The sequence below is a fragment of the Pempheris klunzingeri genome, chromosome 12 (assembly GCF_042242105.1).
Source record: "Pempheris klunzingeri isolate RE-2024b chromosome 12, fPemKlu1.hap1, whole genome shotgun sequence".
In the NCBI taxonomy this organism is placed as follows: domain Eukaryota; kingdom Metazoa; phylum Chordata; class Actinopteri; order Acropomatiformes; family Pempheridae; genus Pempheris; species Pempheris klunzingeri.
The window spans coordinates 22959421-23101636 of NC_092023.1; the positions used below are offsets into that span (position 1 = coordinate 22959421).

The following is a 142216-nucleotide window of genomic DNA, read 5'->3' on the forward strand; positions in this document are numbered from 1 at the left end:
TTCATTAGTGGTAAATATGGAGACGGTTACTGTTTTTAGTAATGGACAGCATTGAATATGTAAAATATTGCAAAACATCAACTGAGCTGAAATGTTCTTTTTAGAGATGTTTGAATGTTTGATTTGAAGATACATTGAAAAGCACCAGCAGCACACTATTGACTGATCCCAGGCAGGTTAATACGCTGCTCCAGTTCTAGGATCAGTTCTGGTCTGCTCCCTGCTGATCATCAGCAGTCCTTGTGAGAGTCTCCAGTCACCTGTCACACTGGTGTTGTATGAGGCATTCTTCTCTCATGCCATAGTGCCATAATGTTTAGCCTTTGAGAAGAGAAGCTCCGGGATCTGACTGACTTTGAGCTGAGAAGTGAGTAGCCCTACAGTGTATTAAGTCAATAGTTCATTATCGTTAGTCTGTGGGATTTGTGTGTCTCCTGACCCTGGAGAAAATGGATGGATGTATCGATGTGTTTATGGTGACAGCACGTGTGTGTGTGTGTGTGTGTGTGTATATAAAGGGAATGACTGGTGCAACTCCAGACGCACTCAGTGTAGAAATGTGAAAGCCAAACCTGTCTGTACTGAGGGAACTTCTTCACATATGCAGCATTGAACAGTGGTCTTCAGCGCCTGGTGCTACACTCTGTATACGTATATGCTTAATTATCTGATAAATCAAATTCTATTTTTCTCTCACATTTTGTAAAAAAAAACATGGTCATTAAAAGTTCTGGAAAACACATTGCTACATTTGTTGTGACAACATAATTAAGATGATGTAATAAAAGTAACTTTTAGGAAAGGTAAAAACTTGTATTTATACATTTATAAAACCAGCAGTTTGAAATCTATACTTAAATGTACAAACTGCAACTCTTTGCTGCAGTTGCACAACAAAATGAATCCCATTCCTCATTTGCCTGACGAAGACCTTGCAGGTCGAAACATTGCACTAATAAAAACTTGGGAGCTTTGAAACTTCAGTGTGTGGACTGCCTCTCCCTTTGCTTTTTCAACAATTGGGGAACAAAGATCAGAGCCGAAGTTGGTCTGACATCTTCTGAGATATGAGTGATCAGAATTAGTGTGCGTCTGGAACGAGCACTCAAAATGATTCAACGGCTGTCACCAGAGGAGGCAGGAGGACAAAACCCTCGAGTGACTGCAGAAGACCTGCAGCAGGACTTGGTGGCAGCAGGCACTGAGGTTTCACTTTCTACAGTAAGGTGCACACTAAACACTGAAGGCCTCCGTGACCGAACTCCAAAACGTTCACCACTACTGACCCAGAAGCTCAAGACAAGTCGGCTCCAATATCCTTGAAACCATACGAATAATCCACAGAACGTTTGGGATTCTGTTCTGGTGACACAAAACTGGAACTTTTCAGGCCTATGTACCAACATGGATTCAATCAATTATCAGGAAATCCTTGGAGAATGAGGCAGACGCTGAAGAGAACACTGCCTACACTGAAGCATGGCGGTGGCTTGGTGGTGATCTGGGGCTGCTTTGCTTCTTCTGGCACTGGAAACCTGCAGTGTTTGGACGGCAACATGGATTCAATCAAGTATCAGGAAATCTTAGGATAAAACCTCAGGCCGTCTGTGAGGAAGCTGAAGCTTGGACGTCATTGGACCTTCCAACAGGACAGTGATCCCAAACATAGCTCAAAGTCCTCCGAGGCTTGGCTGCAGAAGAAAGTCCTGGAAGATACTAGAGTGGCCGTCACAGTCACCTTGACTTGAATCCCATAGAAGATCTGTAGCAGGATTTGAAGAAGGAGATTGCAGCACGCAAACCCAAGAATATTAGAGAGCTGGAGGATATTACCCATGAGGAATGGGCTGAGATACCCCACATTTCACCCAATGTCAACTGGGATTGGCCCAAAAATGGGAGCAATGAGACATGTTTCACCATGTTGAGACTTTTATGGAAGGAGGGATGAAAGACTTGTTGATATTTTTTAACAAAGTGGATATGATATATCTGCAAATACTGCAATGGATGTGGAAAGATCACTGTTCATGGAAAATAGGGAGAAATGTAAAACGTATATAAAGGAAATACAAGATGCAATCAATCGAGCTGAAATGTGGGAGAGGAAAAGGAGATCAAAATGTTGAATGGAAAAAAACAAAAGTTGTGTTCTTCACAAGGAAGAAACTCAGGGAAATGAACTGAAATTCTATGAATATAACTTACCGAAAGTCTTTTGGTGGGAGGGTTTTTGTTTTTGTTTGTCTGTTTGAGTGTATTAGAGCAGAAAAGAGAAAGTGCACCCAGCCTTCATCAGACCAAGGCTGATCTTGCCAAACCTTTCTGGGTATGAGAAGGATTGTGTGCAGAGGTGCATCTGATGAAGCACAGCAAGGAACCCACTGACTGACTTGGTGAACAGGGGGCCTGATGGATCAAATGACTGACAGAGATACAACACTTGTGATTCCCAGTTTGAAGGTGGAAATGAGCAGAAGAAGCTCATATTAATGAACAGGGGAGATCAACCAAAAATAGTAATGACTCAGGATTATGGTGGTAAGACGCAGCCAGTAACCACCAGGACCTGCTTCATAAACCCCAGTTCAACCCTAGAAGAGTTATTCAATGAACAAACATCACTTCAGGTTGTCAGGTTTGTCTAAATGAAAGAGTGAAGACACCTACACTCCATCCACAGCAAGTAGGGAGTCAGTGGATGAGTCCAGAGGGAGGCGGTAATGTCACGGTGAGGATGCTGACTGCCCTAAAACCCCGAGCAAGAAGGCGAAGAAGGAGGAAGAAGAAGAAGAAGAAGAAGAGGAGGAGGAGGAAGACGACACATTAAACGCAGTGAGTGCAGCTGTCGTCGTGCCTGTCTTGTTTGAGAGCAAAGTCCTGAAGGTGTTTTAGCTGAAGCTGAGAGCAGTGACTCCCTGATGTGCTCCTCTCTAACGGCTCATCAAGTGCAGCTAGCTAACTTCAGCTAGCTGTGCGGTCCCGGTGAAGGGCACCAGCCTGGGAGCTCAGGGTAGCCCATGTCCGTTTATGGTAGCCCATGTCCGTTTATGGTAGCCCATGTCAGGTCATGGTAGCCCATGTCCGGTCATGGTAGCCTATGTCCGGTCATGGTAGCCCATGTCCGTTCATGTTAGCCCATGCTAGCTGCCGCGGTATGATGTCCCACTCCTGTTACGGGACACCGACCTAACTTTAGCCGCACCTCGACCCTCCTGTTCCCGTTTGGAAGAAGCACCAACATGGTGACAAACTGTGTCCAGATGTGTCATTTGTGTGCTGTGTCCCTTTGACTGATAAGAGATGATGGTTGTGAATGCTGTTAGAGCCCCTCAGTGACACCGAGTATATTCTGCTAACCAGTCAGATCAAACCGTAGTTTTCTGGCTGTTTTTGGTGGAAGAGGACTGCGTCCATCAGGGGACCACAAGTTAACTTTTAGGGTTAGTTAGGTGTAACTTTGAGGTCAGAGGTGACAGCTGACCGCCTGAGTGACCCTGTAAATCAGTGTGTCAGCAGACCTCAGTGTGATTATCTAGCCGGCCTCCTGGCTGTGACATGGTGATAAGGTCCTGGCCAAAACACAGACCAGTGGCAGCTGTGTATTTCCACCTCAGAACAGCCTCACCACATAACCACATAACCACAGTGCCAGTATCTTCTAACAAGGGGAATACGGTGATTTAACATGAGGCTCAACACCCACGAGAGTTCCAGTGCCTGACACCATCATGGTCGAAGCACTACACACAAATGGATGGAGCAAATGGACATGCACTGTCCAAATCTATGTCCCCACCAAAGAAAGAGAACAAACTCTCTAACTAAACTAACATCATCCACATCAGCAGCACCAAAGTAAAGAGGGCAATAAGAAGAAGAAGAAGAATAGCCAGCTAGTGTCAGGCCAGAGGGGTGTGTTACAGTTCAACACAGCCAGGCCTTCTTAGTGTGAGCTAAGTCGATAAACCCTAAACTCAGAATCAGAGATAACGGGTATCGCCAAAGTGATCAGCTGTCTGTTAAATCAGGCTCTCTGCTTCAAACCCTCTGATCGCTCTCATAAAACGGAGGTTTGACACGTCATGTGACTTTTCTTCCGCACGAAATGACTGAATGTCTTCACAATAAAGACTGGAAAGAAAAACAGGAGTGGTTGGTGGCCTGCTGCCTCCTTGAGTGGAGGAACAGGTCGTTATAATGGAGAGCAGTGAAGAAGAAGAAAAAAAGATGAGAGAGGAATGCAGCAGAATAAGTGGAAAGTAAAGAGACTGCGTTCAGGTCTGCCTCTGTCCTGTAGGCCTGTAGGTTCCCATGACAACACCATGCTACTGCTTGCACTGGTGTTACTGCACACCTTTGGTGGCTAACGTACAGCTCAACATGTTTGCATATCTTCTTCTCAGGGAGAACAGCATCAGAGAAAAGAGGGCGGTTCTCTTTAACAGCAGATTTAAGGCCAAATAGAACCTCCTCCAGACCTGCTTAAGTTTGCAGCATCTGTTACCATGGTGATCCAGCCAGCTTAAAGGAGAGCCACCTTAGTGACACTGAAAACTCAGCATACCTCGCTAAACCCAGCTAGTAAAGACATAGAAAAATTGATCAAACTTACCAAAGCTGCTCATCATTTGATGCCCATCCTCCTTGTGCTGTACTGCACAACCATGACATGTACAACCTCTATTTAAAGAAAGATCTTTAAATAGAGGTCAATGGCATGGTTGTGCAGTGCAGCAGCACGTTTCAGTTTCAGTGAAAGCTCTTTCAAGATTTCCTTGGAGGCCAGCGCTGACAGTTTGTTTTTTCTGGTCTGAAACCGCTGAGGGTTGAGGAGGAAGAGAAACGTGACTTTCTCTCTGTCTCTAAACCAGCCCCAGGGTCTGTGTCACTAGTCTGTGTCACTATTTAACACAGTAACAGCCACACAAGCTGACTGACTGTGTCTGTGTGTCTGGCTTTGATAGGCAGAAACAGTTTTAACAGTTCAAGATGACAACATCGTGGAGTGACCATCTGCAGAACTATGCCGACCTACCGGCCAACATGGACGGCGTGGCCATGAAGAAGTATCGACGTGAAGCTCACCACAGGTACGTGTTAGTCAGACTGCAAAAAACAAACGGCTAAAGTCTTGAACATGAACATGAACATGTTCATGACATAAAAGCTGCGGCTATGTGGCTGTGTGTAGGTATTGTTTAGTATTGGATATTACTGCATCAGAAGGGCTACAGATTAATGACCTTTGATAAAAACAAGTTCACACATGTTTCAGCAGCTTGAAGATATACTTATTGTAGATGCTTCCTGCACTTAGTGCTCCTTTTAAGAAGTGCTTGATGTTTAGAAGAAAGGCTCTGAGGCTCAGGCTTTAGTCATGGATCAATGAGGAATCTTGATTGGTTGGTGGCACTTGAACCAGGGATTTTATGAATAAACTTTGTTAACCTACTAAATTGCAAGCTGATTGACAGTTAGCAGGATCATAGCTGAGCTGAAGTTTGTCTGCCATAAACCCATTACAGCTACGGCTGCCTCTGTCCTTAGAGACAAAAACAGAACAATGTTCTTTTATTCTGGCTGTCATAAAACAACATGTTGGCCTGTCAGCGGTGTGCTTGATGCAGTTCAGTGAGATATCAGTTAATATTCCCTATAAAAAGTTACAAATCATACAAGGTAAAATCAGTGCACCAAAACACCATATCTGATGCATAGTTTTCGTCCCTGGCCTCAGCTCCGCTCTCTATTGTCACTGGTACTTTTCTGGATTTGCTTTTCCACCGCAGATGGCACCCTGACAGTGTAGGCAGCCCTCTTAGCTGGTCGTCATAGCAATGCTGCGTGAAGCTTCATCTTCAACATAACCTAAACACACGGGAACAATGGAGGCGCTAACTGACGAGCTTTAACCTACACCGTCCATTTAGTACCAAACTGACAATGTCTGCGTTTGGTCAGTTGACCACGCCATAGTTATTGGACACATGGAACCAGGAATAATTTCACTGATGCTACCGACTAGTCACACAATCCAAAAATTATTTCTAAAACATGACGGGTTGTCCTCACTAAAGCTGCCATGGCAGTGAAAAGAAAAACCAGAGGTCTGTTCTGTGAGCACACCGTGTATCTGTAGCTGCTTACTGTGATGCTATGGTGCATTTTTGATTTTGAAGGACTTACGTGGCTAGGGATGCATCAATATCCATACTGCTATCACACTTTGGGCCAATACTGACTCAGATAGCTAGATCAAGGATCAGTGACGATGAGGCTGATCTATTTGATTCAGTTCTATGTTTACATCTATGAGCGTGTACGGCGTCATGCATCGACAGGTAGACTCCCTGTGATCAGACCTCTAAACAGAACCACCACCTCACTCCTCAGGATTAGCTTGTTGTGCGTTTAGCATCACTGACTGTGAACCTGCCTGCCTGAAGAAGACCATAACGCTGCCATTTAACGTACAAGGTTTCCACTTGAACTGTGATTCCCTCATTATTTGGAAGAGTTTTAACCAATATGCTAAATTGTTATTTGTTATTTTGATAGTAAGTCAGTAACAATGTCTAACCATGCACTTATTTGTGAGCCTGATGTTGCCTCACAGTGAGGCATACAGCTTATTAATTAAACACCAGAATCAGATCAACACTCTGTATCACCTGACTCCTAAAGCCTAGGTATTTATAGGTGTCGGGACTGAGGAAGTTGATGTGTGACAATGTGCAGCTTTCAGGGGTTCTATTGTCGGGCTGTCTGTGCAGTCAGCTGTGTGCTCATACCGGAAGGTTTACTCCACTGCAACAGGAAGCAGGACCAGGAAGTCGGTGTCTGACTGAAACCTATAGAACAGGACAGCTACAACAGTTGTTTTCACAGGCTTGGACTGATAATTCTGTCCAATAATGGGAAACAACGAGTTTAAAGTAATTCCATGTCAAAGCATGCTATCAGCATCGTACTACCACTACGACTGATGACTTTGGCTTTTAATCTTTGGTTTGATCGAGAATCTGCTGAGAAAAGGATCTGTACTTTGAGCATGATAGTGGGGTTATGCATGGAACTGTTATGTGTCTATATCGCCAAGTATCAAAAGCTCACATCAAATGTCTGGTCCAAATCTTGTTAGGCTAAGTTCTTGTACAGCTGCTTGTGTTAAGACAACATGTCACAGCTTTGTGTTTTTGGAACTAAAACATAATAAGTCACAATAACTGTAATAAGCACTTTCAGTCAATACTCAGCCCTGCATAGTGTCCACTCAAGGTCCACTTGCTGGCTTGCTCCGGAGCTTTCAACCACATCCTGGACTGTGCCCGGTTATCGTGGAACTATAGATGTTCGGACCAAGTGTCCACATTGGCTTAAAAGCTGATGTTAGCACTTCGTTGCAGACTGCTGATGCTTTAAAAGCAAGTTGAGTTTAAATTCTAATGTATGAATGCTTACTTTACTTAAAAATAAAGGCACACATTTTACCCCAAGACCGACAGTCTCTTGATAAAAATGCACTGAAATATCTGATGTGTCAATGTTCCCTTCTGCATGTGTGAGACTTCTATAGACAGCGGGTATTTGGGGCAGGTCTTATTGCTGATGTTGGGACACAACAGGGTTCTGAGCTGTAATAGAATCTAGATTACTTCCTGATGAAGACAGTAGAGTGATCAGTAGTGAGCCCAGTGGCCATGGGTTCAGTGGTAATACGACATGTATTCTCTATTACAAAGCTTTCCAAGGGATCTGGCTCAAAACCATCCTGCAATGAGGTATGCCATCCTTTTGTTGTTGAACCAAACTGCGACTACTGACTAAATGACTCCTCCGTTTTAATGTCCATGATGTGAATTGATTCTCCATCCAACTCTCATGGAACTCCATCCATACTGACACTGACTGTGAGTCTGGTCTCTCCCTGTGAGAGACAGCAGCTGCTGGTCATTTGTGATTTCTTGGTGTTAGCTCCTCCTGTTGCATTTCTCTCTTTCCTGCATCTTTCCTTTAGCCCTCATCTTCTCTGGTCAATCTGATGATCTCTCTCACACCATCTGAATTGAAAATCAAGGCCAGTGTGCAGTCTGAGCCACAGATTATATGCTCACGTTGTATAATCTGTATTTCCTCACATAAGCAGTCAGCGACGTAGGAGAAGCTAGAAGGAGGAAAACATTTGTGCGCCAGTCTGTCTTTTGTAAGGTGCTCACAGTGAGAGTTGTGCTCTTGATGTGAGTCACTGCTGGGCGGCAAACTGTAGAACAAAGTCTCACAACGTCAAGCATAGAGCTGAAACAATTCAATGATTTCTAGGTGAGTCAACCAGCAGAAACAATTTAAAGCTGAATAAAACAACAGCGCCAGACATTCTCTGATTCCAGCTCTGTTCTATATCACTGTGAACTCTATGTCTTTGTGTTTTGGACTGTGTGTGGGACAAAAAAAAAAAAGACCAAATGACTAATGGAGAAACTGATTTGCAGACGAATTGATAATGTGTCTCCCCCCCATTTCAAGCACTAGGATCTGGAATCAAATGCTTGGTCAGATTTTCAGTCATGTTTGTTGTTTGATTGTGTGCTCAGTTTGTAGATAATTCCACCTGACTAAAACTAATGCAAATTAATTCAATAGTCCTGCGATGAAGGTTATGATGTTCAATTGTTGTAGAAAGTGTTTTCAAGAGGGGCTAATTAAACTTAATAATGCTATCCTATAATGTAGTATTTAGTCTACCCTATTGATACCTAATCAGTGAAGGGAGGATTTACAGCAGGACTGTGATGTTAAACTGCATTAGCTTTAGCTAGCTGTACCTAATAAACTGGCAGCTGGGTGTGCACTTCCTAAATTAGAAGATACTGATGTTATCACGTTATTTTGGTGTCTTAAGAGACAGACGCATCGCACTGACTGTGGGAGGACACATTGTACTCTTCAGACACGATGTGTTCTCTTATGGCTTTAGCACAAAAGACAACTTCAGGTTTAATTCACAGATGGGACACACTTTGCAGAACGGATGCCTTGATGTCACTTTCAGTTTAATTTCTTACATTTCGTGGACTCTAATAATGTTAACAACTAACACAAATGTTTAATGCATCTGTAAAGTCAAGTCAGTTTTATTCATATAGCCAGATTTCACAATCTGCCTCAGGCCCCTTTGTAATCTATATAGCGTACAATACCCTCTATCCTTAGACGCTCGATTCAGTAAAAAGGCCCTGACACACCAGGCCGACGGTCAGCACCGCCAGAGGAGAAACAGAAGTGAAAAGCGCCTGTGATGAGAGAGAGTGGTGTTTGTTTTCCTTTTGTATATCCCCGTCCCTGGTCCACTGTGTTTCCTTTTTGAATGATGAGCACAGACTGCCTCCACCTGCTGGTATGGAGAGTCACTTCCTCTCACGGACACCGAGCGCACATGCTAGTTGGCTGGCTCAAGTGCAGCTTTTTGGACCAGACGCAGGTGACGTGAGGTGATGCAACAATTGGCCTTCATCACCGCTGGTTCTGTGATGTCGGTGTGGTGTGTCAGAGCCATAAGAAAAAAAAAATCTTAAAAGTACATCTGTCAAACATGCAATCACCAGAAATCACATGAGCTTACCATTTGGAGGGCACCGGAGGGCTAACAGTAGGGCTAAGAGGATTCATTTCAGGTGCACTGATCACTGTATAAATAACCAGTGCATGTATGTTGATGTTGTGCTTGTCAAATCTGATTAAAGTAACACATGGTAGTTCCCTCATAGGATGTCTCCATACATTAAAACCACAAGTATTGTTCAGTGTAGCCCTGATCCTTTTAAACACAAGACTAATTTGTCTACTGTTCACTGTGACATACAAGTGTGTTGTAGGACATCTAAGCAGTGCAGCATCGATTTAGAGCTGAAAGCTTCATGCATTGATTGGCCATACTTTGTTCTCCAGAGTGTTTGTCAACCGAAGCTTGGCCATGGAGAAGATCAAGTGTTTTGGTTTTGATATGGATTACACTCTGGCAGGTAAGTGCAGTTTGACCCTTGGTTGTTAAATACATAAAACTGTGGTGGCTAAAGCCTACACCACGTACATGTGGACAATCAATCTCACTCAGTCACACTGATACAGTTCAGTGTAAATGGTAAAACTGGACAGCCAATTTAAACAACCAATAATTATTTTGTGCATAGAAATACTGCAGATCTTAACCACTTATAACAACCGAGCCTCAATCTCATACCGATTTCTCGGTGAGTTGGACTGTTAGAATTAGGGCTATATTACTGGTACCGATATGTTCCAGTACTCATCATCAGTAAATCAAATCTTTTTAATGTTTCAGAACTATTTTCACTGGTCATGTGGTTGTGGGCAGCTTTGACACATCTGATACATATATTCATATGGCCAACAATACTGCATGGGGAGGTCAGATAAACTCTCCGTACAGCTTTCTTGTTGGATCAGTGTTTTTTGGCTCTGCCTTTGTATTTATGTGTGTGTTGTGCAAATGTCTGTCTGTCTAGTGTATAAGTCTCCAGAGTACGAGTCGCTGGGCTTCGACTTGACAGTGGAGCGCCTGGTGTCCATTGGATATCCCCAAGAGCTGCTTAACTTTGTCTACGACCCCTCCTTCCCCACCAGGCTGGTTCACAAAGCTCTTCCTTTTTTGGACCTATTTGAATATTGACTTGATATTTGAAGACCACCAACATTTTCTCACTCTTCTGTGCTGCTCTCTGTCTCTGACATTCTGTGTTAACTCACCTTCTCCGTTCTTTTCAGAGGTCTGGTGTTTGACACAATATATGGCAATCTGCTTAAAGTGGACACCTATGGGAACATCCTGGTGTGTGTGCACGGATTCAACTTCTTGAGGGGGTGAGGTCAATGTAGTCCACCACATCTCTAAAAAAACAAGGCAGTCAGCCAGATTGTTAGATCCCTCCTCCATTGCACCCATAACAGTATTCTTCAGTCAGCCATGCTGGTGGCACTGTGAGGCTGTACTTCAAACTATATGCGAACGTCAGCTTGCCAACACACTCTGTGTGACAGTGTTACCATGCTGATGTTAAGCATGTTCACTGCCTTAGTTTAGTACATTAGCATGCCAACATCGACTAAACAGCACCAAGCATAAAGTATAGCAGAGGCAGATGGGAATGTCGTTAGTTGGTCATGAATAAAGGATGATAGATCAGATGTCAGAGAATCACCAAAGTGATTACAAGCAACAGGCAGTTAAATCAGGTTTAAATGAAAGTTTTCAAGTTTTAAATTTAAACTTGCTGAATAAATGTTTGAGCACTGTTAGTTCTGTAGAGCAGCATCTTAATGGGCACATCCCTGGCTTGTAAGATGGACACTTCTGCTGCAGAGGGAGCTAATAGGAATGCATTGTAATGCAAATAATGTATTCGATGTGTAGTATAACTCATGTCCTGATTTGACCTTCTGTGCTCCCTCTGCACAGACCTGACATTAGAGAAATGTACCCCAACAAATTCATTCAACGTGGAGACACAGACCGCTTTTACATCCTCAACACACTCTTCAACCTACCTGGTAAGATAAAAGAAACAACTGGACCACAACTGGTATTCATCTTAGCAGTAATAACTGAGACTGAGTATTAAACTAATAACATATATAAATCAACTACATATGATATTTAAGGTATTCATGGTGAATTAGCTGAGCAAGATTAGCAATTTTTACCATCAGGCTTCAGGCATAATTTTTTACTTTTTGAATTCATGATTATAATAATTAATTTGAATAATCAGTGCATCGTTAAATCAATTGAATAATAGATTTCAAAAAGAAAATGGAAAGTAATTAATTTAGTCATTTGAAAGACAGAAGTAGCAAATTATGTTGAAGGTGAAGATAAATATATTAAACAGATAGAAAGATATTAAAAGGTAAAGAAATTTAGCCAGACATAAGATGCAGTCCCAATTTTATGTGGATGCTATTGCAGAAAATTCACATCAGGCCAAACATTTCTGGAAAGTACTTAATGAAATGGGCTCCACAGGAAAGTCCAAAACAAAATCTGGAAATATTTGACTAGTCATTGACGATGAAACTGTGTGTAAATAAATGAAAGGTTGCTGTTCCATTTTAATAAGATTTTTACCACCATCGCTGCTGCTTTTGGTTGCTAAACTACCTCGTGGCTCAGGGAGATACAGCCCATCATTTGTGAATTATAGATAGGATGCGTCTATCTACATTACCCACAATTAAAGCAACTAGCTTAGATTCTAGAGGGATAGAGCCAATATAATTTCTTTTTCTACTGTTATTACTCACATGGGCTAAATTCCCATGCAAGCTGAAAAGGGCTAGGGTTGTTCCCCTTTTTATGCAGAATACTAAATCAGAGGTTGGAAATGATAGACCAGTATCAGCAGGTTGAGGAGTATACAAAATGTGTTGTATGCACTTCAGTAGGCTAACTCTACTGAAACCTGTCTTATTCATCTGTTTGACTTTGTTAGACAAAAGTATGTTGGCATGATCTTGCTTGATTTGCAAAAAAGCCTTTGACGCAATGACTGTTGACAGAGTTTCAGTACATGGGTTTTAGACATCTTGTTATAAAATGGTGCACCTCTTACCTCACAAGAAGAACTCAAGTCTGTGATGTTGAAGGGGTTAATACGAACCTCATGATATGTGGAGTGCCTCAAGGCTCTATTTTAGATCCTTTTATTTTATATGTATATAAATGCAACGCTGTGAAATGCAAACTCCTGCTGTACATGCTGATGACTCTGTGTTACTGGTTTCTCGAAATGCTGCCAGTGAGATTGATGAGGCTCGTAGATAACAAGCTTTCAGTCCATTTGGGTAAAACGGAGTCGATCCTTTTTGGAACAAAGAAGAAACTGTCAAGAACAAATACATTGAGAGTTTCTTGTCATGGAGTGGAAGTTGTATTCCAGACATGCTTCTCATATTTAGGAATAATATTGAAGCAGTCACTCTGTTGTGAACCTATTGCGGCTAAAATGTTACCTAAGTGTGCCAGGAAGTTCAAGATCCTGTTTTGCAGAGCAAGGCTCTATAAGTTTTCAGTTGAGAAACTTCTTGTGTCATTTTGAATATGCGTGTTCTGCCTCGTACTCTTGTAAGGAATGTAGTGAGAAGTTCGTTTTTTTTAGCCTGATGCCATGTTGTGAAACAACTTTCCTACAGATCAAGTCTTTAAATATGTGAAGGGCTTACACAAGTGAGGTTAGGACTTCACTACAGAAGAGGGAGTCAGATTTATAATGAAATTTGCAATAACATTGTTATTTGTCTTTGTTTTGATGTTTCTGTGATATAATTGTCTTTTTTGGATTTTCGGATGTTTTTTGTTTAATTTTGTTTAAATGTGTCATTTAACATCTTTGGACCATGTTCGAAGTAAATGTTTTCACTTCAACATGTTCTTTGCATTTTTTGTTTCTGTATCTGATCATTTATTTCTGCTAACTCATATTTTAGTTTGACTCTAATACCACTTAGGAAATCAGTTGCCCTGTGAAAAATGTTAGGAAGAAAATTATGGATTTCCTGTAAACTAAAAGGGATTACAGAAAAGCAGAAATGCCTCAACTAGAGAAAAAACCAAACCACAAAGTCTTGTGCAGCCCTGTGTTGCAGGATGAGAAAAAAATGACCCTTGTGTCTTGTTCACTGAAAAGGCTGTGAATTCTTTACATTGTTGATTCATCATGTTGAATGCATGACAATATTCAGGACCTTAGTCACTCTCACTGGCTCTCTTATTTCTTCTTCCTCAGAAACGTACCTCTTTGCTTGCCTAGTTGATTTCTTCAGTAACTGCTCCAGATACTCAAGGTACTGCACACTCACTGTCGCATACAAAATACCGGGTGTCTCTAGGAACTGAAGCTTAATAAGAGCTTGTTTAAAGACAATCATGTTCAGACTTTCAGTGGAATTTCAATATCCCATGATGATTAAAACGCTCTTTGTGCAGACTTCAGTGTTGACATATTTTATCCATCTCTGTAGTTGTGAGACTGGCTTCAAAGACGGAGACCTTTTCATGTCCTACAAGAGCATGTTCCAGGACGTACGAGACGGCGTGGACTGGGTTCATTTCAAGGTAGAATAATTTCCTTTTCTAGGCAGGCATAGGCCATCTCCTGCAGTCCGTTCATTTGCAGCCGTCAATCCACTGCTATGTTTCTCTTCACAGGGGTCCTTAAAAGAAAAAACGGTTGAAAACCTGGAAAAGTATGTGGTAAAGGATGTAAGTAAAGCAGCATAACGAGGTCTGCTTATAAATATACACCAGCTACATACCAATCTGGACTAAATCTGGGCTGACAAAATACTGTATTACTCCGTAAAATAATACAATTGCTGTATTACTTTCTGAGTTATCAATGTAATTTCTGTTTTTCCTCCAACAAGCCGAAGCTTCCTCTCCTCCTCAGTCGCATGAATGAAGTAGCCAAAGTGTTTCTGGCCACCAACAGTGATTACAAATACACAGAGGTGAGAAGAACGTTTCCAGTCAGACAGGACAGACTTAAGGCAAACCAGAAGCCATTGTCTTGTTTTATCTCTATATTGTCTGTAGAGTTTCACAGTTGCTTGAATGGTGGTGCTGTAAGCTGCCTAACGAAGTGACAATACCAGCTCTCTCCCCACTCTCCATCTTTTTACAGAAAATTATGACGTACCTGTTTGACTTTCCTCACGGCCCAAAGGTAACACTCGTGATTTCATGATATTTGTATTGTCAGGCATCTCAACACATTTGCATTGCACCATGATGTCTTGCTGTTCGTCGTGGTATGATGAAAGAGTGTTCAAGAGAGAAGACTAAAAAACATCAGATGTCATTTTTCTTTAATGGTGAATGAGATGAGGTGTCAGAAGACATTGAAATCATAAAGTGTGTGTGTGTGTGTGTGTGTGTGTGTGTGTGTGCGCGCAGCCTGGTACACCCCACCGGCCCTGGCAGTCCTACTTTGACCTTAGCCTGGTGGACGCCCGCAAGCCTCTGTTTTTTGGAGAGGGAACTGTGCTGCGACAGGTTGACACTGTGAGTGTGTTCAGTGGAAGCCTGCATGGACAAAATAATGTTGTAGAGCTAATCTGTCTTGAGAGAGTTCGGTCAATCACATTTTTGCTTCAAAGAGATGAATTAAAAAGTGTCTCGGTGTGACTGAGTCTTAGTTTCTTTCAGATCACCGGTCGGCTGAAGATCGGCACATACACTGGACCTCTCCAGCACGGTATTGTTTATTCTGGAGGTAAATAAGGAGCCTTCTTAACACAGCTTGTTAAATTATTCACTAATTAATTAATTGACTGAAGAATTGAAATATTCACACAAACAACCACCTAGATATGTTGGAAAGTGATATTTGTAATGTAACAGGTTGGGATTTCTAGCCTCTTTAATGGATTCACCACTCATGTGGTTGAACAGAGACAAGTGCAATGTTTGTTTGCATCCGAGATGGAAAACAGGACTATATTACAATTGCAGTTAACATCAGTAGAGAAATATAAAAGTAGTTGCTTCATATAAAACCATCATGGATCACTGCTTGAAGAGGTCCTGACAGTGTATTTTGAAAGTGCCTCCCTGTTCTCCCAGGTTCTTCAGACATCGTGTGTGATTTGCTGGGTGCTAAAGGAAAGGACATCATCTACATTGGAGACCATATTTTCGGTGACATTCTCAAATCCAAAAAGCGTCAGGGCTGGAGGACTTTCCTGGTGATACCTGAGCTGGCCCAGGAGCTGCACGTGTGGACTGATAAGAGCTGTGAGACTGGACACATTAACACTCATACATACATATATACACACACACAGGTAACTTTAGAGCTCTACATATAGAAATCTATTAGACTTGTAGAAGTAGCACTAGGCACAGCACAGCTCATTGGTATTTATTACGTAATCTAAGAAGATATTCACACATTACCACGGATGACACAAACTGTGACTGAGCTTCAGGTTTCTGCTGATTTCCAGTGCTCTATCTTTCACAAGGTGTAATCAAATAATTCCCTTAATCTCAGATCAGCGCTAGGCCAACTGGTCTGAGCTGCATGTCAACGTGTTGACATTTTTGAGAACCAGACAGTCCCAAAAAGTCAAAGACAAACCATTGTGATTGTGGTGTGATGTGCTAAAGCCAGTTGTTGTTTTTCAGCCATATTTGAGGAGCTGCAGTCTCTGGACTGCTTCCTGGCAGAGCTTTACAAGTAAGTGCCGCTTCGTTAAGGCAACTATTTCATGTGTGTTGTAGTGTGTCCATAATGCACCTTATAGAGATTCTGGTGCTTTTGTGTCAAGGCCACAAAGATCCCTGTATTTTAATTGGCTAGTAGGTGCCTGTTCTCCTCACCTAAAGTTTAGTGAATTGCCTTGACTTCTGTAAAACCAGTGTTCCTACTTAAATCACCTTAAACTTTCATTTTCTTAAGCTGATTGAAATGCATATACTGTATACTGTACCGTGTATACTGAGTATGTCATTGGTTTATTTATATGTTTCTGTACATACTTGTGTACTGTACTCGGTCTTTGCCCTTACTGACAGAATGACCAACATACCACTGGCAGCAGTGACTATGCTCTGCAGACAGGTGTGGTCCTGTCATCTACTCTCAGCATCAGTTTGGTGTAATAGCAGAGATATACTTTTCTTTAATGTGTGAAACTGGCCAGGATGGGCTGTGCGATGTCCCAGAAAGAGGCCCTTAAAAATTTGCCGTGTGTTATTTAATCTTGCCTAGCAGAGCTGGTGTAGCTCACAGCAGATGTTGAAACTCTATTTCAGATGAAGCTGGTTTCACAGATCACCGTACACTTGTTATTTTTGTCCTTAGGCATCTGGACAGCAGCAGCAATGAGAGGCCAGACATCAGCTCACTGCAGAGACGGATTAAGGTACAAGCTCCCACTCACACATTTCCTCTCCTGTCTCCAGTAAACATTATTATATACAGTTTGAAGAATAATTGTGTCAAACTTACATTTGCTGATATTGCCAATATTTCCATTACTACTACTTGACTGCTACATGGCTAATACCTCTAAACACAGAAGAGCTCTCACTGTCCCTGATGGTATTCGTTTTTTCTTACCATTGAGGAGCTTTTAACATTCACAGCCTGTAAAGATAAGTGAGTCTAGTTTTAAACTGGTAGTTGTGGTGTAGTAAGTGCAGGAGTGGAGGACACTATCAAATGTGCATGTTGCTGTCACATAGTCAGTGTGTTAGGGCCATTGTAGGTTAAAAAAAATTAAAATACAAAGCAGGGGCGGGAGTAACATTCAAAGAAGAGAAATCATAAGATTTCTTTCTTTTGTCTACTTCATGTTGGAAGGTCCCCACTCTGAACTTGATTTAAAAAGTGGCGTTGTTCATTGAACACAGCTGAAAGTTTGTAAATTCTGAACATGAACCTAATTTGCAGTGGGGTTTGAATCATTTTGAGTGGAACTGTATGTGCAAGTGGTGAAGATGTGGCTGCTGAGGTGACTGGAGAGCCACCACGGTGTCAGGGCAGTGACTCTAACATCTGGAGCAGCGAATGCACTTCACCATAACAAAACTTGAATAAACAAATAAATTGTGTTCATCTATCAGTTTTCCATTTTCAAATAATATCCCAGGGGAGGGAACATGGCAAAATTGGCATTCAGAACGGTAAAGAACCAAAACAGTGAGGAGTATCGATATGAGTAGTTGTATCAATAATTGCCGAACAATACAATACCAACTCTATTCTCTGTCAAATTGAAAAAGCAATAGACTGAAGGTGATTTTTTTGCTTCAGTCAAAAGCCTTTTCTCAAGAGGACCCGTGTTTCATCCAGTCGACTTATCGGGTTTATCGCTGATGACCCGTGGGATTGCAGTGTGAAGTATGAAGTTGATCAAATGACCAGGGTTCTTGTCAGTACTGGGAGCTAAGCAATTGGCACATAGTGAACCGCCATGTCCCAAACAGGCACTGCACTTGTCAGAGCTAGAAAAGTTGCATTTGCTAAAGTACGCATGTGAATACTGACAGCAGAAACAAAATGCAAACCTAGAAACTGAAATGTAAAACTGGCATTTTAAGTTGGAAAAGTTGACAAGAAGAACATAACATTGTATCATTTCAATTGTTTCTCTACATGAAAATACTTTTTAAAAATGCTAAGCATTTCTGAAAATACATAAATCTGAAATGAATTACTTATTTGGAAATCCCACCCTTGCCTTTGGGCACCCCAGTAAATACATTTTGAAAATCCAGCTTTGCCCAGGGCCCTCTAGTAAGCTCCTGTTGCCATCTGTGGGACTTTAATTTTGTGTCTGTGGCTGCCTGGTAAGCTAATGTGACAATCTGAGGGGCTTTTATTTTGGGAGAGTGTGTGTGTGTGTGCGTGTGTGTGCGTGTGTGCGCGTGCGTGTGTGTGTGTGTGTGCGTGTGTGTGACAGAGAGAGAGAAACTTCTGTTGAAAATAAAAGAGACAAACCATGGCTGCCAGAATTCTGAGAGTTGAGGAAAATGTCTCTGTGTCTTGTCCAGAAAGTCACCCATGACATGGACATGTGCTACGGCATGATGGGGAGTCTGTTTCGCAGCGGATCGCGTCAGACACTGTTTGCCTCCCAAGTGATGCGCTACGCTGACCTGTACGCCGCCTCCTTCATCAACTTGCTCTACTACCCCTTCAGCTATCTGTTCCGAGCTGCACACGTACTGGTGAGGTTCACTCAGGCCCACGTTTAATGTTTCTGTAATTTCATGTTTTTGTTCTATGGCATCACTTTGAAAACTGTCCCCCCCCCCACCCCCCCAGATGCCTCATGAGTCGACAGTGGAGCACACCCACGTTAACATCATCGACACTGAGTCGCCACTGGCCACACGGAACCGCCACGACGTCGACCTGAAGGAGATGGAGTGCAAACGGCATCAGCTGACCCGCTCCATCAGCGAGATCCAGCCCCCCCACTTCTTTCCTCAGGCTCCACAGGAGATCACCCACTGCCATGATGAGGATGATGACGAGGAGGAGGAGGAGGAGGAGGAGGAGTAGGTGAGGGAGGAGCCTTCCTCTCACACCCTGGACATCCTGTTTTCTCTCTCCTTGAGTGAACGACCACATGCCAGGAAGCGGCCGAGTCTGGGGGGGTCGGGCCCACTGGCTGACTTATTTTACTGACTTCCATTTTCACTGTGAGAAGAGCGGGGTCAGTGTGGGCCCCACTGGGGGACCTGGCCTTGTCTGTCCTGTCTGTCCCATTCACAGGGAAAGAGAGTTTGTGTTTTAGCAGTATTCATTCATTCATTCTGGGATGGTGACGCTGCACACGACTCCAGAGGAGACGAGAACCGTCTGTTGGCTCGTAGCTCTGGGGGCTCCGCATGTATTCATTTGTACTTGTACAGCTTACTGCCATGCTGCTTCCTGCTGCACCCCACCCATCACTGGAAAACATGCACAAAAGGAGGGGGAACACATTCATCTTAACCAAGCTTCACCTGTAAAGGAATAAACCGCCTTAAAACTGGACAGACAGCCATATTGGTTCCATCATTTAGAATTGGGACGAGGTGTCATTTAGTTCCTCTTCCAAAGAATAACGGCTAACTAATGCTGATATGACGCCCTGCACAATGTTTAGGAGGGGCGGTGAAACATTAGTTGCTTTGAGTTGATGCTGTTTTGAACATGAATGTTGAGTTATTTTCTGCTGAGCGACAGGTGACGGGGAAGGAGGGGACAGTGACAACACTGAGGTAGGCTCAAATGATAATACGCCAGTGTTTTCACTGTCCAAGTGTACTATTGAGATAGTGAGCACATCAAAATGTAGCCTTACTTATTTTATATATATATATATATATATATACTTACTTATTTCTTACCATGAATGTAAAAGTTAGACTTAAGTGTCTCCTCAAGTTTCTATTTTCAGTGTTTCTTTTGACTTCTTTAGTCAAACTTTTGAATGTTTTGTCTAAATGTATTCAAAAAATGTCACCCAGCCAAATTTCTAGACAAATTTGAGATTGGTCTATATTTTGAGTCGCCATGTCAAAGTTAAGAGAAGTATCCTGCTGTAGTTCTGCTGTGTGAGTTTGTCTTTAGATTATTTATAGAGGACCTGCTGCTGCAGTGAGAACCTGATCAGGACTGTCTGCTGTAATGGGAGCCTGCTGGGGGCCCGTCTCCTCATGCACCTCGTCAGCACACAGTCCGCATAACGACGGTGCATTTGTGTGTTTTGGTAGAGTTTAGTGCCGAGCAGGCTGGTTTTCTTTGATTTTAAAGGACCTGGGACTTAAGAGGACCTGTTTGCCATAAAGGTCACACCAGCTGCAGAGATCACACAGGACTGATGTGGTTCACACGAGGCTAATCAGCCTTTTCTCGCTCATTCTGCTGCTGCTAAACGTGCCGATATACTGATTTGCTGAAGCTGTGTCATCCTGTTGGTCTGAAGAGACAGATCTCCTCCTTGTGCTCAGGTGGATGGATTGTTTGACCTTTTGAAGCCATGTTGCACCGTGAGATGTTCCTCTTGTTGTTTGGGAGTACGGGAGCAATGGTAGACGGTGTTACTGCTGCACTTTCACAGCGGGCCATGTTTCAGCACGCCATACCAGCGGTTCAGACGTGTCACTTTGACACTCAGGGTCGTGACTGTTGAGCATGTCCGTATTAGTGGCGCTGACTGCTGTCAGCTTTGATATTCAGACACCCAAGTGTAAAGCGAACCAAAAGACTTTCATTTTTACCAGCTGTGGTTCATGCATGTTTTGAAATTGCATTTCTTGTTTTATTTGGAAGGTTGCCTTTTGTATTAAAGAACGGTGAAAAGCTGAGATGCTTCCAGTCATGGCTGATGTTTCCAATACATTTTGTGATCTCACGCTGTCGGGGAACTGAACACCGGTACAAACTCAGCTGCTGCAGAGGTTTAAGGGTACAGTGACCTCATGAAACATGTACAATGACAGTGAGCGATCGATGAAAGGTAAAACCTGAACGAGTGGGAACAGAACTGATACAGGAGCTTTTCTACAGGACACCATCTGCTCTGATTGGTCGGAGACTACTAGCCTGACTAACCAGCACAAATAATGTTTAGTCTTGGCGTCCTGAGGTGAGAGGGTTCCTGAGAGGCAGAAGGTGGAAGGTGTTCCTGATGCTGTCCCTGGACCTGTATCCTCGCAGACCTCAGCGCTCTGATAAGACGACGTGCTGTCGCAGGGGAAGAACATTATTTAGACTCAAGGTTTAAGAAGGGAGCTGAAAATGACTTTGCACCCCCTGAGAGGTGGTGGGGGAGATATGGGCTGAAGGCAAATACTGAGCAAAGTCCTTCATTTGACAAGGAGACGTGTGGGTGGTAGAGGTCAGCTCACAATTGACTGGAGGTGGAATAGATGTGAAACAAGGTCCTCTTTGGTGGTAAGCCTTTATTCAAACAGTCTCACCGACAGGCCTGAGCTCAGGGTCAGACAGACAGTGGAATAATGGACTAACGTGCATTTCCACATTAAAATAAGAAGCAATGTAGATCATCACTTGATGCCCCGACACCAAGTCTGTCCACAGAGTTCAGTAAAACCTGCATCACTTCCACTAAAATACAGCCGATGCACAGACATACAGCTGTCTGACCAGCACAACAGAACAGAGTACGTTTCTATACAGAGATCGCATTACATGCTCCAGGTGTGTCCAGATGTTACCCATCCATGTTCCCAACAAGTCACAGTGAACTAATGATCGAGTCGCTGTGACTTTGTGATTATGTCACTTAACAGTTCATACATTCAATGATGTGCAACCAAATCAGACTCCTGCTGTGTTGGAGTTGACTTCAGGGCCATGAGCTCTGATTTTAGATTTCTATGAAACATGAAGCTGCTGTTTTAATCAGCTTTCAGACTGACAATATTTCTGTAAGCAGATCACTCGTAGCCTTATAAGAAAGTGTTACTGACGGGTCATACTCATACCTATATATACATACTACTATTGTCCTTGTGCTGAACCTGTTTATTCCCAAATGTTTGTAACATTTGACAGTTCATTCAAAGCTCTGAGGGGTTTGATGTGAACAGAAGTCACATGGTAGACTGAAGAACCTGCTGATTGTGTTTGTTCATGAACGGGTCACATGACAAAAACGCTCCTCTCAGAAACATGATGCTGAGCTGTGACTCTACAACTATCTACAGACGTGGACTCTGCTGACTAGCCAGTCGTCACTGAAGGCCAGCATGTCCTGTCTGTGCGCGCCCCCCCCCCCGAACAGCACATCAGTCCACTGGTGGTGCACACGTGCAGCATTAGGTAACAGGACGGCAGCACGGCTTCAGGGACGCCGTCAGGGCCAAGCAGCTGTTAGGCCTTCAGGCCGCTGATAAGTCTGCCCCTTTGCTCCTTATCACGAGTCTGTGCTGATGACGAAGGCTCTTGGTTACAATTTCTCAACTCTATGGAGAAATATTCTCATAACACAGACTTTCCTCAGCTGCCTGGCACTCTGCAGGGAGCCCCCAGACCCATGAGGGGACGGGCTAATGTTATTATGAGGAAATCTACCTTCACATGCATGAAAATGAAGCAACCTTTGCACTTGGCTCAGGTCCAAAACCAAACTAATAGTCCTGATGGGGGCGCTGCAGCATTTCAAACTTTGAAAATTGTGTGTCTTCGTTTCATTGACATGAGATGAACTGTAGCTGAGCTGCATGTCGATAGAATGAGTTGTGGTCAGGTGAGTTAGGAATTATAGAAAAACTTAAATACATAACAACATACAGTCACACATTTAACATAACGCATGAAGAAAAACTGTCCTTGGTTTGCAGAGTAACTCTGAGACCTGGGGGGGGGGGCTGTGTTTGTGTTTGGCACAGAGCAGAACATCACCTCTAAATCATGACAGGAAAACTGCAGCTGCCAGCCGTGCGTTACACAGTAGAAATGTGGCAGCTATATGTGTACAGACACCTAAACTCCTGCTGACACAGCATGGGTCCACACAGGACCCTCAGGAGGTGTGTGTATGGGGGGTGGGGGGGTGGCGAGGTCCCCCGTCGCTCCATCACTTCAGCAGGTGCCTCAGCTGGTCCTGCAGGTTTTTCGAGTGCTCCACGCTGCAGGACGAACATGAGCAGACAGGACAGTCGGTCACCACTGTGTTCTGGCCTGCTGCTGACACTGATCAAGTGTTCACACTTACTTCTTCTGGATGGCCTCCTGCCTGAAAGACAGACAGACACACAGTCAGTCAGACAGACAGACACACAGACAGACAGACACTCTCCCACAGTCATCTACACTTTGAACACAGGCTTTCAGAGACATGAGCAGAGCTGACTGATACTCACTGATACTGCAGATGTGTGGTGATGATGGACATCTTCCTCAGACTCTGGAAGACAGGAGACAGTGTGATGCAGCCTGTGTGGTGTGGAATTAACTCTTAGAGGCGCCTATGAAATCCTGTACTCACATCCTCAGAGTGCAGGATGGCGTCCTCCTGGATCACCATGTTTCTGGCTGCTTGACCAAGAAGCTGGAAGAGACATTAGTGTTTACAGACCATCCCCCTTCATTCATCTAGCAGACTGTGACAAGCTGCTCCTTTTACCACCACAAACCTCCAGTGAGACAAACAACAGCAGCAACGTCACATTCTGCCAACTCAGAGGACTCAAGCTAACGAGTCTGAGAGGCAGTGACGTCAGTGTGAGGAAGATGTGGCTTCATCTTCATCCTCAGCAGACACTCTGCCGGCGTTCGTGTTCAGTGGGTCTGAAACGACAAACTTCAGCTCCATCCAAACTAAAAGGACCGAGCAGCATCCTGCTGGCCTGCATTAACTAACGAACAGACCCCCCAGGGCCCGTTCACACAAGCAGCAGGCGGCCCTGCTACCGTTTCCGGTGTCGGTAGCTAGCAGCCTGTTAGCATCAGCTAACATTTTTGGATTAAATCTTTAGTATCGCTTTACCTCCTGACTCCGGGATCCCTTCAGTACTTGGCGGGTCAGCGCGATCACATCCCCGCTACAGGAGCCCACTTTATCGGACAGTAACCCTTTGACAGACTGGCCGAACCGCGGCTGAGGCTCCGCTTGTGCCATCTTCTGTTGTAGCTAACGACGGTGCGGGGGCAGGGTCAAAAGAGACCGCAACGCTTTCACGTCATAATTCAGGATCCTGCTGAACTAAAACCAAATAAATGGACTTTTCCTTTGTATGTCAGCATCACGTGAATGCATAACTCTACGCTAAATTAAGTTTTATGAATAATGTGCAACTTTAGATCCAATAAGAACAAAAGAGTAAAGAGTAAAAAAGTGTAAGAACAGTAACCAGCTGCTTTGAGGAAAAGTAGAAATACCACAGTGCAACAAATACTCAACTTCAAGCTAAGTCCAGAATTCAGTAAATATTCAGGGGTTTTACCAGCAGCTCTCAGAACCATAGCACTCCTAAGCCTTTCATGGCATCACGTTATGGTGGATCATATTGTGTGCTGCACTGTTTTGTGTGTCATGTTCATCTGCACAGTCAGCACGGGCCCCCCAGTCCCAGAGTGGAGAAAGAGGAATGCTGGAAAAGTACAAACAGCTCCAAATCGTGCAGTGAGGCACCTGCTGACTGCACCTTCAGTGTCCACGTCATGCGGACGTGTTTCGTCATGGTTTTCTGCAGGGATCCAACGAATCATGCGTCATCTTATCTTGTTTAAATTGGCCCGGCCTCAAATCTTCAGAGTCAAGGATTTGGCATTGAAGGAGGGGGGATAAAAGCGTGTGTGTGCAGCAGCTCGGGGCTTCCCTGCGCGCACCGCCCCGCTGTGATGCTCGGCCTCCGCTGAAGCAGACCCCTCCGCCCGGGCCCTGTGCTGCACACATGGCGTGGTTTCTGTGTCTGTGCGCGCTGGTGACCGGCGGCCTGGCCTTGTTGGTGCTGCGACTGAAGCTCGGGGTGTTCGCGCATGACCCCCAGGAGCCCCCCCGCCTCCCAGCGCTGCCCTTGATTGGCAGTCTGCTGAGTCTGCGGAGCCCCCATCCTCCTCATGTGCTTTTCCAACTGCTGCAGGAGAAATATGGACAGACGTTCTCTCTGATGATGGGCCCCCACTGTGTCATCATCGTCAACCAGCACGCACACGCAAAAGAAGTCCTGCTGAAGAAGGGGAAGATATTTGCAGGGAGACCCAGAACTGTGAGTCTTCATCTTCTTCATCTTCTCCTCCTCCTTTTCTTGGCAGCAGGAGTCACGTGTGTTTGCTCATGTCCTGTGTGTGATGAAGGTGACCACAGATGTTCTGACCAGAAACGGGAAGGACATCGCATTTGGAGACTACAGCGCCACCTGGAGGTTCCACAGGAAGATAGTCCACGGAGCTCTGTGCATGTTTGGGGAGGGCTCTGCCTCCCTTGAGAAGATCAGTGAGTACACTTCACCTCCCACCTCTCCACACACACACACACACACACACACACACGTCCCAGACACAGATACTCTGGATGATCCACTTTGTTCCCTTGAATCACGAGAACTACTTTCTCTCAGTGAAATGTGTTCAGACGGCATTATTTCACTGGTATCTGTAGTCTTCTGCTTACTGTTTCTCCTACAATGACAGCAACCACTAGGATACATGAAGGTTTAAAGTGGACACAGATACGGTGGCTTAGACTACCTTCAAATAAAGTAACAAAACCTTTAAATAATCTGAGGTCAGTGTGTCAGATGTCTTCTATCTGTAGTAGTAGAGTATTTGGGGCAGCAGGACAGTGTGTGAGGGACCAAATAAAGATGTTAGCTGTACGGCACAGAGGAAGAGGATATCTCAGCATGTGATAACTACACAGTAAAAACAAGCAAACCTTTCAGGAACATTGTCAGTAAGCGACGACACTCTGACACCTGTGTCCCCTCAGTCTGTGCAGAGGCTCAGTCTCTGTGCTCCGTCCTGTTCGAGGCAGCAGCTGCCGGACTGGCCCTGGATCTGTCCCCTGAGCTGACCCGGGCCGTCACCAACGTCATCTGCTCCCTCTGCTTCAACTCCTCCTACCGCCGAGGAGACCCAGAGTTTGAGGCCATGCTGCACTACAGCCAGGGCATCGTGGACACCGTGGCAAAGGACAGCTTGGTGGACATCTTCCCCTGGCTACAGGTAGACTAGGCAATAAACAAAGACATAGGAATATACAGGAGGAACACAATTAAAGGTGCATGATGAGTATTTTTAGATAGCAATGTGTCTTATCAGTATGATCAATATTTAATTACTACATGATGCAGAGTTTAGCCGTATTGATATTAGCATGTCTGCAGAATATACATATATACACACATATGTATTCACTAATGACAGAATATGTCCCAGTATAACACCGATCAGTGACGTCTGTCTCCTCGTCACAGATTTTTCCCAATGCAGACCTGCGTCTTCTCAGGCAGTGTGTTTCAGTCAGAGACAAACTTCTCCAGAAGGAATATGATGAACACAAGGTACAGTCGGCCTCTTTGATAAAGTACTGTCACTAATGAGGTCAAGACGGTGAAGGTTTGATTAGAGATTTAAACCATTAGCAACGTTTTAGTCACAGGTTAGCTGAACAATGACTGTGTGTGTGTGTGTGTGTGTGTGTGTGTGTGTGTGTGTGTGTGTGTGTGTTACGAGGCGGAGGATAAGGTCTCCACTTAGGAAGCTATTTACTTTACATTTCAGTTTTATCAGTTTCCCCACAGGAATTGCTCTGGGTTAAGTCTACATCCAGCTATATACCTGTTCCATCTGATTACCTGGTTGCTTTCTCAAAGACTCAAACACAGAGTGGATGCTGTGTGAGAACAGTGTTCTCTGTACAGTTAGTCTGAAACTAAAGGCGGGGTTCAGCTGGTGCCACAGTGATCGGTCCCAGTCTGACTACCTGAGCTCCAGATGATCTTTATAACAACATACTTCACTGTGTCATTTAAGCACCTCTGTCTGCTCCAAGCAAACCCCCATGGAATCTCTTTACACTCTGAGTGTGTGCCCCTCCCAGGCAGACTACAGTGACCACGTCCAGAGAGACCTACTGGACGCTCTGCTGAGAGCCAAGCGCAGTGCTGAGAACAACAACACAGCGGAGATCAGTGCCGAGTCCGTGGGCCTCAGTGACGACCACCTCCTCATGACCGTGGGAGACATCTTTGGAGCCGGCGTGGAAACCACCACCACCGTGCTCAAATGGGCCGTTGCCTACCTGCTCCATCACCCGCAGGTAAGGCTGGAGCGGTGCGAAGGGTTCAGTTCAAGTGGCCAAACATACATGTTTCCTCCCTCATGGGTGATGGAATGTGTTCATGTTGCCATACAGCCATATTGCAGCTCTACCTGAGACTGTTTTCTCCTGTCTGGTCCTCCTTTAAGAACATGCTGAGCAGCCAGTCTTCAGTGCCTCAAGCTGCTGTTCCTCTGGGCTCCACTAGATGCTACTCTGACCCCACTGAAAGGATGGAGAAAAAGGGATTTTATTTCCCAGCTGGAGCACAATAGTCATTTCTTCCATTTAAGAGACAACAGAACTCAAAGTGAAGTGTGTTTTCAACCTTGTCAGCCTGACTGACAGCAGCTGTGTCTGCCTTCTCTTATCACCACAGTCATGATGATGTACAATAATCCAGACTTCAGACCATCTCCTCAGAGGTCTGACACTGATGGCACAGATGCTAAGCCCTTAACACTGTTACCATAAAACCTCTGTGGTCATACATCTCTTCAGCAGCTACACAGCTGTCATCTGTGTGGACTAAATTCATACAGCTGAGCTGTTAAGGTGCATTCCACACAACCACACTGCCCACATGAGCCTTTGTGGCATATTAAAATCAGTACCAGCAGGTTTTAGGTGTCTTTTCTTCTGCTGGTCGACATTTGGATTCTACCAGAAATAGAAAAATGCTGCAGGAGGTGTTTTCCTACGTGTTCCCTCTGTCAATCAATCAATCAATCAATCTTTATTTGTATAGCACCAATTCATAACAAATGTTATCTCAAGACGCTTTCCATAAAGAGCAATTTCTAAAGAAGTATTAAATTCATACAAATCCAAGAACAAACTATGAATCGTTGCTATGTGAAACCTTTTTAATCCCCTGATGGATGAGACATCACAGTAAAGTATATATACACACTTATTTTAGACTCTGTGTGTGTGTGTGTGTGTGTGTGTGTGTGTGTCCAGGTGCAGGGGAGAATCCAGGAGGAGCTGGACCGTAAAGTGGGGGGGGATCGGTCCCCCCAGCTCAGTGACAGAGGCAGTCTGCCCTACCTGGAGGCCACCATCAGGGAGATACTACGGATCCGCCCTGTGTCCCCCCTGCTCATTCCCCATGTGGCGCTCAGTGACACCAGGTGCACCCCCCGACACGATGGCTGGAATATGTGGTTCAAACATGAGATGTGAGAGAGCACTGCTCCTATAACCCCCCCCCCTTTTGCGTCTCTCTGCCTCTCTGTAGCATCGGAGACTTCACAGTGAGGAAAGGAGCTCGAGTCATTGTCAACCTTTGGGCTCTGCACCATGATGAGAAGGAGTGGAAACACCCTGAGCTCTTTGACCCTGGTGAGAGGAAACGTCCGGCCGCTGTGCCGTGTTTTATCCTGCATTATTGTTCAGTGTATTTATTTTCCTCATGTCTGCCGGGGAAACACGTGGCTGTGGCCTCTGAGGGAAACCTGAAGTCAGTGACTCGATCCCACTCAGAGGAAACATGCATATTTTTTTATACAGATGAAATGACCCTTAAGATCCTTGTGCAGTGAAACAGAGTCCTTGTGGTGTTTCTGGCATAGAAAATGTAAAAGTGAACTACTTTCATACATGAACCAACTACGAGCCGCAGCAGCTGATGAGCATCTGGGCTCTGATTGTCCGGTTTGTAGGTTTGCTGGTGTGTTGACTCCGACTTCCTCGTGCTTCCTCTGCAGGTCGCTTCTTGAACAGTGACGGCACAGGCGTGATCATTCCGTCATCAAGCTACCTGCCATTCGGCGCCGGCATCAGGGTGTGTCTGGGAGAGGCCTTGGCCAAGATGGAGCTCTTCCTCTTCCTGTCCTGGATCCTGCAGCGGTTCATCCTCTCTGTCCCCCCAGGCCACCCTCTGCCCAGTCTGGAAGGCAAGTTTGGTGTGGTCCTCCAGCCGGCCAAGTACAAGGTGAACGCCGTGCCCAGACCAGGCTGGGAGGGAAACAAAAGCCAGGCCCCCTGAGATCAGCCCCCTGTTCTCCACATTGTCCTCTTCAGTACATGGTGCAGCAGTTGGACCCACCACAACACCTCTTTGTATTTTAATATCTCTATTTTTCACTATATTGTAACATCATCTCAACTGACAGTATTTAAGAATAAAACCTTGGCTCTGACACTCAGTATTTGCCATCAAATACTTCCCTCGATGCTCTCAGAATGGAGGAGGGCAGACACACAGTCACTCCCATGTTTGATAGAAGGCACAGTTCTCTGTCCACATAAATTCACTGATTCTGTATGTGAGATTGGTTCTGACATGAAGAACTCCATCTGCCACAACAGGAAGGCAGCATGTCTGTGCTAATGTTAGAAGGGATTGAGTTTAGATGATAAACTGGGAGGTTCTGAACCACATTGTTTCATCACTACAATATGTCGGGGGGCGGGGGGGACATGGAGTGGGTCACACTGGAGCTGCTGTGTGGGCGTTCACAGGTCAGACTGTCTCTAATGATGCAGATGTTCTGACTGGACCTGTGTTCAGTCACTGGTGCCTCAGTCAGTCAGTCTGGCTGCATTAGACTGTTAATACTGAAGCATCAGTGTCAGAGCACCAGCTCACTCTTAGTCAGGGTGGGGCTAGTTGGAACTTCTTTATATACACTTAGCTGCTTTAGACCAGTGGTTCCCAACCTGAGGATCTGGCCCCAGAAAGGGTCCCCAGGTGTATTGGAGGAGTTGCTGCTGCTGTCTACTCTGCTGCAAACCTCCAACAAGAGGAGTCATAGGGGAGAGGAAGGAGGGGTCCGAAGCTGCTTTTATTTCATCAAGACACATGACAGGGTCCTGCCCCCCCATACACGACACCGTCACCACGGAGCAACGCCCTTCTGAGCCTGAATGATCTTTGGATTGTGCATGAAGGAGCAGACCGTGGACACACAGCTGGTGGACAAAGTCAGCATTAAGATCTGTGCAGGTTAAACAGGAGCAGCTTCCTGTGAGTGTCAGGGCTGGAATCTTTTTGTTTTCTTTTGAACAGAATGAGCTGTGTAATGTATTTGAATGTGTTCATTAGTTACCAGACATGGTACGGGGGGGGGGTCGATAAAGAATCAGACCGTCATCCCAAACCACAGAGACACAGGTCGAAGGGATCACATGCCAGAGGTGCACCTGAGGGTGGGGTGGGGGTGCAGAGCAGTGGGGGGGGGCAGATCCGTGGCTCCATAGTAAGCAGCTACCACCAATCAGACACCTGCTCTGTTGGCGGTGCTGATTGACAGACAGAGCCCGCCCCCTGCTCTGGTCCTGTCATTGTGATTGGTTCCACACTGACACGCCTCCACACGGCCCCTGTCTCACACCTGACACACACACACACACACACACACACACACACAACCCAACCCCCTGTGGGTCCAGCTCGCCCCCCCCCTTGTCAGTCACAGCAGCAGACAGCCGCTTCGTCCCCCCCGTCCCTCGGTCCTTCAGTCCTCAGCGGGTCCCGGGGGGGGCGACACCATGCCGCGCTCTTTCCTCGTAAAGAAACTTCAGGGCAGTAAGAGAGCAGCCCACGGAGGAGTGAGGTCCGAGGCCGAGGGTAAGACTCCCCACAGAGCATCACTAACGCCCCAGGTCACGGCCCCCCCCAGCCCCGGGAAGCTTTCCTAGTCAGACTAACCACCAGTAGATCTGCTCAGATGGCCGGAGGACGCGTTTCCAGGGCTGGGGGCTGCTGCATGTCCACCCCCTCCTGCTCACTGGCCCCACGTGGATGCATCACTAGCTGAACATGCCCAGCTTCACATTGCCTCAGCTGATGTTCATATTTCACTCCATCATTTCACTGCTTCAGCCTGTGACTGCAGCTGCCCTGCATGTTCATTAGAGATTAATGCTGCTTACAGATGAAAGACATGCACTGTTTCACCAAGCTGTTAGAAGACTGTGGATGTATTTATTCTGCTAAATGCTTTAATCCATTCTTGTCTTTAGCTCTTTAATGGAAGCAAAAACCAGTGCTGCATAAAGAGGAATGAGAGATTTGTCTGGCCCCAAACGAAGATGTAGGTTTGTGTTTAACGTGCAAAATCCATCTGCAGAGAGCTGCTTCAGGTCCTTAGACAGACCTGGAGACAATTGTCCTCAAACGGGCGGCTGTGGGTCAGCAGTTTGATCAAGTCAGTGTGTCCAGGTGTCCTTTGACAAGACACTGAACCCCAACTTGGTCCTGAAGCAGCTTCAGTGTGTGAATGAGTGTGAAAGAACAGTCTCCTCCAGCTCAGATTCCTCCTGAATGAATGATGTGTGAATGGGTGAATGAGCATGTGATGAAAAAGACTAGAGAGGCGTCATTTACCATTTTAACTACTATCTGTAAGAAACCTGCGTGTGTAGCTCCTTTCTAGTCTTTTTGACCACTCAAAGAGCTCTAACACATCACACACAGTGTTCCCACAGTGTTCAGGCCCATGGACACTCGGACATGGGATCTGACCTGCTGTACCTCTGAGTCACAGCTGCCATAAGGTTGGAAAAGAAGCCGGAGGGGGCAGATTGATACCGTACATTTCAAAACTACCAAATATCAACATTATGTCTTGTTTTGAATGGAGATATTAGTGTCAATAGGATCAATACCCAAACATGGATCCATCACACGAACACTCCTCTGCTGCTGTTGTGTTATGCACACAGTGATTACCTCATGGGTTCAGACGATCAGTTAGCTTTGGTTAGCACTCCCATGATACACTTGTGTTTCACATGCATGAGGTAAGATAGACGTTTGGTGGTAATTATAATAAACATATTCCGACATGCCTTACTAATGATGGATGATATTACTTGGTAGCAGACTGAAAGTCTGTGGTGCAGCTCACCTCTAAGTAAACTTCCTCAGAACATCCATCGCTCACAGTGAGCTAGTCTGCTTCAGGACTGTCAGGGTGTGGTTTTATCAGATTTGAGGCAGTGGTCTTACATCATGAGCTACTTTCATGTGAAGTAACCCAAGCTGCTGCAACTTAAAGTGAGGGTGTTCATGTAGGACCCTATCATTCATAGTAAGGAGCTGTTTGAACAGAGGCTGTCAAGGACCTGCAAAAGAGCAACAGTGTCTTTTCAACATAGATATGAGTCCCAGTGTGTCCACAGACCCTCAGACTGTCTTCCCTCTGGTTCTGCTCCATCTTTCACTAAAGAAACCTAGAGTGGGTCGTCCCTCAATCGGAAGGTTGGTGGTTCGATCCCCCTCACTAGTCGAAGTGGGCGAGACACTGAACCCCAACTCCCCCTGAAACAGCTTCGGTGTGTGAATATGTCTTAGATTAGATTACTAATGAATGATGTGTGAATGAGGATGTGACGTAAAAGCTTTGAGTAGTCGAAATGACTAGAAAGGAGCTGTACAAACAGACCATTTACCTTTTAAACGTGAGCGATATCACACACAGGAAACTGATGATCATGTGATCTCCCCCAGCCTCTTCAGCAGACTGACAGTCCTGCCCACTGAAAACCTGAATCCACCCCACTGTCCACCATTACTAAGTGACTAATGCTAGCTCTGGTAATAACCACTGTCTTCATGACCCCCACCCCCGTGGATGGGAAGACCAGAGCATTTACTTTATTTTGGATGGACAGAAATGTCCTTATAATGACTGCAATAACACCAGTGTGTGTGTGTGTGTGTGCAGCTTTGTTAACGGTAATGGTCTGGGCTCCAGGACAGATCGATAGCAGCTGTCTGTGACATCAGAGGCCGGAGGTCTTGTTGTGCTTTATGTTGCTTTGCTGTGTGTTTGGCAGGTTAACCTGTTGGACTGGGTGCTAACATGCCCCCCCTTTGGAGCAGTCTGGCCCTAAACCCACCACCAGCATGTGTTGCTCTTTAAATTGACTATAAAGAGTCTAATGGAGGCAAATTGTGTGTGTGTGTGTGTGTGTGTGTGTGTGTGTATTCCACAGAGCCCCCCTGCAGCAAACATGAAGACTGTCTGCTGCACAGTGATCTCCCCCCACACTGCCACCGTCCAGCCCCCAGCCCACGGCTACAGTCTCCCTCCTCCTCCTCCTCCCAGCCTCCTTCTGTCAGAGCTGATCGACTGCATCTTCCACCTTCTCCAAACACCTCCCCTCTCTCCTTCTCCAGCTGCTCTGAGGCTCACAGTAGAAGCCCTACAGAAGCACACAGACCAGTGCAATCTTCTAGCAAAGTGAACCTGGAGATCCAGTGTGTTCCAGGAGGCCAGGGGAGGACAGAGGGCCTCCTGCCTCCACCCCTCCCTCTCCTGGCCTTCTTTCCAGTCATCCCTCCCGGCGGCAGCAGCCAGGAGAACTTCGAGTGTTTGGACTGGACTAAAGAACACTTGAGCTTCTCGGGCCTGGCCAAGCACAAGCAGCTCCAGTGTGAGCGGAGAAGTAAGAAGTATTTCAGCTGTAAGCACTGTGAGAAGGAGTACATCAGCCTGGGAGCGCTCAAGATGCACATCAGGACGCACACGCTGCCCTGTGTGTGTAAACTGTGTGGCAAGGCATTCTCCAGACCCTGGCTGCTTCAGGGACACATACGAACACACACAGGTCAGTGAAACACACACATTCAACCGTTTACACGTGAGGATCAATTTACGAGTCAGAGTGAGGACTTGTCAGTGTGTGAAAACAGTTGTGTAATTCTTTGTGTCTGAGAAGCCTAATCAGTGCTCAGGTAATAAGCCTGAGGGTGTCATAGTGAGGTCATCAGGGGCTTGGAGACTAAACATTTATATCATAAAGCTGTGTTACAAACTGCAGGCATGATGCTTGAAAGGTGTGTACTTCGCTATTATTATGCTATTTGCTAACTGTACCAAAGTATGATACTAAATCTGTTGATTATTGGAAACATTGGGGGTTAGTCACTTTATGAAATGGGCTGGTCTATTGGAGTGTCTGTTAGGAGTAACAATAGTGTGAGTTGGATGCAGCCATGATTCAGGATACTGTTTATTCACCAGACAGGTCCGATGATCAGCTTTTATCCAAGTCCAAAAGGATCCAGCAGAAACAGGAAATTAATGACTGTGTTCCTTCTGCAGGAGAGAAACCGTTCTCGTGCCTCCACTGCAGCCGAGCTTTTGCCGATCGCTCCAACCTGAGAGCTCACCTCCAGACCCACTCTGAAGTGAAGAAGTACCAGTGTGGAAGCTGCTTCAAGACCTTCTCTAGGATCTCCCTGTTAGCCAAACACCAGGAGGCAGGTTGCCCACTGTCGTGACAGCCCGTAAGCTTCTGTAGAGTGTCACTGTTGGCTCAGTAATGGTGTCTGGGACAGTCCCCGAGGACTTGCTAGGATCTTTGTGTAGCTTGGTGTGTGGATCACAAAAGTGAGCGGTCATGTGATGGCACTTTGGTGATGTTTTCGTCAAAACAAAGATTTTACAGGAGAAGCTTGACAAAATGATGTTTAGCGCTTAGTTACCTAAGATTGTATGAGTGCAAACTGACTGTTCAACATTCAAACACTTCAGAAAAATACCATACTGCAGATCAGCCACGTGTGTTCATGTTCTCTTTGATTGTCCTGCTGCCTGTTGCCTCATATTGGAACTGACGGGAGGCTTCTCACCTCATCTGAGACACTCTCTAAGGACATGTAGAATACTAGCTGATCATTAGTTTCGTCATTGCCCTGTTAGATTACGTGCTCTTGTTGTACTTGCTTAGTTTTTGCTTTATTTCAGTCTAATTTTTTCTTCTCTGTTATTTACCTCCTGCTCTTGAGTGTTTTCCTGCCCTTTTGATGGTCAGTGGTCACCTGCTTCTGTTTTGTCGCACCAGGTTTCCCTCCCCTCATCAGTCTGGCCAGATCCTTTGTTCCTGCTCTGTCTGTCTCGGTTCATTGTTGGTTTCAGTCCTCGTGCTTAGCTCCTGTGTTTTTGTACTTGTGTCCTGAATTTATAAGGTGTCTCCTTATTAAAGTCAGTGAAGACTTCCTCTGCCTGTGTTGGCGTTTGGGTCCTTCTCCTGCTCCTGGCTGAACTAAAACAATGAGCTAAAAGAGGCAGAAATCTGGAGGGGTTGCTGACTCCAAGTGAGTCCAGGAGAGTAGGCTGCTACTGAGGCCTGTGACCTTTATGTACCGTCTGGTGATTTCATACCAGTGTCATCAGGGTTTTCTCAGCTTGGCCTTGGACACCACAACTGTAACACAGAAAACCTGTCTGTGATTTTTAGTGACATATAGGTGTTGTAGGGAAAGTTTGGGAGAGTAGTAAGTATAGCGTTCAAACAGGCTTATGATAACCTGCCTCAGCTATTGGTCCACGGTTACAGTCTCAGGAATCAGCCAACATTTTCTCTTAGTGATCAGCCAAGAGTGATAATGCCAGGGACAACATCAACTCAGGTCAGACCCAACAAATGCATAAAGTGACTGAAAGTATGTTACAGAAAATCAAGGCAAACAACTTTCTTTGTACTTTAGAACTACAACAAACTAACAGATAATGGCAACAAGTGGGATACTAAACAAAACTACACGCTGAATGCTGAGGAGGAGGAATAGAGTGAGTACGGGGACAGCAGACAAATGAGTGAACCACAACAGCCACAGGTTAGTCATGTCACGGGAAGCTGTCCCCACTGAAAAGAAAGGCCCACCGATGTTCAAGGAAATCATAAGTGGCATCGCAGCGAAGGTCTTTCATAGGTAAAGAGAAGCAACACGTGACCAATCAGAGGATCAGAGGTTCGTCATGGGGCCGCTTCCTTCTGTTGGTTAGACACTTCATGTTTTGGGATTTCGAAGAAAACTTCCAAAATAACCACACCTACAACATAGATGTTTGCACTCCGAATGTCCAAAGGAATAAAGAGACATCCCACGTTTAAGGGTGTCGGATGTATTGTTCAGTGAATTTTAACATACAGGCAGCTTCTAATCACACAAATACGAACAGATAAACTCATAATCAGGTCTGCAGCATTTGGCTTTCTTTGGGATACAGGGTTGTGTTGCAGAGTAACACCAGAGGGACAGAAGGGCAGCAGGAGGAGCCTCTGAATGTCCAGGGTGAGCTGGAACACTGGATGTTGGCGGCCTGGGCAGGAACTGGTTTCCGTCTGCTTCCCCCACCACCCAAAAGACTTTGATGGTTCCCAGACTGACTTTGTGTGGTATCTTGTCTCTGTCTCTGCTCTCTGCGAGGGGGAGGGGCACAACATTTGTCTGACCTGTGAACTTTTGTGTGTCCTGCTCAGCCAGAATCCTACAAAATGAAAATGTTGATTACATAAGTGTAGATCTCACAAAGTAATCATTTAACTTTGTTAAATTACATATGCTTCAGTTTCTAATATCAACTGCTTTAGTGGATGCTGAGATGTCTGAAAAAACAGAATGTATACTCCAGGAACACTCTTTCTTTTTTTTTAGAAAGGTTTCAGAAGAAATGTTGTGACTTCATGACTTCAGCTCTCTGTGAGAATACATCAAGGTAACATGTACAAGCAGAATAAGAGTTGCCTCAGGAATTTGCCTTGAGGATATGTACATTAAAATGATCAGTCAATTATCAGTCAGCACAGTCTAGGCATATATATATTGTCTTGGGTGACAGAGTCCTGTTTAATAAAAACGATGATCCAAGTTTTTCCACCTTGCAGCAGTGATACTTGCTGTCACAATGGTGCAAGCAGTTGCTCTGCCCTACACCTGTAGTATGAATGTGAGCACCTGTTGTTTGCCCACCAGAATGGCAATGTTGTGATGTAATGGAATGCTATCAATAGTAACTGTCTGTGGAACAAGGTCTAAATATTCCCAGCCAGTCAGCCAGGTTCATTTTCAATACACACAGATGCTATTCTGACCCCCGCAGGCCTATAAATACATGGAAAGCTGTTATATTGGGCCTGAGGGCAGCTCTCCATCTCACAGTGTGTCAGTAATACAAGACAGCGCTGCTGCATTTAGCTGCTGTCAAGACATGAGACCTATTATTAGGCTACAATATTACTCCAATGGATACAGTAAAAATAAAAAAGTGTGTGTGTGTTTGATAGGTGGGGAAGTAATGGCAATCAGATTATGTTGGTATTTTCCACAGCGAGTGTGTGAGTTTTTCCATAAAGTCTTTCACCACAAGCCTTCTGAAAATGACACTGGGTTACACTTGTTACCAAGACATCTGCCAATGTGTGGAATAGGGTGTGTGTGTGTGTGTGTGTGTGTGTGTGCTTGTGCTAATTAGGGTTGAAGGATGGAGAAGGTCAGACGCTGTGGTGAAGTCAGATGAGGGGAAGCAGAAGGAACATTTAAGGTTGTGTTTACGGCTTTGTTAATCAAAGGGACATGAATGCTGACCATTATAATTTTTTTTCTGATTTTTGAAAATTGCCTGTCAGTGTATAGGCACAAAATTAAAATAATAAAAATATGCAAAGTCTGCCTGGCACTTATTTCTTTATGCCTTAAAGTTCTGTGGTTTGACTTAGTCAGAACTTTGCTGGACATGATGATATTAAGCAAAGTACACACTATAATTTTTTCTATTTTCACCTAATTGTATGTGAAGACCCAAACAAACAATGTGACTTCCCTACTCTGTCTGTTGCTTGGGGGTCGAAGTACATTGGTTCCCTCTCATAATGGTTTTGTGTTCAAAAGAGGCTCAGTGATTTCCTTGAAAAAGCTCGACATTACTCAAACAGGCGGATATAGTATATCCGCATATGATTTGTTGACTTATCTTTCAAACATGTACATCAGGGGATTGTTATTGCACCTTGCAGCCTCAATACTGGGGTCTCTCAAGGTTCTGTTCTGGGCCCCAGCCTCTTCTCTCTGTGAACGAAGTAACTGGGCTCTTTTTTTCACTCACATTGCTTTTCCTTCAAGCTTTGCAGATGACACTCAACCAATTCTGTCTTTTCCCCTGTCTGAAAACAAGGTGGCAGCACAAGTCTGTCTGTCTGACATCTCTCTGTGGATGTCTATACACCATCTGAAGTTCACTCTGAGAGTGAGCTGCTCCTCCTTCCAGGGAAAGCCTGTCCCATCCCTACCTCTCCATCAAACTCTGCAACCCCCACTTTGGGCTGCAAGGAACCTGGGTGTGACACTGGATGGCTAGCTCTTCCTTTGCTGCCAACATTATTGTAATAATCTGATTTTATGCTCTATACAGCATCTGGACAAAACAGTTCTACTCCAGGTTCTTGAGGTCCCCATGACAGCAGAAACTCTCCAACATCTTCCATCACAGACTGCAAACTCATCTGTTCAGACTGCATCTTGGACCATGCAGGGACATGGCTCTTGTACTGTGTCTATATGTAACATTTGAAGCAGTTCAAGTTATTTGATGAACTTTATGTACTATCCACAGGGTTGAATGCACTCGTTGTATGCTGCTTTGGATAAAAAGTGTCAGCTAAATTAATGTAATGCAATGAAATACAATGTCAGTGCAAACATGCTCGATGTGCATTTTTAACTTTTTAGATGCGTTAATTGAAATCCCATGTCGCATTGTTTTAAAACACACTTATACATAAAAATATTCCACGACCAAAAGATTATTTAGTGAATATGAATGTGTACAGCCCGCAGTGTGTACTCCCGATACTGCAGTCTCATTTATAAGGAGGGAAATCATAAAAAAAAAACATCCTGCCTGAACCGTGACCTGAAATAAATGGAAACAGTTTGCAGATTTTTCTCTGCATGTTTCTGCAATATACCATCTGTTTAAAGGTAGAAAATATGTGTATCCTCCAGATACACACAAAATATACAACAATGATGCTCATGAAGCAACCCTTTGTCTGGGGGGGGGGCGGGGGGGCAGAGTTGAGAGTCTTGACAGACAGAAGAAGTGGAGCTGAATATAACTGGTCACTCACTGTGGAAAAGCAGCTCAGTGAAATGCAGACATCTCCAACTATGCTAAACCACGCCATTACGTCCCGCCTCTTTTTCCACCATGACTGACTGAGAGTGTGTCTGTGTGTGTGTGTCTGCAGCCATCTACTGTTCTGTCTGTACTCCAGCAAAGTGGACGTGGGTGGGTGGACTTTCATGAGCGGTGTTCACACAGACAGTCCTGGTTACTGTGAATGATCCATACATTCTCTTCGCCTCCATTGTGTTGGGATAAAGACAGAAAGTTCACAGCTCCAAACCTGGACGAGGAAAAACAAAAACAAGAAGTGAAATATTGGTTTATGGTTCACTTAATATTCACAGTACTATTCATTGTTCACAATAGTTTCATCTTTTTTCTTAGTTTGAAAATGTAGTTTTTAATGTTGACTGTCAGAATCTCGTCTTATTTCTACAATTTCCTTCATCTCGAGATTAGAGACACATTTACTCCACTTGAAGGATGGTGATGCAGGTGGTGCAGTAAAGTGCATTGCTGCTCATTTTTTGACCACACAAGAAATGAACAATAGTTTGCACAGTATATTCAGTGTTTTCATTTTATTTAAGAGGAAAAGAAAGAAATGCTACAAAACATCCAAATAGTGTTTTGATAAACCCCCAAACAGTAAAGCAGCTGGAAAACCCAGATATCCTCCTCCTCCTCCTCCTCCTCCTCATCATCACCTCTCCAGCAGCAGTGTCCAGACAAGCACTTCTTAGTGGTGTTGCCAATGAAATCACTCTGAGGGCACACTCTGAACTTTACATGTTTTTCTTCCCACTTTTGTCTCTGTCCACACAAACACCACCTCATTAAATTCACTTCAGAGCAAGATGTCCAATTAATCTAGTCTAAAGTCACCATGCTGCTTTTCAATGTACTTCATTTGTGAAGATTTTTCTGTAACAATAATGTGTTTCTTTGGTGTAATTAGCACAAGCCTATTTTTTCACCTTTAGTCCAGTGTCTGGGGGTCAAGGTTTTGGGCATTGCTTCACTTTCACCTTGTTTCTGCAACTTCTCAAAAGTAAAAAAGTATCAACTTCCCATGGAATCTGACTGGTTTCCAGTGGTGTTACGGCGTGTTTACAGGGATTTACTGGAGTGGTGCACTTCTATAAAGCTGGAGGAGCACAGAGGGCGAGTTTAAAAAAAAGATATGAAGCATCACCTGAGTTTTACTCACCATGATGAGTAAAAGGACCTTTATTGGTAAAATCTATGGAGTGTCCCTTTACAGCAGCTGGAAGGGCCAGATGTGGCTGTCAAAGACACCAGTTTTTCAGTTCAGGATCTAGAAATCTAAGGTCAAAAGATCCGACTCAGACCTTGTTTAGCTCTTAAAAGTAGGCTGTACAGCATCACACCAGCATACAATAAATTCTCTTCAGTCTAGTCCAGGTCGACCTGGTCCAGGGTCAGCCAGCCAGTCAGTCTGTATAAACAAGTGTTGGTGTCCTCTGATTGGTCGGTATCAGTCTATAAAGAAGTGTCGTGTCCTCTGATTGGTCGGTATCAGTCTATAAAGAAGTGTCGTGTCCTCCGATTGGTCGGTATCAGTCTGTATAAAGAAGTGTCCTCTGATTGGTCGGTATCAGTCTGTATAAAGAAGTGTCCTCTGATTGGTCGGTATCAGTCTGTATAAAGAAGTGTCCTCTGATTGGTCGGTATCGGTCTGTATAAAGAAGTGTTGGTGTCTTCTGGGTCTGAACAGTGGAGCCGATGCTGAAGAGCCTCAAAGCTGCATCCTCTCTAGTGTCCAGCAGGGGGCGACTCCACTGGCTCCAAACAGAAGTCTGATTGGATGGAAGTCAATGAGGAAATGAGTCGACTTCTCTCCTGTTTATCAGCTCAGTGAACATTTTCCTAAAGAGTTTCTGGTCTCAGTCACTAGTTTACAGTCTTCTTCAGCACAGCAGGATGCTCACATCATTTCTGGCTCCAGAAAAACCAAGAAGGTGAAGAAAAGCGCAAGGCTTCAAAACAGCAGTCCACTGATGTCTGTACATCTGTCTGTGTCTGTATGTCACTATATTTAAAGGACACGTTTGGAACTTCTTTCTGTCTTTCAGAGTACAATACTCACATCATATATACATTAAAAGGGTTAGTTCTCACTGAAAATGTTCCCTCTCCACATGAGCACAACATGTCAGTGTTTCCTCGCTGAGCTCTGGCGAAGGGATACATTCTGGTCAGGTTTGCTGGGACAGAACCATGTATGATGAAACATAAAAACAATATATGACGAGCCTCTGTTCCACTATCTTCTGACTTCTACCTTCAAATCCCTCCTCCAATCTGTTGTTCTGAAAAAACGAGGTGTTCCTGCGCTCCCTGTTCTCAGACGGCTCTGTGAGCAGTACTCCAGTACTGAATAATCAAAAGCGTTGGAGTGTTTTCTCCTGATGGACAAACACATAGTGAGCCCCCAAACAACGATTAAACACAGACATTTCTTGGGTGTTTAACTGAGTTCAGAAAGAAGCAGATAAACACAAACTGCAACAAATGTAGAATTGAAGAATTGTGCTACAGAGGTGAGGAGCTACCAGACATTTATCAAAGATTACAACTGCAACATGAACTTATTCAAACATTAAAATAGCTTTCATTTATTCATTTTGTATATTTTGGGAAACATTAGCTGTTTGGTGCAGAGAGGAATCTTTTCACTGTTCGTGTGCTAGAAGTTTTGGTTCTTATTGAAGAAGACAGGTCAGATTTTTAGTTTGAAAAAAAAATCTGAATCCTGAAATGAAAGAGTCTTCAGCCTGTGCAGTACACACAAAGGTGAAAAACACATGAGCGGCATGAGGGGAAGATCTGACTCATCCCAGGGTTTCAGGACTGGAATTCACAAATGTTCAGAGACAAAACAAACGGAGAGGAAGTGGTGGACAGAACAGAGAGTGACACCACAAACACAGCACAGACCCACTGGGACACTTTACGAGCTACAGTCTGCGATGAACACGTTTCACTTTTCATTGTTGAACTGAAGTATGCTGTGTTTGCATCAAAGTCCAAGTTGTGATTATGAATCTGATTTTTTTTTCTGAAAGTTTTATGTAGTGCGTCACTTAAAAGTATGTCAAACAAACCAACCGAACATGAATCCCTTCCATCCGTCCCTCATGGTCACTCAAGCCAGCTTTAAAAAATGGAAATCCACAGTGTCGATGCAAAGTATTTGTAATCAGACAGCTCACGTGAATGCTCACAACTCATACACAACCTTTTGGAACCCCCCCCCCCCTTCGCCACGTAACAACTCTTTTTTCTTCACACTGCCTTAATGCTCCTCTGCAGAATTCATCCTTCACAGCATTTGACTGTTTTAAGCACTCCCAGTCAGGTCAAATTATTCTGACCACACTGTTAACACTGTTGGAAGAAAAAAGATGGCACATGCTGCCCATTTCAATTACGTACAGACATCTGAATGTTAACACCAACAACGTTTATGGTACATTTTCTATCAAATAACTTCTAACACCTGACATCTTTTACAATTTACACCATCTCTGTCAAGTCAGGAGCTCAGATTATACAAATAGAATTCCAGTTAGCATTAAAAACTGAGTGAATTAAAGTGCAAATAATGAATGCATCGTGTAGTGGAAACATCACCCCGGTCACCGCTCTCCACAGAAAGCGTGACTGTGTGTGGTTTGAGTGTGGCTCTGTGTGTGTGAAGGACTGCCATCTAATGGTTAAATAAGACAAAACATCGGATGTATGTCAGCACTAGTCCAGTGGTTTGTAACGGACACATTTTCCAAAAATAGACCTTTTTAGACTTTTCTGGGTTGGCAGATGGATCAGAAAGTATTCCTCGTAGCTGAAGAAGCAGAGAACAATAAGAGAGTTTAAACCTCGTCCCAGCACTCCCACCCTGTCGGATCTTTTCCCTGCTAATACCTACAGATCAGTCTGCTAGAAAAACAGCACTAAGTGCAAATAGTCACGTGAATACAAAAGAGACCGTGTGTGACTTCTCTTTAGGGCTGATGGTGTACGGGGTGCTAATGTAATGATCCTTCACTGGTGCAGTTTGATGAGGTCAAGCTGCACGTGAAGTTCTGACATCTGTCTCATCGCTGGGTCTCTCCTGTTCTACTCAGTCAAGCTGATGGACAAGGGCTGAGCTTTCAGGATTTCTATCGTGTGTGATGCATCATCTAAATGTTTGAAACTAGTTCAACATGACAGTGAACAGGAAAGGCCGCTGAGCGGTCACACGCTCAGCTCGGTGAACTTCCGTATGTGGGTCACGGAGTCACGAGTCCTGCTGCTCTGGAATCCAGATAAAGGGCCGTAACGTATTTTCAGCTCTGATACCGAGTGCTGCCGTCCACTGAAGAACACACTGAGCTTCCACTCGTGGTGAATGTGACTGGTTCATCTAGAAAAGCTGATGATTCTGACAATGCTGGTCCAATTCTAGTACATTTTATATTCTGACAAGCTGCCATCAGCATCTGACATCATCTGTCACATTACCATCACCATGCCAACGTGACGCTTCCACAAGTGTGCAGGCAGAGCGCAGAGGTGACCACAGGCTACAGGAAGAGCTGATGAGAGAGCAGACGGGCACGTGGATGTGGACAGCATTAACTGGGCTCACATCTGCTCTACATGGTTATGGAAATATTCTGCAGATACTTTCTGTAATTTACTTACTTAAAAGTTTTTTTTTTATGCTGAAGCAAACAAAATAATGTAGGTGATTTTGGAGAGGGGTGGAGCAGGTGAGTGAGAGGCAGAGGCCCTCAGCTCCACAGTGGAGGCCACAGCCACAGCAGGAGTGCTGGGCCGTCCCTCCACTGGCCATCAGGTACTCCACTTCATCGCAGTTCAGCTCAACTTGATCTGCTTCATTTCTGTTTTCACTCAGCCTGAATCCATCAGCTTTGTTTACCTTCAGGAGAATCACTTCATCCCATCATCATCTTAAAAAGGTGTTTGCCTCTTAAGTGGTTTATTTAACAAAATCCATTCTTATGTGCATTAAAAAGAAAACTAACATACAATACAGTTGTAGTGGTGCGGCTGTTAGCACTGTTGCCTCACAGCAAGAAGGTTCCAGGTTGGAACCTTTCTGTGTGGAGTTCTCATGTTCTCCCCGTGTGGGTTCTCTCTGGTTCTGCTGCCTCCTCCCACAGTCCAGAGACATGCAGGTTAACTGGTGACTCTAAACTGCCCCAGCCCCCCCACGACCCTGACGGATAAGATAATGGATGGATGTATACAATACAGTATATTCCGATTCCTACATATGTGGTCAGGTTCAGCACCTGAACAGTGAGCGGACTTTAGATTACTGCTGTCTTTATTCCAATATTCCTCCTGTGACCTGTCACTGTTGTATCTAGAACCTCAGGACATTCATCTTAAAATGGATAATACAGTTACATGTTTTGCTGTTGTAGCTACTCCTCGCTGTGTTTAGAATGTTTTTTCTAATATAATATTACAGGGACAACTGTCAGTCTGTGTGTCCTCTCTGCAGCGGAGAATCTTTGCACCCGGACTCTCATCCGGACTGACGCACCCAGCAGTGCGGACCAGCTTACCGCAGTGAAACTAAAAGGCCAGATAATGGAAGGAGCAAACACATTTCTAGCCTCTCCATGCACGGTGTCCTTACAGGATCCCTACCTCTGACCTACTGACCACGGGCGTTAGAAGATGTCATGGACAGTAGTTGTCCTGCAACCACACAACAAGCAGCAAACAAATCTTCTGAGCGCCTTTCCTTTTCCTATCGAACAGGATCAACTCATATCAAACCAACTGATGAACAGAGGAGTTATTGATTCACTGTATTTGTATCTGCGCTTCCTACTCAGCTCCTGTAGACAAGTTACAGCATGTGAACTCTGTTCAGGTGTGATCAGTGCAGACTACTCTGTGTCCCTGCTCTCTGTTTCTCTCACTGAGCGTCAGCAGAGTTCCTCACAGTGAGTACCAGCAGGCACCACTAGAGCAGCCTGTCAGAGGCCTGAGCCGCCGCTGAGGGTTTCAGAGTCAGCAGGCTTCAGGATGACGAGACGCTTGTCTGAGGAGGTAGCCCTTCATGCTGTGGTGGTCCAGACGGCAGCTGTCAGCTGAACAGAAGCTGGGAGTGAATGGACTGTTTCCATGCTGTAAGTTCATGTGTAATGGATTTTGTCTGAGTCGGTGCCAAAGGATCACTGGATCTGTTCCACAACATCAGATCCAAACGGAGCAGAGAAGACTGCTGTTGTTCTGTAGAGTAGCAAATGGGCTGTAGTGCTGCACATCCTGAAAACCATCCTTGGCATGAAAAGGAAGTGAGGTTACCGCCCAGTCCGTAGCCGACTGGACTTCCCTGTGATGTGGTCTGTGGGGAGACGGCGTGGACCTGGCGGGGGCCCGGTGTGTCTGCCGGCTCGGCCATCACTCTGAGCTGCTGAGGAAGAGCAGCAGTGCAGGGGCGGTAGAGTTGGTGCTGATGGTGACGGGATGGTGGCGGTGCGCCCGTTGTCAGTTTTCAGCCAGCGACAGAGCCAGAGCTGCCTGCAGTGCTGCCTCTTCATCAATGCTGTAGTCCTGACAGAAGGCAGCAAACAGCAGCTGTTAGTCACTGCAGACCACACAATGAAAGTGATCTAATAAAAACACACTAGAATAGACCGGCCATTATTTAAACACCTTTATTTGGATCTGTGCAAAACAAATGGAATGGATGTGTAATGTGACTATATGTAGGACATAATGGAGATGAATGCTCGTTTGATCCGGTGGTACCACTCATTTCTTACAACAGATTACAGTTCAGACATTCATAACTTCCACTGATCCTTCACACTTTACACAGACGGCTGGAAAACTCTCCTCATACAACAACGATGCAACACTGTTGTCTGTGTGAGGTGCTGAAGATCATCAGTATTGTACGGACAGAGTAGAGGAGAGGTGTGGGGAGAATTCAGTTAATAGATTATTAGATCACTTGGAGCAAACAGACAGGTCCTGTTGTTGGTTTTACGGTCTGGACTACAGCGTGTTGGAGTCAGTGCACTGTTCAGCTGTCTGGCAGCCAATACTAAATCTGAGCTCTAATATTTTCTCAGAAAAATATTAGATTTTAGTCCCCCCAGGCTGGCCTGAACAGACTGTGGAACTCTTTAGCTGCTCAGTCTGTTAAAGCAGAGTGTGGGCTCTCAGTGGTCCAGAGTGGACTGACTGCACCTTTTTATCTGAAACACTGAATGTCTTGGACACAAAAAATATTTCAGAAGAACATTCTGATAGCAAAGGGAGATCAAATCAGATTATTAGAGTGTTTTTATTATAGTCACACAAAGCTGGTGCTCACATTAACCAGCATCACTCTATAGATAGTTTGTTTGGTCAAAACCCCCAAAGTATCTCTGAGTGTAACACTGAGGATCACTGGACACTGGACTGGACACACTTGGACCAACTAAAACTGCCTGAATGGAGAGATCCCACTCCAGAGGAGGTGAGAGAATGTGTTTTCCTTGAGCACTGTCCAAATGATCGTTTGATTTCCTTTCAGCAGAAGTTACAACTAATATTCACAAGACAGAAAAATCCTGCCAGAACTGAACTTACAACAAAGGTGTCATACGAGAACTTGTGCCTATGGAGGAGATGCTGGAGGAAGTTAGAGCTCTTGTAGCTGGGGTCTCCCCATGGCATGGCTGAGCACACGGGACACACCTGGACACACACACACACACACACACACAGCTCGGTTAAGTCTGGTTACTGCCAAAGATCACTAGACATTCTCATGCATGTGTATCACAGAGCCGTTCACTACTGTGTGTGACACAGCTGTGTGAAGTCTATGGGCCTCATGTGATCTGGCTCCTCAAAGTGCACGTATGCTGCTGCTTCAGTGAAGTTCCAGTTCCAGTGTAAGCTCCCTGTTCCCAGTGAGGGAAATGAGCTGCAGCTGCTGGCAGAATGTGGACAATGACATGAGGAAGAAGATCTAGGCAGTTATAAGTCACCACACACAGCAATGAGAAGGGGAATTCCATTGGAACGACCCTAAAGTCAGGAACTGATCAGTGGACTAAACGCTCTCAGTCTCCCTCTTTTTCCCCCTTCAGCTTTTAAAGAACATTTCTGGTCATGTATGTTAGAGAGCAGACAGCAAAGGAGGGGGAGAGGGGGGCATGACATGCAACTAAGGTCAGACTCAGACTGTGATCACATGGTCAGCACCTTTAAACCCCCACGCCAGCAGGGTGGCCCCATATCACCTCTGTTTATATGGTGTGGGAAGTCTGTTCCTGAGCCCCCCCAAGGGATGGTGGCAGTAAGAAGGGTCGGGTCACCTGACTCAGCGTGGACAGTACTGTGATCTAGAGTCTCTTACCACTTTATTAGGGTCATTACGGTGGTTTTCCATACAGTGCTTCACCAGCTCCTGCTGGTCCAGGTTCCTGGCCCCGCAGAATGGACACACAAACGTTGACCGGTTCGGAATATTGCTACGTGTGGGAGGACACACACACACACACACACACACACACACACACACACACACACACACACACACACACACACACACACACACACACACACACACACACACACACACACACACACACACACACACACACACACACACACACACACACAAAGACATGAATTATCAGAAGCTCATCGCAACTGATTCAAATATTTCTGATTTGCATGAGTTTATTTTGTCGTGGCTCAGAAGGTGTTTCTGCACACCTGACAGCTCTGGGAATTGTAGTTCAATTGTTTGGTGTGGCTACAGATTCTTATGGCAATGATGTCAAAAGGCTAAAGTCAGCATACAGTGTTTTTGCACGTAAAGTGCATTTGGAGCTGCAGTCAGCTGAGCGTGGCCATGTGACGCTGTGTGTACCTTGGTATAGGCTGGGAGGTGGGGACCACAGGGACAAACTTGGGACAGTTGGCTATCTGCTCCTGTACTTTAGAACAGGAAGCAATGTGGGACCTCATCTTCACCAGAGCCACCTGAGAACACACACATACACACTCTTATGACTGTACATCAATCACCATCATATGAGAACAATATGACAACAGCTCCACTGGCAGGGTGGGAGTTCATTCTGCCGATAGTGGGACAAGTGGTTCAGACTGACACAACCCTCAGGATTCACAACATCTGGCTAAGCTGCCAGCTCAACAGACACCTGGAAAACACCTGCCCACTTGGATTCATCATCCAGCCTGACTGTGCTCCTGCATGTTTTAAACGCATGCACTTACTTTGTTACTTCCTGTCAATCAACCACACGTGTTTCATCAGTCATCTGTTTTCTGAAAAACATTTTCTAAAATGTTTAGCGCCTCAGGGCACAATATACCCCCCACAGCAGCAGTAAAACAAATCAATAATGAATGCAATCTCTGTATGTGCTGCAAAACACAAACTGTAACTTCATGTGAGTGTCTGTCAGTTATAGCAGGCAGGCACGGCACCCCCGTAAACATACAGCTGTGATGGGGAGTTGCACCTGTGACTGTCTAACATGGGTGGTGGACGCCCAGGGTCTACCTTCTTGCTACAGCCCCGGCAAGGAGCTTTGTATGAGGCAAGCTGCTTGTCCACACTGGAGGAGCGCTCCACTTTCTTGGGTTCAAAGGGCACACGGCAGAGAGGGCAGAGGGGTGAGGTCACCTGAAGACACGGCTGCAGGCACTCCCCACAGAACCTGGAAGCACACAGCAGACAAGTTCAACCACAGTGACAATAAAGGTGGGACAAGCACTGGTGCCAGTCATCCTGCTGGAGCACCCCCACCTCTGCCCCACACTTCCACTGACAGCAGAGTTCAGGCTGAGTGGGCGACAGCAGAGCCTCGTGTGCTCAGCGTGCTGCTGGCTCCATCGCTGTGAAAGGTCTCCGTTATAATAAGGTTGTTGCTCCAGAACACAGAAACCTGATTCTAAACATTTCTGTTTTCACTTCATCTGTTGACTGTTATTATTGATTCAGCATTGAGGGCAACAAGCACTAAATGATTATACAGGTTCATGTTATGGCTATCATCTGTAAAACTCATCGACTTTATTCCTGCCACGCCACATGTTGCCAGTGTAATACCACAGTACCCATGAGCCTCAGTAGCAGGTTACCTCCCACCTAAGTTGTGAACTTAGAATTGTACCATATTCAGGATTGCTGGTAGACGTCAGAAACAAGACTGCACTCCAGTTGAAGAGGTCATTCAAATTGAAATGTCACAGTCTGTAGCACCGAGAGGCTGTGGGAGCGCTGGGTCGTGGCTGAGAAGGATCCATTTATATGCAGATACATTAATGACGTATCTGGCAGGTGAAAGCTTTGACTGGAGACACTGGGAGTCAGACACCTATTAAACACGCAGCTGACAGGTGAGTCTGTCAGCGACCATCTGGCTCCCTGTACAAGCCAGTGAAAAGAAACCATTAGTATTTCATCCATCCCCATCAGCAGCACTGGAGTAAAAATAGCTGCATTTTTGCTTTAACTAGAAATAGAACTGAGCCAACCTGAGCTCTGGTCTGCTCTTTGTTCTTTTCAGCTCCAGACTGAGAACCATTAGCAATACAGCCCTCTGACTAACTCCTCTCTTTGACCTGTGAAACAAGGAGAGCATCGGTGCAGGGTTCCCCCCAGGCTGGTTTATCGCACACCATCAGAAATAGTGAAAGTTATGTTAAAAATAATGTTTGAACTTAAAAAAAAAAAGTCGGGTCTTAAAAGCAGCAGCGATTGGTGCACGTGTGGAGAAGCTAAAGGAGGACTGATGGATGTCCACAGGCACACACGCCAGGTGACGGCGTGGAAAGCTAAAAACGCATTCAGCTTCTCCACCCCCTCGTCCAGACACATTTCCCCCCCTGGCCCCTTCACTGCCATTCTCTACCTGTCCACCAGATGTCCCTCAGGCTTTCCCACCCATCCCTTCAATCCCTGTGATGCCCCCACCCACCTATTACCACTTCCCCTTGTCGGCCCTGCAGTAAAACAGCGTGAACCCTGGAAGTGTGGAGCCCTCTGTGACTTCTCTATGACTCTTCTGTCTACAGCTGGGTCCTCCCCCTGCTGCCTTGATGTCGACGATCTGAAGTTTCAAAAATGTAATAAGACATCAGCCAATAGTCATTTTACTTCAAATAAATGAAGATTGTTGATGTGAATCAATAGTGTGACAGACCACTGTCTCCTACTGCCTCCAGCCTGTAGATGTGCTCAGTGAGCGTTACGTAACAGTGATGACAATGTAGTCTTACAACAGTCTGGCCTCTAGGTCTACACCACTTATTTAGTTTGAAAGATACAAAAGTATCAGTAGATCTCATTTCAACTACAACATTTTCAAAAACATGTTAGAGAACCATCATTTCTTCTGTTAAGAACATCCAGAGCGTCTTTATTAAAGTTACATGTTGTCACTCCGTAGAACAGTTGAAGCTGGATGAGAAGTGGATGAGAGGCTGGATGGAGAAGCAGGATGGAGAAGTGGATGAGAAGCTGGATGAGAAGTGGATGAGAGGCTGGATGGAGAAGTGGATGAGAAGCTGGATGGAGAAGTGGATGAAAAGCAGGATGGAGAAGTGGATGAGAAGCAGGATGAAAAGCTGGATGGAGGGGTGGATGAGAAGCCCGCTCAGCTCATCCAGGTCAGCTGTCACAAACAGAACCCACAGTGGAACACATGAAACCCTGCTAACTTTCTGCGTGTCCACACACACAACAACAACAACAACAACAACAACACAAGAAGCTACTTTACGTGTGAGCGCAGCTGGCGATGCTGACGGGTTTGTGGTAGACCTCCAGGCAGATGGGGCAGGAGAACTGGCTCTCGATGCCCTCCGCCGGGGCTGCCAGCGGGCCTGAGCCGCCGCTGGGCTGCTGCTGCTGCTGCTGCTGCTGCGGCTGCTGCTGGCGGAGCTGGGCGCCCGCCGAGACAAAGCTCCGAAACATCGCCATCATGGAGCCGGAGAGGATCTGCGATTGTCGACAACAGCTCGCTGCCCGAGAGGGGAGTAGCGCCGCTAGCTAACGCATCATCCGCACAGCGAAGTGAACACAAACAGCCGTGCAAACATCGTGGCTGGCCGGTGTAGCTCTCCTAAAATGATGCCGAATAAAGCCGAACATGACCGTCCGCTGGCTGGAGGAGACACGCCGGAGAGGTAAACATTGGGGGCAGCGCTCGTTGGTGAGCGTCAGCGCGCTGCTGCGGGCTGACCTGGATAGAGAAGAGATCTGCACAGCCTCGGAGAGCAGCCCGCGCGGGGTCCACCTGCTTGTCAGATTAGCGCCGCTGGACCAACGCCAGTGGACGCTCGCGAGAACCGCACGAGAGGCTGAAGCGAAATCCCTCCGCGCGCGTTGCTATCTGGGAGTTGAGGTCCTGCAGTCGAGTCACTTACTGGCCTCCCGTTTCCATAGAACTACAATCCCAGAGGGCCCCCTCACAGGAGGACAGGAAGCCGAAAGTCCTGAGAAAGGCAAAGAATCTCGCGCTCTACTTAATACCAATTATGACACGAGTTTTATTTCTAAGAGCTTGTCAAGGCAGCTGATGTCGTGATTGATGGGAGCCAACAGAGTAGAAGAATGGCAGAGCGACTGGGGCAAATGTGCTCATATTCATATTATTATTCATGTAATACTAAAGGGACAAATAACATAGAAAAAGCAAACATAGAAACAAAGCCATTCCCCATTATTATCATTATCATTATTAGTCCACAGGTGATTACTCTAGTTTGTCTTACCCCCCCTTCCCTCTGGGAATGGTACAGTCCTTTCATAAAGCTGTGGTCAGAAAACCACTGCACCTGAAGCAGACACATCCTGACTGCATGTTCTAATCCACCTGGCAAAGGTTCACATCTTTGAAGTTCTCTCAGCTAAAACTTGGTGAGCGCTGGTCTGAAGTCTGCTCTCACCTCACATAAATCCTTTTTAAATACCACTCGGTGTTCATACAGGTGTCCACTGGTGAGGACAGGACCAGGTACTTGCCACGTTTACTTCCTGCTGTGGTTTGTGCATCTTCTACTTTTGCTACATTATGAACAGAACTTTCCCTATTGAACAGAACAGTGATCAGCTGTTTTTTCCATATATAATATTTGTTCTGTTGTTCTTTTCTTTATGAGTTCTACTCACACCATCACACCAGTGTTCCAGTGGACATCAGTGTCTCACCTGCAGTATGCATCTCCTGCTCTGATCACCACAGCTGCAGGCGCCTCTTTGCATTTGACACATTTCTTGGAAACACTTGGAGAAACAAAAGACATCTTAAAATCCCACATGAGTCGCTCCTAAATGTGGTAACAGTTTTAAAGCATTATTTCAGTCCTTGTTATTAGAGGTAAGTGTAAAGAGTGTTTTCTTGTTTCATCACACTGTTTTAATAAACCACTCCTTAGTTCGGCCATAGCCACATAAACCTGCTGTTCCAGGGCCCTGGGGCTAATATTTGTGGGGCCCCTTATTGACCCCCCAATATCACCTGCTGTCCATGGTGCACACAGTGTATGTAACCTGGTGCATCCAAGTTAGTCCAGTTAGTCCAGTTAGTCCAGTTAGTCCAGGCACACAGCATACTACACATGTCAGCTTCCTTACCGTCGTCATCAGTTCTGCAGATATGGAATAATAGTCTGTGTCTCTCTGTCCCTGTGGTTTGTACAGGCTCTACTTTGGCTAGATTATGAACAGAACTCCACTGTGACAACGTGGAATGACTGTTCTTCACTGAAGCGGCTCCTCATCTGTTGCCTTGTGTGTGTTTTCAGTCAAATATTTTGTAATTGTCATTTTATCCATCTATCTATCTATCTATCTATCTATCTATCTATCCATCTATCTATCTATCTATCTATCTATCTATCTATCTATCTATCTATCTATCTATCTATCTATCTGTCTATCTATCTATCTATCTATCTATCTAACTGAGAAGCAGCCTATAAAGTGGGCTGGCAATATGCCAAGTGAGGCATCAGCACAGCAGTTATTATTTTGGTGTTCCCTAAATCTTAGCTTGATTTGTCAAAGGCTCAAAGAAAAAGAAATTAAAACCTTGATTACGAAGCTTGTCTGAATTAAACACCAATAATCCAAAATATAGATGGAGTCAAAGATCCAGAGAAAAGTCAGATTCATACATGAGTTTAAAATCCAGCAGGGCTCTGGGTGAAGTCACTTTTCTACATCACCTATATCCTGGCCTTTACGGTGGACATGTTAGCATGTGCTGATCCTTAGAATGCATTTTTGAAAACTGTGGACTTCATCCACCATCTCACTAGCTCCAGTAGTGTCACTAATGGATCACTTCATAGTGTGGTCAAGATTGTGTTGATTGTAGCATGCGAGTATCACATTATGATATCAAAGAAGAGTGGGAGTGATGAGAAGCAGACAGCAGAGCAGTGATATTCATACAAGATTACACAGTGGAGTACATCACATGTCTGATGCTGCTCATGTGGGGATTCTTGAATCCTTAATGTTGAATTCCTGAATCGTTGGGTCTCTCTCTAATTAAAGAGTTTGGTCTAGACCTGCTCTTTATGGAAAGAGTCTCGAGATAACGCTGTTGTGAATTGGCACTATATAAATAAAGATTGATTGATTCATTGATTGATTGAGTGATTGATTGATTGATGGAAAAACAGAGGAAATTGTGATTTTTGTCATCAAGATGAGACTTTAAATCAGAAGCCTTTAAGCCAGACAGATTCCATTCAGTAACTTCTACTCAGTCATATCTGTTTTTTTTTAAAATCTAGTTTGGCTTGTAGTTGCAGTCCCACTCCTCACCAGCAGGTGGCGGCAACGCGTCTTCTAAGAACATTCTAACGTCATCAAAAAGAGCCAGGACTTTCACGCATGTTTTATACACTCGTGTTTAAAGCGCCGTGGACGTGTTATGGTTTGTCACTGGCCAAAGTTAAGAAATTTAATATTTACCGTCATCGCAGCAGTCGCTGATATTTTAGTGAAACGCGAGACTGTTTGAAGTGAACGGGGCTGATGCGTCAGTGAACAAAGTGACAAAGTGAAGAGCAGCCATCCTGTTTCCTGCTCAGCTGGAACCAGCGGCCCCGTAGAGGAAGAGGACCCCTGCCTCCTGATGTGTCAGGTGGATGAAGACTACCGTGATCTGCTGGAGGGCGCGGAGGTACCCAGGTACGTCATCACACCAGCCCGATCTCACCCCCAGGCCTCACCCGCTGAGCCTAAAGCAGTGGATGTGTGAGTCCGTGGTGAAAGCAGTGGATGTGTGAGTCCCTGGTGAAAGCAGTGGATGTGTGAGTCCCTGGTGAAAGCAGTGGATGTGTGTCAGTGGTGAAAGCAGTGGATGTGTGAGTCCCTGGTGAAAGCAGTGGATGTGTGTCAGTGGTGAAAGCAGTGGATGTGTGAGTCCCTGGTGAAAGCAGTGGATGTGTGAGTCTGTGGTGAAAGCAGTGGATGTGTGAGTCTGTGGTGATCTCAACTGCTCAGGAGACTGAAATGGTCACAGTATCTAAATGTCAGGGTGTCGTTGCTGATGACACCTCGTAATTCAAACCACAAATTGAAAACATTTTTTGAGGCTGACACTTAAATGAAGGTCCTTCTCAGGAATAAATCCTGTTTCTGCCTCCAGGCTAGGAAACACTGGCTTTCGCCATCTCTTTTACCTTTATCACATTAGGGCTAGCTGCTCTTTATGAACGTTCCTGACCAGAAATCGTACACTGCTGCACTCTGCATGCTGCTGTGTTGTCTGTCCGCAGACTTTCATAATGCAATGATTTGTCTTTTAGTAGATAAACACAAGGACATGCGTGCTTTACAATGACCAAAATATTTGACTGAAAACACACACAAGGCAACAGATGAGGAGCCGCTTCAGTGAAGAACAGTCATTCCACGTTGTCACAGTGGAGTTCTGTTCAGAATCTAGCCAAAGTAGAGCCTGTACAAACCACAGGGACAGAGAGACACAGACTATTATTCCATATCTGCAGAACTGATGACGACAGTAAGGAAGCTGACATGTGTAGTATGCTGTGTGCCTGGACTAACTGGACTAACTGGACTAACTGGACTAACTTGGATGCACCAGGTTACATACACTGTGTGCACCATGGACAGCAGGTGATATTGGGGGGTCAATAAGGGGCCCCACAAATATTAGCCCCAGGGCCCTGGAACAGCAGGTTTATGTGGCTATGGCCGAACTAAGGAGTGATTTATTAAAACAGTGTGATGAAACAAGAAAACACTCTTTACACTTACCTCTAATAACAAGGACTGAAATAATGCTTTAAAACTGTTACCACATTTAGGAGCGACTCCACATACGCACGTCGTTAAATATGAATCCATGCATGTGGGATTTTAAGATGTCTTTTGTTTCTCCAAGTGTTTCCAAGAAATGTGTCAAATGCAAAGAGGCGCCTGCAGCTGTGGTGATCAGAGCAGGAGATGCATACTGCAGGTGAGACACTGATGTCCACTGGAACACTGGTGTGATGGTGTGAGTAGAACTCATAAAGAAAAGAACAACAGAACAAATATTATATATGGAAAAAACAGCTGATCACTGTTTGACTCTAGTGTATTTAATTGACATCATAAAAGATATTGAATTAAGAATGTTCCAGATGTTGTACACTGAAGTGATATTGTTTCAAACACATGTAATACTGTTATTTGTACCCTGCTTGAAACACACTGCATGTCTGTAGATTCTCACATAACAGCCTGTCTCTGTTATAAGCTGGGGGAGTGACTGGCACAGTTATTACCAATGAGCTTCTGCTAAACTCAACTATTCCTGCAGATGTTTCACAATAAAGGGGGATTCTGTTTTCTGTACTTGTTTGATTCTTGCAATGTTTGGGTTGTACCCATATGGTTGGAAGCTCTTCTCTGGATGATGGTGTCAACTAAATAGAGCTGTAGAATAGAATGGAAGGAGAGGATTTCTCTAGCTGGAGGCATTTACTGTGTTTTACTGACTTTGCTCATATCATTCCCCTGTCTATGTTAGGGGCTGTTTCAAGGAATACTTCATTCATAAGTTCAGAGCCATGCTGGGCAAAAACAGGATCATTTTCCCTGGAGAGAAGGTAAGCTGTGTGCTTTCTTTGTCTAGATTCTCTCTACAACATGTTCATGTCTACAATGCATCTCAGACCAGCTGTTAAAAATTAACAACTACAATCCCATTTAAGTTCTCTAAATCAGGGTTCAAGTACTCGGGCATCAACAATACAAGATCTCTTTACTCACTACGTGAAAAGAACTTAACGACTCTTACAACAAAAATCAAATCTGACCTTCAAAGATGGAGCACTTATATATATTAATACACTGCCCAGATACCTGTATCTCTTTCAGTGCAGCCTAAATACTCTCTAAAAACTCTATTGACTCTCTAAGAGCCTGAAAATGAGTAAGTTACTTCTTCAGAGGGGAGATGATCAGGTGGTCTGGGGTGACCCAACTTCTTAGGATACTACTGGGCTGCGACTGTTCGTCAGATATTATTCTGGTTTATCTCTTCACACAGCAGTTGGTGTAAACTAGAGGATAACTCGTGTTTCTCCTCCTCACTGCGGGCACTGACCTGAGCGTAAACGTTAACAAAGGGGCATGTCTGCTACTTGTATGGTTTTCTGCTTCTGATAAAAGAATCAGGTATTGAAATCAAAGATTTCGTGAAAGACCAAGGCAGATTGGGAGAGGGAATTACAATGTACTCTTTCAGAAGAGTGAACTCATCTTCTTCCTGCGGTGCTCCATAGAGTCCACTATAGTGAGGCTAAGCTCTCTAAAATGTGTCCGGGCACAGATGATAAATGCAAAAGATGCTCATGGTCCCCATGCGACTTAATATATGTCCCGCTCGTACGCTAAATGATCAGGGTGTAGCTGTTTTTGGCAGATCAATAGAGGGTAATATTAGGGCCAACACTCAGAGAACCAGGATTGCTCCTGGAAGTCCCCACCAGCTCCCTCATTCAAATCCTGGCTGTCGGATATCTTGTCCTTCTTAAAATTGGTTAAAATTAACTTCTTCACAAGAGGCTCCTCAGACAAATTTTACTCCAACTGGCAGCCACCGATCAGATACTAACTAAGTACAGCTGATCGAGCGCCATGACGCACTATATTGAGCCCACAGTACACCTGTGCAGCGACTCTTCACTCTTTAACTGGGCTGTGTTAGTCACCCTGCAGGTGCAGGACTCGCCAAGGCCCCAGGACCAAAGCTCGTCATTCCATCACACTGTGAGATATACGTCTGTTATATGAGACTCTGGGAGTCACAAGCCCCGTGAAATGATTCATTCACCAACAGAATTTGATCCAATAACATTTGGAAAGTCTGAAGGGCCACATGATCGAATCATTTTATCCTCATTCAAATTAGCAACGGCTAACAGGAAGTTAGCAAAGGGCTAACAGGAAGTTAGCCGGCTCAGCAGGCTTGAGATGCCGGTAAGCCGTGTCATATGGGCCCGACAGTGCAGAAGATCTGGGTACTTTTACAGCTGGAAGTTGCATAGCAAAGAGCTGTTTAGTGCCACATTACTGTTCCGAATCTCCCCTCACACAGTATTACCACGTTCACTTCACTGCAGCTTATTTCCTGAAGTTGTTCTGCACACAAAGTTATTTGCATGAACTAAAAAGTGTTGTCATACCTGTGTGTCTTTTCCTGCCTGTAGGTGTTGCTGGCTGTGTCTGGAGGTCCTTCTTCCTGCTCGATGCTCAGTCAAGTCCTAGAGGTTTGCCTGTTTGTCTCTCTGTGCAGAACCATAGTCACTGTGTAATATTCACGTCCTCCGTCACCACGAGACGGCTCCGAATGTTTTCACCTATATATAACTAATTCGGTCCCATCACCCAGCTCACACCTTCCTCATAACAGTCTCACAAGATGCCTGCATAGAAACCCTTGTTGTTTCTGGTTTCCTTGGTTCCAGTGAAGTGAAACCTTAATGCTCCAGCACACAATCATATTTTAGATATTAGATATTCATTTCCTTCCGTTTTTGGGTTTGTCCCTTTCTTGTGGCCTCGTGCACAAAGAACTGCTTTTCCCTGTTGGACCTCACTCATGCTCTTGTGACTGGATGGGAGCAGGTCCCTGCAGCCAGGTTACTAACACCTGCTGGGGGGCCTGAGAGCAGAAGAGGGGAGGCTATCGTAGCAGCACATGAATGACCGTGGTGTCACAGTCACATGATCATGAGACACATGTGCTCTTGCCCATGTGGTGTAGGAGGGTGAATCCTTTTAACTTTAATGTCCCCTTAACATTTCCTCCAGCACCAGAGCAGCAGCATCACTAGTGGTTGTTCGATCCAACACGTTCTTATTTCCAGCCTGTAGGCTGCACTAGGCAGGGAGTAAACATGCAGCTGTTGTTTTTCACTGTGTTTTTATTGTGTTTTCTGTTTAACAAACTGTGTTTAACAAAAGTGTGAGGACTAGTGTGGGTCAGCTACTATCAATGACAGATACACAGGTTACAGGCCATCACACAGACATTTGAGCATTACTGCCAAACGATTAAGAGAAAAAAAGTCTCTGCTTACTTCTCTGTTGCTTCAGAGGTTATTAAGTGCAGTTTAGAAGCAAATGTCCTTTTCCTGAAGCAGCTTCATTAGGATGTGCTCTTTTCTTTTCTGCTGCACCTCCCAGGCGAAGTCTTGATCCGAGCTCACCCTCTGGGCTCACACTTCTATCTAGTCTTCTACCAGACAGTACTGGCAGACAGACCACTCTCCGATGCAGAAACCAGACCACAGTTGAGTGCATGATGTGCCGGCCGGCGGTTCAGAGAGTTGTTAGGCCGAGAGCAGCCTTCCTGATTGTTAGGTAGATGGATTAGAGTGTTTTTAACTCCGACGGCCCACTTTTCTGTGCCTGTCATAGTTCTCTGCGCCCCCCAGGTGCCAGTCAGGTGTGTTGAGTTTCCTGGTTTGTAGTTGTGCTTTCATGTCCTGTTGAAGGCTGATCTTGGCTTTCCATATTTGTTCCTACTCATTCAGATCACTGTGGACTTTCAGGGCTGACATGAGGAATATGTTTTAGTAAAACGGGTCTAAAAACACCCCAAAACTTACACAAGCTTCCACTTAACGTTGTTGGGGTCAAAAGGAGTCACTGCTGCTGACCTGTCTTGCTCAGCCCGTGTCACTGTTGGGTTTGTGTTTTTTTGGAACTGCAACCTTTTCAGATAACTGGTCAGCAGAGAGAGGATCATTCGTCACATGGAGCCCCACAGGCTGCCAGCCCCTAACGTTAACTCATCTCCAGTCTGTGTCCCGAATCTATGAATGTTCTGCATAAACCTGATACAATATAACCTTTTAGTTTAAATAGTGTCAGTGCAGCTGAAACCCTTTTCTTTCTTCCCAGGGTTTGAGTCAGAATGCTCACAAGAAGCTGAGGTTCTTACCGGGCATTGTCCACATTGATGGTAAATGAAACTAAGATTATCAGTCTTTAGCTAAACAGAATCATGTGTGGGCAACGTTATATAGTCACTTCCACTGATTGTGTGTGTGTTCATACCCAGAGGGAGGGGCCGTAGGCCAGTCTGAGGAGGGGAGACGGAGGACGCTGGCCGAGCTGCAGTCTGTGTTTAAAGCCACTGGTTACCCCTTCCACTTTGTGCCTCTGGAGCAGGTCAGTGTGGACACAGATGGGTCTGCTAAACCTCTGGAGACTGTTACACCACTAACCAGTCAGTTAACTAAAGGGGCTTTAGTGTCAGGCTGGGTTTACTGTTTTCCAGTTTTCCATGTCATTGCCAGATCTGTTTAAACACCCGGGTCACTTCTGCAAAAAAAAGTCACAACAGCAGAAGGAATTAGTTATTGAACCCGTCCCCCGACCTCCTCTCAGGTTCTTGACCTTCCCACTTCAGTTGTGGTGACAGAGCCGCCGCCTTCAGCACGACCAGCCAGCGCCTACAAAGCAGCTGTGGGTCACTTCAATCAGAACGACAGCAGTGGCACATCACTACCTGCTGTCCAGGAGCAGGAGGACACATCACCGCCTGCTGTCCAGGAGCAGGAGGACACATCACCGCCTGCTGTCCAGGAGCAGGAGGACACATCACCGCCTGCTGTCCAGGAGCAGGAGGACACATCACCGCCTGCTGTCCAGGAGCAGGAGGACACATCACCGCCTGCTGTCCAGGAGCAGGAGGACACATCACCGCCTGCTGTCCAGGCCTCCCACACACAGTCACTGCAGCAGCTGATGGGCTCTGCTAAGACGCTGACGGCCAGAGAAGACCTGCTGAACACACTAAGGTCAGACTAGAGTTGCACAATTGGGATGGGATTTTTCTAGGTTGGGAATTTAAAGGGAATGATTGTGAAATAACAGGAACAAAATGTTTGTCTAGGCTTTCAAGCAAAACTAGAATAAAACTTAGAATAGATTTGAAAGGTCTACCAGACCTTTCATAGACTGGCCCCTGCATATACTGCAGAGTTGCTGAGCCCCTGTTCTAGCTGTTGGTCAGTCTGATCATCTGTTTGCAGCCTTTAAATCTGTTCCTGTTGCTGGTTTCAATCCGGAGCGATCATGTTTCTGTGGTTGTGGCTCCCAAACTTTGGAACGCCCTTTGGCACGTGCTTTGAGTAGTTGGATAAAGATAAAACTTTGTATTGATCCCTCAGTGGGGAAAGTTACTGCAGCTCAAGGGGAGAGACAAAGCACACAGTTAAAGAAATAGAAAATTAAATAAACATAATATATACAGAAAAAACCTGATATCCACAGAATCCAATAATCACAGAAACAACACCAGGGTGGGAGGGGAGGGAAAGCTGAAAGTAGTAGTAGTGCCATGTACAGATAAACAGCTAAGAAGGCTGATTAACTGTCTTCTTTGTGGAAAGACAAAGCCCTTTGTTCACGAGAGGAACAACAGAAAACCATTTGCCAAACACATCCCAGGAAATGTGAAAGAAATGTGCCATGTGATGTATGAAGGAGCTAACTGTTAACCTTGGTCAGTACCTGGTTCCCAACTGGAGAATTTCTTTTGGAAGAATACTCTACAATACCACTCTGTCCCTGAGTGTCACACACGTATGTAGAAGAACAGAAGATCATTTTGTACCTGTGCTGATGGGTTTTTCTCGTGGAACATTATTTGCTCCTTCCCGACGTTAGACCACTGTCATGCTCCCATAGGGCTGCAAAGAAAAGGAACTGTACATCTGGCATTCACCTTATCAGTGAGGATGAGGATGATGATGATGATGATGATGTGAAGACACACAAGCATGTTGCAAAGTGCTCTCTGTCAAACCAGCCTAACCCCAGCGTGTGTTCTCCTCAAAGGCAGCACCTGCTGGTGCACACAGCGCGGACCGAAGGCTACAGTAAAGTGATGCTGGGAGACAGCTGCACCAGACTGGCTGTCAAACTGCTCACCAGTATATCACTGGGCAGAGGAGCACAGCTGGCCCAGGACACGGTGTGTGTGTGTGTGTGTGTGTGTGTGTGTGTGTGTGTGTGTGTGTGTGAGAGAGAGAGAGAGAGAGGGGAACACTGCATTTACCGCTGGGGAAGGAAGAAGTTACAACACTAGTTTTTCTTAGTGTATCAGATGGTATCAGATGTGTAACGAAGCTCTTCTGTGTGACAGGGTTTCTCAGACTCCAGGTACGGTGACGTCACATTAGTGAGGCCGATGAGGGACTACTCCGCTAAAGAAATCGCTTTCTACAACCGGATGTTCAGCGTGCCGTCTGTTTTCATAGCAGGCCTGGACAGTAAGGTGAGAGTAGCCAACAGCAGCAGGTCTGACGGTGACACAGAGGAAGATGTTTCAGTGAAACTCAGAGCTCCGCTTCGGTCAGTGCTCATGTCGGCACATGTAACATCAAAAGCTTATTGGGTAACCTTCTAGAGCCTTAATCCTTCCATACCTTCCACACATCAGTGGTTTTCCTTTATTTTTACTCTTTTCTGCACTGTAGATTGATATTGAAGACATCAAAAGTATGAAGAAACTCATGTGGAATAATATAGTAGGCCTTTTGCTCTGTGACAGCTTTGCCCTCTCTGAGCAGTCGATGATAAAATGAAAGAACAACCACTGATTGATGAGGTGTCCAAACCCATGACTGGAGCTGTAAATCTTACACATACACGTTGTCCAATACCTCTCAATCCCACTTTGTGAGACAGGCGCCTGATGTTCACCCCCCCCCAGCTTGATATTTAGACATTACCATGCTCCTGTCATTGGGTGAACCAGTTCAGTGAAAGCTCGTCACACACGTACGTCCCCAGACTGCTGCGTTCAGTGTGTGTGTGTGTGTGTGTCTCTGTCCCACAGACGACAGACAAGGCCAGTATCCAGCGTCTGACCGAGAGCTTTGTCACTAAGCTGCAAGCAGACTTCCCCTCCACCGTCAGCACCATCTACAGGTCAGAAGGAAACGGCAGACTTCATGGGAATATGCATTCTGCAGAACGTCCTCAGTGTGAGGGGCTTGACACAGAATCTTTGGAGGAGGAATAGTGGACATTTTGCGAATGCATGTGTACTACAGCCTGCTTTTTCTAATTCTTAGCAGGGTGCAATCAGTCTAGTCTTTTCTACACACACAGGTCATTCTAAAAGTGCTGTGTGTCCCGCAGGACCAGTGAGAAGCTGCAGACAGCGTGTCAGAGCTCCTCCTCAGCGGACCACTGCGACAGATGTCTGCTGTGCATGTGCGTGCTGGACACCGCTGTTGGTGAGTGATGGACGGAGCAGGACCTTTTGAACAAGAGGCCGAATTCACTTCATTCCCATCACGGAACTTTGTTAGGAAGTTCACTTGGCACCAACATGTAGGTGCCAGAGTTTTACTATTAGTGAGTGGACTATCTCAGGAGCTGTTGTTTCTTTGAGGCCTGGGTCAGTCTGCTGGAGCCTCTCCTCCCCTCAGCTGTTTCTTTAGTGGCTAAACTCTTACATTTATATGGAAAAGGATTAGGGCCAAGACTCTCACACATGTGGCCCGAATCCTCTGGAGGCTTTTACTTCTGTAGCTTCTCCATGAACCTCTGTAGTTTGGAGTCAAACCTAGGCACAGCACCAAGCCAAGTCTTTGAGCTTCACGAGAAATAGAATCTCTCTCAAGCCAATTTAAAGATTTTTGAATTTGCTGTCTGAACATTGCTGTAATCACAGAGCCGGTCTTCTTAATCAGTTTGTTCAGTCTGTTGGTGTCGCCGGCTCTGATGCTGCTCCCCCAACAGACCACTGCCCCCCAGTACAGGGTGCTGGCTACAACAGACTGGTAGAAGATCACGTTGAAGGATCTGAGCTTCCTCAGGAAGTAAAATCCCCTTCTTGTACACAGCATCAGTGTTGGACCTCCAGTTCAGTCCGTTGTCAGAGTAGACGCCCAGGTACTTGTACTCCCCCACGGTGGCAACGTCCTCTCCCAGGATGTTCAGGGGCTGTGCAGCTGTCCTCTTCTTCCTGAAGACCACTCTACAAAATCAGCCACCAGAGCCCCGTACTCCTCCTCCTGTCCACCTCTTATACACCCTGCAACTGCAGAGTCATCAGAAAACTTTAAACCTCTGCACGTAGATTCCATGCAACAGTACGCGTACGGGCTGTGGCAGCGTCACCCGTTCAGCCCTCGTGAAGTTTAAGTCACTGGAACAGACGTGTCTGTGTCGCCTTCTTTGTTCCAGAGAATGCTTCAGCCTTCACGGCCACGCTGATCTCAGAGCAGCTCTCCCAGACTAAATCTCCAGGAGCTACCAGGCCAAGACAACCCCCAGGTGCAGTTTACTCTTTACCAATGAATAGGTTTCACCTCCACTCACACCCTCTATGTTCCATAGTATGCTGGAGGATCAGTACAGCGGCGACACGACTCCACTCGGTTCTTAGGTGACTTAATCAGTTTCCTGTGTTTCCATTAAAGCTGCAGTGGAGGCAGATTCCACTGCTCCCACTGGACAGTCCTGCTCCTCTGGGGGAGGAGAGCATTGTGGGAAAGCTGCAAGTGGTGGGGGCTGCTGTTCTTCTGCCAGGTAAGTGTTTACTTTCCTTTTTATCAAATTGAGGTGGGTATTTGTTTCTGTAGCACTCTGTTCCATGTTGAGTATAATGAGCCATGTAAATAATAAACATCTGATATAATGTATGTTTTGTACATTAATAATTCATTTTTAGTTTTTGGTAATGAATTAATTTAAAATAAAAAAAAATCTGAGGAGCCACTTGGGAGAGCCGGCTCTTTAGTGAGCCATAAGAATTCCCATCACTATGATGAACCACAGTGAGTAACACATTGGCTAAAGTACAGCGGCCATACGTTTCCATTCTTAGAGGAATGTGTGTGTCAGGACAGCTCTTATTTCTCTGATGAATGATTGGAGCACATTCCTCTTTGTGACAAAACGATTTTGTTCTTTCGTACATGAATTATTCTGGAAATCTGCCAGAATCTGCGAGGTCACAGGTATACATGATGCAGCTGTGCACACAGTGGTTAGTGGGTGGTGAGTGTGTGCTGCAGTGTGCTCACGTCTTTCTGCCTCCGTCTGCTGGCTCCTTCGTCCACGTGATCAGCAGCAGAGTTTTCTGTACTGTCGTTACCTTACAGGGGGGCGGGGGCGGGGGCGGCCGGGCTGAGGAGCCTCCTGTGTTACAGCTGTCAGCTGACCATCAAAGACATGGTGAGCAGGAACACACTGAGCTTCACTGCTTCATCTAACATCAGAAAAGCTTGGTCTCATTTGTCCCGTGTGTTTCTCCTGATTCTCCTCTCCTCCTCCTCCTCCTCCTCCTCCTCCTCCTCCTCCTCCGTCTGCCGGATGTGTTTTCCTCGCAGTCGTCGTTGGAAGGTCTCCCGCAGTACATCCTGTCAGAGGCTCAGAGGCGTCAGAGGAGGTGAGGAAATATTTGGTGTTTCAAACGTGCTCTAATTTGAATGTATTTTTCTGGCCTGTTTCTGGCCATGTGAGCCCAGAGTGAGTGGAAACCTGATAATCATCATCAGTTCAAACAGTATCAAACATCAGTTATTCTTCTGATCGTCCTCTCAAAGAAGCAGAGGCCTTCTGGCAAACTGTGGCAGATATATTTGATCTGAAGCATACAGCCCCACCACAGCTGCCCTGTCATTTTGATACAACACAAGAAAACACTGCCCATTTAGGAGATGATAAAGTAGTCATTTAAAAACTACAGCTGTTGGATTTACATCAGTTCACTGGTGGGTTGTCTCCACACAAAGTGTATACATAAAACACCGCAGCAGAGAGGAGGGAGGACAGTCACACTCTGACCGACGCTGTGATGTTCTCTGTAGGTCCAAGATGAGAGAGGACATCAGCGAGTTCCTGTTGGATCACAGCGATGACGGCGATTAGAGGAAACGAAATACAAGCCGAGTGTCTCCAGCAGTCCACTCTGCAGAAGTCACTTCTACTCTTCCACCCTGACAGAAAAGCTTAACCAATGTACTGACATGAAAGAATTTTTACAAAGCTAGCAGTCTATTAGCTGTGTGACACTGTCCTGTGCAGGCGCTCGGTGGCTGAAGCCTCTCACATGCAGCTGGGAGTGGGAGGGGGGGGGGTACAACATGGACAGCTGTGCCCCAAAACAGGACACACACAGTGGATCCTTCCATGGTTGCCATAGAAGTTTTGCCTGGTGGAAGTGATGTTTTGTGAAGGTCAGATCAGTGTGACACTCTATATTTGTTATTGCTCTTCTAATAAATCTTCTTTAAAGCTGCTGAACCTGTTCTTTCTTTTCTGTTGTCTGATAAATCTATGACCAGTCATGTGTGAGGGGACCCCGTCACGCTTCGGTCTGGACTGAAACACTGTACCTCAACAGTGCTTACAGAATGGAATGTAGCCACGTACATTTACTCAGGTCCTGTCGTTACGTTCAGTCTTCATGTCAGTTCCTTGTTCTTCCGTGCTGTGCTCCTTTATACTTGATTACATTTCCTCCTCTAGATTTTCCTGACGCCTGAAGTGTGTGCAGATTAGGAGTTTACATACAAAACAACTGTTAATGACAAAACTCCCCAACAAATCAAAGCACTTAGCTACACCTACTTCCCACTTTAGAGCATCAGTAGTTTTCTGTGGTAACCTCCCAGTCTGACAGACAGCTCTGTCACCTCATGACTGTTTGCTTGAAGTACATTTTGATTTTTCTCAGAGGTAGAATTACAAGCACAGGACCATCACTGACCGTTAACTCCCAGTAACTATTAGGTAAAAAGGTAGCGGGCTGATTATGTTTGTGAGCAACAGATGGTGTAACCCTGGTCCCATCACTGTAAAGGAGAAGACCTGCTGTCAGGATGTTGCACTGCAGCTGCACCTCCTCTCTCACCTGGGCCCCCCCTGTCCGTCAAAACAGACAAGGTGAGGGTCTGAGTCCTGCCACATCCACAAATATTCAGGCTATTGTGGCGTGTGTGAGGGAGGGACAGGAAGAGGACTACAGGGACCTGGTGAGAAGAATGACCTCCTACTGAACACCTCCAAGACCCAGGAAATGATCATGGACTGTTGCAGGTCTAAGCCCCCACCTCCCCCAGTCAACATTCAAAGGAACTACAGCATGACCAGCTCAGCAGAAGAAGTGGATGTGGCCACCATCATGTGGCTCTTGTTCATTTGTGGACCGCTGCTCTAAAGGACAGGCTGGTTTTTGATGGTTATTCACTGTCTTCATACAGCAGAGAGGATGAGTGCTCTGTCCTCTGTCTGCCTGTCAGTCTGTCCTGTCCTGTCCTGTCTGCACTGCTGGCTGAAAGCATCTGTGCTTGCAGGCTATGGCTGTTAACATGAGCTCAGCTTGTACAGGGTCTGAAGGCCTTCTGTCAGGATCCATTTGAGGACCTGGTGGGGGAACAAAGCAGAGAACAAAGCAGAGATCCTGGAGCAACCAGCTCTACAGCATCTCTGTGGGATGATGTCATTCATCTGAAGCGCTTGTTTCTGTGTGGACGCTGTTACCGTCTATGAGGGACGAGGGATTGTCTCCCCCCCAGGAAGTGTTGTGGTGATGACGTGTTGCCGATGTGACCTATAAAAGTGGACGTATGATGTTCGTGCTCAAAGACCACCTCTGATTGGCTAGTCACAACGTAGTTCCACCCTAAAGCAGACCCCGCTTTATCACACTTCCTTCTAAACGGGACCATCACTTACTAAATTAACGTCCTGCTGAGCTGAAGAAGACTAAAGTCAGCAGGAAAATGTTCAGAGCTGATAAATCAGGCTCATTTTGACTTCCAGCCAGGCGGAAGTCTTGTTTGCATCCAGCATGGTCGCCCCCTGCTGGACATGAGGAAGAATGCAGTTTAAGGTTGGAGCGAGTTGCTGCTCCAAGTGGGGGAGTTAAAGCACCCCGGGGTTCACAGTGAGGGTGAGATGGACAGATGGACTGGAGCAATGCTGAACATGTTTGATCTCCCTGTGAGGCCATCCTGGATCACAGAAACTGTAGCTTCTTACCTTTTGAGAAATGTTCTGAGAAAAATGACAAATCACGAGGTTAAAGTTCACACAAAGTGCAGTTTATTGAAAAGACTGTTGAGAGACAAAAGCTTACTAAAGGACAACAATGTTCACACACAAGTATTTACAGAATGATAATTCACAATGGTATGAGTGTGTCTATGTACGCTCTGGGTGGCTTTAGATTTTGTTGATGCTGGCAGCAGGCAGGGTGGATTTGTCCAAGTCATCAAAGTAAGGGTGAGTCATGGCCTCACGCGCAGAGATCCTCTTGGAAGGATTGTAGGTCAGCGTTTTCTACAACAGAAAAAGGAGACGGTCACTCAGGATCTCCACGTTTGGTAACATCAGGTGATTAGCAGCTTTCAGTGAGGAGGACAAGGTGGAGGACTCCACGAGAGCTCCAGGTCTCTACTATTGACTGAACACTGAGGCACCATTTCAGGATCACACACAGATGTTGTGCTACTCTGACATCTAACAGCCAATCAATTCATTTAGACGAGCTAACGTCCAGCTGACAGACTAGACAGGCCGTCGCCTAATGAATGCATTCTGCTGCATTAGTGCATCATGCATTGATATAATACTACAGTTCCTCTTCGCCTCAGCAGCTAAATGTAGCTACTAACCCATGTGTGGAAACATCTGACACAATAAGACAAAGCCAAACGGTTTAATAAAGTGACCACTGTGGTTGTCCTCCTCCCTTTTTCTTTTCATACAGTTACCGTTTCTAGATGGAGCCAGGCCAGCCCTCCAGATTCTCACAACAATCCCCCCCCCCCCCCCCCCCCCGTCTTCCTGACCCCACATTTCAGCAGCAATTCACCTCCATTAAGTCACTAGAATGCAGAAAATGTGACATGAAGAGATACTGTGGTTAGGAATGGAGAAATGGTTCAGCTTACTGCTAGTAGATCCAGGCCATTCTTGTCCAGGTTTTTCACCATTGAGGACAGGTTGCCAGACTTCCATTTAGGGAAGGTGTTTTTGTAGTCAGGTAGGCTCTCTACATCAGGCCACACGTCATTGTTTGGAGTTCCCAGAGTCCTGGAAAGAACAGAAAGCAACAGAAGGATTCAGAGAGGGAACTGCAGGGTAGTACAGTTCAGGCCTTCACACACCACTACATTGTGAACAAGTCCTTAAATCGTTAAGTAAATCAGTTCAGATTGAAGGCTCTTCAGCATAAGCTTCACTTTTCAGACCTGGAAGTTAAGTCCACTTCTTTATACAGTGAACGGTTGACCCAGCAGGGAGTTCATCTACATGTGAATAAATATTTGAAAGCAAAACAGTGCAGAGTGACTTACTGGCTTATACTCCATTGTATCTTAATTGTTATTGACAATATGTGTTGTGCTTTACATCAATGAAAAACATCTCCAGCCAGACGTCTGCCTTTCACAAAGCGAGTTTAACTAGCTCCTAGGTGAACACAGAGGCGCTGTCACTAGGCAGCTTTCTGCTACAAGCAATTCAATGGCAGCGCCTTGGTCCTGAGAACAGCCTCCTTCAGGTAGCCAGGTTCAAAGTCAGTAATGCTGAACGCACAACAAGCTAATCCTGAGTAGTGAGAAGGTGCTGATTCAGTATCTGATGCCAGTATTGGTGGATCAATATTGTTTTATCCAGGTTAAACAACGTTTAGTAAAATATGTCCATATCATTAGAGAAGTTTGAAAATATGCCTTCGTGATGTGTCATTAGGGCTGGAGATGGGCCAAACATGTTATCACACAGATAGTTCTCAACTTTCATATCAGTCAGTAGATAATGATCATGATAAACGTCTAATCATTATTTCTCTCAAGTTAAAGGCTGATTTTTACTTCTGAGTGAAAGCTGAGGAAAGCAGATGGTCAATAGGGACTCTGCAGAACAGCGCTGTACTTCCCAGTTTAGTGTGTAATGACCGCTGCATATGATTCAGTTTTAAGTGACTCCATGAGTCTGTGGTCAGTTTATCAACACTCATCAACCATCATATAGTTTCTCCAGTTCAGCAGTGATAGACTTTCCTGATGGGACCATAAATGTGGGCTCAACAAATGCCATTAAACTTGAAAATCCTCGCAAAGTTGACTGGAAGCATGTCTTTAGCCATCATCTTTGTGATGAGGTCTGTTGTTTGCTCAGTACGTCTACCATCAAACTTACTTCTGGTGACAAACACAGCCACTGACTATTGATCTAATAGACCACCAGTGGATGCTTCACTCTCAAACTGTGCACCGTTGCAGTAGACTTGTGATGCGCTAGCGTTAGCTGACAGAGTTTGTGCCTCATTCTCGTGTAGCTGTATGAAGCAGCTCCACACAGAGCTTTAATGTTTCTCCTGTTTGTAGCGTCTGAGCTAGCCCGTCTCACATCTGAGCAATGTAGCAAATGCTCTCCTGCCCTGGTGTGGAGTGGAGCTCAACTCAAAGTGCCACAAGCACCTAAATATGACGATAGCCGCACAAACTATTCAGTGTTTTATATTTTAAACTCCTCTTTGTCAAAACACAAGGACACACACAAAAATAATTTAAATCATCCTGTCAGTGTAATCTTGAAATTCGAAATGTTTTTACTTTGTTATTGTCTGTTCTCATAAACACACAATTCAGATCATGAGGAAATAAATGCCTGCATTTCTTTTTAAGTAATTCTTGGCATTAACTTCCTTGCCCATGTGGGGATTCCTGATTTGTTGGGTCTCTCTCTTAACTAAAGAGTTTGGTCTAGACCTGCTCTTTATGGAAAGCATCTTGAGATAATTGGCGCTATATAAATAAAGATTGATTGATTGAGTGCCAACCTCAAGTGATGTAAGCACCTTGTGTGACCCTGGATGTTAATTTGACCATTTCTTTACCTTTCCATGTTTTAACTCACATGTGACTTTAACAGCTGATGAGTGCTCTACTAAGTGTGTGCAGTACGTTTTGGTGCATCTACCTGAAAATCCTGAAGAGCTGATCAATCTCAGAGTCTCCGTGGAACAGAGGCTTCTTGGTGGCCAGTTCAGCAAAGATGGTCCCGGTGCTCCAAACATCCACAGGGGTAGAATATCGGGGTGAACCAAGGAGGACCTCTGGAGCCCGGTACCAAAGAGTTACAACCTGGGAACACACACACACACACACACAAGGTTTTTCGTTTGCTTGTTGTTGATAAAATGTCACTCAGTGTATGTGATGCTCCACCTCTCCCAGCGACGTGTGAATGGATTCTCACCTCATGGGTGTAGACCCTGACAGGAACACCAAAGGCCCGAGCCAGGCCAAAGTCAGCCAGTTTGATGACTCCCTTGTTGTCAATCAAGAGGTTCTGGGGTTTCAGGTCCCGGTGGAGGACTCGACGACAGTGACAGAAATAAATACCCTCCAGGATCTGGTAAAGGTAGCTCTAAATGGTGGTGATGGGTGAGAGGAGAAGAAACACCGTGGAGATGGACATGTTTAAAGTTGTGAAACTGAATGAGCAGAACAGAAAGTATCCGTCTGAAGGGGAGTGGTTTCCATCCTTTTGTTAACCTGAGCTCCTCTTCATAGTTTTTATTTTCATGACACCCTATAAAGATGGTGAAAGAAGATTGGGAGTTTCTTTTTTTGAATTCAATCTTAATTAATCACCTAATCGCTTCAGCTCAACTTCAAATTATATGAAGTTGTTGTTTAGGAAAAGTCAGTATTAGTGTTACCACACAATAATACTTCAGCCACCCCTCATCACAATCTCCTTTACTTACAGTGACAAACAGGTCTAATTCTAGCTGCGAGTGACATTTCTGACTGAGAACGTGTGCACCAGAAGACAGGTTGACTTTCTACGACAAGCACGAAGCACCATGTCACCAGTCTTTGCTGCAGTGTTTTGTTATGGGGAGAATCTTAACCAGTCAGTGAGAAATGAGACAACCTGCCTCAGAGCTGCTTGGCCGACTGGTGTTTTTGTTGGAGCACTTTAAGACGCCATGCTCCTTAAGATATATTATTTGGTTCCATTATCCAAGTCAAAACCAAAAGCATGCAGCTGTCACACAGAAACGGACAGAGGATGAACTACTGAGTAGGGAAGACATTGACTGTTGACTGTGTGGGCTCGAGGCTGCACACATACCTGAGGCAGGTGTGGCAGTGAGAGATGAACTGAGCCAAGTGGCCGAGAACTGTTTATTTCTGTATGTGATGCACTTTTGCTAGATGTTTTAAAAGATTGTTTGTTTCCGATCTTACATGCAACAGGACACAGTCAGCATCGTCTCTGGTGAAGTTTACCAGACCTTTGAGCATTTAATTCTTTTCACCATTGTCACTGAGAACAGAACCTCTCTGTCTGCGTCTCTTTCTGTCTGTCAGAGTGTGAGCAAGAGGCAGAGAGAGCCTCAGAGAGATCTCTCCTCTAGAATGGAAATAGTGAAAATGCATCATCAATCAATGTCTAAATATTGCTGCAAAGAAACTGTGTTGGTGAGATAAAAAGGGTTAGGATTCATTTGTCCAGTACCGAGAGCAGGACCTAATGTCGGAGCTTATCAAAGGTAGGGTCTTTAATAATGGAGCTCCAGCGTCGTTTACTACTGGAAACCGTCACTCATCCCTAGTGCTGAGTGAGTTTATTAATGCCAAATAGTTACCTTGACCAGCATAGGCTCCATGTATTGGCCAGATGGGATGGAGTCCAGGTACTTCTTCAGGTCCATGGACAGGAACTCAAAGATGAGGTAGAGGCGAGATTCCTGCATCAGGACATCCAGGAGCCTGGGACAGACACACAGAAGTACTCTAAGTTCTCTATGTATACATGTATGATATATGATATACATGTATGATACATTTTCTCATAGGCTGTGACCCTCAGAATTCCAATTTGCTCACATTCTATGTGTAAAGAGTTCGGCTGGATATCTACTGTATACTCTAAGCATTTTTCCTTTATGAAAGCTGAAGACATCTGGAAACACAGTGTGCTGGGAAATCAAACGTGTGAGTCACCTCCACAGCACAGTTCTATTGCTCATCTTCTTCCTGTTGAGACCTAAAATGTAGGAGGGTAAAATGATTCTCTCTGTGATAACTCTCATTTGTGAACTCCTTTCTCATGGTGATATAAACCACTGTATGATGCTTTTACCCAGACTGGACTTCTTCCTCACCAGTGTCTGTATAAACACAGCACTATTTTCTTTGTTTGCCAACAGAGCAGATAAAACCTGCTGGTGGTATGAGAGAAATCAACACCTTGAACCATTATAAGATTTCATTCTATGATTATTTTATTTTCGTCACTTTCTTTATAATGTGTGTACTTTTTCTATATACTTGCATCCGGGCTGTTGCAACACCTGAATTTCCCCCATGGGGATCAATAAAGGATGATCTTATCTTATACTGGGTAGCAATATATAGTGAGGTCTTCTGGTGATCTGTAAAAATCACCTGGTAATTGGCATGGTGTTACTTTGGAGGGATGCTGATGGTTTGCTACTGTTGCTCTGGTTTGCCACAGTTGCTTCTGAGCTGTATGATACATGTGGGTGAAGTGGTATTTGATAGTGGAACATGAGTGACATACAGTTTCTCAGTGACATAAGCCATTACAGCAAACATGCCTTAGTGCCCTTCTAGTCTTTTCAACCACTCAAAGCACTTTTACACTACATTCAGACACTGACAGGAGGTTGTGCACCCTGCCCTCAGCCACCCCTAAATAGCACACCCAAGATTTGCAGACACCCTTTATGGCACACAAAGCTACCTCACAACATTGGGGTGCTTCAGCTCTTGAAGCAGAGAAACCTCTCTGACAGCAGTGCTGGGAACGCCCTCCTCCTCACTCTCCAGACGGATCTTCTTCATGGCCACAACCTGCCCTGTGGCCTTGTGCCTGCCCTTATACACCACTCCATAGGTACCTGCAAGAACAGCACAGAGCCGGTGTGTTTCACTGTGTCAACACACTGGTGGTCAAAGCTCAGCTAATGATGCTGAGAACAATTTGACATTGTAACTTAATTTCCTTAAAATTGTTTGAATCATTCAAAATAGGACAAGAAAATACGAAGACTAACCTTCTCCAATTTTCTCTATTTTCAGGTAGTCTTCCATTGTTTGCCTGGAAGGGAAAAACATGCCGTCAGGTGAAGCCATTTTAACAGTCTCCATTGCTTTGCAGTAGGTGGTTAGGTCAGCTAATGCTTATGTTTCACTACTAAGACACTTTAGCTGATGACATTAAGTGAAGTTCCGCCTTACTTACAAAGTAAAGTGTGGCCTAATAAGTAACAAGGCTGTGAAAGGCTAGCTTTACCTGCAGAGACATAATTACCAGCTGGTAGTTCAGCCGTTCGCACGGTGTAAATGGTGACATTATTGGGCTCTCTAGCGCCAGAAATACCTTTATTTATGCTCAAAGCTACAGTAGCTTTTCTGTGGCTACACTGAAGTTTACCATCAGCCTTTAACAGGGTGGTTTCGTGCGAGTTATGGCAGTAACGTTGGCAGACAGCAAAGACAGAAGCCTGTTAGCCAGCCGTTTGCTCCAGCTACACAGTTCCCCACCGTTAGCTCGTTAGCACTAGCTAACGTTAGTACTACTCATCGAGGCTGCGTCCTATTGATTTGCTATTGCAGCCGGCTCGCTTTCTGTCCAAACTGAATGGACCAAGTTCTCAACTAACGTGACAAATGATTTCATTCCTATATTAACCGCTGTAAAATGTAAAACGAATTACCTGCCTGTGCCTTGTCCCGTGTCCTAAGCACTCCAGACGGCCGCTCCAACTCTGACAGACTGGTTTGAATCGACCGCACTGCAGCAGCGGTTCGAAACAGACCAATCAGCTCCCGCGATGTGTTTCAAAGCCACCAATCAGGGAGCGGGAGGCGGTCACGCGGACTGAGCGGGAGAGAACGCGCCGAAGCGGGTGTAGGTGTTCCGGGTTGGGACTCTTCTGCTCTCCTCTCTCGTCCCGGGACATGAGATCCATGAGATCCATGAGCATGACCCACGGTGTCCTCTGTCAGCGGCGGTTTAGCTGGGAGGATGAGCAGAGGAGGAAGAGCCACAAAGTAAATGACCCCAGCCCCCATGTTCCAGTTTTCCTATAGCAGTCACAGAACACGGTGGGGAGTTACATTTGTGCCCACCACTACAAAGTTTGGACATTTTATCTTATGTGATTAATTTTTGTTGGATATCAATACAAGTTAGAATAGGCACATCAGCATGTTTGGGGGGTTCGTAGAAAAGCCAATGACAGAAAGAGTGAGCAGAGATCACTGAGTGCCAGCAGGCCGAGGAGCTGTGACAGCAGGCTGCTGCACAGTGTTCAGAGAAAACCTTTAGAGGTCCTGCCATAGTAGAGGCTGTAGGTAAGTCCTGACCCCACCCTGACAGAGTATGAAATAATGGGCTGTATGTATGCTCACTTTCTAGTGAGTAAATTCTTCTCATCATTCGTGGATGGTTATTATGAATGACCGGGACATGGGAACATTATTCCAAATCATCACTTCAGAGTTTATGAGTATAGATCCTAATGTGAACAGTAAGCTCAGTTGACATTTTCCCAAGTAGCTCTGGCAGCTACAGACCAAACCTACTGTGATCAGGATGGTGCTGCCAAATATGCTGACATTTCTAATTCCCTTTTCTGTCAGACTGAAACATTCTATACAAGAATAATGAATTAATAATCGACTTAAAATGTAAAAAGTGAATTTCATTTACTTAATTGGCAAATTAATGTTTTTGTTAGAGTTTTATTTGAGCTCATCAATTCATAATGTCAATGCAAACTGAATGACACCATAGAATTTTCAAATATATCCACTTGTTTGCCCTCAAATGTGGTAAAGAAAATACACAAGAAAATGGCTGTTGTGTGAAAAGACCACGTTATGGAAGACAAGTGAGACGGCTGAGTCGAGCGGTGTGTAGAAGACCTTGCAGCGCCAAATCTAAATTTATTACATCTGAACAAATACATATAAGTTACAACCACAGAAATCCTTAACTGAATGGAACAATATAGTTATATGTAGTTTCCTTAGTGATTATTAATATGAAATCTTTACAGCCACAACATGATGACACATCTGTGGATCTGTCTCACACACTGTCAGTCCTGTGAATAAACACCTCACACCTGCTTCAGAAGAACCACTGCCCTCATCTATCAGCCCCCCTGAAAGGCTTCGAAACCTTCAGAAAGAATAAATAAAACCTCCTTAGAAATACAGTAAGATTCAAGTGATGTAGACACATACAAACAATACTTCAATGAGCAATAATTTCACAGCCGACTAAGTGGGATTCATTTGTCGAAACTTTTCACACCCTTTCCTTATTTACATATTATGTACAGAAAGCATGTCTGAATTCACACATGTGATGGATGCCAGCGCACTCACAGGAAGGCTCGGAGCACTGACTCTCCTATATGAGATACGGGCTGGAACACAGGCAGCCGCAAGAGATGATATGAAATGCTGTTTAATATGAAAAAGCACAATTGTCCTTTAATATTAAGCAATCCCAGCAGTTTTCCATGCGCAGTGCAAACAGTTGTAGCCTAAATTTCTACCTTTGAAATGAGCACCAACATTTCCCGCACAGAGGTGATGCTGATGTGAAGGTAAGGACCCGATACACACAACTGGAGAGCTGCTTCCTGGTTCTACTCTGGTCTTAATCCATATTTCAGGACAACACACACACTCTCTCCAGCTCCGTGAAAGTAATGTAAGTGTCATATAAAGTCAGCGCCTTCTGCCACCACTGTGTTTGATGTGCTAGAACTGTTCAGACAAGTTATCATTCTGACTAAAGCATGAATCTGACCACAGACCAATGAGCAAAACACAATTAAACAGCCCCTGTAATAATACACTGGTACCATGTGTGAAAAACACACTGGACCTACTGCAGTACGTTTGAATACGTATTAATATTTACAGTACAACCTATGAAAATATCTGAAAATGTTTAAGTGACATTTTGAAGGGAACTCTAAATAAGTGAAGTCCAAGTAAAGTCAGGATACCCTACCAGATGCACTATTTTGTGTGTGCTACAGCATTCCATTATTTTAGAAAAACATACAGGTTCATATGATTAGTTTTGTCTAGAGGCTGATATAAGTTTGAAACTTGACTTTTGTGAAACAGCATTTTGTCAGGCTGAGATACATGTGGATGGGATCAGTAGTTTAAATGACTAGTGCACGGACCCTCACACTACATCTTTTAGGTTTTTAATAAGCTCCACTGCCTCAATGCACTGAATGTCACTTGACTTTAGTCTTGTTTGCGCTCAGCCGTCAAACTAAAAGCCTGGGAGTCTAAAACCCTGCTGGCGGCTCCTAAAGGCTGTTTTTTTATTCCAGGACCGAGCAAAAAAACACAACAAAAATGTGCTATTCTTCGAGCCTCAACAGGGAGAAGTGTGGCTGAAAATGTAACTGGTCCTGAGGGTAGCATCAGAGAAAAGTTCATAAAGGTAGTAAGTTAAAAGGGCTCATCCCTTTGGGAACATGACAGTAACTTTATCTGCCACTTGCACTGTTAGATATCTTGTATGCAAACTTGATATTCTGGCCCAAGGTTCTTGCACTAGGAAGATTGTGGAGAGTCTGTAATGTTAGGAGGTTTTCCTCTGAGAAAAAGTAACATGCTAAGTACATTTCATGACAATCTGCCCATTGGAGTCAGGACAGCAAAAACAGTAGGAGTCTTCCTCTAGGGGCCATGAATACCCACAGGAAACTTATTGGCTGGCTCGGTAGTGGAAACATCTGAGTGCGGGCTGGACCAGACAGTGAAGTGACATCTCAGTGAAGTCCTACGTAGCACTAATGAAGCCTAAATGAGACCCTGTGTAAAAATCGGATCCACATTTACTGTACATGTTCAATGACTCAATTCCAAACAACACTCTGTATATGTATCCATGTTTTAAACATTCAAATATTATTCCAGTCACTGTGTGCCATGTGCACAGATGAGAGCTGTAGAGATGAAGTGGACTCAGAGTGGGTCCCTGTCCCTCTGCCAGTCTGCCTCCATGCAGTGAAGACGTTTGGAACAAACATGTGCAGTGTCCTCCACATGTCCCACAAGACAATATAAGCACATTATTAGGGTATTTCAGATGGTCACTAGTCTGTCAGCTTGCTGAGTTGTGATTGGACGGTGGGATGATGGGTGTGCCTTAGATGTTCAGTTAGACAGTCTTCTGTCACCTTCTGTCACACTTTTCTGTCCATCTTCTTCCTCTCCTTTAAAGGCCATCTCTCTCTCTCATCCTCCTCTTGGTTCATTTGTCTCCTCCATTTCTCTGTGTCTTCTCTCGTGGTCCCTGTCTCCGCTAAGAGGTCGGTCATCATTAGGCTCCGCAGCCTCTTCTTGTTTTAGAGATGAGAGGAGGTGGAGAAACACAGTTTTAGGGTGTATGGGTTGGAACCATCTGAAACCACACACACACACACACACACACACACGGACATACTTGTGTTAGAGCCTGACTGAGACATCAGTCTGAGCTTTCACAGACATAAGGAGATAAGAAATGAGGCATGCCTCAGTAGTATGACTAAAACAAGTCCAGATGGATGCATGAGCTCTGTAATTGGGTATAAATAGACAGACAGACTTACTGGGGATCCTGATCTGGTAGTGGTTGAGAACAGTAAGAACCTCCACTGCCTCAGTCTTACTGTCAAACTCTAACAAGCCAGAGATGGTCTTAGAGGAGGCTGAGAGAGACACAGAAGGTGAGAGGAGAAGAGAGAAGTCAAACAACGGATGGAAAGAGAGGGATTGAGAGGAAGCAGTAACATGTCATTCATGAAATGAATTGACTTTCACGTGAATCATCGGCTCACACAGAGGAGTAAAAGACAGACTCGCTACAAACGAAGAACATGTACTGTCTAAACTCCAACAGGAACCTCATCAAAAGTGGTACTTACGTTTGGCATCGAACATTTTGAATTTGACGAAGCCAGGCACGTCATGCTCCGTACACAGCTGCCAAAACACACACAGCAGCAAATGTGTGAGTGAAGCTGCATTAGTGCAATATCTGCTACTCACATGTGTTAAGAGCCTGGAACCTTCTTGCTGTGAGGCAACAGTGCTAACTGCTGCACCACCATGCTGCCCCTGGATCCATACTTTACATTTTTAAAATATATGAATATATCTGTTCAAATATGGTAAATGTCTGTATGTGTATAGCACCTTTCAAAGTCATTTCAACTCCTCAAAGCGCTTTTACATTACACTAAATTGGACAGACCGTTCTTTCATTACGCATTCGATGAAGCTGCTTCAGGAGCAAGTCTGGGGTCAGCGACTTGCCCAAGGACACTTCAACATGTCTGAGGGAGCCGGGAATTGAAGCGCCGATATTCCAGTTGAAGGACGAAATCCACAGACATTATGTGTGATTGACATGCTTTGGATCCAGACGCACACTGACATAAATATTACATGTCATTTAATACGATTGAAATCAGAGTTTTGTACAGCAGAATTAAAAAAAGTGGGACTCTTAAATGTATTCTTGACAAAGTTATAGCCTTCTTTAAGAAAGAGGTCAGGAATCATAGCGTGGAAATATATCAACAGCAACGATTCCATAATGTATGCAGTGCAATGAACAATTTCACAATGTAAAGCCTGAGAACTGTTTGGGCTCAGTAGCAGAGACTGACACAGGACAGAGGGCATCTTGAGGAGAAGTACTTCTTTGCATTTTAAACATAAACTTCAAACATTGTGTCTGACATTGATCAGACACAGGCACCATACCCTCAGCAGGTGGTCCTGTGATATGCATGGAGGAACGTTGTAGTAGTGCAGCACTGCAGACGGAGGCTGGATGATGTTTTTGGATGCCTGTCCGGCACTGCTGAAGCGGTTATTCCTGGTCATGGCAAAGTCCTTGTAGCTGCTGCTGCCGTCCTCTAACTCAAACACCTGACTGGGGATCACTGCGTGCTGCTTAGACACACTGCACACATCACAACACGTGTTACCTGGTTGATCAAACCCATGCATGTCAAATCTGCTTGGCATATGTGAGCACAAATTCACACCCACAACAAGTCACAATGACGTCATTTCACATCCAAAGCAGCACTCTCACAGCCTGTTCAGGCTGAGGAAACATGCAAACCGGCCTCCTCTACCGAGTATCCATCCAGCTAATGTCCAGTCACTCAGGAGCAATGTGACACTAAGAACTGTAAAGAGACACGGATACTGTTCCAGAAGAACCATCCATCCGCCGCCACAGCTGGACACTAACATCGAGGAAGAACCAATCCTGTCTGTAGTTCCCTGATGTTTCAAGATGACCCCCACCCAGTAGCACTCACCGCTAGTGAAAGCCTTAATCCCCTCCCTCCCTCTATATAATATGTATTAACCACCACAGTATGAATACATGTTGCACTACTTGTCTACATCCTGTGCTTTCCTGTCCACAACTGCATTTACTACATTATTGTACAGCTGCAGACTACATTTCACTGTAAATATATTCTATTTTGTGTTATATTTGATATATTTCATGCCCTTTTCTTTTTGTGCATATTGCATGAGCACTACTGGGGGGAGCCTGAGAACTATGAATGTCACTGTCTACTGTGATTGCTGTTTGTCTGACAATAAGGAAGCTAAACTGTGAGGTGTAGAGCACCACCCAGTGGACAACGTGACCAAGGGCCTCACGTCCTGATGCTTTCCAACCAAAGGCTCCACACTCCCTGTCACGACTACTTACTGATGTGGGCATGAAAGCGTCTGCAGAGGTAATCGGCCTTACGGTGTATCTGCGATTTCACTGTTTTGATGTTTTTTTCTTTGTGAGCATTTATATAGTTCAGTTTGTTAAATCTAAATCTTTCTTGATTAAATTAAGTTGATTGACATGAAGTTGATCAACAAGTTTATCACATTCACCATCACACACTGAAACCAAGAGTTACCATGTGAGGAGACATGGTCCTAATTATTAAATCATTGAGTCATCTATCGAGCAAAAAGCCAAACGTTCTGTGGCTCCAGCTTTCTGTTGTCGATGAGCTGCTGCTTTTCTATAAGGCTGACTGAATATCTGGCTTTTGGACTGTTGATCAGATAAAACGTGTGGGGTCATCACCGTGGACTCTGGGAACGTGTGACATGACACTCAATGCAATTAATAAAGAAGAATCAAGAGATGAACCAACCAAGTCCCTCATGCTTATATTAGACTTGTGGTGGTGCATTGGTTAACATCTGGGTTGTGAGCTGCCAGGTTATCACTGAGCTTGGGACACATTTTGGATCTATAATGTAGCGATATCCCATTTAACTGACATTTGCACAAAGAGCATTTCTAACAGCACACATGATGAAAGATGTGAAAGAATACAATCCAAACAACAAAATAATGTGTGTGTGTGTGTGTGTGTGTGTGTGTGTGTGTGTCTGTGTGTGTTGATGTATTTCTCACCAGACGTTGAGTCTCTTGCCAAACACCTTGATACTGTTGAGGTGGGTGATGGCTCTGTCCACAGCGTACTCATCTCCCATCTCAACCAGCGCTGTACCTGGGACACTCTTCATAAACTTTACCTACAACCACACACACGCTCACAGTTAAGAGCTGTCTTATAGAGGCTGTACAAATCATGGTCAAGCTGTAGCCACTTTTTCAGATGTAACAATAGTAAACACATTTGTAATGAGTCTTTAAGGGATATGTTCACAACCACCTTAAAACAATAGTAAGGGGCCACATGAATCAGGCTTTGCTGTAATCATTCCTTCACACTTCAGTGATGGAAACACTGTTTTTTTTGTTTCTGTAGCAGATATGAAGACCCACTTTAAGAAGACATACAGGTACCTTCTCAATGTTCCCGTAGAGGCAGAACAGGTTGAAAATGCGGGTGCAGTTCATCTTGGATGGATGGAGGCCGCTCACCATGGCAACAGAGCTGGGGGCGTGGCCTGAGTATGAGGAGGATGACTGGGGCAGAGGGTAGGACACCATGTCTGGAACATCCACTGAGGTGAGCTTGTACCTGCTGTTGCCAGGCAGAGGCAGCAGGGGGCAGGGTGGACCTGGGGGGCAGAGACAAGAAGAGGTAGATCCACTTCCCCTCAACCTCTAGCATTATGAAACAGCATAGGTAGGCCAATTGGAGAGCAGGAAAGTGGGTGGGTGTCCAAACTATTCAATGAGGATGAACCAAATAAATACACATACACCTCTGGAGTCATCACTACCCTCCGAGGCTTTATAGACAAATGGAAGTACACAGGGAGGGGGAATCCCTGAGGGTGTCACAGAGGGTTGACTAATGAAACACAGCCAATAGGAGCTGAGATTCTCAGTTAAGATCTGGTTTAAAGGTTAAGTGTGGTTAGTGAGGTTAGTGAAGTTTAGGTCTGGGTCATACAGTATCAGTGCTGGTTGGATACAGTGCTGTGGGAACGCAGCTGAATTAGCTGTGACCACATAGTTGCGTAATGACAAAGGCAACATTATTTCATATCAATCTTTCTGCTGAATGTATTCTCAATAACTGCACAATATTTCATGTTGAGTCACCCACTTGCCTGGTTATTGCAGTTTCGGGCACCAAGTATTTGGTTTATGAAGAACACACTTTTCCATAATAAAGCAACACATTTATTAACAGCAATCATGGCCAGTTTGATAAAGTGCACCTTGTTTCTTTTGGCAAGAAGGATGTCAGATATGACACTTTGTAAGGCTAGCTAAGGTGAACCAAGGATCACAACCCCAATAATAAATACATTCTCCAGTATTGAACACCAGTAATGGTTTAATTTATTACACTTCTAGAGCATGGTTGTCCTAAACGACACACATCTTTGTTTCACATCTAGGGCAAAGATCTGAAATGGATTCTTGTATCCTATGGAGTGTAAAAGTGATTCTGTGGATGACGTTCAATGAGAAGCTTAGTGTCTCGTCACAGTGATTCCCATTCACTGACGATGTTATAGCCAAGAAACATGACATTACACATGGCTCAAACTGTGGTCTGGGTGTTTTTCTTATGTTAATGTATCAGGATGTTCATATCATACACGTTTTGATGAAAAAAGATGAAGAGGGCATGTATGTGCATGTGGCACAAACAGTATGATCACACACACGTGTGGTATATTGATGACTCGTCTAGGCCCTATAGTGTGTTTGCATGAGCGTGTGTGTTGTGCTTAAATTAAAGAGTGTATCGCCTGCTGCAACTCTGGCCATTACACACGACATGGCAATCTACACCTATGCTGGCTGAGTGTGTGAGTGTCATGTTTCACCTCTGAGGTACAGGACTGTAGATAAAGTAGCAACCTTGAGTAAGGCAGCAGATTCAGTTACCAATGTAATTGTGTGTGTGTGTGTCTGTCTTACCATAGCCGTTATCACTGTAGGATGATGGGTGCTCTCCTAAAATGGCCTGTCTCTGCCTGCCCTTTCCACGGTCTGAAAGAAACACACACACAAATACACACACACACACACACACACACACACACACACACATTATTAGATTGTGTGCAGGGCCCACCATAATTTACTTAAAAATGACAGGCTCCTTTTACAGATGCAGTGTTTGCATTACTGTCCCCACAGGAAGAATTGTTGGAAAAGGTCTTAAATCCAGAAGAAGGCCACAGCAGCGGCTGACACATGAAGCTGTCTCTTTGGAGGGCTCTTAGTCTCAAGAGACAAATGGACTGTCAAGACTGGATGATTATGGATGACAGTCTGTGTTGTAATTTTACTGTCCACTTTTGTTGTCTCTTCCAGATAAGTTTGCCTGACCTGGGGGTTTGTTTCTAGCCTGTCTGCCTGCTTGCTTGTGTTTCCTGACCCTTCTTTAGCGATGCTGATGTGTTCCCAGATCTCAACAATTATCGTGGTTAGCACAATATCAGTTCAGATAGAAATGATACACAAAACAACAAGAATGAGACCTAAGTTAGAATACACGGTATATCCTTTAATAGGCAGTCACAAAGTTACAGCGCAGTAGCATAGTGCCACGAGATCATGTCAGAGGCTAAATCTTGAAGGCAATCTTGATGTTGTAATATAATTTGGAGGGTAAGCTGTCAGTTATTAGTCAGGCTCATCAGGAATACTGATGGACCATTCATATACTCAGCCAATGGAACCATTTTATTACCTTTAATCAGATTATAGGGAAACATCTGCCAGGGGTTGGAGTGCACTGAATACCCAAAAGTGAATTTTTGGTACAAGGTTCTTCAGCAGCACAAAAAAAGTCCAGTTTCACACAACTTGGGTTCTATTTTCATGGTTTTGTCATCATCTACCCATCCATTTTCAGATGTCACCATGGCAACAGGCTAACAAAGGTAGTCCAAACATCTTCTGGGATCCCAAGACCCAAGCCAGAGAGGGACACATGACCCCTCTAGCATATTCTGGGTCAGCCCTGGGGTCCCAGATGGATGTGAAAACCTTAAGAGGGAGGCTTCCAGAAGGCATCCAAATCAGATTCCAAAACCACTAACTAGCTTCTTTTGATGTAAAGGAGAAGCAGTTGTACTTTGAATTACTTCCAGATGCCTGAGCTCCTCACCCTGTCCTGGTGGAGGCTAGGCTAAGGGAATCTGACAAACACACTACCATGTCATGACCAGCTGGAAGGGCCAGGGCAAACACAGGGTGAGCAGATCGATGGAAGTTAGATCAGTGGTGGAAGTGAGTGGATGTGGAGGAAATGTAGTGGGTGCATTTTGGTGGATAAAGGATGAATGAAAGGAAAAGAAAACAACAGTTTTTTTGACTTTCTGAAATTGTCCATTATGCGTGACAACAGAGAATGAACAAAAAAACAGTCCTGACAGAGCCCACTGGGGGATTGTCACCTCGCTAACTGCTGAGATCTGAGACACACTAACTTGCCTTTTTTGGCACAAATCTGCCGTACAGCTTTTTAAAAACAGAGGCCTTAAACATAAATTTAACCACTGTGAGCAAGGATACTGGAAGAGGGAAGGACAGCAAAGAACGATGCTGCAGGAGTGGTTTGAGAAGTTTGTATGGATGTTTTCATAATGTGAAAACTTGTCAGATTATTTGTAGAATCTATTAGAGCAGCTGTGAGTCCAGCTGACACCAGCCTGTGTTCGCTGTGGTGGAGCAAGTTACAGTTTTCCAGCCACTATTCAAACGTTCAACCCTAGGCAATTTTTTTTTACATATTTCAGAATATTTTGGTTAAAACACACACTCACACACACACACACACTCACACTCACACACACGCCTGCTGCATCAAATAGCATTAAGGCTTGTCCTTACGGCAGCCGCCCAGGGTCCAAACCGGACCGTGGCCCTTTGCTGCATGTCATCCCCCTCTCACACCTGTATTTCCTGTCACTCCTGAGCTGTCCTATCTAATTAAGAATTTAAAATAGTGCCCCGACAGAGATGACCTTATTTAGTAAGTCCTATGATGTACATGATAGCTCCAGGAAAGCTATCATGACTGCCTCTGTGCTGTGTCCCTCATTCATTAGAGATCAGAATCAAAAAATACAACAAATCAAAATGGGCAGCAGGAGTTTGAAGCAAAAACGTCGAGCAGAAGGGCTGCTTCATTCACACACTCTGTCTCCTTCTACAATGTCAATTTTTGTGTGTTGAAAGCATGTAAGTTGACTTCAAGTTACATTTATTTCTAGAAACCACAGTCATTAGTCAGCCCAGAAAAATAACACATTAAGGTAATGATGGAGGTGAGTAAATAAGAAATAAACAGCTTTAAGGTGGTTTTATTCAGAGCAAACAGGTATAATGATACAGAGAAGGTCATGTGAACAGAGATATGAAAGAGACAGTACCTGTGAGGCATCAAGCTTTCTCTTTTTTCTCCCTCAGCACGAAAGAACATCAACCTGCATTACATTATCATCATAATGATAAAAACATCACCATCATCACAGTGTGGCTGTCAAACACATGTCATCACTGTCTCTCCTCATCAGTGACAGCATTACACACTGCACAATGCATACTACATACAAGCAACAAATTACAGTGGAGGCACACTGAAATGACACTGACTTGTTTTTTCTAAAAGCCTGAGGCAGCTGACAGAAAGAGGCACCCCACCCCCTCCACCCCCAACCCCACTGGCCAGCAGTACTTTGTGCTGATGCTGATGCATTGCTGTGTTGCATCCTGAAGACTGAAACACACACAGCTATTTAAAAGGAGAGATGCTGCAGCAGTGAAAAGTGAGAGGGCCTAGGTCATTCAGACAGCAGCGGGGCCACTGGGTACTGGACAGTGACCTTCACACAGCAGCACAGTCAGCGGGCGTGTTTCTCTGCTACGCCTCAGAACCTGGTTAGCCTGGACCACCTGGGCCCAGCTCAGCCCTGGTGCTCAGTCTGAAATAATCACAGATCGGTCGTCAAACTTGCTTGTGGCAGAATTACACGTTAGACATAAGAGCAGACGTTGATTCGATCACATCGTCTGTCCACAAGGACCAAGTGCCCCAGCAGGAGGGGGGAGAGAGCCGGGATCAGAGCTAAGCTAACCAGGCTAATACCTCGGGCTGCTTCTAGCTAATGTCTGCTTGGGGAGATGGGACTCGGGCTGCCTGAGCAACGAAACACCAGAGACTGTTAGTGCCCACATCTTCATCCAGAGCTGGTACAGGGGGAGTAAATAAGTGTGGGTTGAAAGGGAAACAGAAAAAAGAAGAAAGGTATAGAGTAAGAAGAAAGAAGAGAAAGAGGAAGGAGAGAACAGTGGAGAGGATGTGGATGAAGGAGGGAGGATAACAGTGCTGAGGAGTAGGAAGGAGAGATATGTTGGAGGAGGAGAGGAGGATGAAAGGATTAGTAGGAACAAGATGATGGGAGAGAAAAAAGATGAAGCTGGTGAAAGCAGAGAGGTGGCTGCAGCACCACAAGGTAAACAGGGGGCTGGGGGTGCATGGAAAACGTGAATGAGCTGAAAGGAAAGGAGGGAGAGGAAGAGCAAGAGGAAGAGGAGGTGTGACACACACACACAGAACACATTCTATTTCATTCTCTGCACTGCACGTGAGGTGTCGCACGTGTTAGAGAACAGAATAAAAACCTCCTCAAATACAAGCCGCGATGGCTGCAGCTCTGATGGAAGAGAGGCAGCACTGCTCAAACTGTTGTGTCAAGGCTCATGCAGTATGTCATTTATGGTGTTGAGAGACTGCTAAGAGGTGTCAAATATGAAAGGACAGCACATTTATACTGTATTAATAGCCAATGAACCTGATCCATCACCACAGACCATAGCCTGTATATAAAGATGGACAACATGGCAGCTCCACAAAGTGAAGCCAAAACAACTGGAACACTCCGTGGTGGTTGGCTGCAGTACAGGTTATCTTTGTCACGTGGGTTTGGCTTCGGCCCCCCCTTTAGGAAAAGTCTATTCAGTCCAATGGGAGAAATGAACATGATCACAGATTCTGAGCGATTCTTTGGCCCCAAAGTCAAAGTCCACAGGACACATATCTTCTGAACACTGAGACACTAACGTGAATTTTAGAGCCGGACACATCAGGAGGAAATGAACTCTGTGTGAGACTCTCTGTCTCAGAGACACACGTGTGGTTTATGAAGCGTCACTGACAATAAATAGAAGCAGTGTATTTGAACAGCAGCCAAAGACAAACTAACTTCCTCAGTGACTCTGAAGCTGTTTCCAATAGAAAGCTGTCACACCTGCTCCACCAGCTGGTGGAGTCCAAAGCTAGTTAGCATGGAAGCTAACAACAACAGGCAAACAGCTGTTTGTAGACAGTCTGTCAACCTGAACCCCCGTCTGCTTCCCTCCATCCACACCATGTTCACCATCAGGAGACCACGCCCACTCAAGAGACAGGAAGTGGACACCATTTCAGAACGGACAGGGAGACAGAAAAGGTGACTGATGAGACTACTCTGGTACATCTTTGTAGTTCGGACAATGCCAACTGCTGAGTACCAGGAATAATTTACAAGAGCTCTCCATTCGCAGACAAGACTGAGGAGCAGCACTGTAACATGCTGTTAGTCTTCATGACTGCTCCAGTATCCAGTATTGTTCCTCACCTTTAGGTTAGGTAGCTCTAATCTAGCGAGGACAAGAACGCACACTTGCATTTTCTAAGGTGTCTCCCCCCTTGCGTTACTCTGGATTAAAACATTCAAGCAATTGTTGTACACACCCATCCCCTCTCTTTTTGTCTGTGATGAGTAATGATGTAAAAAACAGTCTTCCTAGTAAGCTGTGTGACCAGTGACTCCCACTGCTCCTCCCAAGTCACCCATGACTTGTCCCTGTCAGTGTCCTTGCAATGTGCCTCCATTGAAAATATACAACACTGCTGATATGCATTTATTTAGAAAATATTAATATATCTATAACAGCATCGGGACCAGTTCACTATGCTTTCAATCACTTCATGAAACATTTTGAAACTAGACAATTTGAAGCTGCAATAGTGAGCCCTTCAGACCTCTAGCAGCACTATGGAGCTGGTCTTCTGAGTGCATCCCTGTTTTGTTAATATCATGCAAGTGCATGAAAAAAGCACATAATCTGCTCATTAAATACTGACATTTATTGTATACAATGTAAAACTCTGTCTGCAGTTCAGGCCGTCACCAAAACATTATGAATTATGCTCTATGGACTGATCATCTAGAGAAATTTGAAGGGGATCTGGGCAGTAGGTGTGTAACAGTGGTTCAGTGTTGTTTGGAAAAATAGGCTAATATTACATATCATACTACTGGCGGGACAAAGATGTGACAAAAGCATGGCTGTGGTTTGTACCAGTTTGTAACAACTCGACTATGAAGAAGCCACATATATTTTCATTCCTGTTGTCTGAAAGTTGATCTAATTTCCTGAACTGATTGAATTAAGAATGAACTGACTCCAACATGAATCTCATCACACAGTGTAATCCTCAGCTACACACCACATGTAGTACAAAGAGCATTTGTTGTAGCTGACTGTACACACCAGGGCCGTGCATAGATCACATAGACAGCCATATTACAGTGGGAGCAGCGTTTGGCCTGATATACTTCAATATTTCTTTATAATCAAAAAATATACCAAACGACATTCTAAGAGCTCCATTATGTGAGCAGCACATCCATGCACGTGTCTGAATGTACAGCTAGTGCAATCAGGGGGTTCAGATTAGGGGTGTCACGATAAACTGGTTTTCACCATGATCACAATATTTACTTATATTATATTATATATATTATATTATTATATTATATATATTATATTATATAATATTTATTTATAAGGAACGTTGGATCATTAAAACAAATACAGTACAGTACTAGTAGTAGTACAGTAACTAGGTGATACTTTTCAAACTTGCTTGAATTTATGTTTTATTCTTATAAAGGGACAGTTTCATTCAGTACTGTGGGATTAGTTTAGATTTAATAAAGAGTTATCCTGTGGATCTAACCATCATGTGTAGTTGTCTGACTGAATGTACCTTGCACTGCTAAACTTTAGTCATGTCACAGCTACTTTATCACTGTGACAGTGACAGTAAGAGTCAAACATCTAAGATTCTACACACACACACAGACACAACTGCACACTGGGGAGTTCACACATGCGTCTGCTCACTGTTGCCATATCTCCCAAATTCATTCACACAGCCAACTGTTGTTCTGTTTAACTTTATCTGTTTATCTTTATACTGCAGTTTTATCTGCAATCTGTTCTGCAGAAGCACATCCTGTTCTGAGGATGCTAGAATTTGTCTGAATTCAATTTTAAGTATCAATTTTCAGAAATATTCTAATGATAGTTCTTAATATAATTATGTTACTTATAATATGGAAATGTTAGAATTACTGTGATATTTCGTGCCATGATAAAGGTCAGTATCGTGACAGCCCTAATTCTGATGGAGCAAAGTGACAGAGAGCAGAGGTTAGGCTAGCCTCTTCTACTGTAGACTCGCATCGTCATACTTTTGACTGTCAGCATTTTAAGACTGGTCCACAATGTTGAGCTTTTAACCAGACATCTTTTAATCAGATTTTGCGGTGAAAACAAATGTTAAAAAAGCAGTTTAGGGCATACCTTAAAGTTTCTTTTCTTTGCTGCATTTGATGATCATTAAAAAACCACTGAGGGTGACAACTAGACTCTGGAGGCCCTGAAGATCTTCATGCACTGTGGACCAGACATGAGGCCATGCGAGACTACCTCTCCAGACAGAGGAGAAGATTAAAAACACAGGGTGGAGTAGCTAGATAGAAGGAAGAGCTACTGTAGTCCTGCAGACAGAGGTGGGGCTGAGGCCACCTGGGCATGTTGAAGCAGCAGCTGCATGGTGGTCAGCAGGAGTGAGATCCATCTCTTTTTCTCCCTCTTTTTTTGCTGGGTTGCAGAAGTGAAGATGGAAGTAAGCTGCTGTGCATGGTCAGCCTGACGTCCATCCCTCTTTCTCTGTTCTCCCTCAATGTGTCTCTCTCTCCTCATGGTGAGCGGAGGTGCAGGCTTGTGAGAGGCCGGTGATTGGCTGGTGTGAGAGTGTTTAGATTGGAGATGGAGAGACGAGAGGCGGAGGAGTCTTGGTGTGATGGAGGTCTACGGTCCAAACTGTTTATGACTACACAATGAATCCACAATCGGAGACTGACCCGTAATGACTGAAGATCTGGACACAGTCTCACAAAGGACTGTGAAAACTACAACCGTTTTCATCTTGGGGTGTGACATGAATTAAGGATGGCTGCAGTGGGAGCCGAACTGGGCCACTACAGGGAATTCAGACTAAAACAGATCCTACATTCCACATCACGGGACCTTGTGTATTGTGAGCAGAAAGGTCACTCCAAACTCTGACATTAGAGTAAGTATGAAATAGAGACCAAAAAGAGGAAGTGGATGACTTACCTCGTCTGACCAGGTATGGTTTTGTGTAGTCCCAGCTCTCATTGTCATTCTTAATCACATTCAGACGTGTTGGCTGTTGACACAAAGACAACAAAATTAATCAGGATCCAGTTAAATGTATCACAGGTATACAGGATCTGTATTCTTGGTCCACTTGTATTTATTTATAAAGTCCAAATGTAGTTTTTTTCCAAGGGAGCACAGGGCTGTTTAGGGGAGAGAGACTTATTCTTGTTCAGCCCTGTATAACGTCTGAGGGAGACTCCTTCCTCCCTTAGATATCACACTATGTCACTGTAGAGGGCAAACAGCATTGATATTTTGTTTTGTAAATGTTTTCTCATTTCAGTGCACATGTTTTTTCACTGCTCTGCAGATTGGATTGTGATGAACAAACAACTTGCCTCCAATGAATATTCCCAAAATATATACATACATAATCTTCTTTTACTGCAGTCAAACCAGCCACCCTAAATTTGGATTGCACCATATTGACCTTTATGGTAACTGCTTTGAAATGACCCAGAGCAAACTGACAGGAAGGCAAGGAGCCACTGTATTCTGTCTGATTTCTCACTTCCCATCGACAAGCACTTGCAGTATAATCTGAGTTTTACCATAAGAGTGGCTACAAAATCCTAATTCTATCTGGGCACACCACATGCAATACAATCTAACTGCATCAAACTTGGCAAAGTTAGCACATTTAATACACATTTGACCACGTCTCGTTTTATATAAATAAGGTGTCAACACAGGGTGCATACAAAATACATATATGGGAATGAGATATATTGGATTTAAGGAAATAAAACATGTTACTTGTGCCCCTTGTACATTACATAATCCCACTTGTGGAGATTATATTATTCGTTCATAGTGAGTTACTGGAAAAAGAGGTCTGTAATTCCTGACAATGATGGATATATTCAAGTTGAGAACAACTCAGACTCAAAATCAAGCACTTTTACTGTATCAATTTGGAGAATTTCCAAAATAAAAGTCCCACATTTGTACCTTGAGATGGCTTCATTTCTAAAACTAACCTCTATTTTACAGAAAACAAAAATGAGCAGTGTAAAGGAGTACATCAAACTTACCTGGTCCTTCTCCCTATTGAGAGCATACAAAAAGGACAAATAACTCAAAGGCAGTCTGTCACTACAATTAATAGAAATGGAAAAGACAACCCTTCTGCAAACAACACTTGACAAGGCTTTAAATAGATATGTGGTGGGCAGGAAATGGGAAGGACTGCTGCAGATGACAAAACAAGCAGACAGGTCACAGGAGTGTGTGAGGCTGAAAGGAAGGAACACATAAAGCACTCATGGGTGTGGGTGAGGCTGAGGGGGGATCTGATGCATGGACCGCTCATGGAAGTGAACCTGTGTTTCATAAGATAACACAGAGCACACACTCTTTGCTGTGTGGTCTACGGAAACAAACATCATGCATAATACATGACACCTAACAGGCAGTTCAAAATAATGACAGAATTTCTCCAAAATGACACAAGAAAATGGTGTTTGCATGTATGATTATTGCTCAGAGCACCTCATTATTTCCAAACAGTGTGACCTTTACTTTAGAATTTCTCAAAAATGACATGTCTATGCCTGTAGTCAGAGTTGTTCTCAGTTGGTGCATAACATGTCTCTGCAGCACCAGGATATTCAGACCAGACATTTCAACATATATATGTTACAGACACCGACACGATAGCATGGTGAACTCAACTGCAGGCTGTTGCCACTCTTCATATGCACCATTGCATAATTACAACTACCACATAAGCCTGACGTCTTTAAGCATTAAGCAGAGAAGCAGAACTTGACAACAAAGTCAGGACAGTGTTTTTATTATAAAGGACGGGGTATGAAACATAAAGCTTTTATGTTGAATGAAAAGATTTAAGTGAAGGTTTGTCCTTGTCCTATTTTTGAGGATCCTTGTGATCAGTGAGAACAAATGATAAATGGTCTGTATTTGTATAGCGTATTACCTTTCTAGTCATTTCGACCACTCAAAGCGCTTTTCCATCACATGCTCATTCACCCATTCACACATCATTCATTCAGGAGGAATCTAAGCTGGAGGTGACTGTTCTTTCACACACATTCACACACTGAAGCTGCTTCAGGAGCAAGTTGAGGTTCAGTGTCTTGCCCCAACAATCTGCACATTGATGGACAACCCACTCTACCTCAAAGCTATAGCTGCCCTTTATTAAATGGTGACAGTTGTGAGCTGAAGGGAAAAGAGGGGGAAGACAGATGAGGGCAGCAAAGGTCTCACCCTGACTGAAAATGAATGTTGTGATTATCTAGTTGGAATCAAACTCATACTTTGGGATACGTCCAGCTGGTATCGACAGCAGCACAAGAGGAATGTCTAAGTCTAAAGAGTTTAAAGGTGGAATGATGTTTATGATTCCCCACGAGCGAGACAAAGAGGAAGATAAAGACAGAGCAGGTGCAAACAAGAGAACAGGAGCAAACAGCACTCCATTCAGATCCACAGTGGCTATAGATCTGACAGCAGAAATGAATAACTCTACCCAGCTCCACCACTTTCATACAGGGGACACTGGTACAACGTGGCCATATTGACCCACTTTGGACCCTTTAATCTAGATCCATACACTTCACTGTCAAACCTCAGAATAACACTAAACCATATGACATGAAAGGTTAGGTTTCAGTTTCCCTTCCGTCTCTCTCTCTATTTTTGTTAGCTGGTGGATTTGACATTAAAACACCTTTATCACCAAATTAATTTTCAACCCTTATATGGATCACCAAAAACCCTGCAATCACAGCACACCAGTGCTAATCACATTACAGGATGACACCAGGCCTGTGACAGCTGATGCATTTTGTGTCTCTTACCCTCGCATATTCAATCTTGAGTGTACAGCAGCCAGCATAGATATCAGCTCCATTCAGAGCAGCTTTGGCCTTCTGAGCACACTGAACGGATTCAAATCTGGATGCCCAGGGTCAAGGAGAAGACACTATGCAATCCAACACACAGATACACACAGCATGTAAAGACACACACGGTCACACACTCAGTAAGGATACTCCACCATGGCCTGGATTCCATTTCGTTTGAAGATGACGATCCTCAGCACACTGCCAATGGGGTTACATACTGTGTACAGAACATCCTTGACCAACATGGGAAACAAGTGAGAAAGTTAACATTCAAGATAGTCTAGACATTTCTAATGCTGCAGTGTGTCTTCACCTGCATAAAGTGCGAGTCTAATGCCACTGTGCATTTCATTAATCCCATACAGACAGAGTCTGATTCAGCTTCATACAACCAGGGTGCCGCAGCACTAGCATGAAACAGTTTTTGAAGAGTCACATAACTCTCAACCTAAGCCATCAACTTTGTCATCCGGCCTCAGTGGTAACAATAGCCCAAGCTGCAATGATAGTTGCAACTCTGGAAGTTTGCCCCCCCGACAGAAAAACAGTAGAAACTACCAAACCATTTGCTTGGAAATGTTGAAATTTGGAATGCAGCATCTTGAAATAAGGTTAAGTTCTAATATTTTGAAAAGAAGTTTTGATCAGCCATTCAAATTTCTCACCACCTTCCATTTTTTCAGTTTTAGTTGTCAGAGGTACCCCTGCACAGCTTACTTATTTGAGCAAAAAACTGGTGTGAAAATTGGTAAGCTGTGTCTTCTACTATATCATTTACACTTCACATTCAGTAACATTTAAAAGGCACCTGGCCCAGGTACCATGATTCCATACCCGTATGACATTGATCAAATTACTTTTTCGATACTAGAAAAGTATTGAAACACAAAATTTCGATACCTGAGGAGAAAATCTCATCAATGTCAGCAAGCCAATAAATATACAGCATGTTTGTACCGAGAGCTGATAGTGGTTAGGCATGCAGGAAAAACAATGGTTATTCATATAGCCACCACTCTGCGCTGCACACAGGCCGGTTACTGCTGGTAGAGTTATTGTGGCGCCCACCTTCCAGGTTGCCTCTGTGAGTAAGCGGCTCAAGGTTATGCCACTAGCCCCCATTAGCACTGTTAGTGTGACCATGCTTTTGATGGAGTGGTGCAGCAGTAGCTCTGACTGTGGAGGTAGAGCAGTTGTCTGGTAATGTGCAGGTGTTTGGATACTAAAGTGTACATTGAGAGTGGCAGTATAAAAAGAGATCAAGAGCCTGGTGGTGGGGAACAGGAGATAAGGCACAACCTCACAAAAACTAGAGTCTAGAGAGACACATCTGCTTTTAAGGGAAGCTTAAAAAGTCTGTTTGAGAGGGAGAGACAGACTTTCTATATACTGACATTGAAATGTTTGTGCATACAGTCAGAAATCCTGTAAGGCGTATGTAGCACTTTTCAGTCCAATTCCAACAAAGGACCAACAGTTTTTTAAACTTTTCAAGCCACTGAAAATTATCTGCTAGCGACTTAAAACTAGCTCCAGATCAACCCATTACAACGAACATTATTTCCCTTTGTATTTATTGTAAAAGTTGCATTATCATTATGATGCAGTGAACTTGGCTGCTCTAGTGGGTATTAAGGTCATCCTGATAATCCCCCAAGAGTGTGTGTGTGTGAGTGCATTTACCGTGGTTATAGGGTAGAGAGGGTTCTGTATGGACAGCAGTAGGACCTTGTTGCCACTGTTGGGGTTGTCAGCGTTGGTCGGCCTGGTGATTCTCTTGGATGTGGAGTAATTAAAGTATGCCTGTTGGCCTAATGCAATATAAACACATACCATATGCTATATGCAAGCACGGGTCACTTCCAGTGATAAATCTCATTACTATGTCAGCAAAAAGCCAAGGAATCAAACCTGCAATGTACACAGGCTCTTTGGCACCACAGGACACACAGCGGTCAGCGCTCTCCACTGCAGAGAACTCCACCAGGGCCTGACGCTTGAATGGCATCATCATCACATAACTGAAAACACACAAATATTAAGTTAGGGCATACAAATGCTGTTCATTCAAATCTGATCACTGGACACATCAGCTCCTGTCAGCCATACTGCAGCTCCTCTACTCCTTGGTAATTAAGAGTTTCAACCAATTTCAGTGATGTTTAAAACCTCAGCATCCAAATCTGAAGAGGTATGGGTTATTTTAATGCTGCTGTCAACTTTGAACCAAAAGCGTAGGCTTCACAGCCTTCACAGTCAAAGATGACTGTGAGGGCCTCTTGACTGTGAGGGCCTCTTAAGAACCTGTCAAATCAATGCAATAACATACTACCTGTGTTAATATATGAGCTTGTGTGTGTGTGTGTGTCTTTCACAGTATGCTTTCCCCTGCAGCTCAGGTGAATGAGAGGTTAATGAATACTGCACCATGCAGGGAGTGTAAATAATGGAGAAGGAGTCATTTAGAGTGGAAACTGCAGTATCACAAAATGTTTCCTTCAATTATTCAGCATCTGTAACCATCTTTACACTGAAGTTCAGTGCAGGTAATACACCAGATTACTTGGTATTGTTGACTTCATACAGTTGCATTTCTTTACTCATTTTGTCACCATAAATCTTTATTCTAATGTTCATGTTGTTGGAGCGTTTTAGAACCATTTGCTCTTGAACGTTAGTATATGCAGAACACATACAAGTACACTGCAAATAAACAAGTGGTTTGGAGGGGAGTGAAATGATGAGTGAGGCTTGTGGGGAACTGGGAATTATCTCATACAAGTTATATTTTGTGATTTTTTTGTATTCTTTTGTTTTGGATATCTGGCTTGGAGTGATTTTATTGATATAGGTAGTGTGATATCACCGACTCACCCAGACTTGCATCTTGCTATGGCTACATTAAAGGACCACAGCAGACATAAGAATGAAAGTCTTGTGGAGTTAAATTGAAAAACTTGAAGAAAAAAGAATTAGCCAGCATACAAGTAGAAATTAGGTGAACTGGTAGCCGATCTTAAAGCTACTTCAAAGAGGCATTGAGTCACTACAAGCCCAGGAAAGTCTACAGATGAAGCTAACTGATTTGGGAGCATGTTTCAGGCATAACAATATCCGCATTTATAGTCTACCAGAGGGAACTGAGGAAACCAACATGGATGGAACCTCTAGCTGAAGTTGAACTTGGAATACAGCGGTGCCACAGAGCACTCGGTCCCAAACCACCTAAAGAGGCTCAGCCCAGGTCAATGGTTGTATATTTGTAGGAGTTTAGAACTAAAGAACTGGTATTGCAGTAGAACTGAGACGAGCCTGTTGAGCCTGGGACCCCAGAAAAAGTACGGAGGTCCTCTCAACAGCCCCTGTGTCTACGGCCAGTCGGCAGACCCACCAAGAGTTGATAAAGGAGAGACTGTGGGGTTTCCATCGGCCAAGATAGACACAGAAGCAGCGGGAACAGGAGGTAACAGACTGTCAAATAATCTTGCTTAAGCGCATACTGACAAGCAAGATAACTGCACAGTTAAGGACACTCAATGTCACTTGTACTAAGGGATGGAGCTGCTTGCCCTAAATGTACGGAAGTAAAGTCTATACCTGTTTTTCATACTTTACTCCATCCTCTCTGCCAAGAAGGAGTTTTTTTTAACTCTTTCGCACTGGACTAAACATTTGATTTCTAATCATAAAAGGATTACTCTTCTCTTATAGAGACAGTATCGCTGACCGCAATTATTGGTAAGAGAATTGGTTCTGAAAAAGAACGTGCACAAAATACACTCTTGTAAAACGTTGAGTTTGTTTCATAGTTCCAGAATAGTTTATGTTTGGTCACCAATTACAAGTAACTCTAACCTACTCATGTTAACTTCAAGACTAAATGCATTGTTAGGAATATAGAGCGATTACTCTTAATGTAAATAGCTTACACAATCCAATTAAGAGGAAGTTTATTGCAAAGATGAAAAGGAAGAAATAGCTTGTAATATTTTGGCAGGAGACACAACTAAGCAGCACATAACACAAAAAGTTTAAAAAAATTATAAGATTCATATATATAAAACACTTTCCTGATGAGTGAATTTCTAACTAATTTCTAAATTTAGTTATTAGTTAGTTATTATGTTTTGGTTAAGGAGCATCTTGATTAGAAAGAAGGCACTAACCCTTACACAAGTTAATGTGCACCCAGCCAGGACAATTCTTGTATTAGGGACATTTTTGGATTGATTGCTTCTGAAGCCTCTGGAATTATAATGTGTGGAGGACACTGAAATATCAGGAGGCTGAGCAGTACCAGCTAGATATAGTTGGGCTCGCCTCCACGCACAGTGTTAGCTCTGGAACCAAACTCCTGGAGACGGGCTGGACTCTCCTTTTCCGGAGTTGCCCAGGGTGAAAGGCACCGGGCGGGTGTGGGTATACGAGACGAGCCATCCAGTCCTTGTATAACCAAAGTGAAAGCTGTGTCTGCAGTCTTGGCACAAAGTCAAGTACATTCTCAGTGGGTGTTGGACTCTACCAAGGCTGTCCCTTATCACCGATCCTGTTTGTGATATTCATGGACAGGATCTCAAAGGTGAGGAGAGCGTCCAATTTGGAGTCCTCAGAATTGCATCCGTTTTTTGGAGACAATGTGGTTCTGTTGGCTTCCTCAGACCGTGACCTTCAGCATGCGCTGGGGCAATTTGCAACTGAGTGTGAAGAAGTCAGAGAGTCAGCACCTCTAAGTCTGAGGCCATGGTTCTCTGCTGGAAAACGGTGGACTGCCCCCTCTGGGTTGGGAGCGAGTTGCTGCCCCAGTGGGGGAAGTATCTTGGGGTCTTGTTCACGAGTGAGGGTAAAATGGAGCGCGAGATGGACAAACGGATTGGTGCGGCGTCAGCAGTAATGTGGGTGCTGTACTGGTCCATTGTGGTGAAGAAAGCTCTCGATTTACCAGTTGATCTACATTCCAACCCTCACCGGTCGTGAGCTCTGGGTGATCACTGAAAGAATGAGATTCCTCCATAAGGTGTCTGGGCTCAGCCTTAGAGATAGGGTGAGGAGCTTGGATATCCGGGAGGGGCTCAGAGTAGAACCGCTGCTCCTTCACATTGAAAGGAGCCGGTAGAGGCGGTTCAGGCAATTTGGTAAAGATGCCTCCTGGACTCTTCTCTTTGGAGGTTTACTGGGCACGTCCCATCAGGATATCAGGATACTGGGAATAATATATCTCATCTGGCCTGGGAACACCTCAAGATCTCCCAGGAGGAGCTGGAAAGCATTGCTCAGGAAAAGAACATCTGGAGTGCCCTGCTTGAACTGTTGCAAACGTGACAGATAAGCAGGAGATAATGTATGGATGGACTGGAATATCTGGATACAATCTACATTTGACTCCAATACATTAAATAAGCTTGCTGCTAATACCAGAATAACTAAAAAAACGCTGGTGGAGTTGGAAACAATAGATGTATCGAGTGATTTCCACCGAACAGAAAAACAATTCATATACTACTCAGCAAGTCAAGGTGGATCCCAGGGTGGTAGGTGAGTTGGGAACTGTGGGCCCACTGGAGGACGTTGGACCGTCAAGGTGGCAGAATGAACAGGCGATTCTGAAGACAGGAACTGAGCCCTGGCTGGTCCTTCATCGTGGCCTTGACCCTCTCCTCAATCTCCCAGGTAAGTGATGCGATGAACCTCGGTGGTTGATGCAGGGGTAAAGGGTCTTGTCTTTCTTCTCAATGAAGAAGAAACCAGCGCCGGTGGGTGAGGATGAGGGACAGATGATGGCCCTTTTGCTGGTCACCGTGAGACAAAGCGACCTGATTGACCACAGTAGAGGCAGAGGTTCCCCTGGCAGCAACGTGGGGTGCATGGTCGAGTCACCGAGTGTTGGTGTGCCTTCCCCTGCTGCATTTCCCAGCGCCGTGCCTGGATGTGTGTTCGATCAGCCCATCTAGGGAGGAGGGGAGATCCTAGGAAACCAACCAGGCTCGAAACCAACCAGAGACGAGGCGGGTTGGTCAGAGACAGACTGGGCCCACAACAGGCAATCAGTCTGGGAATTAGTGCTTGAGAGTCTTGCATCAAGGAGCGAAGAACAATCTGGCAGTGAGTGAATGGTGAAGGCTTAAATACTGGATTAATGAGTGATCAGGAGCAGGTGGTGGGAGTTGGCTGATTGGTTGGCAGGTGAATCCCCACATGAGCAGCATCAGATGTTATATTAGGTAACAGTGGCAGGAAAAACTCGAACAGAACCAGGTTCAGAGGTGGGTTTCTGTCGGGGTCTGTGTTGGGTGGAGGCTAGACAGAGGGGGGGGGGGGCAACAAACAGCAACCAAAACAATAACAGCAACTACAGTACTGATAATAGGAATGTGACTAATACTTAGCAATATGGTAACAGTGACATTTTTGGCGAAGGAACTGACTGCTCTTTTTCTAAAATCTCTCTGGGCAATATTGCAGCTCATTTACCAACCATTTATGCTTCTTTGAAAAAAGAAACTACAAAAGCACTCAATCCATTCTGTATCGTTCCGGGTTTTCCGAGATTTCTTTTTCCTCACAAACAACCTTTGGCTGACAACAGAGCTAGCTAACTACTATCTAGCTAGCTGTCTATCTATATTACATCAAACTAAACTAAAGAAAGAACAAACAAAAGGGGAAAGGTGTACGTGTCATTCTTTAAGCTTTACTAACTGTGAGGAGATGGAAATTTTGATACCAGATGTTAGCCACAGAGTTCTATAAATCCTGTGTATTTTGCCAACCTGAGTGTCACAGCTAAGAGCCCCTTGCACTGGTGCAACATTTTTTTCATGCTTGCACACTCTAACTTTCACGTACACATACAAGTGAACAAACCGTAGAGACCTGCAAGTATCCTTCTGCTCTCTCACCAAGACTTTGTGAAGTTGATTTAACTCTCATTAACCCTTTCATGCATAGAGGAGTTTTGATGGCATAGTTGCACATCAGCCACTACAGTGGATGCTACTGCACCATCTCATACACTGCTACCCAGTGGGAAGCCATTGCAAGTGGGAAAAAAAAGTGAAACCAAGATGGTCGACAGACAGCCAGAAACACCAAGTTGCTCATTTCTTTCTGTTCAAACCTTCTATAAAAAGAGACCCTTGCAGGTAAGAAAAATATGGTGACATCAAGTAATCAAGTACATCTAAGGAGTCATGCAATTGCTACATTTTCCAAGTATTGATTTTATATTGGGAGGAAATTATGATTAACCACATGTTATGAATTGATTGATATTATGAAATGAATGAATTGTACATCATGCATCACTGGCTATATTTCAACTACTGGACATGTAAAAATATCTTTATAAAATTTGGTTTGAAAAAAAAGTTCAAATCTTGTTTTTCATGCCTAAAGATGAATAAAAACACTTAGTAAAAACATCCTGACTGAGGTTATCATAATTCATGCATGAAAGGGTTAATAATGTGCATCACCAACCAGATGATAGTATAGGGGCCTGCAGACTGGGCTAAGGAGGCATGGCTGTAAGCTCTGATGAGGATAATAGATTACAGGTAATAACCAATCACGTCAGCCGTATGACTGACTGCTGACCTGTTCATGTATGCTGGGATACAGGTAAATTCCACACCCCCACAACTAGTAGATACAAGACTCAGTCTCTGTTCAGACCTGCTGCATTAACATGTGACTTTTGTGAGCAGATATAGAGTGGAAAGCTCTGAGCACAGGTGTGCAATGAGATCCCATCACTCTGAACTGCATAGGATACATTCCTTTAGTAGGGTGTACGTTAATGTGCACTGGGGTACATGAAGGGTGGCCTACTCAACTGATGCCATCTGCCTACAGGGAAGGTACTCAATATTACACAGATTTTAACTTCAGAACTAAAAGCTATCATCAAATCTGCAGAATGTGCACCCTGCTGTGCATTTAGATGTTTGTGGTGGAGCGGCTGTCTGCCTCCTGAGCCCCGTTAGTCAACACCAGTGACTAGTGCATTTGAAATCCTGACAGCTGCAGCTCCATTCTCCATATACCTGCACACCAAATGTTAACATTATGGATCTGATTTGGAACATGATATTAAAGACAATAATGTTAAAGGACCATAATGCTGTGATATTGTCTCACCAAGCACACATAAATGGAGAGTCATTAGATAATTGATTTTATGAATGTTGAAACATTTGAAGTTAAATGTTGACACTTTTATTAATGGTAAATGGTTAATGTATTTGTATTTGTATTTGTATACAGCACCTTTCTAGTCACTTTGACTACTTAAAACACTTTTACATCACATCCTCATCCACACATCATTCATGCAGGAGGAAGCTAACTTGGATGAGAACAAACTTTCACACTTTCATACACTGAAGCTGCTTCAGAAGCAAGTTGGGGTTCAGTGTCTTGCCCGAGGACACTTCGTCATGTGGACTTAGAGGATCCGGGGATCAACCGCCAACCTTCTGAATTGACCTCTGAGCCACAGCAGTTTGTACAAATGATGTATGTGTTTATTTGCATACAGAGTGGGGAGATGAGATCACAAGTGGTCAGTCGATGCCCATGTGGAGACACAGGTGTGAACACAGCTTTAGTTGCTGTCTGTCATACACACACATGCAGAGAGACACAGAGAGCTGGGGAGGTGCTTTACATTATAAGTTCATGAGGTAATTGATAACCTCACAGCATCATATCCGCACACACACACACAAGCAGTGCCTGCTGTCTCACCATATGGATCCAAACTTCTCCAGAGCATCTATCAGGTCTGCCTCCACCACAGCCTCACACAGACCCCTGACGTGGACCACAGGGCTGGGGGAGATACGATGGGAGTCCTCACCATTATCCTGCAACACACAAAGTCAGCTACAGTTACACACAATGGCTGTGTTCATGTCAAGCTCATTTGCAGCTCGTTGCATTTGCACACCGGCTGTCCCAACACAGAGGTCTCTGGCCAAAAAAACACAACAGTGAGCCACATTGAAATATGATGGCAGTGCATTGGCAATAAAATATATCCATGTGCACATTCCTGGTAGGAACTGGTAGGTACTCTGTAACATGAACATCATTCTACTGTTCCCACTGCAATTGTACAGGCAGGAGATCCAGTTAACCCTTTAACCTTCTGCTCGACCATATGGTAGAGCACATTTTGACTCACTATATATTATTGAAAAGAATACTCTGCATGCTGGTGGACTTTTTTAGCGTAACATACCTCAACCAAGTGGTAGAGATGGCTGAAACAGGTGGAATTAAGTAAAACATGTTTTTCAATAAGATATAGTGAGTCAAAATGTGCTCTACCATATGGTCGAGGAGGTTGTCACAATGACAACTTACCAGAATTGTAAATTCCTGTCTCATAGTATTAGAAACTGCAGTGTCTTAGCATCTGGTAAACTGTCAATCACAGTAATCTGTTACTGAACCTAGGCGCCCTTCATCATATTCCATGTCCTCACCAGTACATGAAACCACTGCTGCCACAATCACAGCCCCGTATGTTCAATACCTACCCTTATTTTATACCTGCTGTTACGGTCATATTTGATAGGTAGATTTCATAGTAAAGTTTATCAGATCTTCATCGCTGTTTGACAAAAGACTCTTAACTCAAACTAGCTTTTTCCAGAGCTCTCAGCCACATAGCTGTGTGGTCTCCTCTAGAGGGAGATGGTGACCCATGTCTGTGTTCAGAAATGGTGTTTGGAGTTGCTCTACTTGATTGTTCTGACCATTCCCCAGTCTGAGGCGGGAATGGCTTAAAGTCATTGACAAAAAAGGAGATGATTAAATGTGACTGCATGCTCAGAAGCTAGTAAGTGGTAAAAATCCAGTACAGGCATTGGGGGAAATGGGGAGAATACATGGCAATGTCGTTCCAGGAATTAAAGTCAAGAGGGAACGGCATTCCTGCTCAGATTTGGCAAATATTTTCAATGTTTGTTCATGTGTAATGTTGGGCCCACCAGAAATGGTGAGGACTACATGTTTCTTTGTCTTTTGAACAAGGACTCCTGCTCTGAACTCACTTTCCCAGTTTCACACATATGTGCTTAACGCACACCTGGACCCAGCTTTACAGCCACCATTGGTCAAATGTGACACCTCAAGTCAACAAAACCAAAGTTCCCCCACTGCTCTTCCTCTCTCCCACTTCTCCTCTGGACCTCTGAGGGTCCAGCTCTATTTCACCTTGGGCTCCGCTGGAGACCAGCTCAAGCCTTGCACCTCGTCTCGTCCTGACGGTCCAGTTCTTGACTCCTCCAGCCCCAGCCTCGGTGTGGACTGTACCAAGCAGACCACCTTTTTTATGGCAGCGACACGAAGCCCTGCCTGAACCAAGTTTCTCAGCGCCAGTCTGCCAGCTGATATTCACAGCAACAGGAGCACACCAGTAAATTACCATCGAGCTGATAACTAGCAAGGAACAAAGGAGCATTTTATTATTCATATTATTAGCTTCAGTGGGTCACCAGGCTGGTGCCAAACCATTGCCAGACAGTTCTACAAGCAACAAGCATTTAAAGGGATGTCACTTATTCTATCAGTAAGCAACTACCGACCCCAGCCAGTCAATTTAGAATTAAGTAGCAAAACAACTGACTCCTGTCTATAAGGATATGAAAGAGGGGAAGTTTGAAGCAGTTCCAAATTTTCCAAAGAAAACAGTGGTCACTGCAGGGTCGCAGAGCTGGCAAAAGTCCATTTGGGACCGTCTGTTATGAATATGGAGCTTGGACTCGGAGACACTACATGGAAACAAAGACTAGACGGGGGCAGGGAGAAAGAAAGTACATGTGATAAGGAATTCTAGTCAAATCCTTACACTTCCATCTAATCTGTTCTTCTTATCTTATTCATTTCCTTCAGATATTCTGTCTCTTTTAAACTTTAATCTCTGCCCTGGCCAGCTTCTTTCTCCTTTCCATTATGAATCCCCTTCCCCATCTTCCCTCAACGTGTCCTTCTCGTTCACACTGACATTCCTTTTAGTCTATTTATAGAGGCAGATGGCTCATTGAAGTGTTTGGAGAGAAAAAACAGCGAGACAAACTTTTCTGTCTGTTAACCAGCCTGCTGGCTTCTCTGTTTCAGACATATTAGCATTATTTCTGTACACACATGGCACATCCATACTGAGCCTTTGCATGTGTTGATAAAGCTGATAAAGGAAATAAGACATTATACAGCTGTAATCTCAGAGGTGGTTATTTTATCTACTAATGGTCCCCTTCAGGGTAAGATGATTGTGGGTACTGGATGTTAAGTGATGGTGCCCTTTGTTTCCCATGATGCTCATAATGCCCAGTTAGGTCTGCAGGTGGTCAGATGTGGTTAACCATTTTTCCTGCCCAGGATTATGCGGTTAATGCATGTTAGCACCATGAAACATGCAAATTAGCTTCTCAGTCCATAGTCCTTTCCCAACCCCCACCATAGATCTAGCTGGTTAAGAATCATTTTTTTAAAAATGTGCAAAGATCACATTTAGATTTAATGTTGTTTTAACAACAGCCCCTATGTTGTCCCTGGGTTTTTATCTGTATACTATGTAACGTGATATCTTTTCTGTCCTAAGTCTTGATGAATTTCATGCTGTACATCAGCATGGCAGTCAGGAAAATATCATCTCTCTCTGTGTTTCTGTGCTGCAGTCTGCAGAACACAGGCTGGACAGCCGCCATCTTCTCCCTGCTCTCAGCCTTACAGGAAGCCTTGCTCTTAGTCATCAGCTCACACACTAACACAAATAGCTAACACTTTAATTTCCCTGGTTACAGGAAATGTTCCTGGTTTCAATTCAGAACAGAATTCTGACAGATCCTAGGACCTGAAAGCCTGGTTGCTCATTCATACCAAACTATGGAGCAGTCAGGACATTAAACCTGACATTAACATGGGAATCTGTCCCACAAACACTAGAACTTAAAATGAAATGACTTTTAGTAGGTTTCATTCACAGCAAGTTCAGGTTTCCACAACATCTCATTGTCAACAGGGATGGGAGTAAGGACACAGCCTGCTGTGTGTAACACACTGTAGAACTAAATGACAGATGACATAGTTAGTTAAACAGTAGATTACATTGGAGCCTTTTTATGATTGTTTGCTAGTTACTTAATTAGTCCTTTTTTTTTAGTTCTACGTGAATCAGCTTTAATTGTTAGCTTTCATCAGGCGTCACTGAGGGTTGTGACTTGTTGCTTTGATCAAGGCTGCAGAGGCAGTTACACTCAGAGCCTTTAGCTAAAGGGAATAAAACACAAGGTGACACAAGGTTGCTTTCTACATTTCTACAGATGACACAGTTTTAAACAGACAGGCCGACACCAGCATTTTCTTGTTCTAGATAGAGATCCTCAGTCCTCACCCATGATGTTACTGTTACCAGGGCTTCCATTTCCTCCTCCAGTGTTTCACCTCAAACAGGTTTTCCCATCAATCCAAAAGTGAAACTGAGATTTTGAATATGAATAAGATTTTGACAATATACAGATACAGTAGTGTGCATCTGTTTTCTTACCAGATTAAAATGCCAAATTATCTGTAACCTGACAGACTGTGAGGAACCAAGATATCAGCTTTCTCCAGCAGAGGTCTAACTGGGGAAACCAGGTTTCTCTAATATCCTACCCTGGTTAAGAAAATGAAGTTTCTTGGGTACATGACACCTACTGCAGAAATCTAACCGTAACCAGGTAACTGTGGTGCATGTAAACACACTAAAAACTGAATTATAGGCAAACCTTGGGCACATTTTTGCATTACCAACTTTTAATCCTAATCAGTATAGTGCTGAAGGTAAATTAATCTTAGTTAACAGCTCTCGGTGGCAGCCTCAGCTTTATGGAATCTCTGATGTAGGTGAGAGGATCCAATAGCCAATGAAGAAAGAATTAGATGCTTGATGGACCCTAGTGTTTTAATTATTTCATACTTCTTCTGTTCTTGTGTTTTAACTGTAAAGTGACACTTGGAGAAGAGGAATGTCATGCCTCAATGTATCTTTCTGATTGGAAATACTGGTTGGAGCAATGAACAACCCTAAGTAGCCCATCCATCTTCTTAATTGCCCTCTAATGAGCAGATGTGTGCGTGTGTGTTTGTGTGTGTGTGTGTGAGAAACTGTGTACCCCCATGCATACCTGAGTGTGTGTGGAAACTAGACTACATGCATGTAATGCTGATTACATAGCAAGGTGATACCACCTTCACTCAGGGTTCTGCATGCACTGTGTGTGTATGTGTGTGTGTGTGTATGTGTGCGTGTGTGTGTGTGTGTGTGTATGTGTGTGTGTGTGTGAGAGAGAGAGAGAGAGAGAATCTAGTAGCATCCTGTAATGGGGAGCCGGTGAGAAAGGAAACAGAGTGCACTGACATAGTGACAGTGATAGCCACACGTGTATGTTACATCCTTCTAATGGAACCAAAAACTCCTCACTTCTGTTTTTACTCTGGGTTATTTATCTCCGCACATTGTTCCATGTCCAATACACATTTATCTCTGTCAGTCCCACACATACATACTACATACACTATATTGCCAAAAGTATTGGCTCACCTGCCTTGACTTGAATATGAACTTAAGTGACATCCCATTCTTAAACCATAGGGTTTAATATGACTTCAGTCCACCCTTTGCAGCTACAACAGCTTCAACTCTTCTGGGAAGGCTTTCCACAAGGTTTAGGAGTGTGTTTATGTGAATTTTTGACCGTTCTTCCAGAAGCACATTTGTGAGGTCAGGCACTGATGCTGGACGAGAAGGCCTGGCTCTCAGTCTCTGCTCTAATTCATCCCAAAGGTGTTCTATCAGGTTGAGGTCAGGACTCTGTGCAGGTCAGTCAAGTTCCTCCACACCAAACTCTCTCATCCATGTCTTTATGGACCTTGCTTTGTGCACTGGTGCACAGTCATGTTGGAACAGGAAGGGGTCATCCCCAAACTGTTCCCACAAAGTTGGGAGCATGAAATTGTCCAAAATGTCTTGGTATGCTGAATCATTCAGAGTTCCTTTCACTGGAACTAAGGGGCCAAGCCCAGCTCCTGAAACAAACTAAACAACCCCACATCATAATCCCCCCTCCACCAAACTTTACACATGGCACAATGCAGTCAGACAAGTACCGTTCTCCTGGCAACCGCCAAACCCAGACTCGTCCATCAGATCGGCAGATGGTGAAACGCGATTCGTCACTCCAGAGAACACCTCTCCACTGCTCTAGAGTCCAGTGGCGGCAGCTTTCCACCACTGCATCCGACGCTTTGCATTGCACTTGGTGATGTGAGGCTTGGATGCAGCTGCTCGGCCATAAAAACCCATTCCATGTAGCTCTCTACGCACTGTTCTTGAGCTAATCTGAAGGCCACATGAAGTTTGGAGGTCTGTAGCGATTGTCTCAGCAGAAAGTTGGCGACCTCTGCGCACTATGCGCCTCAGCATCCGCTGACCCTGCTCCGTCATTTTACATGGCCTACCACTTCGTGGCTGAGTTGCTGTTGTTCCCAATCGCTTCCACTTTGTCATAATACCACTGACAGTTGACTGTGGAATATTTAGGAGCGAGGAAATTTCACGACTGGACTTGTTGCACAGGTGGCATCCTATCACAGTACCACGCTAGAATTCACTGAGCTCCTGAGAGCGACCCATTCTTTCACAAATGTTTGTAGAAACAGTATGCATGCCTTGGTGCTTGATTTTATACACCTGTGGCCATGGAAGGGATTGGACACCTGATTTCAATTATTTGGATGGGTGAGTGAATACTTTTGGCAATATAGTGTACATGTAGACCTCCTAAACAGATCCACAGCAGACCACAGACCCTGTTTAACAACATGTTGTGTGGTTGTGTGTTATACATCTGGCTGAAGCAGTGTTGGCAAACAATGAAGAGCAAATCTTTAGCTCTGATCTCTTTCAGGTTTGATACGCAGCCAGTCTGCAGTGGTACGTAGTGCCCTCAGCAGAGGCTGCGAGTCTGTTCACTAACTTACTTAATGAACTTTACTCTCTGTATTGTAAAAGTATCTACCACTAACCATGACATTAGAGTTTGCACCCTCAGTTAAACAACTAGAACATGTGTAACATTTGTAGTTGAAACAAAAACAAATGATGTGTTAACATACACATGTTTGAACATGTTCATGTTTGGTCAGATGTTGTATGATATGCTAACAATGAAAGCAGTTATGTTGGTTCAACTTTTATCACTGCAATGACTGCAGTCTCAGTTGAAATGTATACGGCTGTATTGAAAGCAGGTGGACTCAGTTTAAGAGAACGGGATGAAAGAAGCTGAGATATCAGCTGGAGGGAAAGAGATGAAAGTATCTGAAATGTCAGGTAACATTTAAGTAGTTGAAATGGCAGTTAAAGAGAAAAAGTCACCATCCCTACTCAGAGAAACGGGGTGAACTGCATGACTAACTGTTGTTGGTTTTTATCTTCAACACAGCATCAACTGAGGTGTTGCTAAGTCATAAAAACTCCAATGAGCGATAGAACTGCTTGTCTGATGCATCTGAACATTAAGACTGCAAAAAGACCATGTCGTGTCTACTCAGGGGCAGAAACAGTGGATGTCCTCTGTTGCGCAGCCCGAGCAGTTTTAGTAGACACACAGAAAAGAAACAAAAACCCCTCGTGCTACATGACAGATCAAACGTATTCTTCACCCAGTCAGCTTGGAATGGATCAAGTCACTTGACAATGTATTGGTCTTCTAAATTCACAAGCACTTAATAATAATAATAATAATAATAAGCCTACTCACTGTAACATCACTCTGCAGATCTCCCACCCCTTGGTTTTTTTTACATTTTTTGACTTTTTAACTTGCTTTTTCACTGTTTGTTATTAACTGTGTGTTGTACGGTGCCCTTGAGTGCCTTGAAAGGCGCCTATAAATAAAATGTATTATTACAAGCACTTTCATAAGGGCTTTACTCCTCAGCTTCTCTGTGACTTCCACATTTCCTGGGGCTCACTGTGAGCAAATACAATCAAATACATGTGCATGTTTGTGCCTCAGCCTTCCCCTAGTTAAAACCAGAAAATGAATTCAGCCCTATCTACACGGGCCTATTTTTAACCCTGACCTCAGATCAGAGATTAACCCTGTCCCAGAAGCTGAGCAGCCATAGATGCTGATGTTCACACAGCAGTGACAGCCACGACTGATCTACTGACACAGTTTTACAATGCGATATGTTTTCTCACCGTGTTGTACTAGCATTTCAAATGAGAACATTGTTTTTCAGCCTACCAGCAGTCATGTGGCCTGCTGTAGCCAACAAGAACAAGATATGAACCCTGTAAGTCTATCCTCCTGAATGGTCACCGTCTAGTCCACTTTTGTTTAAAGGTAGGTCGTTTGTGTGAAGGCATTTGAATTTAAATCTCAAATGAGGAAACAATCATGCTAAAATACTAATCTCAAAATTGAGCCAAAGAATTGTGAATATCATTATATAACATAAGCTCCAAGCTCCCATGATGTACATTAACATATAAACCTTATTCAGGTTTAGAAAGCACATAAAGATAGATCCAACAGCACAAACTGAAACGGTGGATTGTCTCTGATTTATGAAAGAAGTGAGGCAAGCGCTTGTCATTGTACATTTCAATAAGAGTGTATGCATTTTATGGTGTAAAAGGAGGAGAACATTAGGTCTGCAGTTAAAATTAAAGTATGGCACATACTGTTTGCACCATTTGAATTGGACTTTTTTAAAAAAAAATTTTAAACCCATTTTAGCCCATTACTTTAACCTAAACGGTCATCTTTTCATAAACTCAACCAAGTAGTTTTGGTGAATAAACCTTACCAGCTACCATGTGTTTGCACTCCATGTGCTGAGCCTTTTGTACAAATACTGCTCGTGATCACATCTCATGCAACACAGCTAATGGTAACACTTCAAGTATTAGTGCACTTGGGTTGTAGGCTTGGGTCGATGTAAAAATGTTCAAACCGGTTTGATAAAAAGCCTACGGCCCGAGTGGAACAGTCACACTGAATTTTTACTTCTAGGTGTCGTACATGACCCAGCCGCTCTAAAGTGGAACATCAATCTTTATTTATATAGCGCCAATTCATAACAAACATTATCTCAAGCCACTTTCCATAAAAGACCAAGTCTAGACCAAAGTCTTTCATTAAGACAGACCCAACGATTCAAGAATCCCCACATGAGCAAGAACCAGGAAACAATAGCAAGAAAGATTCCCCTTTAACAGGAAGAAACCTTCTGAGAGCCAGTCTGCAGACAGTGCAGGCATCATGTTACCCTTTCTCCTAAGCTGCACTTATTTTCTCTTCAGCACCTTTGCCTGTAAATTATATAAAGGATAATTTCATCGTTACACAGTCCCTTATAATATGGTCCAATGAGACAGTTTGACTGGTAAACAGTGGCGATGTGTTCCATGTTTAACCCTCGCTCATTCTCATCGCTGGCTGCTTAGACTAGAGACGCCAAGTTCATCATGCTTGGGGTCATCTTTATTTAGCAGCGCTGTGCTGCTGTTGAGTGCATGCAGGGCAACACTGAAGACTACTATTTTCCAGTTGCATTTCACAGTTTAATTTTAATACTAACCAGCTGTCTGTGGCTACAGCACAACAAAGTAGGAAATACATACAAGAAACGCATTTAAATCTGACAGAATAAGAAATGCAGTTTGCTCATGTTAGTCGCATGAAAATCACGGGAAGAAGACCAAATCAAGTAAATCTGAGCAATTCAACAATCAGCCAGGCAAACGCTCTGCTTCTGAAACACTCGCTGTGGGATTTAAAGCCTCCCTGAGGACGGAGCAAAACCGGACCACAGCCGGATTGGGACTGTGGGTTTTCAGGGTCAGGCAGAGAAGCTTTTTGGAGAAAATCAAGAGAATCCTGATGCCAATAAGCTCTTGCAGGTGTAAATGGAGGGCCAAATAGTCAGCCGGAAGCTCCTGGCAATACTCCCAGCAGACCAGAGCCAAGTGGACACAAACGCACTGAAGATTATTGATCTGGGAGGCTGTGGTTTGCATGTAGTTCATGGAAGTTTTGGAGATGGAGAGAAAGAAAGCAGCAGGAAGGTAGGCGATGTTGTGAGAGCTCTTTAGCTGTCGTTCAATGACTCACCAGCAGGTGAGATGATTTCACTGAGAGAAGCCACATGACAGCATTTTCTCAGAAGGTCTGTGTCCATCAAAGGGTGAGGGGTGGTCTGCAGAGTAGGAGTACAGCAGCCACGAGAAACTTCCAGAGAGTTTTATTAGGCTGGGCATTTCTCATTTTTATTATTTTATCTTATCCGAGTAAGGCAGGAGGTGCCACATAAGTTTCCTGGATCTTCACTTTGTACTTTCCCTCATTTTTATTTTTAGATAAAGACACAGGAGAGACAGTAAGAGAAAAGAGAAGGCTGTGGTGAGAGCTGCCTAAACCACAAGTGTTGTGAAGCACTGTGCATCTGCAGGTGTATTTGCATTATTCTCTAACCACTGTCTCATAATTTCTAAGCATGTTATGATTTCATAATTACAGCCACAGATGGCATGTCTACATGTTAAATCAGACTTCCACAGAAAGGAAGATATTAGTGCCTGGGATGACCCCTCGTCTGTCCGACCAGCTACATCAGCGAGTGGGAACCCAGATTCATTACGGTTCTTCTAACTCACCAGTGAGAGGGACATCCAGACACACAGACACAAGCTGCTCTGCTCCTGCTGCAGAGGCTGTTTGTTGTCCTCACTGACTGATACAGCTGTCACTTCCAACGGAAGTCTGTGTTACTAAAACACATTTACTGTTGCAACCACTAACTACAGGTGCTGGCAGATCACCAGGTCATTTCCCCTTGTGACACACTACACACACACACACTTAGTCCTGCGCCTGCCATCTTTGCAACCTTCGTGTACCCAGCCCTCGTGTACCCAGCCCTCATGTACCCAGCCCTCGTGTACCCAGCCCTCGTGTACCCAGCCCTCGTGTGCCCAGCCCTCGTGTACCCAGCCCTCGTGTACCCAGCCCTCATGTACCCACCCCAGATCAGACTGGGATCGGACTGAGACCGGGTCCTCCAGACAGGCTGTGTGCTGGCAGGCTGGAACAGCATCCCTGAAGCTGCTCACAGGGAGCTGCAGGGAAGACATGTCAGAGCCACACACACACTCCTCTGTCTGTCCTGCTGTCACCACGGTCCCTCTGCAGCACTTTGTCTCTGTCTGCCTGTCTGTCTGTCTTTCTACCTGCCTGTCTGTCTCTCTCTTGGACAGACTGTCTCTCTACCTGTCTGTCTCTCTGTCTGCCCTTCTCTCGGACTGTCTGTCTCTCTCTCTCTGCCTGTCTGTCTCTCTCTTGGACAGTCTGTCTCTCTATCTACCTGTCTGTCTCTCTGTCTGCCCTTCTCTCGGACTGTCTGTCTCTCTCTCTCTCTGCCTGTCTCTCTCTCCCTCCATGTCTCCTTCTATCTGCCTGCCTGTCTGTCTCTCTCCCTCTGCCTGGTTCTCTACCTGTCTGTCTCTCTCTTTCTCTTTGTCTCTCTCTGCCTGTCTGTATCCCTCCCTCTGTCTGTCTCTCTCCATGTCTCCCTCTGCCTGTCTGTTTCTCTCCCTCGCCTGTCTCTCTCTCTGTCCCCCTCTCTCTCTGCCTGTCTGTCTCTCTCTCTCTCTGCCTCTCCATCCCTCTGTCTGTCTCTCTCACTCTGTCTCCCTATCCCTCCATCCCTCTGCCTGTCTGTCTCTCTCCCTCTCCCTGTCTCTCTCTCTCTCTGCCTGTCTGTCTCTCTCCCTCCCTCTGCCTGTCTGTCTCTCGGCCTCTCCATCCCTAACTCTGCCTGTCTGTCTCTCCCTCTGCCTGGCTCTCTGCCTGTCTGTCTCTCTCTCTCTCCATGTCGCCTCCTCTCCCTCTCCCTCTGCCTGTCTGTCTCTCTGTGTGGCGGTGCTGTGTGTTGCTAACGTACACGGTGACGTTAGCTAACGTTTCCGCTCTCCTTACCCTCCGTCCCGCTCCGTACTGGCTGGCGCTCCACCGGGCCCGGTTGCCCACCGCGGACTCTCCGTTCCCGGGCAACGAGCCAGAGTCCGAGTCCTCTCCCTCCTCCAGCTCCTCCTCCCCCTCCTCCCTCTCCTCCCTCTCCTCCGCCTTAGTCTCCCCCGCTCTCTCCTCCGTCTTCAGCCGCTTGGCCGCCCTTCCGTACTCCCCCTCCTCGTGCTGCCCGGCTGCGTCTACGGTCGACATGTTCGCGCTTGCGGTTGGACCTTTTGGGGAGCGGCTCAGACGGACCCGGTCATGTCGGCAGGTATCCTGTAGTGTGTCCTAGCGTGCGTGTCCCTGTCCCTGTCCCGGTCCAGGCCCGTCTCTCTGTCGCTCTTCAACGCCACTGATTTTCTCCGTGTGGAGGTGTGAGTGGACAGGATACAGCCCCGCCCCCGCTCCTCCCTGATTGGTCAGTCTGGTCCTGCGCCTCGGAGATACACCGTGTGATTGGCCGGTGCCGATGCGTCAACAGACAGTCTGCTGCAGTGGAGAAAGCGGGGAGGGGGCCGGGGACGGGATGGGAGGCTAGAGACAGGTAAGGGGGACACAGACAGAGAGAGAGAGACAAAGAGAGGGAGAGAGAGAGAGGGACAGAGTGAGAGACAGGGGGACACAGACACAGAGAGAGAGAGACAGGTGGAGACAGACACAGAGAGAGAGAGACAGGTGGAGACAGACAGACAGACAGAGGGAGAAAGAGAAACAGGGGGAGACAGACAGAGAGACAGGTGGACACAGACAGAAAGAGAGAGACAGGTGGACAGAGAGAGAGAGGGACAAAGAGAGACAGAGGGACACAGAGAGAGAGACAGGTGGACACAGAGAGAGGGGGGGGCAGAGAGAGAGAGACAGACAGACAGAGGGAGAGACAGGTGGACAGAGTGAGACAGACAGACAGGGAGAGATAGACAGAGGGACAGATACATATATATAGAGAGAGAGGGACAGAGAGAGAGACAGGTGGACAGAGAGACAGACAGAGGGAGAAAGAGAAACGGGGAGACAGACAGAGAGAGACAGGTGGACGCAGACAGAGAGAGAGACAGAGGGACAGACAGACAGACAGACAGACAGAGGGAGAGAGAGAAACAGGGGGAGACAGAGAGAGAGACAGGGGGACAGAGAGAGCAGAGGGATAGAGACACAGAGAGAGAGAGAGGGACAGAGAGACAGACAAAGGGAGAGAGAGAAACGGGGAGACAGAGAGAGAGAGAGACAGGGGGACAGAGAGAGAGATAGAGACACAGAGAGAGAGAGACAGACAGAGGGATAGAAAAACAGAGACAGACAGAGAGAGAGACAAACAGAGGGAGAGAGGGACAGAGAGAGAGAGAGAGACAGGGGGACACAGACACAGAGAGAGAGATACCAAGGGAGAGAGAGACAGAGGGACAGACAGACAGACAGAGAGAGAGAGACAAACAGAGGGATAGACAGACAGGGACAGAGAGACAGACAAACAGACAGAGAGACAGAGGGAGAGAGTGAAACAGGGGGAGGCAGACAGAGAGAGAGACAGGGGGACACAGACAGAGATACAGGGACAGACAGACAGAGGGACAGCTACAGAGAGACAGACAGAGGGACAGAGAGAGAGACGGGGACACAGACAGAGAGAAAGACAGGTGGATAGAGACAGCGAGAGAGACGGGGACACAGACAGAGAAAGAGAGAGACAGACAGACAGACAGAGAGAGAGAGGGACAGACAGACATATAATACCTCTCTCTAATTGAAGTCTGTGTATTTCAGCGGTCAGTTCAACAACAGTTCTCTCTGCTGCTCTGTGTCCCTGCTGATAAGTCTGGCACACATGTAGATTTATGTTCTATGTGCTAGATATATATCTATATAGCTATATAGCTATATACCTATATAGACATATATATATATACACACACACACACACACATATATATATATATATATATATATATATATATATATATATATATATATATACACACACACACACACACACACACACACACACACACATATAGATATGTATAGATATATAGATATATTTGTCTATATGATTTCTGCCTCTACCCCAACACATCAGAGCTGAATGCAGTTTCATTAGTGGTGTTCACAGCACTGCAGAATTACATTTGAAAAGCTCAACAGCGCCGTCTCTTCTGATAATCTCCTACTGGATTGCTCATGTGGGGATTCTTGAATCCTTAATGTTGAATTCCTGAATCGTTGGGTCTCTCTCTTCAATAAAGAGTTTGGTCTCTGGAGATAACACTGTTATGAATTGGCGCTATATGAATAAAGACTGATCGATTGATTGACTGGATCAGGCGTTTTCATAGGGAAGAAAGTAACTTGGTGCAAAGTGTTTCCAAATCCAGCCCAGAGAGAGCCTGCCTGTCATTTTCATACTCCGGTCCTCCTGGTGTGCTGCTGTCACCACGGCCCTGCAGAGGATGGAGGAGTGTCTGCATGGAGAGGTTATTCCATTCTGTCACTCTGGACTGAGAGTCGACAGGCGACTAACAGAGAAACTAAAGGTCTGGTGAAGTTAACGTCGTAGCGGGTTGTTTCTTTGGCTAGCTCTCACCGCCATTCAGAAATATTCTGAATGTATCATCCAACCACTGCTCCACCTCCGTATGCAGACTGTTCTTGCTTATACACACTACGTTACCATTGGTATCAGACGCCAAAGGGGTGGCAAAGTAGTGGCTATGTGCTGTAATGGCTGGAAATACTGAAGTAAAGTACATGTACCTTGACATTGATTCAGTCACACTGATCCATACAATCCTCACTCCAGTATGAGTATCCTGGTTTCTTCTTTTCACTGCACCGTCCCTATACTAATGTTTTATCTCTGTTCTGTGAAAAGTGCTGTGAAAGTTTGGTAATACCCAGCAACTAGTGTATCCTGTTGTGTCTTTGAATGTCCATGCATCCCCTGCAGCGGTTAAGATGATGTGGCCTGTTTGGATCTGTATTAGTTGCATCACGGTGCTTTGAAAACTCATAAAATGTGGCGATTATTAGACAGTTTAAAGTTTAAGTCTGATTTTCCACATTTTTCCTGTTGTCATCAAACACCATGTGCAGACTCAAACCGACACTGAATGGATCCTATCAACACGACCTGTGTGTGTGTGTCACAGCCTTACGTTTGTGCTTCCTCTGAGCCTCGGGGCCACATGGTTGTCCAGAAACTGTTAAAAGTCATCAGTGAGTGTCACTGCTGCACTGAGTGACATGTTCCTTCATCGCCATGAGCACACATGCACTGGACTGTATTTGGAGCTGAAAGTAGTTATGTTTGTTAAAAACTACAGCACCCAGCTGTTTTAGGACATCACTGGGCCTTTTTAAAAAGTGACTCCATACATTTATTACCTCTGCCAAGGAGGTTATGTTTTCAGTTCTGTTTGTTCATTTGTGAGCAGGATTATGGAAAAGCTACGGGGCAGAAACTTGGTGGAAGAATATTCCATGGGCCAAAGGAGAACCCATTCAATTTTGGAGAGAATCCGTCATTTTAGAAGTATTTCTAAACATCAGTAGTTTTTTACTTTTGTACATTCATTTTAAATGGCATCATTTACAGAGTAAAAACAAAACTCACAAGTTCGTGATAATCTGTGTGTGAATGAGGCAGAATCGAGGTGCTAAAGGGTGTGTGTGCAGCTGCAGGAGGGGAGGGGGGAGAAACTCTGCACTTAGCTGACACTGCACACTAATGCATTCAAATGAAGGATGACGTCATTGTGGAATATGGTTAGCGTTAGTGTACCCAGGCATAGTTTGAAGAAAGGCCACATCCACCTTCATAAATCACTGATTTCATGCACCACCCAGAGAGCACCCTAAGGTACCCAAATCAAACACAGCCTAGATGTCTGCAAAACAACACGTGCATGTGGTGTCTTTTTTGCCATTTCTTGTGTTAACTACTGAAACTACAAACAATTTGGGCCATAAAAGGAAAACAATAATTTTTTTATTTCACCATTGCTTCTCTACTGCATTTGAACTGTGCTGTGAAAGTGCCAAGGTAATGCATTTGTCAGGCAGCCACACACTTGACCTTTGTGCAAAAGGCTGGGCACTGCTCAGTGCTCACGCAGTGACAGCGCCAGCCTGAGGAACAGTCAGAATGCTGGATGTTGGGTCACAAACAGAGTTACACAATAGAGCAGATTCATTTCCTGTTCCTCCCAGTCAAACTCTGCAGGCACACTTCATGTTCCTCTTTGTCTGGTCTTTTCCACACTGCCTGTGTTCACACTGCTGCTGTGATTCAGATCAGCTTTCAGTAGCTCTGCCTGTTGGACAAGACTGCAGCTGAAAGATGAGACTGTTCAAATGATCCTTTCACTTAATACTTTCAGAAGGGTGTGATTCACACACACATACATTAATGATGGAGAGGGAGTGGAGATGTCACTAATTCTATCACTTTACATACTGTACATACAAGCCTGACGATGTGTCAGTGTGTTGTTATGTTTTTAGTCTGTGCCTTCCCTTGCCTCCCTTGGCTCCCTGACCATGTCCACTCAGACTTTAACATCCTTCTGATGACGTGCAAAATTGTGAATGGGCTCGCTCCGTCATACTTGTCAGGTCCCCTTAAACCTTGTATCCCCCCCGGCGTGCTCCACTCTCAGAATGCAGGGCTCCTGTCCGTGCTCACAGTTAAAAAGAAGTCAGCTGCTGCTGGACCTTTTCCTATGGTCCCCCCTCCCTCTGGAATAACCTCCTGCCGACATCAGACAGTCTCTGTATGGGAGGCCTGTAAATCTAAACATAAAACTCATCTCTTTGGCACAACTTTCAGTGAGAGCTTATACTTCGACCGGCTCAGGCCTTGTACCTTTTGCCATTATCCTTCTGACGAGTCCATCTCAGTCTCAATGAATCTCTAAGCCCGAGTATTTAAAGTCCATGTTTGTCCTGCCGGCTGGGAGAAGAACTCTGTCTCTTAGTGCTGAGTGCTGATCTAGGGAGCCGATGTGATAAAAAGAAGAACTGATGTGCTTTGAGACAGCCACAGTTTGATGGCTTTTCAATAATAAGCAAAGAGAGCAGGATTTTGATGAGCACCATATGCCATCAGCTACGATTCCTCGATTTGTGAATTGCCTCCGTACCATGAAAATAAATGGGGGGAACTTTGCTTTGTGTCGCACTGATTTCAGTGGCTCTTCACCCTGAGCACACTCTTTATACACTTTGAGGTTAAGTTAATGTTGACGAGGTAAGATACGTGTAGCTTAAAGGAGACGTATTTTCAGGCTCCACATGTGTTTGGGGGTCCTATTAGAATATGTCTCCATTATTTTCCTTCTGCTGTGCATACTGCGCCGTTTAGACTCTGTCTCTTTAAGCCCCACCTGCCCAAAAAAAGCTCAGTCTGCTCTGATTGGTCAGCTCCCTCAGGCGTTTTCAGTGGGCAGGACTGTCAGCTTGCTGAGAGAAGCAGGTCACATGATCAACAGATCCCTGTGTGTGACATCAAAAGAGGAGCCAAATCTAGATGAAGTGTTTTCACACACATTTAATGAAAGATGGAGCAGAAACAGGGAGAGGACCGTTGTTGCTCAGACTCTGAGGGTCTCTGGGCACACTGGGACACACATTTATGCTGAAAAGACATCAAAAAGTGCATTTTGCAAACATTTCCACTTTAAACATTTGAATTGAGGCACCGCTGACAATAAAGGTGCTTACTTGAAAAAGGATTACTGGTCTCCAAACGTGTGGTCCGACAGACTCCTCCATTCAGTACAGGTGTGTCTATGATTTGTCCAGGAGGAGTGCAGGGGGGAAGGACCAAACATTTCCACGGTAATAAGTTAGGTGTGAACCTTTGCATTAAACCAAGATCCTGTGGGACTTCCAGACACTGTGTGTTCATCAGAGTGAAGGATTGTGGGTAGAAACTGTCCTAGAACAGGTGGTGTCCAGGGTGTGATGGTCTGGAGTGATGTTTCCTGCCTGTTTCCTGACTCTGAATGTGTCTAAGTCCTGGACGGAGGGCAGGTTGGCACTGATGAATTTCTCTGCAGTCCCGACAGTCCGTTGTAGTCTGTTTCTGTCCCGCTGGGGGGCCAACTGCGAAGAATAAAGTATTAGTGAAGAATATAGTGTTACTATTCCAAGTGCCTTATGATGTGTGGAGATCATATTGTTATTATTCATAGTGCCTTATTTTGTACCTTATTCACTGCCTTGTATTTACAGGGACAGACACATATTGCTTAAATGTATTGACATAGAGTTGGCCAACTTCATAATGTTAATAGAGGGAAACAAGCACTGACCCCAGGTTCTGAAGGGTTAGACACATGAGAGTCATAATGGCAACAAAGCACACGCAAAGCTTCCATGCACCACACTAACAACTCCATATAAGGGAGCTCCAAGGACAAGAGATGCTCTTTTGAATGCCACTATTGTAGCGGTTAGACAAGATAGACACAATGGAGATAGGTTGCACTGAAGGATGATCATGCACGAGACTAGAATAGGGAGGGTACCTTTTCCAGGTTCTGCTTTACCAGATTGGAAGTCGCTGGGACCAGCCTGTGCACCAACAAGGGAGAGCCAAGTCTAAACCATGGCTACTCCCCACCTAGTCTAAACCACAATTCTATCCACAATATCTGAATGTTACAAATTGATGCATCATACAGAGCCCGGGGCTCACTCTGCTCTCTGTTGGCTACAGAGGAACAGCTTGCTGACTGTGGTTTTCTGAGAATACATTGAGTCCATGGCCACACTGAGGGTTTATTCATACAAACATTAAAACACCTTAAATGAGAGAAGTTGCCTGTCTTCATTCGAAATAAACGAACACGACACAACTCACACCAGACGTGGATAAGCAGCTTCTGAGGCAGGCTGGTGCAAGAAGTCTGTCCTCTGCTGGGCCTTGATGAGGATGGAGTCCATGCTGGGTGTCCCCTTCAGGTCCTGCAGCTGGTGTGGCCTTTAGCTCCCTCCACAGTGACACCATGTCACCGGCTAAGAACTGGTTTTTCAGTTTTTCATTGTAGCTCCTTCTTGCTGCTTTGATCTCCTCTGTCTCTGTCAATGTGATCCTGGCCTGGTTATCCAGGATCCTCCTCCTTGGAGGAGGATGAAGCTGCCTGAGTTTAGCAGTAAACCAGGGTTTACTGTTGCTGTATGTAAAGATGGTTTCAGTCAGCACACACGTGGCCTCTTAAAAACTGATGTAAGATGTCACAGTGTGAGTGAGATGGTCTGGACCACAGGCTGAGCACATCCCTCCCACAACCAGTGAAGCCCCACTTCTCACCAAAGCCTTGCATTATGACCCTCACTTCTCAAGTCATCAAGTTATCAGCACTCTGCCTTTACAGTCCCATGAGCTGCAGTTGCAGTTATTTCACAGGCTGGTCAGCTGTCAACACCACAGATGAATAGGGCAGTACTGCATGTTTGTGGTGAGCCTGCACGAACAGATACCCACCATTTGCTTTGTTCAGGATATTGCACAAGTGTAAAACTCTAAAGTCACTGCCTGTCACCCCCAGGTGGTCTGTGTTTAATGGCTGAGCATTCTTGTATGTGCATGTGGTTTTATGCAGTCGTTTCCATGTAAGATACATGTTATCAAAATTAGTCAATGATAATAGTTTTAACTGTTTTTTAAAAAAGTTTTATATAAATCAGAAAATAATACAAAAACGTGTGTCTGGCCTCTACAGCAGGTAGATTCATGCAGGCAAACTGTGTAACAGCCTGTCTAAGTAAATTATCTTTAAGCATATCTCCCCTTCATCAGAGATGTAGATGCTTGCTGCTATCAGTCTGAACAGGTGTAACACAATAAAATATGATTGACTGGAGTGCCCTGCTGGGCAAATGATTACACTGCTTGCCACATGACTGCAATGTACACTGTTCAGTTCCAGCTGGGACCCTTCTCTCTCTCCATTGTTTCCTATATGTCACTACACTGTCAAATAAAGGCAAAAATGCCCCAAATCCTTAAGAACGAGAAATACCTGACATTACATTCTGTCCACTGGACCTACTGGTCCTGATTGGAACACCTCATTTCAATCAGGAGAGACTCTCTGAAGAGTGAGTGTCTGACGTCATAAACGTCATAATTTTGGGGGTTGTGTGTAGTAGTACAGGATACCCCCTGATGCTGCTTACACAGCGGTCGTGGTGGTGATGGGATGAAGAGAGCGGCTGAAGATCTGGATTGGTGTCAAAAGGGCTCTGGATATGATGAAGCTGGAGGTGTATGGGGTGGAGGAGGTGTATGGGGTGGAGGAGACAGACAGAGAGGAGAGAGAGAGAGAGAGAGGTGGAGGAGGTGACTGTATGTCAGGTGTCATCCTGATCCAATTTCCACTAAGCTTCATTTCACCCTGCACATCAAAAACTGCTTTCCATGGATTTGGAACCTGATCTAAACCAAAGCACATGTGCAATAATGTACCATGTAATGACCTGAGCCAAAATACCAATGAACCCTGAGTCAAAGCACCTCAAGGATCTTCTGACCTCCAGGCTTTTGGTGATCTGCTCAGCAGCCTGGTGGCACCTGAGGTGACTTGTCAGTCCATATGATTTCACGCTTACAGGATATTGACCAGAACTGAAAGGAAACAAATGTTTTATTTGTTTTTCGATACTAAACTGAACTATGGGGAAGAGAAGGGGGCACGCAGTACTGGGCAACAGTTGGTCTAAAACACTGGATTGAAGGTGATCACCGCCAACAGGAGTTCCTCACTGTCAGCAGCACATCTCTCTCGTCTCTTCCTCCCATGTCACTAAGAGCCAGGCCTCTCTGTTTCAGGAACAGCCTGATGGCACTCCCACAGCTCCACACAGTCACACCTGAGGCTGCCCCATGGAATCCTGCTCTGATCTGCAGACCAGTGAGCAGCTCCACTGGAGCAGCCCACAGAGTGGGGCTGTCACGATATCACACTTTAACCCCTTGTTGCCTGTTGTCGCGAATTCGCCTCAAACCTCTTCCGGTCTTGATGCATCTGAGGTGGCCTCTGCATCCCACTAATGCTGGTTGATGCATATTCTATGTATACATTATATATACATAGATGCATACATACATAAATAAATATATATATATATTCTATCCGTATGTACATATATATTTTATTATACTATTATTATATTGCACTAGCCTATGCTATGTGAACAATCTCCACTTCATTTAGCATCTGCTTGAATGCAAAAACACAAATAATACATTTTTTTATATCATTGTAAATAAATTCAGGCAGTAAGGGGTTAATCATGTGATTATCATGGCCAAAAGAATTCGCCATAACAATATTAGTATATGCATAGAAAAACTGCCATAATAATGATGATGATGATGACGATGATGATCAAATTCATCTTTACTTTGTTAATTTGTCTCTTTTTTGGTAAAAACATGAGTGTATGTTTGTATGTGTCTGTTAATGTTTTACAAAATGTTTAAAATGAATTATTCAGTGCAGCTAGAGATTAAAAACTAGCAAAACAAGGTACTATACATTAAGGGTTTTGTGTATTGAATGCAGACTAGTGTTACAGTTCATGCATTAAACATCAAGCTGATTGCTATATGTGATTTTGTATATCTCTGTGTGTGACAGTATGGGCAATGGCAATATTCTTATTCATATTGCAAATCTTGTTTTCAGTCATGTCCATACTGGCCTAACGCTGTACACAGCCTGGTGTACACAACCTTGTTGGAAAATGATTCCCCCCTTAACATCTAGCAGACATGGAACAGCATAGCATTCTGTCATGTTTCTGTCCAGCTGACATATTTACTCGGAAATTAAGATCTGGCTCCATCTTCTTGACTGCATTGTCTCTCTGCTATTACCGGACAGGCAGTGAGGATAGGTGGTCTACTCAGTGAGCTAAAACGTCAGCACAGTGACACAGTTGATGTCTGGCAGTGCAGCATCCACACAAACCATGTCATCTGGAGGGCTGATGATACGGGGTGACAAGCTGTTGTTCTTAAAATAGAGCTGAAATTAAGAACGTAAGCACCGATCAGTTGGTGAGATGAACTTCTTTAGTCCAGCATGATCTCCGCTCATTGGAGATAAGACACGTTTCTTTGTACCTTCGTTCTGTAATAAAGAACAGCTGAATTTTCTTGCTTCTAGTGCAGTTTGTTTCCAGTGCTGTTTAACATGATTCATGCACAGCCCCACTGTCTTTCTCTTAGCTACAGGCCAGGCTCTCCCTCCCACTCACCACCTCATCACTTTTCTGTTCCCTGCTGCAGGCTCTCTCTCCCTTCATATCATTCCTTCTTTTAAATGTTCTTTTTTAAGGCATGCACTGTCCTTTGGATAGATTTACACCTACATTCTTGGCACTGATTCGTGTAAATGATCGCATTCTTCTAGTTTCCAGTGTAAGAGCTCTGTAAATCAATAATCATGTATTATTAAGACTGTCAGCTGTTGTACAGTAAGTAGCAGATAGTGGGGATAGTGGCAGTGTCAGGAAAGTAAAATAAGTGAACATTATTTTAATCAAGAGAGACTAAGATTAATGTGCTGACAATAGGAAAGTTAAAAACAAGTCTTGGATTAGACCCCATTGTGACATCACTCCATATCAGGTCAGGTCAGGTCAGCAATGACCTGATGTAGCTTGAATAAGATGTGCAATTAGCAGAATGCAATGAATCTGAAAGACAGCTCCTCAGAACGCACAATATATAGCAGTTAGTGGAATGCAATAAATATGTACGATTAGCAGAAAGCAACAAATATGTAGCATGACTAGCAAAATGATACGCCAACTAGAATAAATAAAATAGCATACCCCTATGGCCAGAATGCATGTCATAATAACATTGCCAGCAATGATCGGAATGGATGAATATGGCTGAGCTAATGTAGATGTAATGCTGAGGTTAGCTGTTTCTGGAAATATCAGATCAATTCAAATCAAATGAGGACAGTAAGCAGCAAGATAAAACACCATCTATGTGCATGATGTATCAGAGAATCTGTGCAGCCACAACTACAGCGCAAGCACGTCCACATTTACATGCTTGAGACTGTAGTGGCAAGGATGAAGTGTGAAATCAGACATTCAGACTTCTTCTCTGAGTCAAGTGAATTGATTATGCTGAAGAGGTTTTAGTGGCACATCGAGCCAAGAAGAAAACATGACCAAAGTGCAGTGCACTGGTTTGGCATCGGGACAGAGGCTCAGGGAGGTCTGACAACTGAAGGGGAAGCAGAACACAGAACACAACGTGATGATGTGTTTGTGTGACCATGTTGACCATGTGATGCATCGCGTGATAACTTTTGATGAGTGCCCTTATTGATGATGCTGACACATTTGTGTTCCCAGCACCGACATGCATGCTGCAGCAGTTGGGAGATCTTAAACAATGCAGATGACAAAGCCAATCGAGAGTTAGGAGGAGGTCAGTGGCTGCATACCACGGGCCACCCAAAACTCACTGATGGAGCCTGTCCATGAGAAACTGATGGTGTCAGAGGAATGCACCAGAGCTGGTTCTGTTTGTCTGCCTTGATTTTATCTGGTTTGATGATTCTATGTTACATTTGCGAGTTTCTTGTTGTTTAACCACAGTATTTCACATAGAGACACAACATTGAGTGACTGAACAGTATCTATGCAACCTGATCCATCTCAGTTGGCCCAGTATTTGGGCTTGGACTGGTAAATTTCAGTCCTTTGGTTCCCTAACCAAGCCAGGATAAAGCCAGGATTAAAAGAGAAACATACTACTAGAGAACTAGACATCACAGTTTACAATGACTGTGCAGTGGACTACTCAGTTATCAACATGAGAACTAGTCTTCACAGCACAGAGTACAACCCCCCCGCTCCCGGCCCTCAGCTCAGTTAACCAGAGGTTAACAGTCGGCACTGCTCTCTTCCTCCAGAAAAGAACAATGAACTTGAATGAACCAGTGAGAAGCACATAAGATGTGCTGTTGAGCCACCTGCCGTCTGCAAGACCCTTCTGATACTCCCAGGGTGACTGATACTGGGTCAGGTTTTATCTCTACCCCCAGTATGTTTGGAAGCAGTTTGAATATCTCCATCCAGAAGTTCATCAGACTGGGATATAAGGCATGTCATGTTTCTCCATGTTACTATATTGGTAATTATTAGTCATATTCCTATTGGCGGCACTATAGCTCCTGTTAGTATTTTGATTGCTCTTTGTTTTGTCTCTCTCTCTCTGTCCAAGCCAGAGTTCAGGGAATCACACTTCAAAATAAGCTGCTACTGCCAAGTTAAAAATTACAGCTCTGCTGTCGTGTGATTTTCACTGTGGACAGTCAATTTGACTGTTACACGTAGGATCCAATTCAATGACATTTGAGATCTGCATCCCTTCGTGCTAAAGTTTCCATGTTTGGCTGAAACACACCAAACAGAGGACACCAATCCACTGCCTGAGTCCTGCAGCAGGAACGGCTGAATCTGCCCAGAGTGAGCGAGCGTGGGCTGAATTTAGACTGACTCACCTGGAGGTGCAGTGAAAAAGGGGCACTCCACCAATTTAACTCCAACTTGAACAAAAGACTGACTGTGGATTTTTTACCCATCACGTAGATTGAAAGAACATTAGGAAGGGATGTTTTAGTGGCCAGTATGAACAGGAGGAATGTGTGATAACATCACAGTCCTCCTTATGGATTAACAAAATGTTTATGGTAGGAAGCAAATCAACAAACCTGAGCTTACCTAAGAGGTCAGTGTTGGTCTTTCTGGATCTGTGACAGTGTGAACCGTGTGAACCAGAGCCTTCAGTCCTCCCTGCAGGAAATCCAGCTGCAGAGTCATGATGCTGACTGTTGAGGCCAGCCAGCGTCTGATCCCACTTCTGTTCTTCTCTCCAACTCTGGGCCACTGAGCCTCATAACTTCTTCTCAGCTGTTGAAAGCCTCTCTGAGTGATGAGTAGAGGTTGCCATGGCAGCACACCATGCCGAGTGGTACGATGTCCTTTCACCCAAACCTGTTCTCACCTAATGTTCTGGGAATAGTTCAGTCTGTGTAACGGTGCTGAGCACACTCAGTTAAAGTGCAAGGTTACATAACATAACTAACAGTCTGACTTCTGTCTAACTCTGAATACTGCATAAATAGGACAGATGGACAACAGTCAATCAATGGACAGGGACTAATCGGATGCTAAAAAAAACACTTAGTGGAACAGATGGCACCAACCAACTGGAGTGAGTGAGCTCTTTATTCCATTTGTGCTTAAAGTAAGAATAGCATGGCATGGCATCAGAAATCACATTCTAACTAACAGTGTCTGGTCAGGTTGGCCTGAGATGATCATGTCACTGCCCCACAGTTATTCTATTCAAAACCAAACTTGTAGTACAAGGCACTGGTCGCTGAAATGTAGGAAACATGATTGTACCGGACTACACACCGTGAACATTGATACATACAAGTGACGCGTTAGTGCATTTCATTTTCTACTCGTTCACTTCCAGTTTTCTTCTTTTTGGTCCTTCCCTAGGTAGAGGTCACATCACACGGTGGTGAAGGTGAAGCGTGTGACATGGTGGTAGTCCTCACCAGGACGCAGAAGACAGTCAGGAAACGAAGGCTGAACGCACACGCACGCACACACACACACACACACACACACACACACACACACACACACACACACACAGTTAATTTGCAAAAACAGCTAAAGGCCATTCTTAAAATGAATAAACAAACCACTATGACTGAAATTCCTTTGAGTGCACAATAATAAACGTTGAAAGGCATCAGCTAACAGGCATCAGCATAACAAACCATGTACTAATACTTTTAGTGTATTATTGGATCATGAGTTAAGCTTCATTCACAAAAAAAAAAAATGCAAATTCAACCTTCTTGATAACAGAATCAAACCCAACAACAGTTCACAGTAAATCACTCCAAGCAGCAGCTTTCTGTCCATCAACATCATACCTGATTGACTGCATCAGGCCAATTCTGAGTCTCCAAGCAGAAGGAGCTGTGCTTCCTGTATCTAGCCCCACCCTTTCCTGTCATAGAGCCATCCAGGAAGTTGGCGGTGTAGAACTGGACTCCTGGTTGGCTGGAAGAAACCTCTAGAACACGCCCACTGGCTGGGTGCACCACTCTGAAACAGTTTTCCTTCCAGACTTTATCAAAGACAGTGGTGTGTGTGTGTGTGTGTGTGTGTGTGTGTGTGTGTGTGTGTGTGTGTGTGTGGAGTAGTATGGAAGTGTGTTTGGGACTAAATGACTTGTGCAGCAAACCTGGCAGCAGGTCTCTCTGTCCAGGTGTCTCCAGGTGATGACAGACAGAAGTTGTGGTCAAACCCTGGACCTGGAACTTCCTTCAGCCTAGAGGAGATCAGAACAGGCTTCCTGAGGTCAAAGGGTGTGCCCTCCACTCCTCTGATCTCTCCTGTGGATAGACCAGGTTACTGATTGCGTACCGCTGAAGAGAGTTCACACTTTTCCTCTGTGATTATTAAAACACAGGTTTTATCTCCAAACAGCTCTTCCAGCCTGAACAGGACTTCCACAGTGTCTGATTTACGTCTGCTCTGACTGGCTGGTTGTCACTCTTATGTACGGCATACAGAAAATACAGGAACGTGTGCTTTGACACATTATTCATCTGTGCTGTCAGTCATTGGCTATAAAGGACACATGACATTAATGGAACACTATCTTACACCCAGAATGTTTGGTTCTGCAAAGAATTCACTCTTATGGTTTACAGACTGTCAGTGGCGTGGTATTGTGGTGACATCATCATCATGCCATTGTGTGTTGTCCAAATGAATGTTTCAAGGCAAAGTGGAACTAAATCAATACAGAAGGTTTCACTGTTTCATCATCCACAGCATTGTGCCAGACCATCTGTCTGTGCAGCGCTGCGACACGGATTTAAAAGGTGATCTGTGCATGTGTTGATCAGAGAGGGCCCAGGTTAGGGGTCAGGTTTGGGAGCAGGCTCAGCTCTGATGCTGTAGAAGCCTTCAGCCCTCCTGTCACTAGGCGACACAGTCAGCCTGCCCCCCCCTCCGCTCAGTCTCCTCCTGCTCTCTGACAACGGCTCTACTCTGTGCTCAGCTCCCATCATTTCCAATGAGCGATCACAGAGACAGTCAGAGGTGAGTGAAGGATGTCACACAGCCCCCCCCACAAACAGACAGCACAGAGGCTGGGAAAAGAGGCTGGACCGGCTTGGCAGGACCCGAGTAGAGCCCCCCCACTTTTAACGGTGTATGACACAGAAGTGACTCCATGTTTTAAAGTCCTGCCAGCCCCCGAGGTGGAGTCTGGGATATAAATAAGCAGTCATTAGCTCCTCCGTCACCAAGGGAAACCAGGCTAATTGTGGAGTAATGAGAAAGTTTGTCTAACCGAGCGTGAAGCTACACAGGAAATGTTCATCCTCACACACTGTGCATCACCGGTGGCATGACGGCAAACATATGTAAGAATTAAAGAACATTGTGTGAAGGTGAATCTGACCTGTAGGAATTGATGTGTCATCCACAGGCAGGTAGGACTCAGCACTGATGGACACGTGATGGTCGTAGATATCTGCTGCACCCTACACACACACACACACACACACACACACACACACACACACACACACACACACACACACACACAGAGTTCATTTGAAAAACAGCTAAAGGCCATTCTTAAAATGAATAAACAAACCACTATGACTGAAATTCCTTTGAGTGCACAATAATAAACGTGAAAGGAGTTTGAATGATGGGGTACACACACAAGCACGATTTAAATGATAAAGAAAAACAGAGATATCTGGTTAATGGCTAATGAATCTGTCAACAGAGGACAAGACAATCATACTCAGTATTGTGTGAATCACAGCAGGGAGACAAATGAGCTGAGAAGCCAGTGTCCATGACTGTAACACTGGCTTGGATCGAAACTTAGATGATGGTACAGCTGATCATGCGGTCTTACCTGCCCAGCCAGGTTGAAGTAAGAGTGGTTGGTGAGGTTGATGGGGGTGGTTTTGGTAGACCGGGCTCTGTATTCAGCAGTCAGTGTTTCCCCCTGAACACACAACTCAGATCTTACTGATTAGTGCCACGACTCCGCAAACCATTTATTCATGTGAAAAATCAATTAGATGTCCGTAAAAAGGGCTGTAAAACTGTGGAATTTTCTATTTTATGAAGTCTGACAAGTCTGTTTCAACTCAATGGATTCAACGGAGCAATTAAACTAGTGCCAACAGACTCAACATGGCGTTATGCAATATGTCAGACAAAGGAAACACAAGAGGCCTTGCTCCTAATTTATATGACAAATATTGGAAAGACTCAACTTCTATCAGATCGGGGAACTTTTTAGTCCAAGGTTGTTTTGTTGCGCTAAAAGCTGTTTGGTTTCCAGAGCTCTGTGCTGACCAAACAGGTGCTTTGGGGCTCATTAAATCCGATGATTCGTTGGTCAAAACTCTTCCCAGCTCATTCCAGCTGAGAGAAAACAGGTGGAAAAGTAGAAAAATGTTGGAATGCTTCAGAGCTGTGAAGTTATGAGCCAGGTGTGATTACCTGTAGGGTGTAGGAGACAGAGACCTGGACCTCTCCAGGATAACCCTGGTCTCCATCTGGACTTGTGAGACTCAGCTGAACACCACCTTCCACTGCAGTGGCAAGCCAGATGGCCTGGAGACACAAACACAAGGATACATCCTGCACAGCACAGTACGAGCACACAGGATTATATGTTGTCTTTTCTTTTTGACTAATATGACTTTGTGAAGTGAATATCTCAACCTGATCTCACAGAAATACGTGACAACGACCTCTTCACACAGTATTGCATGGAAACAATGTCAATGGAAATCAACAACCCATTGAAGTTTTTTCATTTTATCAGTCCGGAGGGCCAGCTGCTGGGCAAAAACGTGCGTTTGATAAGTCAACAGGTCCGTGCTACGATCATCCATTTTAGTTGCTGATGGGGACACATGGGGACATGTGATGGGGACACATGGGGACATGTGATGGGGACACATCCATGGAATCCGTCTCTCTTCTCTGAGCTTGAAACATCCCCATGTGACGTGCACTAAATCACCTCAAGCAGTGCAATAAAAAGTGTCTTTGTTTTAGCCTCTTGGGACAGCTTGATCTGAATTAGATCAGCAAATGAAAAGCCACTGGACTTGTGACACAAACAAATGAGTGTGTGTGTGTGTGTGTGTGTGTGTGTGCGTGTGGTTGTTGAAGTGTCTAACTGAATTGTCGGTAATTGGCCGATGCCATGTAGAGCTTAGCCCTCAGGCTGAGTGAGCGGACTGTTGCTTCAAAACTAAACCAACGGTCAGAATGTCATCAACGGCGTCTTCTCCGTTTAACCAGCGTATCGCTGGCAGACATCAGACACGTGCTCGGTGTCACTGTGCCACCTGTGAATTGTACATACAGAGGCAATGACTTCCAACTGACTGTTCAAACCTTTAGGTTTTTTGGTTACAGGCTTGGCATGGCAGTGTGAGTCTACCACTCTGACCCAGACTGAAATAAATGCACATTCATGGTCACCGGGGGAGGAATCAAACTAACTGTGGTTATCCCCTGAGTTTTCCTCTAGCGCCACAGCAGGTGTTCAAATGTTCTCAAAATGTTCTCATCTCTGGTTAATATCTCAGCGTCCACGTGATGGATTGGCACACCATTTGATGCAGTCATTCATTGTCCCCAGATGGCTCCCTCTGACTTTAATCAGCCTTTTCCTGTGGCACTGCCATGAGGCTGACATTTGAGGTTTTGAGTGAAATATTAGCTGTTGGATGGATTGCAATGACATTTGGTAGAAATATTTGTGTTCCTCTCAGGGTGAAGCTCAAAGCAGCGCTCTGCCTAAACACAACCTCAGAGAGCCGCTTCTAGGGAACCATGCTTGTTCCACATGGATTAATGCACAAAATTCAGTGTTCAGTTACACCAGGCACTGTTGGCTTTAGGTCTGCTTCTGTGGACGAGTGAGAACAACGGAGCAAACAACCCCATTATGGATTATAGGTATTATAGATATTATGGAGATAGATGCTGTCTGGACATTCATTGTCATAGTTTCTGTGCAAAGTGTGGCATGCCAGAATATCCCATTTGGACAGATGGTCATTTCATTTCCTGTATTTCCTTATGTGTTCTTCTTTGTATGAAAACAAGCAAAAGCATATTATATAATATTAAGAGGTGTCTCAAATGAAATAATACAATGAGATACTTTGAGTCTTTAGCAATGCATTATGACTTCATTTACAAACCCTAAATTCCCTGCGGAAGAGGGAAAACCAGTGGGTTCTGCGTTCTACAGAAACTGCTGCCATCTGCCTCATTCGTGTTGATGAAACACAAACACATACTGACTTAGTCTCACCTTATTGAAGCCTTTCAGCCCTCCATGTAGTGCATTAGGGCCATTGTTGATGTCTAGTTGGTACTCTCTGCCCTCCACTACAAAGCGTCCCCGTGAGATCCTGTTGGCCACACGGCCCACCACAGCGCCCAGGTACCGCTTATCTGACAGGTAACCTGACAACACACACATCAAGACAAGTTACAGTGAAGTCACTCCTGCCAATGAAAACCTCAGATCTCCGGCTTCCTCCAACGGGGCTCCAACCATATATATAAAATAAATGTAAAACAGAAATAAAAAGACTGCAGGTGGTAAACAGCTCGCGAACAAGATGAATATATAGTGTGCACTGTGAAGTATAAAACAGAAGTAATGAATATGGACAGGGATGTACACAAAGGGAAAGTGTATCAGGAGCAGCAAGGTGTTCAGTGATGATTCAACAAGCTTATGGCCTGTGGGATGAAGCTGCCCCTGAGCCCAGTGGGGTGGTGGGGTGGGGCAGGATGAAGCTGCCCCTGAGCCCAGTGGGGTGGTGGGGTGGGGCAGGATGAAGCTGCCCCTGAGCCCAGTGGGGTGGTGGGGTGGGGCAGGATGAAGCCTGGTTATCCTAAAGTCGAACCATTTTATTTAGTGGATTCTTCCTGATGAAGTCTAGCGTTGCATACAGAAGTAAACTATTATTTTCCTTCCTACCTTCCAGGTCATCGTAGCCCAGGACTACATCTTCCAGCCGTCCATCCTTCCCCCTGCTGCACACAGACCTGATGATGGCCCCCAGCGTCAGAATCTCCACCCGTAGCTGGGAGGACTGGAGGACCCACAGATCCACACTGCCCTGGCCGGACACCTCTCCCCACTGCTGATGGCTTACCTCAGTCATCTGGGACCTTAACGGGCAGCATAAAACAGTTTTTCTTAAACCCCATACTCTGTGCATCAGCCGGCAGGGTTCCTACCAGGGCCACTCTGGGGCCGGTACAACGAACAGGCTGTGGTCTGTGAAGTTAGAGCCTATTTACAGGCTCACTGTGACAAATGAGGGTTGGCATGATGAGCTTGATAACTTGTTTTAAAAGCATGCATCATTCTGTATTTTTGTTTCTTGTGCTGTACATCACACTGTCTGTCTAAAATGTTCTATAAATAAAGTTGGGGAAAAAAAAAAAAAAAAAAGCATGCATCATGTTTGTTAAATACAAAACAACCATCTATGACATTTGCACCATTTTTTTACAAAGGTATGACTCAATGTGTCTGAAGATGTCAAATGGTGAAACCACAAAATGATTAAATCTTAAATATCTTATTCACCTCATGTGTATCTAAGTGTACTTATAACAAGAATTACTTCATTTTAAAATTTCACATTAAGATAGATTTGATTAGGCTTATCTCTAAATTTAAATTTCATGCGGTTCTACAATATTGAGTGGGACATTTGCACCTTGTTTCTTTGACAAACTATGTAAAAAATGTTTAAAAACCATGTTCTAATACTGCAATAGATTGTTAAATTTTATTCCACATTATTTTTTCTGTATATTATCACATTTTTTGAGAAATACTGGTTACTCCAATTGACACTAACCAGTTGACTGCTTCTACAGTCAAAGGCCACTGTTGGTTGAAAATTAAGCACAACAGTCAACAAGATCAACTGAACTTGTTTTAGTTTGTTTCAGTGTAGAAAGATCATCTGACGACAAGAATCATCTCACAGCACAACATCAGCCGCTCTCTGTCCACACTCAGTCCGTCAGACACGCACCTCTGTTGCTGTCACCATGGAAACAAACCACCAATCAGCTGGTGGAGCCGCATCTCTTACAGCACTTTCAAAGTGACAGTAATAGAAATCAGCTGTCCGACAAACGTTCAGCTCAAAACAGCATGCAGCGTCTCTCATGACCGGTCAGGACCGTCCAACACTGATTCTGTCGCTGACGGTTGCTTTGCTTGCTTTTAGGACACAGTGTAACACTCACTCTCATTCTTTCACACGCATGTTTCTATTTAGCGTGAGAAAACCATCTTTCACGTCTCTTTGCAATGTAATTGGCTCTATCAACAGGATCAGTGTTCACTCATGCCCTATGACGAGCCACTTTCTCCCTGCTTCAAAGTGGCATCCACTGGGGGAAAATTATTATACTATTATTCTGAAATTGAAGATTTAAATTTGAATCTATAATTTCTACCATTACTGAATTATTGGATTGGACAGTTCATGTTCCACAGAAGGTGTCACAGTTCATCCACTTAATTCTGCGGCACTATGAAATTATGCACATATATTAAGTTGTTGACAGGCAGAGGACTTCTCTCTGTCCTGGTCTTGTTAGACCTGAGTGCTGCATTTGATACCATTGACCATCACATCCTATGACAGAGACAGACACTTCACTGGCATAAAAGGAACCACATTAAGCTGGTTTAAGTTCTATTTATTAGATCGATTTCAGTTAGTACTTGTTAACAATGAGTCCTCTGTCCACACTAAAGTTAGACAAGGAGTTCCACACTAATTATTGTGCTCAGCCCTAAACACATTAGACACACATGACCCAACAATATAACTACACTGGATGGCATGGCAAGCAATGGTATAAGATATCACTTCCTGTCACGTGGTTTTCTTGCACACTATTACCAAAATGGCTCCTTGAATGGGGTTTATACCGCTTTGACACTTCATCAAGTTGACTTGACCTACAAAACTCCCCAAATCATTTACAATATTCAGAGCAATGGTGTTCCATTACTTTTATTTACTAGTAAATAGTACTAATGTAAGATTATGCCAAACTAGCTGATAGGGTGTTTTATTGATAACTTCATCTGTTTTAAGCAACTTTAACTATTTGGCATCAAGTTTTTACGGTTACACCACTCCGACATTTCTGCCAACATTCCGCAAATATTCCCTCAAAATTGATTTAGGCCAGAGATTTTAGACTACATGGCCGGAAAAGAATGTCTGCAAGTCATTTGTAAGCTTATTTTCACATGTTCACCCTTCTAAGCGAAAGTAAAACCATATGAAGAAAACTTAGCGACACGTCGTGGACCCACAGTCTCCCATACAAGCACCCAGCGGTGAGCCAGCTTCATAGTAAACAGTCTCTCACCCCGAAACACACACAGTCAACTCTGGACTCAGGTGTTGTTTACATCCCACTTCCTCCTCCTCCTCCTCCTCCTTCTTCTTCTTCTTCTTCTTCTTCTTCTTCTGTAGCGCAGCTCAAACCGTGCACACCGCCACCTACTGTTTCGGGGTGTCTACATTAACGTCCTCACCAAGAAAAAAGCAATGAAAAAATGTATTCTTTATATATTTTATTTCCTTGGGGCACTAATTACAAAAATCAATGTTTTTTTAAGAACAGACCCCACATATTTTGAAATATTGGCCTCTACCAAACGGTTGAGATGTCGTAAGTAAAACATGTTTTCAATAAGATATAGTGAGTCAAAATGTGCTCTACCATATGGTTGAGCAGAAGGTTAAAGGGTTAATGACATGAGATAGATAGATAGATAGATAGATAGATAGATAGATAGATAGATAGATAGATAGATAGATAGATAGATAGATAGACAGATAGATAGATAGATAGATAGATAGATAGATAGATAGATAGACAGATAGATAGATAGATAGATAGATAGATAGATAGACAGATAGATAGATAGATAGATAGATAGATAGATAGATGGATAGATAGATAGATAGACGGATAGATAGATAGATAGATAGACAGATAGATAGATAGATAGACAGATAGATAGATAGATAGATAGATAGATAGATAGATAGATAGATAGATAGATAGATAGATAGATTGTGGGGTGACTGCTTGGGCCAGGGAGAGATTGAAACTCCTGGTAAAGATGAGTGTGAGCTGGTGGGCACATGCTCTGAGCACCTTGCCAGGTACTCCATCTGGGCCGGCAGCCTTCCTGGGGTTCACTGCCAGGAGCACCCGCCTCACGTCATGCTCCTCTACAGTGAGTGGAGGGGTGCTGGAACCTGGTGGTGGGGGGGGGCAGGGCTGAGACGGATGAATGTTGCTGTGGTGACTCAAAGCGAGCAAAGAAGCAGTTAAGTTCCTCTGCCAGTGACACACTCAAGTCCCCTGTTGTCACATCACAGCCTCAGTAATTTGGGATGTTCTGTAAACCCTACCACACCTGCCGTGAGTTATTGCTGGAGAGGTGGGTCTCTGTTCTCCTCTTATAGTCCGCTTTGGCTTTTTTAATCCCTCTTTTCAGGTCAGCTCGAGCCGCAGTGTATAGAGCTCTGTCACCAGACCTGAAGGCAGCGTATTTGTCACTTCCAGGTTGGATTATTGCAACTCTTTATTATCAGGCTGCCCCAAAAAGTCCTTAAATACTAACTATTGTTGTGTTATTCACTGTTACCATATTGCTCATTATTAGTCATATTCTTATTGTCAGTAGGATAATAGGAATATGCCCCCCCCCCCCCCCCCCACACACACACACACCATCTCTCTCTCTCTGTCCCTTCCATAGAGGAGACCATCAGTCTCCAAATCCTTCAAAGTTCCTCCAGCCTGTCATTAAGGATGTGTCAGTGCTGTTATCCAGAGATTAAAAAATGGCACATCTACAAGTTTCTTTGCACAAAGGAGAATAAGGAGGAGATGATGCACTCTGTATGTTTTCAGATGTGCCCAGTATAACCAAAAGTGGATCTGGTTTTATTTGGACTTTGGACTTCTGCTTGAGAAGAATGAAAATGTTGGAATCCAGAATTCTTGTACTTTAGGGCATAATGCAGAGCTATAAACTAAATCTCCCAGTGCAGGTTACATGTCTCACAAATTGACAGTGACATTCCTGGGAACATGTTATGTAGCTTTACCTTGAGTGATGCAACCTGGGTAAAATTTGAATGTGTATCAAACAGTGCCTGGAATTAAGGCAGTAGATATTACATATGATATTGCATATCTCCCTCAGGTATCGGAATTAATGGAACTGCGCATCACTGGCGGGAAAAGGTTTTTAATGGAGAGCCAACCTCAACGAGTGAATCACCGGAGAATTAAAAGGGAAACAAAAAGAAGGCTGGTGTTAGTACCCATCATGTGGCTTTACAGGTGTGGAGCCAGATGACGCCTGTGTGCTTTGGCAGTGAAACCACCTAGAAGCCAAACATGGACAGTATTCATCCAAGCCTCGAGAGTATCTGAGTCGCAAGATAGCAACTGATTCCTTTTGCTACCACTTACCTGTGTGAGGCTGGATTTTCCAAAGACAAAACACAGGAATAAACTAAATGTTGAGCCTGATCCGCGCCTAAAGCTGGAGGCTGTTCAGCCAGACAGCCAGACACTTTGACAGCTGCTATGTAGCAGCATCAGTCTTTCATTAGGTGAGTTGCAGGTCTTGTGTCAATGTCAATTTATGGACTTGTGAGAGTTAGCGCTTTGTTTTGTGTTGTTTAAAACATTACATACAAAAGTTGCTTGGCAACCTGTGTCCAGCCAGGACACAGGTTTAATAGTTCACAGTTTCTTACATGTGTTGCTTCACAGATTGATTTGTGAGGAAAGGTTTGGATGGAGGCCAGGTTTGGGTTTTTAGATATCAAATTGGGCCTCAGCATTCTCAAGTTTGGTAATAACTGTTTTAAAGGAAGGAGGTATATAATAAGGTATATATAGGTAATGAAAGAAGTCTAACAACTGAGGGAGGCAGATCATCTTAGCTGTGATTACCCTTCTTATTTAGGATATTGGATATGTTTTCCAAAACTCTACTTTGGTCTTAAACTTGTCTCACTTGGACCAGTAAAATTGACTTCAAATAGGGAGTTACTTGTCTGTGTGGTCTCTACCCCCAAATAAGTGAATGTTTAACAAAGTCAAATGGGATCTGTTGGAGCCTGTCTGGGTCTCTACAGTGCCCAGACATCAGCTGAACTCTCCAAAAGGACAGAACCAGAAGTCTGTGGTGTTACACATAATAGTAGTACATTATACTTATACTATGTACATATTACATTAGTGAAATGGTGTCTGAAGGTATGAAACAAATGACTGCTCTAAATCTTCCCCTTTCTTTGGAACAAGTGCTATAATAGCTTCATTTAATGTCGGCAGAAGCACCTTAAAAGTTTTCTTGTACATCCTCTATGGGACTATCATGCTGTTGAACTTTTTATGGATCTTATTCCGCCTGGCCCTGGACACTTACCATTTTTTTTAGGGAATTCATTGTTTTCTTTATTTCCTCACATGTACTTTCTGTCTCCATAGAGCTCTGTTCCCTCAGTGCTAATGTGGCTAAATTACATGTATGTATGTGTTTATATCATTATGCGAACAGGAGGAGAACAGATTATGATTTTATCTTTTTTTCTTCCCACAGCTGAAATTTGTGTGGTTTACCCGTAAATTTGAAATAGGTCTGTTTAGTGAAAATGAAAGCTGTATTTTTTTTTCAGGAAGTGAGCTGCTATTCAATGGCTGAGATTTTATGATGCGTCTCAGTGGATCGTAGTTTTTGCATCCAGCTCTCTGCAGAGAATGAAACAACTTCCTGTTGCTTTAAGAATTCTCCACACATCAGTCTGTGTGGTTAATACATTATTTCAGAAAATTAGAAGCGTTAGATGATGGTTCTCTTTCATTATGTATGAGTAATAAAATTACTCACAGACAGCATTGCAACTAGTGTCACTGTTGTCTCTGTAAAAAACTTTTATTTCTTTAATCACATGTTGTAACAAGCTTCAAGTAGCTATTTTCTTTTGCAAGTGTACAAAATGAAACTAAAGTAATCCCAGTAATGTATTATAGAGCTCTACACATTCACTATGATTTGAAGAGCAACAGATATAGAAATGCAACAGTGCTGAAACCTTACTGAAACATGGGTCAATGCTTTAATAAATGAATTAAAATGAATGATTTTTATCATTATTTTGAATAAGACTTAGAATAAATCAAGAATAAATCAAGTCCACATCTTGCGTCTTCAGATTAATATTACTACTGCATTAACATGCATGTTACATTTCCCTGACATTTAAGGCTGAGAATACAATATATGAAGCCATTTAAAGAAGGAGTCCCAGACATGTGATTCTCTCAGGCTGGGATGAAATAGCACCCCTGAATCTAGACTGAAGGGACTCTTACAGGTTGTGATAACCCAGAGGAGATATGTAGACAGCTGGTTAAAACAGTGAGCAGGAAAGTAAGGGAGACAGAAACATAGATAAACAGGCGGGATGTTTTTCATGTCTGAGGTGTCCACTTTCTCAGGGGGGGGGTTTGACAGAGGCACATTTGTAAGCAGTGGTAACCTCACATGAGATCACTGCTTGAGGTGTTGTGTTAGGAAGTGGAGGAGGAAGTATGACAGTTGTTGTTACTGTGATTTTCTACAGTACATCACTCAATCAATCTTTATTCATATAGCTCCAATTCATAATAGCATTATCTCAAGACACTTTCCATACAGAACAGGTCTAGACCAAACTCTTTGGAGAGGAGGGGGGGGGGTATATAAACATCATTGGTTACTGTGATTTTCTACGGTATTAACCGTATGTTTTTTTCACAGTAACTCTTTGATTACTGCCATTTTCAAGTAAATATGCCGTATTTTACTCTGAAATACTATAATTTGCAGAAACACAGTATATTACTGCATAATATTTCAAGATTTATAGTATTTTAGGATTTCACAGCCATTTTTTACAGTGTACTTGTGGTTAAAAACTCTACAGATTGTCTTACTCTTACTGTTTTTGCATTGTGCTACTTTTTTGCATGTGAATGTTTTTGCTCCATCTTATGAATCTATATTCGAAGCATAATGTGTACTGCATTCAGTTGGAGAAGTTGAAATAATCTCCAAGAATTCCTTCTCTGCACAGGAGTTGGTGAAGAAATGTATCAACTTTTTCCATCTGAGTCCCCCATACCCCTTTATCCATTATATATTAATATATTGATGAGAATTGAAGAGATAACAGATGAATTACACACAAATGTGGGGGAAGACACTGTATAACTTTATTCTGCTCTCTCTAGAACAAAGCTCAGGAAATCTCAAGTATTCCTTCCATGAAAAATAGACAGATTTGTTCACAAATGTTAAGTGATATCTAGCTCTGTGTACAGAGTAAATACCCATACAGATAACACATGAAAGTTTTGAGTAAAACCGTTATTATTCACCTTATATTGTATAGAACACACATTTCACACACTGCTCACCCTTTCTCTATGATTGCCCATCTATAAATGCACACTGCCCTGAAGCACTATTGTACACTTCCTATTTTCAAATCATTGTATAGTGTATCTACATGTTTAGCGTGTTGCGCATTTGTGGCTTCTCCACATTGTGCTTCTATTGGATTCCTCTGCCACACGGAGAACCTTTCTCAGTTATGGCTGTTGCAGAAAACAGGAAGCCTCCTTTCCAGGAGAATGAGCGCTGTGAATATTGCTCTCACACTGGAGCCAAATGTGCAAGCAATTGGGTAGACTGTAAAGTAACTAAATCATTACGTCAATACAAGTTCAAAGTGTAAAGATTCATGCTTTTGATTATTCAGCCACACCAGTGGATAACATCACACCCTCAAACCAGTGGTGGAAGAACAGTTGCAGTGTAGACATATAGGCACCTGTCTGTCATCTCTGATGTGCAAATTCCCACCCCCCCCCACCCACACAGCCACCACATTATCCCTGAAAACAGCTTCTCTGTGCCACTTCTCCACTACTGTTTATATGATGTGTGTTTTAGTGGTTAAAAGTTTCAGGTGTGTTTGACCTCTGATTAGTTTTTGTCAGGGTTTATTAACCTGAGAACACGTCAGCACTACACCACACCACTGTACCTGCTTTAATATTGACTGTGCGTAAGAACTACAGTGCCAGCATACATTTTTATCAGTCCACATCAGTCCGTGCTGGTCTGGAGGGCCCGCTGCCATTCAAAAACATGTGTTTGATAAGTCAACAATATGACCAGTTGTGACCATCCATTTAAATTCATTTCTCCTTCCATCCTGAATAACCATGTTTTGTGTCAGTGAAAGAAGCTCGACTGTTTTTTTTTGGAGACGAAGACGCGCCGCTTTTCCTCACTGTTGCCGCTTCTTGTTAAACATCTCTCATAACATAAAAACATGACAGTGTTCATAGCTCAACAGTACGGCAGACTGTCGTTAAGGCCATCAGATTCAAAAAACAAATAAAGCATTGCATTCATTTTTCATGGTGAAAGAGGCATCATAATCCAGAGCCTCATCGACCATTTATATGGAGACGAACACATCCGCTTTATATAACAGTTACAAAACTTTCATTATCACTATAATACTATTATGTCTTTTGCATTACTGAATTAAATCACAGTTCATCTAGATGCAGTGTAATTACTAATTCACTTGTATTAGATATTTGATATAATCAATTGATACATCTTTTTACAACCCTACTGTGTAAACTGGAAGAGCCACCATCCCAAATCTTCATTTTCTAGAAAACTAGCTTAAATATCTGGCATAAACCAACAAATGTAGTTTTTCTCAACTTAGATCATCTAGATGCAGTGTGACTGCACAAAGGAAATATGGACTGTACTGTGGATAAACAAATGAAGTGTAGGTCTATCAAATATATGAAAGTGACAGAAGCAAAGATTAAATGTGACGTGGATAAATAATCAAACTGTGTAACAGTGCAGGTTGGATGAATTTCATAGTCAGTTCAGTTCAATGAGATCTATGTAAGTGTAAAATAACTCATCTTCGTCCCGTTTATGTGGCCATCGTACAGAATTTGATGCACACACAGACACACACACACTCACAACCTTTGAGTGCTTTGTAGTTTTAAGGAAATAAAGCTCATTTTAAAAATGAAATAAATATATAAATAAATCCTATAAAATTAAATGAGCAACTTCACATTTTACAATCACGGGCTACAAACAGCATTTTCTCAAAAGACAAAACAGGACCAACTGATGGCGGACAGCCCAAA

The 142216-nt window shown here is 44.3% G+C and overlaps 9 protein-coding genes across 11 annotated transcripts in view; 4 read left to right on the plus strand and 5 right to left on the minus strand.

The window, feature by feature from the left end:
• The window catches only part of wbp1la (WW domain binding protein 1-like a), a 12108-nt gene extending 11125 nt beyond the window's left edge, over nt 1-983 (plus strand). The window contains exon 4 of the mRNA XM_070841639.1: nt 1-983. This exon is cut by the window's left edge and continues 791 nt beyond it. The gene's annotated coding sequence lies outside the window, so the exon portion shown is untranslated.
• Nucleotides 984-4927: 3944 nt separating this feature from the next.
• nt5c2a (5'-nucleotidase, cytosolic IIa) lies at nt 4928-20894 on the plus strand. The gene is made up of 17 exons (XM_070841048.1): nt 4928-5093; nt 9949-10022; nt 10527-10644; nt 10786-10881; nt 11477-11568; nt 13803-13860; nt 14038-14131; nt 14225-14278; nt 14443-14526; nt 14700-14741; nt 14972-15079; nt 15224-15290; nt 15641-15811; nt 16205-16256; nt 16884-16944; nt 18578-18754; nt 18852-20894. The coding sequence occupies exons 1-17, from the start codon at nt 4993-4995 to the stop codon at nt 19089-19091; spliced, it is 1689 nt and encodes a 562-aa protein (XP_070697149.1). The 5' UTR covers nt 4928-4992; the 3' UTR covers nt 19092-20894.
• Nucleotides 20895-21466: 572 nt separating this feature from the next.
• On the minus strand, nt 21467-24186 carry borcs7 (BLOC-1 related complex subunit 7). The gene is made up of 5 exons (XM_070841079.1): nt 24034-24186; nt 23533-23595; nt 23408-23451; nt 23260-23280; nt 21467-23173 (listed from the first exon to the last, which is right to left on the minus strand). The coding sequence occupies exons 1-5, from the start codon at nt 24163-24165 to the stop codon at nt 23122-23124; spliced, it is 312 nt and encodes a 103-aa protein (XP_070697180.1). The 5' UTR covers nt 24166-24186; the 3' UTR covers nt 21467-23121.
• A 754-nt stretch (nt 24187-24940) lies between these two features.
• Nucleotides 24941-34546, plus strand: cyp17a1 (cytochrome P450, family 17, subfamily A, polypeptide 1). Its single transcript, XM_070840540.1, has 11 exons — nt 24941-25255; nt 25344-25482; nt 25978-26213; nt 26465-26551; nt 27091-27309; nt 28273-28442; nt 28550-28653; nt 29019-29254; nt 30775-30883; nt 33256-33870; nt 34368-34546. The coding sequence occupies exons 1-11, from the start codon at nt 24941-24943 to the stop codon at nt 34544-34546; spliced, it is 2409 nt and encodes an 802-aa protein (XP_070696641.1).
• Nucleotides 34547-43949: 9403 nt separating this feature from the next.
• Nucleotides 43950-51526, minus strand: LOC139210915 (E3 ubiquitin-protein ligase RNF166). The gene is made up of 6 exons (XM_070841120.1): nt 50990-51526; nt 48766-48922; nt 48106-48218; nt 47587-47701; nt 46812-46919; nt 43950-45782 (listed from the first exon to the last, which is right to left on the minus strand). Exons 1-6 carry the CDS (start codon nt 51190-51192, stop codon nt 45717-45719), a joined length of 762 nt encoding a protein of 253 aa, XP_070697221.1. The 5' UTR covers nt 51193-51526; the 3' UTR covers nt 43950-45716.
• A 2672-nt stretch (nt 51527-54198) lies between these two features.
• ctu2 (cytosolic thiouridylase subunit 2 homolog (S. pombe)) lies at nt 54199-66018 on the plus strand. Of its 2 annotated transcripts, none has more exons than XM_070840903.1 (16): nt 54199-54414; nt 55637-55711; nt 56267-56345; nt 57951-58010; nt 59650-59710; nt 59810-59919; nt 60139-60551; nt 61594-61729; nt 61901-62032; nt 62597-62688; nt 62902-62999; nt 63955-64044; nt 64197-64299; nt 64875-64947; nt 65103-65161; nt 65583-66018. In XM_070840903.1, the coding sequence occupies exons 1-16, from the start codon at nt 54359-54361 to the stop codon at nt 65641-65643; spliced, it is 1698 nt and encodes a 565-aa protein (XP_070697004.1). In that variant the 5' UTR covers nt 54199-54358; the 3' UTR covers nt 65644-66018. The 2 variants fall into 2 exon arrangements, with proteins under 2 accessions (XP_070697004.1, XP_070697003.1); XM_070840902.1 differs by having other exon boundaries at nt 54200-54414; nt 64191-64299.
• Nucleotides 66019-67798: 1780 nt separating this feature from the next.
• cdk1 (cyclin dependent kinase 1) lies at nt 67799-74535 on the minus strand. 2 transcript variants are annotated; one of them, XM_070840576.1, is made up of 8 exons: nt 74486-74535; nt 73823-73866; nt 73510-73666; nt 72389-72512; nt 70987-71157; nt 70708-70871; nt 68673-68814; nt 67799-68058 (listed from the first exon to the last, which is right to left on the minus strand). In XM_070840576.1, the coding sequence occupies exons 2-8, from the start codon at nt 73857-73859 to the stop codon at nt 67942-67944; spliced, it is 912 nt and encodes a 303-aa protein (XP_070696677.1). In that variant the 5' UTR covers nt 73860-73866; nt 74486-74535; the 3' UTR covers nt 67799-67941. The 2 variants fall into 2 exon arrangements, with proteins under 2 accessions (XP_070696677.1, XP_070696678.1); XM_070840577.1 differs by having other exon boundaries at nt 74490-74521.
• Nucleotides 74536-75688: 1153 nt separating this feature from the next.
• LOC139210935 (heterogeneous nuclear ribonucleoprotein L-like) lies at nt 75689-114079 on the minus strand. The gene is made up of 14 exons (XM_070841148.1): nt 113720-114079; nt 102426-102544; nt 95592-95701; nt 95364-95491; nt 93828-93913; nt 93633-93729; nt 90742-90814; nt 83194-83265; nt 81655-81872; nt 81259-81380; nt 79569-79770; nt 78725-78782; nt 78410-78508; nt 75689-78219 (listed from the first exon to the last, which is right to left on the minus strand). Exons 1-14 carry the CDS (start codon nt 113960-113962, stop codon nt 78164-78166), a joined length of 1683 nt encoding a protein of 560 aa, XP_070697249.1. The 5' UTR covers nt 113963-114079; the 3' UTR covers nt 75689-78163.
• A 12918-nt stretch (nt 114080-126997) lies between these two features.
• On the minus strand, nt 126998-135367 carry galm (galactose mutarotase). The gene is made up of 9 exons (XM_070841025.1): nt 135305-135367; nt 132870-133063; nt 132192-132346; nt 130355-130468; nt 129759-129851; nt 129288-129369; nt 128058-128208; nt 127744-127918; nt 126998-127387 (listed from the first exon to the last, which is right to left on the minus strand). The coding sequence occupies exons 2-9, from the start codon at nt 133054-133056 to the stop codon at nt 127310-127312; spliced, it is 1035 nt and encodes a 344-aa protein (XP_070697126.1). The 5' UTR covers nt 133057-133063; nt 135305-135367; the 3' UTR covers nt 126998-127309.
• Between the last annotated feature and the right edge of the window lie 6849 nt (nt 135368-142216).

Excerpts from the sequence above, each read along its gene's own strand:
- borcs7 (XM_070841079.1), bottom strand. The coding sequence starts at position 24,165 with ATGGCACAAGCGGAGCCTCAGCCGCGGTTCGGCCAGTCTGTCAAAGGG. Across the intron at positions 23,452-23,532 it reads CCATCCTGCACTCTGAGGAT|AGTCTGAGGAAGATGTCCAT; the intron begins GTGAGTACAGGA and ends CCTGTCTTCCAG. Across the intron at positions 23,174-23,259 it reads CAGGAGGCCATCCAGAAGAA|CGTGGAGCACTCGAAAAACC; the intron begins GTAAGTGTGAAC and ends TTCGTCCTGCAG.
- galm (XM_070841025.1), bottom strand. The coding sequence starts at position 133,056 with ATGACTGAGGTAAGCCATCAGCAGTGGGGAGAGGTGTCCGGCCAGGGC. Across the intron at positions 128,209-129,287 it reads TGACACATCAATTCCTACAG|GAGAGATCAGAGGAGTGGAG; the intron begins GTCAGATTCACC and ends GTCTATCCACAG. Across the intron at positions 127,388-127,743 it reads GGCCTGATGCAGTCAATCAG|CCTTCGTTTCCTGACTGTCT; the intron begins GTATGATGTTGA and ends GTGTGCGTTCAG.
- cdk1 (XM_070840576.1), bottom strand. The coding sequence starts at position 73,859 with ATGGAAGACTACCTGAAAATAGAGAAAATTGGAGAAG. Across the intron at positions 71,158-72,388 it reads TGGAGCCTATGCTGGTCAAG|AGCTACCTTTACCAGATCCT; the intron begins GTAACTATTTGG and ends ACCACCATTTAG. Across the intron at positions 68,815-70,707 it reads CAGCTCTTCAGGATTTTCAG|GACTCTGGGAACTCCAAACA; the intron begins GTAGATGCACCA and ends TGTTCTTTCCAG.
- cyp17a1 (XM_070840540.1), top strand. The coding sequence starts at position 24,941 with ATGGCGTGGTTTCTGTGTCTGTGCGCGCTGGTGACCGGCGGCCTGGCC. Across the intron at positions 25,483-25,977 it reads TGCCTCCCTTGAGAAGATCA|TCTGTGCAGAGGCTCAGTCT; the intron begins GTGAGTACACTT and ends GTGTCCCCTCAG. Across the intron at positions 28,654-29,018 it reads CCCTGAGCTCTTTGACCCTG|GTCGCTTCTTGAACAGTGAC; the intron begins GTGAGAGGAAAC and ends CTTCCTCTGCAG.
- LOC139210915 (XM_070841120.1), bottom strand. The coding sequence starts at position 51,192 with ATGATGGCGATGTTTCGGAGCTTTGTCTCGGCGGGCGCCCAGCTCCGC. Across the intron at positions 48,219-48,765 it reads GCCGGGGCTGTAGCAAGAAG|GTGGCTCTGGTGAAGATGAG; the intron begins GTAGACCCTGGG and ends GTGTGTTCTCAG. Across the intron at positions 46,920-47,586 it reads GTAATGACCCTAATAAAGTG|GTGTGTCCCGTGTGCTCAGC; the intron begins GTAAGAGACTCT and ends GTGTGTGTCCAG.
- LOC139210935 (XM_070841148.1), bottom strand. The coding sequence starts at position 113,962 with ATGTCGACCGTAGACGCAGCCGGGCAGCACGAGGAGGGGGAGTACGGA. Across the intron at positions 90,815-93,632 it reads TCAAGATTGAATATGCGAGG|CCAACACGTCTGAATGTGAT; the intron begins GTAAGAGACACA and ends TTGTGTCAACAG. Across the intron at positions 78,783-79,568 it reads CACAGGACCACCTGCTGAGG|CTGTGTACGGAGCATGACGT; the intron begins GTATGGTGCCTG and ends GTGTTTTGGCAG.
- nt5c2a (XM_070841048.1), top strand. The coding sequence starts at position 4,993 with ATGACAACATCGTGGAGTGACCATCTGCAGAACTATGCCGACCTACCG. Across the intron at positions 10,645-10,785 it reads GACCCCTCCTTCCCCACCAG|AGGTCTGGTGTTTGACACAA; the intron begins GCTGGTTCACAA and ends CGTTCTTTTCAG. Across the intron at positions 15,812-16,204 it reads CGTGTGGACTGATAAGAGCT|CCATATTTGAGGAGCTGCAG; the intron begins GTGAGACTGGAC and ends GTTGTTTTTCAG.
- ctu2 (XM_070840902.1), top strand. The coding sequence starts at position 54,359 with ATGTGTCAGGTGGATGAAGACTACCGTGATCTGCTGGAGGGCGCGGAG. Across the intron at positions 59,920-60,138 it reads ACTTTGTGCCTCTGGAGCAG|GTTCTTGACCTTCCCACTTC; the intron begins GTCAGTGTGGAC and ends ACCTCCTCTCAG. Across the intron at positions 65,162-65,582 it reads GCTCAGAGGCGTCAGAGGAG|GTCCAAGATGAGAGAGGACA; the intron begins GTGAGGAAATAT and ends TGTTCTCTGTAG.